At 39.1% G+C, this 144,179-nt stretch overlaps 1 protein-coding gene across 1 annotated transcript; it reads right to left on the reverse strand.

The window, feature by feature from the left end:
- Positions 1 to 15,865: 15,865 nt before the first annotated feature.
- HHIPL1 (HHIP like 1) lies at positions 15,866 to 120,308 on the reverse strand. Its single transcript, XM_053697479.1, has 9 exons — positions 119,847 to 120,308; positions 108,629 to 109,275; positions 106,923 to 107,066; positions 95,561 to 95,889; positions 82,870 to 82,996; positions 57,672 to 57,817; positions 34,977 to 35,058; positions 25,823 to 25,905; positions 15,866 to 19,153 (listed from the first exon to the last, which is right to left on the reverse strand). Exons 1-9 carry the CDS (start codon positions 120,240 to 120,242, stop codon positions 18,534 to 18,536), a joined length of 2,574 nt encoding a protein of 857 aa, XP_053553454.1. The 5' UTR covers positions 120,243 to 120,308; the 3' UTR covers positions 15,866 to 18,533.
- Between the last annotated feature and the right edge of the window lie 23,871 nt (positions 120,309 to 144,179).

Raw genomic sequence — 144,179 nt, forward strand, 5'->3', positions numbered from 1 at the left:
TTAACCCCTAAACCTAACCCTAAGTCTAACCCTAACACCCCCTAACTGAAATATAATTAACATAAATATAAATAAAAATTACAATTATTACCTAAATATTTCCTATTTAAAACTAAATATAAACTTACCTGTAAAAAAGACCTAAGCTAGCTGCATTATAACTAATAGTTACATTGTAGTTAGCTTAGGTTTTATTTTTATTTCACAGGTAAGTTTGTATTTATTTTAACTAGGTAGACTAGTTAGTAAATAGTTATTAACTATTTACTAGCAACCTAGTTAAAATAAATACAAACTTACCTGTAAAATAAAACCTAACCTGCCTTACACTAAAACCTAACATTACAATAAAATAAAATAAATTAAATTAATCAAATAGAATTATCTAAATTAAAAAAAAAAAAACGAAATTACACAAAATAAAAAACGAAATCATCAAAAATAAAAATGAATTACTCCTAATCTAATAGCCCTATCAAAATAAAAAAAGCCCCCCCCCCCCCCAAAATAAAAAACCCTAGCCTATTCTAAACTGCTAATGGCACTTAAAAGGGCCTTTTGCGGGGCATTGCCCCAAAGAAATCTGCTCTTTTACCTGTAAAAAAAAAATACAAACAACCCCCAACAGTAAAACCCACCATCCACACAACCAAACCCCCCAAAATAAAAACCTTTCTAAATAAACCTAAGCTAACCATTGCCCTGAAAAGGGCATTTGGATGGGCATTGCCCTTAAAAGATCATTTAGCTCTTTTACATTGCCCAAACCCTAAGCTAAAAATAAAACCCACCCAATAAACCCTTAAAAAAACCTAACACTAACCATCGACGATCCACTTACAGTTTTCAGAGACCAGACTTCCATCCTCATCCAGGCGGCAGAAGTCCTTATCGAAGCCGGCAGAAATATTTATCCAAGCGGGCAGAAGTATTAATATATTTATTTAGTATTAGTGATGTTGTAGGCCAGAGGTTTAGGGGTTAATAACTTTAGTATAGTGGCGGCGACATTGAGGGCGGCAGATTAGGGGTTAATAACTGTAATGAAGGTGGCGGCGATGTTAAGGGCGGCAGATTAGGAGTTAATAAGTGTATTTAGGTGGCGGCGATGTTAGGGGCAGCAGATTAGGGGTGACATGGTTTTTATGTTAGGGTGTTAGGTTTAAACATAACTTTTTCTTTCCCCATAGACATCAATGGGGCTGTGTTACAGAGCTTTTTTTTCCCCAATCGCAGGTGTTAGGCTTTTTTTTTGCCGGCCCTCCCCATTGATGTCTATGGATAAATCATGCACAAGCACATCAAAGCAGAGCTTTTATTTGGGTGAAGCATGGAGTTCAACGCCACCATATTGCCCGCGCAAGCCTGCTTTTTGCAAACCTGTAATAGCAGCGCTATAGGGGAGTGAAATAACGCCGGAAATGTTGCGGTCGTTCCCTATAGCACTCAAAACTCGTAATCTGGCTGATTGTATTTTAGGTAAAATAGTCATCTTAACCGCCGCTATACGGCCAAGCCAGGAGACCTCCCGGAAATTCCAAGAATTTAAGAGTCAGCGAATTTCTGAAGATCAGGGCCTATGTAAATGTAAATGTTTTAAAGCATCCCTTGACCATTTAAATTGATAAGTTGTTTTGTAGGAGGTCTAGCTCATGGCTAGGTATATGAATAGGGAGAGCATCAGTTTTCAGGAAATTAATTTTGTAGTAGCTAAGTTCACCAAATTGTGTGATAAGATCAAACAAGGCCGGCAGGGAGCCACTGGGGTTGGAGAGGAATAATGTTATGTCATCGGCGAACAAGGCTATCTGTAATGCTTGTGGGATACTCCTCTATCAGACCGAACTCGGACAGACTACTGGCTGAGTTTGGTCTGATAGAGGTGTATCCCACGAACATTACATTATACTTGGGCCATGGAGCCAGATGAGGTGGCGCAAGCAGTTTATCTACAGGGACAGATGTTGGGAACCCATACTACACAGATGGATAATATGGATTCCAAGCTAGAGGCTATTACCGCTCAACTCTCCTTACTAGTTACAGCGAGTAATACCCCTCCTCTTGTTGTACCGCCAGTCTCTACTCCTAGTACTACGGCTTCTTCCTCTGCTTCTGGAAGTATACCCCGGATACCATTGCCTGATAAATACAAAGGTACTATGGACTGCAGGGGTTTTCTTAACCAATGCAGGCTGCACTTCCGCAATGATCCTCACACCTTTCAGTCTCACCAGTCAAGGGTCACCTTTATCATTTCCTTACTGAAAGACAAGGCCCTTGCCTGGGTCTCTCCCCTTTTGGAACAGAACGCTCCACTCCTGCATGATGCTGATGATTTCATTTCTGCATTATCTTCTGTCTTTGGGATTTCTGGCCGTACCTCTGCTGCAGAATTTTCTCTCCTGGACCTCCGCCAGGGCAATAGATCTGAGTTTCGCACCTTGGCACTTGAAACCACTTGGGATGGCAGTGCTCTCAAGGCAGCCTTTAGGAGCGGTCTGCATGAATGCATCAAAGATGAACTCACTTATCGTGATGTTCCTTCTTCTTTGGATGACTTTATATCGCTTTGTATCAGTCTGGACTCTTGCTTCCAGGATAGACAAGCCGAAAGAGACAGAACCAGGAGGCTCCTTCCCTCCCGTCCTCCTATGCGTCCGGCTTCGGCAGTATCCTCTACCCCTTCAACAGCTCCAGTTACTCAGTGGAGGAACCCATGGATCTCTCCTCCTTCAAACCTTCATAATCTGAAAGACAGAGAAGAAGGAGATTGAGAATATGCTTTTATTGTGGGTCTAACACCCACCAACTAAAGGACTGTGACATTCGGCCGAGAAAAGCCAATGCTTAGGGAATAACACTAGGGGAACCTTTTATGCATGATCACTACTAAATCCCCTCATTCCACTCGGATTCTGGTACCTGTAACCCTTACCTTCCTTCAGAATACAGTCCACACTCAAGCCTTCATTGATTTAGGGGCAGCTGGAAACTTTCTGGATCACTGTTTTATGATCCAAGCTGGCTTGCCTTTTTGCAGAAAAGACATTGTCTCAAAATAACTACTCTGGACGGCACCCCCATTGGTTCAGGGTTGATCCATTTTGAGTCAGCACCCCTGACCCTGACTGTGGGAGTCCTTTATACCGAACAGCTGCAGTTTGAGGTAATTCATTCTCCATCAAATCCTGTTATCCTTGGTCTTCCTTGGCTTCGGGTACACAATCCACAGTTCGACTGGGATGAAGGTCAACTGGCCTCCTTGGGTACCTCTTGTTTCCACTCCTGCCTTGCTAAAGTCACTCCTCTGCCCTGCATACCCATAGCCAGTATACAGACTCCTCCAAACCTTCCTGCAGTATATACAGACTTTGCAGATGTGTTTGAGAAAAAAGCAGCCAACGTGCTGCCACCCCACCGTCCTTATGACTGCAAGAACGACCTCTTTCCCGGAGCCCCACTTCGTAAAGGGAGGACTTATTCACTTTCCAAAGCTGAAACCAAACCCATGGAGGAGTACATCCAAGAGAACCTAGCTAAAGGTTCTATTTGCCCTTCCTCCTCTCCTGCTGGGGCAGGCTTCTTTTTCGTCAGTAAGAAGGATGGTGGGCTCAGACCCTGCATCGACTACAGGGCCTTGAACGACATAACTATCAAGAATCGCTATCCCATTCCTTTAATTACCAAACTGTATGACTCACTCCAGGATGCTCGCTTCTTCACCAAACTGGATTTACGTGGGGCATACAATCTGATTAGTATCTTTCCAGGCCACAAATGGAAGACCACCTTCAACACAAGATCAGGGCATTACGAATACCTCATAATGCCTTTTGGGTTATGTAATGCTCCTGCAGTCTTCAAGGCATTTGTCAACTATGTCTTCCGTGACCTCCTCAATTGCACTGTCATCGTCTACCTTGATGACATCCTTATATTCTCTTCCACGCAGGAAGAGCATTATAAGCACAGGAGACAGGTACTTCAACTTCTCAGGGACAATTCTTTAGTAGCCAAACTAGAAAAATGTGAGTTTGACCAAGTTCAGATCCAGTTCCTTGGCTATGTCATCTCGAAAGAAGGTTTTGCCATGGATCCTGCTAAACTAACCGCAGTTTTAGAGTGGTCCCAACCTACTTCATTGAAGGAATTGCAGAGATTCTTGGGGTTCTCCAATTTTTACCGCAAGTTTATAAAGAACTTTTCCCAAACAGTCACTCCACTCACTGAACTGACAAAACGGAACAAAGACTGTAAACATTGGCCTCCTGAAGCCATAAATGCCTTCTCTTGTCTGAAAAAAGTTCTTGTTCTGCTCCTGTGCTCCGCCATCCAGATCCTGACCTACAGTCACTTTAGAGGTTGATGCATCCGAAATCGGGGCTGGAGCAGTTCTAACCCAAAGGGATCCTTTAACATCCAAGTCGCACCCTGTAGCCTTTTTCTCTAAACGTTTTACTCCTGCAGAGAGGAATTATGATGTGGGTAATCGTGAACTCTTAGCCATTAAAATGGCCTTGACGGAACGGCGTCATTGGTTGGAAGGCACCGCTAATCCCATTCAAATTCTGACTTACCTAGAGACTGCTCATCGACTCAATCCTCGACAGGCCAGGTGGGCCTTGTTCTTTCCCCGCTTTAACTTTGTGGTCTCTTATCTTCCTGGGACAAAAAACAAGAAGGTGGATGCCCTTTCCTGTCAGTTTCCTCACTCAAGTGATTCCTCTGAAGCTCCTATTGAACATATCATACCCCCTGCTGTGTGGTTGCTCAATTGAATACCACCCTTCTTCAAAGACTGCAACGTGCCCAGTCCAATAAACCTCCTGAAGCCCCCGTGGCTTACGATATCTTTTTTGTACCTCTGAACCTACGCACTCCCGTACTGTCCTGGGCTCATGACAGTAAACTCTCAAGACATCCTGTTTTGACAAGGACTTTTAAGCATCTTTCCGAACACGTATGGTGGCCTACTATGAAGGCTGATGCTCAGGATTATGTAAAAGCCTGTATAACTTGTGCTGCCAACAAAACTCCCCGATCCTTGCCTCCCAGCTTGCTCCAACCATTGTCCATTCCCAAACAACCATGGACACACATAACAATGGACTTCATTGTGGACCTCCCTCCTTCTGACCACCATACAGTTATCTGGGTTGTGGTGGATCGCTTTTCCAGACTGGCTCATTTTGTACCCCTAACAAAACTGCCTTCTGCCCAAGAATTATCGTCTCTTTTCCTTCTGCATGTGGTACGACTTCATGGCATTCCTGTGAATATTGTTTCCGACAGAGGTCCACAATTCATTTCTACCTTTTGGAAAGCCTTTTGTAAGTTGATTGGAACCACGGTTTCCTTGTCTTCTGGCTACCATCCTCAGACCAATGGTCTAACTGAAAGAGTAAACCAAGATCTTGAGGCTTATCTTAGAGCCTTTGTCAACGCTCTCCATACTAACTGGTCCGAGTTGTTACCCCTAGCGGAGCTGGCAAGAAACACTCATTGGCACTCTTCTTTTCGATGTTCTCCATTTCAAGCCGCAGCGGGGTATCAACCTCGTGTCTTCCCTCTTTTTGCTCAATTCACTGGGGTTTCTGCTGCAGACCGACACGTTACTGAACTCACCACTCACTGGCAACATATTCGCTCTCAGCTACCTTCAGCTGTCTCTAGATATAAGAAGTTTGATGATCGTCATAGAGCTTCTGTACGTGCCCTCTCAGAGGGTGAACATGTTTGGGTCTCTACTCAACACATTCGTCTACGTCAACCCTGTCACAAATTGGGGCATAGGTTTATTGGTCCTTACAAAGTCCTGAAAAGACTTTCTCCTGTTGCCTACTAAGTGGCCTTGCCAAAACTCTGCGTATACACCCAGTTTTCCATATCTCACTACTCAAGCCTTACATCAGGAACAGATATACCCAGCTCCGAGCTCCTCCTCCACTCATGGTCCGTGGTGACCCTGAATATGAGGTTGCTAAGATCCTGGACTCCAGATACAGGCGCATACAACTGGGTTCCTAGGTTCCTGCACGTGATGTGCATGCTCCATCCTTGGTCTCTTGATTCCATGCTGCTCATCCTTTGAGGCCAACTCAGGTTCCTGGAGGGAACCCTTGAGAGGGGGACTATGTCGCGCTGCGCCGCTCTAGCTGTTGCTAGGGATGCGGCGCCTGCTGTCTGCTCGTTGCCTAGGGGGAGTCGGCTCCTCTCTGCGTGTGGCGGTAACGTCATCGCCACACGTTTCCTTCTGCAGAAGCGGGTCTGGATCTCCTGTGGCGTGAATCCTGCGCCTATGTAAGTAACTTCACTCCTACCTATCACTGCCCAGGTATAGATGTTAATTACTGTTCTCCTGGGCTGTGCTTATTTGTATGCTGGACTGTTATATTGTTGCTGAACCTTGCCTTTCTGACCACTCTGCCTGTTTAACCCTTAACTGCTCGACTGTTATAATGTTGCTGAACCTTGGCTGTCCGACCACTCTGCCTGTTTAACCCTTAAACTGCTGGATTGATATACTGTTGCTGAACCTTGCTTGTCTGACCACTCTGCCTGTTTAACCCTTAACTGCTGGCTTGATTTACTGTTGCCAAACCCTGCCTGCCTGACCATCCTAGTGGTTTACCTCTGGACTGCCTTACTGTTGCCGACCACTGCCTGCCTGACCATCCTAGTGGTTTACCCCCAAACTACCTTTCTCTGGTTTCCTGTCTGTTGCCGCCTAGGACTGTCCTGTCTGTAGTAAGTGCCACTTATCTCACCTTGCAAACCTTCTCTGTTATCCTGGCGTCAAGCTGGAATGATAGGGAATATCCCAGAGCAGAGAAGGTTTGCAAGGTGAGATAAGTGGCACTTACTACAGGCAGGACAGTCCTAGGCGGCAACAGACAGGAAACCAGAGAAAGGTAGTTCAGGGGTAAACCACTAGGATGGTCAGGCAGGCAGGGATCAGCAACAGTAAGGCAATCCAGAGGTAAACCACTAGGATGGTCAGGCAGGCAGGGTTTGGCAACAGTAAATAAATCCAGCAGTTAAGGGTTAAACAGGCAGAGTGGTCAGACAAGCAAGTTTGAGCAGCAGTATATCAATCCAGCAATTTAAGAGTTAAACAGGCAGAGTGGTCAGACAGCCAAGGTTCAGCAACAATATAACAGTCCAGCAGTTAAGGGTTAAACAGGCAGAGTGGTCAGAAAGGCAAGGTTCAGCAACAATATAACAGTCCAGCATACAAATAAGCACAACCCAGGAGAACAGTAAGTAACACCTATACTTGGGCAGTGATAGGTAGAAGTGAAGTTAATTACATATGCCCAGGATTCACGCCACAGGAGATCCAGACCGGCTTCTGATGTCACCGCCGCACGCAGAGAGGAGCCGACTCCCCCCTAGGCAATGAGCAGACAGCAGGCTCCGCAACCCTAGCAACAGCTAGAGCGGCGCGGCGCGACACTATCTTGTCCTCACGAAGACTGAACTCCGTCCCACTGATACTATCTGTTGCCCTAATGGCTTGAGCTAGTGGTTCTATAGCAAGTGTGAAGATCATGGGTGATAAGGGGCAGCCCTGCCGGGTGCCATTTGTGATCTGGAACTCATCTGAGCAGAATCCCAGACCAACCACTCTAGCATGGGGTCCAGAATATAACGCTTGTATAGCTGTTATGATCTCACTTGGGAAGCCACAGTGTAAAAGTGTTTTCCATAGGTAGGCCCAGTTGACCCTGTCAAACGCTTTTTCAGCATCGAGAGACAGGGCCAACATGGGAGAGCGAAGTCCTTTCCCCCCACGAGAATATTGAACACCCAACGAGTGTTATCTGGTCCCTCTCTAGCTAACATGAATCCTACCTGATCTGAGTGTAAAACGGAAGGCAGCATAGTACAGAGTCTATTGGCCCACAGCTTAGCATAGAGTTTTACATCTGTATTGAAGAGGGATATTGGGCGATAACTTCCACATTGGGTGGGGTCCTTGTCCGGTTTTGGAATTGTCAAAATTGACACCTGCAGGAGTTCTTTGCGAAATTGGCCTTGCTTTCTAGCCTCTGAGTACATGTTAAGTAAGAGTCGGGAAATCAGGTCCCGGAAGGACTTAAAAAACAAGGGTGTGAAGCCATCAGGTCCAGGGGCCTTATTATTTTTAAGTTGTTTAATGGCTTCAAGTAGTGTATTAATAGTGAAGGGAGACATCAGTTTTTCCTGGGCATCCCTATTAAGTTTTGGCAAGTTTAGTTTTTCTAAGAACGTCCATACTGTATCAATTGAGGGACCTGAATCTGTCTCTAGGGTTCGCAAATTGTATAAGCTGGTATAATACTGGGCAAATGCCTCTCCAATGTCCTTAGGAGCCATAACTGGGGTACCATTTCTTTCAATTGTATGAATCCTAGAGGCTGCTCTAAAGCCCCTAAGTTTATGAGCCAGTATAGCAGAAGCCTTATTGCCCTGGTGATAGAGTAATTGTTTAAATCTAAGGAGCGCACTTTGTACCCTTTCAGTCTCTTTTCCCTTGATCTGATAGCGTAGGTTGTCAATTTCAGTAGACAAGACCCGAGATGGGTTATTCTTATTAAGGGTCTCTTTAGCCCTAAGCTGGGCCATAAGGAAACCTAAAGGGGCTCCGATTTGTATTTTCATGGACGCCTGCTTCTGAATGCAAACTCCTCTTATAAAGGCCTTCAGGGCAGTCCAGAGAGTTTGATCTGATATTTGAGGGCTAGTGTTTATGTGTAAATAATCAGCTAAAGAGTTACGGATAAGGGTTTTAAACCCTGGGTCCGAGCATAGATAATTTGGCAATTCCAGCGTGGGGCTGAGGCTTTCTGTATGGATGTGTCTACTGTGCAAGTGATTACGTCATGATCTGACCAGGAACATGTCTTAATTTTGGAGTCAGTTATTTTGTTTAAGGTCCAGGAGTCCGTCCATAGTCTTGAATAAGAGCTATGTGGTTTTGAAAAAAATGTGTAGTCAAGGGTGTTAGGATGTCAGGCTCTCCAGACATCAAAAAGGCTGTATTGAATAATTGTCTCTCTAAATTTGCCAGCTGTGTTAATTGACCAATATCGGATCAGAGACCATGTTAAAGTCCCCCTCCGATGATGACCGTACCTGTTTTAAGATTCTCTATCTTATTTAAGAGAGACTTCAAAAATGTAGTCTGGCCCACATTTGGAGCATAAAGATTCACTAGGGTGTATGTCTGATCATTCAATTTACATAAAATAATAATATATCTACCCTCAGGATCAGTGTAGACATATATTTGTTCATAGCTTAAATGTTTGTGTAGGAGTATGGCCCTACCTCTGGTTTTATCGGAGTAGGATGCTGATATACACTGAGTGTAGTGCGGTGACCTGAATGGTACTGTGTATGAGGATGGCCAATGGGTGCAAAAATCACTGAAGCGTGTATGGAGTGTATGTTATTACTTAGAAGACTCCTTTTCATTGGGGAGTTGAGTCCCTTGCAGTTAAGGGAGGCTAATGTGAGGGTTTCCATAGTGGTTCGCATTATATTTAACTTAACAGGAAGGGGCAAGAAAAAGGTGGAGGGATCACCACAGACACGAATCAGAACCTAAAGGGAAGGAGAAGAAAGGAATGAGGAAAAGAAAAACTAAGAGAGAGAGAAGAAAAAAAAATTATGGGGAGGGGATGGAGAAAAAGAGAAGGTAAGAGAGAAAACTAGTACCTCCCCTCACCTGAGCGCGAAGATGCAGCGGAAGACCAACAGAGAATGCCTGTCCAGCATCCCGGCCAATTCAAATCCAGTCTATTTCAGATGGTGTAGATATAAACAGGGTTAGGTAACTTATCACTATAAACAAACGTGTTACCGTAACAATAAAAAAAAATTTTTCCTTTTTCCCTTTTTAAAAAAATCTATTTTATATAGATACGTACGTTATATAAACGGTGGCAGCCCTATTCCCCGCCTATCAAGGAACTTGACCTTTAGGAACTGAACAGTCAAATTCCTCGATCTCTTCAGTAAGAGTTTTCAAGGGGGGGGGAGTAAATAGACTACTGAATGGACACTCAAATGGGGGCAGAGTTGAAACAATATATTATAATAAAGTAGCTCTCTATAAGTGTATATAATAGACCAAATCAAAATATAAAACTATCTAGCATTACATTTAGGTTATGATCCTCGGGGGAGGTTGGTTAACTTGCACTAACAGTGTGACTCTCTCAAGTCCTTTCATTGAAGTAGCGTCAGGACCCAATAGCCTTGAGAGTGCTATTGGTCGCAAGTCAACTTGGGTTAGACCTAATCTTATCTAAGTGGTGGCATATACAATGAAGGAGGGGGGACTATATGGCATAGGGAATGGTGTAGACTACAGTTATTATATCATGGTCCATATGTTAGTTCTTTAACACATATATTAACTTTTTTCCCCCCTATTTTTTATCCCTTGTTTTACCCCTTCACCTAAAACATAGTCAGATTGTTCATGTGCAACTGCAAACTTTGAAACAGTAACATCAATATAGTGAATAACCGATTAACAAAGTTTAAAATAGCCCTAACATGGTGGTGCGAAAAACATCCCAGTTAAAGGAACCTTACTCAAAATCTGAGGCTTCAATCGCACTCCAGTGTTAATATTAGGGTTTCATCTCAATCTCGAGTGATAACTAAACACCCATACATAGAGACTTTCGATGTACATCTTAGTTTATAATTAGTGCAATTTAGTTCCTATATAAACTGTCAAACACATAATAACTAGGGCACATTTCTTCATTGGTGCTAGTAGTAAGCATAAGTAGCTTCACCAAAACATGTATCATTATATGCAGTATGTGTATCCCAGGTCGCAGCCAAAATTAAGTCTATTGCTGGTACAACAAGACTGCTGTTAGTGGAGAATATTGGGTTACCCATAGTGCACACGTCAACACAACAAGATATTGAAAGTAATCTAGCACATATTTAACAGTAAATAGCAAGAGAAAAGAAAACTTTGCAAAGGATAAAACTCTGTGTTGAGCTATAGGGTCAAATCCAAGTTCCAGTTTTGGAAGGAAGGACCCAAAGATGTTAGTGTGAGACAGTCATTAGAGCAGACAGTCCACTACCTTCACGAATCTAAAGACCCTTGGGATTTACGTGGGTACATGCGTTGAGGCAGAGGTCTCCACTCTGGGGCATCTGCTTGAAGTGGTCCAGGAGGCATTGTCTTCGGATTGAGGGGAGCAGTTGGAAGAAGATCCCATGTTTTCAAGAGGTCAAATTCCGCTTCCAGGGTGTTGACAGTGTTGATCTGGCCATTCTTCTTTACTGTGACATTAGTCGGATACCCCCATCAGTAACGGATGTTATGTTGTCTGAGGTATTGCGTAAAGAGGCCGACGGATCTGCGCTTTTGCAGTGTATACTGGGAGAGATCCGGGAAGACCGTAATTGACTGGAACTTTTCGGGAAGCTGAGGCTTGTTGGCCAGTTCTCGTAAGATTCTTTCTTTATGTGTGAAAAAATGGATTTTGGCTAGGATGTCTCTAGGTTTGTCCGCTGAAACATTTCTCGGTCTGGGAACCCGGTGTATTCTGTCAATCAAAAAATGTGGGTTTTCAATATCTTTGAGGAGGATCTGGCAGAATTCTGTGACGTGGCTTTCTAGGTCTGTAGGCGATATTTCCTCCGAAACTCCCCTGAATCTCAAATTGTTGCCCCTAGATCTATCCTCTAAGTCAGATAATTTTAGCTCCAAGTCCGAAATTTGGATAGACAGATTCTGTGAATAGGAAAGTAGATTTCCTTGGTCAATAGCCAGATCTTCTTGCTTCCTCTCAAGGGTGTCAGATCTCTCCCCTATGGCCGCAATATCTCTGCGGAGTTCAGCGGAAGATTCTTTTATGGCAATAGTAAACGTGTCCTGCATTGCATTCATGCGCTGGGTAAGTGTGTCTACAATGTTAGCGACCATGTCTGTAGTTGTGGGGCTAGTTGGTTCTGGAAGAGAGGTCATTGAGTCCTAAGAATTGGCTCTTAGGGTACTGTTTTCCTCCTTATCCATTGCAGATGCTTGTGAATTTGAGGCCCTAAAATGATCCATTACTGGTTTCTTAGGTTTTGAAGTAGATTTAGTTCTCCTTTTATTGGGATTGGACATAGCAGGTGACCGTTCAGGTGGGCAGTGATTGCTCAGGTAGGTGGATTATATATGCTGCTCTAGTCTGCAGGTTGAGTGGTTTTGGAGCTAAGGACTATGAATGCCCCCCATGAGTGTCCATAGGTCGTTACATTCTATTCCAGCATTGCTGGTCTACGTAGTTTCAAACAGCCGATGGAGTTTGCACTGGTTATGCAGCTGGTATATGAAAGGAGGAGACAGCCCTGAAATACAGGCAGCAAACCTAGGGAAATAGTGGAGGAGATGCTCCTTGTAGTTATTCAGGCCCTGGATTATTGTTGGAGGGCTCTCAGAAAACCTTTAAGGAGCAAACTGTGTCTATCTTCTAGTGACTCACTATGCGATGATGTTGCGCATAAAGTGAAGGGTCTTTCTTGCAATGAGACACTGCTGAACCTCGTATTATATGAGGGATGTATTATTTGCTGTGACTTTCCAAGTCCAATGTAACTGCCTTAGTGTGGTTTTAATTAGGCAAGATATGTGTTATCTCAGCGGATGGACCCGCTCTGTGTGATGTGTGACGTACCTTTATTGCTGTGAAACACTTTACAGGCTTGTAGATGCTATCTCTGGTGTCTTGGAGTTCTCCTGACCTTTTAGTGGTGATATCAAGCCTTCTAAATAGTTTATTTGCCTATATTTTTTATTTTACCCTAGAATTGAGTCATCAGTGTTGTGTAATCGCTTCAGTTTCTATAATGGTGTTATGCACGTATCAGGTTTTATGAAAAAATATGGCGTCTTTTCCCGCCTTGTTTTCTAGGGTTGCTGTGCACTCACTGTAGCCTTGTATTTATTATTAGGTTTGAATTTGCTCTCTTTCTAGAGAGACCGTAGTCTCAGTCGCTAACCCTCATGTGTAAATGGGCTCCTCAAATGATCCACTCAGCTAGAAGTCCGGTGCAATGTTTCTCAATCAGTGCCATAGCAACTTGTCTCTGTTTGTTAATTGCTGCTCTCTAACAGCTCGAGCAGGGTTTCTGGAACCGGAGTGCTGCGGTATGCGATGGTGGTCGGTGAGCCGATTTATTACCCTCAAAATGAAGTAAAAGTCTTATGTACAGCCGACTGAGCAGAGCCCCGACCCTCCGTATCTGGTCTCAGAGGCCTCGTGAAATACGGGTTACTTTGCAAACGGTTGTTGTGCCTTTAAAGTTTCCAGTATAGACACCTCAGATGGTAGTATCAGTTACCCGGCTGATTCAGACAAAAAAATTGTGCTTTTGAGGCAAATATATTAGGTTTTAAGCAAATTGTACACCGAACTTAATCTAGACACGTCTGTCTGTAATGGCAGTTGGCTCCACCCCCCGTAGTGGCTGTATTTTAATTAGTTATCAGATGGTTACTCAACGTCGCCAAAGGTGTAATTTTAGAATATGTATCAGTGTTTCCCCACTCCATTGAATCTGGCTTGAAAAAGTGGTAAGTGGCTTGAGAATTAAGCAAATTTATATTGTCCTTTAAGAAATGCTCATAGCCTTGTATTAGTGGTGAGGGTATTGTTGTAGGGTAATTGCTTGGCTGCTTAGCTTCTCTGTCCGTTGAGACAACGAATAGATCATCCTTTTTCAAGTTGTGGGATCGAGCCTGGTTTTATAGCCCTCTGGGGCTGTAGTGATGGTCCTGTGCGATTAGAGGGTGTTTATCTATAAGAATTTGTAGATCTTGTTCTGAGGGTGCTCTTTCAACCATAGATTGCAGCATTGCCTCTATTTTAGCAAGTTGAAAATCCAAATTATCAGGAGTCGTCGGTCCACATGGTTGCAGGTAGATTCAATACTGTCAATTACTGTACGTTGTGCTGTTTGACCATTTATGCCTGTATTGGAGGGTGTTGTAGGAGCCTAAGGTAATGATGCGTATATTAAATGTGCGTTTTGGCTAGATACCCCGGAGTGCCGGGGGGGGGGGGGACGTTGCCTGTGAGATTGCCGCCGCTACATGCCTCAGTTGTCTTGTTCCGTCTCTGGGATCATGAACACAGCAATTTAGGCTCAGAGTTTGGTAGTAGATGCTGATAAATACAATACCAGTTGTAATTTTGATAGATGCTGTGGATTTATAATGATAATCGGCGGAATACTGCTATTTCTCCCAGAGTTCCAGGGAGGTTTGGGTGGGTTAGATTAGGGGTATGTGGGTGGTGGGTTGTAATGTTGGGGTGGTATTGTATGTTTTTTTTACAGGCAAAAGAGCTGTTTTCTTTGGGGCATGCCCCGCAAAAGGCCCTTTTAAGGGCTGGTAAGGTAATAGAGCTGGTAACTTTTTATTTTAGAATAGGGTAGGGCATTTTTTTATTTTGGGGGGCTTTGTTATTTTTTTAGGGGGCTTAGAGTAGGTGTAATTAGTTTAAAAATCTTGTATTCTTTTTTTATTTTTTGTAATTTAGTGTTTGTTTGTTTTTGTAATTTAGTTTAGTTGATTTAATTGTAGGTAGTTTATTTTATTAATTTATTGATAGTGTAGTGTTAGGTTTAATTGTAACTTAGGTTAGGATTTATTTTACAGGTAATTTTGTAATTATTTTAACTAGGTAGCTATTAAATAGTAAATAACTATTTAATAGCTATTGTACCTAGTTAAAGTAAATACAAAGTTGCCTGTAAAATAAATATAAATCCTAAAATAGCTACGATATAATTATTCTTTATATTGTAGCTATATTAGGGTTTATTTTAAAGGTAAGTATTTAGCTTTAAATAGGAATAATTTATTTAATAAGAGTTAATTTATTTCCTTAGATTTAAATTATATTTAACTTAGGGGGGTTTTAGGGTTAGGGTTAGACTTATCTTTAGGGGTTAATACATTTATTAGAGTAGCGGTGAGGTCCGGTCGGCAGATTAGGGGTTAATAAGTGTAGGTAAGGTAGCGGCGACGTTGGGGGGGGCAGATTAGTGGTTAATAATTATAATGTAGGTGTCGGCGACGTTGGGGGCAGCAGATTAGGGATTCATAGGGATAATGTAGGTGGCGGCGGTGTCCAGAGCGGAAGATTAGGGGTTAATAATAAAATGCAGGGGTCGGCAGATTAGGGGTTAATAAGTGTAAGGTTAGGGGTGTTTAGACTCGGGGTACATGTTAGGGTGTTAGGTGCAGACTTAGAGAGTGTTTCCCCATAGGAAACAATGGGGCTGCGTTAGGAGCTGAACGCTGCTTTTTTGCAGGTGGTAGGTTTTTTTTTCAGCTCAAACTGCCCCATTGTTTCCTATGGGGAAATCATGCACGAGCACGTTTTTGAAGCTGGCCGCGTCCATAAGCAACGCTGGTATTTAGAGTTGAAGTGGCAGTAAATTATACTCTACGCTCCCTTTTTGGAGCCTAATGCAGCCCTTCAGAGAACTCTAAATACCAGCGGTATTTAAAAGGTGCGGGGGGGGGGGGGGAAAACACGCGTAGCTAACGCACCCCTTTGGCCGCAAAACTCTAAATCTAGCCGAAAGCAAATTAGATGATAATAGTAAATTTGAAAGTTGTTTAAAATTGCATGCCCTATCTGATTAATTAAAGTTTAATTTTGATTTGACTGTCCTTTTAACGCTACAGAGCTCATCTTAGCTATTTGTTTAATCCCTTTTTTGGGGGGTTAAACACATAATTATATGCAAGTAATAAAAAAATAAAATTTTCCATTGCAATAAAGCATTGCATCATTTGAATATTAAATAAAAAATTTAAATCACACACAAATATGCCAATAACTATTGTATTATCAGATGGAACAATTTTATTTTGGTGTACAAATTGTGTTTATTAAAACCATGTGTAACTTCAGTACATGATGTAATCACACACAGAACTCTAATTTTAATTGTTAAATAGATTTTACGTTACATGTTTTTTTTCTCTCTTACTAAAAAACAATCTTTCAAAGATTAAAAAATATAATGCAACCCCAGAGCAAATACCAAGTTTTAATTCTCCATACAAAGATTAAGTGCCAGATTATAAATGGAGAGCTATTTATTGCTCCCACTTGAGCGTTAATTGTGCTAGAAGTAAGCTTTTTGCTCGTCTGGTTGCGCTCGTATTATGAGATGAAAGTAAACTGTTTTCGCTCGCACGCTAACCCAACAAACGCAAAAACACGAAGTTAGAATATCATGTGCGTGTTTATGTATTTCCCATAGAAATCAATGGAGCAAAAACAATGGGGAAAAAAAACTAATTCCGTGCTAACCCAACATGAAATATGAATATTTCATATTATAATGTTCTTCACATAGCAGAATATGTTCTATTTATTCATAAATACATATTTCTAAAGGTTTTTTTGCACAAATATATACTTATACTTGTCATGTGGTCCTTTTTGTTTGTGGAAAGAAATTTTACTACAAGCTATAGAAGCCTAAATTTAGCTGTGCGATTACAATCGCTACGCACACACGATGGCCTCATGGAAACAAGAAAAAGAAAATACGGCAGCACTCCAGGGACTCAATGAGTATAAAACTTGACTTTTATTGTTCCATCTTAAAAAAGTATACAAGCGTATAGGAGGAGGAAGATAAAATTCCAACGTTACGCTAGGAGCTCCTGACATCATATCCTCGTTCTAAACACTCCGTTTGGTGTTTCAGTCGAGAAAGAGACCGGATCCTGAGCAACGTGTGCATTGTTTTTTGGGCCTCATGAAAACAGCTTTTGCACATTCTTAGAGCTTCATGATTAAAGGGACAGTAAAGTCATAAGACACTCATGATTTAGACAGAACATACCATTTTAAACAACTTTCCAATTGAATTATATTATTTAATTTACTTCATTCTCTTGTTATCCTTTGCTGAACGATTTATTTAGGTAATCTCAGGAGCAGCAAAGAACCTAGGTTCTAGCTGCTGATTGGTGGCTGCATATATATAATGATTGTCATTGGCTCACCTATCTGTTCAGTTAGAAACCAGTAGTGCAATGCTGCTCCTTCAACAAATGATACAAAGAGAATGAAGCAAATTTAATAATAGAAGTAAACTGGAAAGTTGTTTAAAATTGTATGTTCTATCTGAATCATGAAATAAATTTATTGGGTTTTATGTCCCTTTAAGATGCAGATGCTGTTTGCGAGCTCACGCAAGTTTACAAACATTACCATGGCTTCCTAACGTCTCATCCACCTCAATGCACTTTACAAGAAAATCCTGATTGCTTACAATGGATCCCATAGTATTTCAGATTAAATTTTTTTAATTTTTTTTAAATATTTCACATTCCAATGTTCTTCACATAGGGGAAGTTTTTGTAAGTATTTGTAAATAGATATTTCTATATATATATATATATATGTAAAAATAATCATATATATATTTAATTAAGAATAAATAATAATAACTAGTATTTATATAGCGCCTTTCTCCCAGTGGGACTCAAAGTGCTTTTCCAGTGCTCGCTCTCTGAATTAACCAAATCGGCAGCTGAATAGTTGTTATTACCCAATTTAACAGTATTCATTGTATCGACCTCGGAAGGATGAAGGGCTGAGTCGGCCCTGCCGGGATTTGAACCTGTAACCTTGGATCTTTTAAACAGGTTTTTTTTGTAGCAAAGGCAATTTCCAACTGAGCTACCTCACAATATAACATACTGCAAAAATGCAAAATATTCATATTTCATGTCGGGTTTAGTGCACTTGAATAAACACAATCACGAGTTTGTGGGAAAATACGTTAATGCAGTCACAGTATTCAAAGTTCAACTTTTTACTTTCAACTTGTAATACAAAAGCATCCTGACATACGCAAAAAGCTTCCATCTAGCTAAATTAACGTGTGAGCGGAAAATTGCGCTCCACTCTTAATCTAGCCCTTAATGCTTAATGTCCCTTTTATTAGAGCACCTTTGGACCAATAAGGAATTTCTATTGGCTGTGTGTGCTTGTTTTTAATTTAACTTAAACAGTGACTAACCCATGCACTGAATAAACTAAAATAGGCAGTGGTCCACAAAGATATCAAATATTTTTCCCTTATAAAACAAATGAAGAAAATAGTTTATTAGGGTTCAGGGATTAATAGAAACAAAAAAAATGACAAAAAAAATATTACACGTTTTGTTCCAAAGGCTGCTATACATGTAACATTTATTTTACAGAAATAGCTAGTGACTATTCCATTGATATTCATCCTTACATATCTAAATCTAATTCCTCCGATCTCAGTGGCGATAAACAATGTGTGATTTAGACATTTTCATCCACTCTAGTGGTGTATTTAAAAATACATAAAAAATCATACAAATTTTTGGTTCCTCACAACGACAAATCTGATCATAATAATTCTAAACACAACCCCTTGACTGCCAGAACATCTGGCTGCATATTGCATTATAGTACATTTCATGTTCCTCTGGCAGCAAAGGGATTGATTAATTGCTATTGTTCTTTATGGCTGCATATAACACCTGCATCTTCTCTGTGAGTGCAATTGTGTTTGCCAACATCTTTGTGTTTACAGTCCAGTAGAGTCTTTTCCTTTCCCGTGCAATCCACATCATCAAGTAAAATTCGTAGGGAACTCCCTTCCCCAAACTCGGCTTGTTTGCTGGCTTTCACGACTTGCGCAAATCCCAGCTGACGACATACAACAGCCGCAGCCTTGCTGTTCCACAGGTCGTCACACACTGTACCCCATTCTCCATTGATGAATATCTCCACTCTACCTCTATCAGACAGGTTATGGCTGTTTAATAGCCGCACCGCTCCGTTCTTGACTTCAGAGGAACTTATGGTCTCTGTACCGCTAGATGCCTTATTTTTCTTTTTATGACCCCTTCTTTCACTGCTCTTTCCGCCTTTCCTTGGTGGTTTAGTTGTGGTTGGCCTAGCGGTAGTCGTTTGCCCTCTGGATGTATCTTCAGAACCCTGCAATACTTTTAAGAATTGCTCCACCCAATCAGGTGTGTGAGTAGTGGGTGGTTTTGCTGTACCCCTTGCTCTTCCTGTGGCTTTTGTAGGTCTTGGCTTGGGAGCTTTAGTCGTTTTTATTATTAACTCTGTATAGAATAAAGAAGAAATGAAAAATATTAGGTATATCAACACAATTACACTGTACAAAATATCAAATTGCTAGAATTAGCTTGTAAAAACAGATTTATAATATTTTAAAAGTGCCCTTGAAATGTTGTTAGAAGTACACATATTGAATAGATATATATGACCATCATCAGGGCATATTTTGTTATCATCTCAGGTTAGCGCAACTGAAAAAATGCGACCGGGTTTGCACATGAGCAGGGTGTTAGTTTTTCTCTCCCACTTTTCACGCTCCATTGACTTCTTAGGGGGAATATGTTAATGTGATCGCAATATCTGCATGCAAGTAAAATCTTTTTAGTTTAATCTTGTAATCTAGCCCTATTGGGAGCAGACACACCTGGGTGGAGTTGCAGTTGTTCTATGGGTGGGTGAAAGTGTTGTTACAGGTGTTTTATGAGCAGGATTAGGGCAGGGGCGGTATAGTTACAGGTGTTTTATGGGCAGGATCAGGGCAAGGGGAGGTGCAGTTACAGGTGTTTCATAATCAGGATCAGGGCAGAGGGAGATGTAGTTACAGGTGTTTTATGGGCAGGATCAGGGCAGGGGCAGTGTAGTTACAGGTGTTTTATGGGAAGGATCAGGGCAAGGGGAGGTGCAGTTACAGGTGTTTCATAAGCAGGATCAGGGCAGAGGGAGATGTAGTTACAGGTGTTTTATGGGCAGGATCAGGGCAGGGGCAGTGTAGTTACAGGTGTTTTATGGGCAGGATCAGGGCAGGGGCAGTGTAGTTACAGATGTTTTATGGGCAGGATCAGGGCAAGGGGAGGTGCAGTTACAGGTGTTTTATGGGCAGGATCAGGGCAGGGGCAGTGTAGTTACAGGTGTTTTATGGGCAGGATCAGGGCAGGGGCAGTGTAGTTACAGGTGTTTTATGGGCAGGATCAGGGCAGGGGCAGTGTAGTTACAGGTGTTTTATGGGCAGGATCAGGGCAAGGGGAGGTGCAGTTACAGGTGTTTCATAATCAGGATCAGGGCAGAGGGAGATGTAGTTACAGGTGTTTTATGGGCAGGATCAGGGCAGGGGCAGTGTAGTTACAGGTGTTTTATGGGCAGGATCAGGGCAGGGGCAGTGTAGTTACAGGTGTTTTATGGGCAGGATCAGGGCAGGGGCAGTGTAGTTACAGGTGTTTTATGGGCAGGATCAGGGCAAGGGGAGGTGCAGTTACAGGTGTTTCATAATCAGGATCAGGGCAGAGGGAGATGTAGTTACAGGTGTTTTATGGGCAGGATTAGGGCAGGGGCGGTGTAGTTACAGGTGTTTTATGGGCAGGATCAGGGCAAGGGGAGGTGCAGTTACAGGTGTTTCATAATCAGGATCAGGGCAGAGGGAGATGTAGTTACAGGTGTTTTATGGGCAGGATCAGGGCAGGGGCAGTGTAGTTACAGGTGTTTTATGGGCAGGATCAGGGCAGGGGGAGGTGTAGTTACAGGTGTTTCATGCGTGGGATCAGGGCCGGGGGCGGGGTAGCTACAGGTGTTTCATGGGCAGGATTAGGGCAGGGGACGGTGTAGTTACAGGTGTTTCAACAGCAGGATCAGGGCAGGGGGAGGTGTAGTTACAGGTGTTTCAAAGGCAGGATCAGGTAAGGGGGCAGGTTCATGGCAGGGGGAGGTGTAGTTACAGGTGTTTCATGGGCAGGATTAGGGCAAGGGGCGGTGTAGTAACAGTTGTTTCATGGGCAGGATCAGGGCAGGGGGCGGTGTAGTTACAGGTGTTTTATAGGCAGGATCAGGTCAGGGGGCAGGATAAGGTCAGGGGACTGTGTAGTTACAGATGTTTCATGGGCAGGATTAGGGCAGGGGGCGGTGTAGTAACAGGTGTTTCACAGGCAGGATTAGGGCAGGGGGCGATGTAGTTACAGGTGTTTTATAGGCAGGATCAGGTCAGGGGGCAGTGTAGTTACAGATGTTTCATGGGCAGGATCAGGGCAGTGGGAGGTGTAGTTACAGGTGTTCAGAGGGTAGAGGAAGGTGGTCCAGGGGGTGAGATTAGGCAGTTGTGGGATGTATCCTGCTTAAAAGGACAGAGGCAGGGGTAGTCATTTTTACCTTTTTACCCTCTTCCTCAGCCCAATGAGGGTGCTAAACAGAAGATTGGGGTTGATTTGCACCCCTTGCCCCCCTAGATCCACTACTGTTACTAAGCTCTGTCCTTTCACTGCTGAGCACTTCTCTTACCTAGTTCTGCATGCAAATAACCAAACATGTACACCTCAACCACTGTGCCTTACAGACATAGCTGAACCTCCAATGCCATTTAGCCTTAAATATACATATAGGATTAGCTGTGCCCATGCTTTATTGACAGAAGATTTACCTGGAATCCTGGAACAAAAAGAGCATACATCTTCCAAAATGTGTTTGGTGGTATAAATATAATTACTAGACGAGTGCATTTATCCGTTTCGTTAGCTGCCAAATGAGAAATGCGGCGGCTACTCAGGGCATTTGGCTCTTTTCAGAGCCGGATTTCTTCTTGTGAAAGTGCAACACACAGATCTTCCACATTCGGCAACTAACAAACTGCCGAATGCACAAGTCGAGCACTTACTGCTGCACTTCATCTGGGAGGGGTAAAAATACTGTGCACAATTGGATAAAATAAATAAATTGGAAAGATTTTTCAGATTGCCTGCACTTTCTGAATTCTAAAGGAACAGTAAAGTCAAAAGAAAACTTTCATAATTCAGATAGAGAACAATTTTAATCAACTTTCCAGTTTACTTCTATTATTAAATTTACTTTTTCCTCTTGGTATCTTTTGCTGAAGAGTAAGCTTAGGTAGGCTGATAGGAAGTGAGGAGCGTGTATGTGTCTTTAGCAGTCTATGGCAGCAGTGTTTGCAACAACGTATGAAGCAAAGCTATACATAGTAGCAAACACTGCTGTGACCAGCCAATACACGTGCACGCTCCTGAACTAATCCAGGATTATTCTTTAAGAAAGAAACCAAGAGAACAAAGTAAAATTGATAATAGAAGTAAATTGGAAAATTGATTAAAATTGTATGCTTTATAGTTGTGCTCATAAGTTTACATACCCTGGCAGAATTTATGATTTTTTGGCAATTTTTCAGAGAATATGAATGATAACACAAAAACTTTTCTTTCACTCATGGTTAGTGTTTGGCTGAAGTCATTTATTATCAATCAACTGTGTTTACCACTTTTAAATCATAATGACAACAGAAACTACCCAAATGACCCTTATTAAAAGTTTACATACCCTGGTGATTTTGGCCTGATAACATGCACACAAGTTGACACAGAGGGGTTTGAATGGTTATTAAAAGGTAACCATCGTCATCTGTGATCTGTTTTCTTGTAATTAGTCTGTGTGTATAAAAGGTCAATGAGTTTCTAGACTCCTGACAGAGCCTTACATCTTTCATCCAGTGCTGCACTGACGTTTCTGGATTCTGAGTCATGGGGAAAGCAAAAGAATTGTCAAAGTATCTGTGGGAAAAAGGTAGTTGAACTGTATAAAACAGGAAAGGGATATAAAAAGATATCCAAGGAATTGAGAATGCAAATCAGCAGTGTTCAAACTCTAATAAAGAAGTAGAAAATGAGGGGTTCTGTTGAAACCAAACCACGGTCAGGTAGAACAACTAAAATTTCAGCCACAACTGCCAGGAAAATTGTTCAGGATGCAAAGACAAACCCACAAATAACTTCAGGTGAAATACAGGACTCTCTGAAAACATGTGGTGTGGCTGTTTCAAGATGCGCAATAAGGAGGCACTTGAAGAAAGATGGGCTGCATGGTCGAGTCGCCAGAAGAAAGCCATTACTACGCAAATGCCACAAAGTATTGCACAAAGTATCCCACTTACAATACGCCAAACAGCACAGAGACAAGCCTCAAACCTTCTGGCACAAAGTCATTTGGAGTGATGAGACCAAAATTGAGCTTTTTTGCCACAACCATAAACGCTACATTTGGAGAGGAGTCAACAAGGCCTATGATGAAAGGTACACCATTCCTACTGTGAAACACAGAGGTGGATCGCTGATGTTTTGGGGATGTGTGAGCTACAAAGGCACAGGAAATTTGGTCATTGATGGCAAGATGAAAGTTATCAAACAGAACGCTTCATTTTCCACTTCTTGATTAGAGTTTGAACACTGTTGATTTGCATTCTCAATTCCTTGGATATCTTTTTATATCCCTTTCCTGTTTTATACAGTCCAACTACCTTTTCCCGCAGATCCTTTGACAATTCTTTTGCTTTCCCCATGACTCAGAATTCAGAAACGTCAGTGCAGCACTGGATGAAAGATGCAAGGGTCTGTCAGGAGTTCAGAAACTCATTGACCTTTTATACACACACACTAACTACAAGCAAACAGATCACAGGTGAGGATGGTTACATTTACTAGCCATTCAAACCCCTTTGTGTCAACTTGTGTGCATGTTATCAGGCCAAAATCACCAGTGTAAACTTTTGATCAGGGTCATTTGGGTAGTTTCTGTTGTCATTATGATTTAAAAAGAGTAAACACAGTTGATTGATAATAAATGGCTTCAGCCAAACACTAACCATGAGTGAAAGAAAAGTTTTTGTGTTATCGTTCATATTCTCTGAAAAATGGCCAAGAAATCATAAATTCTGCCAGGGTATGTAAACTTATGAGCACAACTGTATCTGAATCATGAAAGTTTTATTTTGACTTTACTGTTCCTTTAAAGTTTTAGAATTCCGAAAGAGCATTCAAATCCATGTAAGTTTAATTTTGAAATTACTTTCCCTTTTAAAGTCTCTTTAAATAAATACAACAACTTCAGTAAAGTGATGATTTAGCTCAGGAATGAGGAACCTTGGCCCTCCTGATGTTTCAGAACTACATTACCCATGATACTTAGGCACTTTGAAGTGCAGTTGAGTATCATGGGAAATGTAGTTCTGAAACATCTGGAGGAATCTTTGCTAATGTTCCCATATTTCTGTTAGGCAATAATATACAGGATTGTCTTTCTCTAACTTTTCTACCAGTAAACATTTGAAGCTTAAAAATTAATATTTGTAAAAAAAGATAAAAAAAGTAAAAATTCCCCTATGTTTCAGAAAGATGCAGAATATAACTTCATCAACTTGACCCCTGTGCATCAACATACCACTGAGGATAAACTGAAGCTATGGTGTGTACAGATAAATCAAACGACCCTGAGTATTTGCTGGTAGGTTCACACTGAGCCAAAATGTGATATAAAAAAATTATTATTTCCTGCGGTTGTACGGAGCATATGTACATATGTGCAGCTTTGATGAGTAAAAGCTGTAACTGAAACAATGATAGATTTTATTAGAGGCATTTTTAGTCATTTGCTTATTGTAAATATGTGTTTGTTCCAAATGTAAACGCACTAATGTGCACTACTATGTCCCATTAATGTTTCAAACTAGAGAATATGTCATCGTGAAAAACATTTTGTAAATAACAAAATCTGTTCTAAAACATAGGAAATGAATGTCACAATGAGTTTCATTTTTCAGATAGAGCATAAAATTTAATTACAAAACTTTCCAATTTATGTAAACCGTTATTACAAACATTGTAGCTATCATAAAGTCTCTAGACACGTGCACGCTCATGAGGGTATCTCAGTATGCTCTCATGGTTAGAAGCTATTTTTAAAATAGATAACCAGCAAAAATAAAAAGCTTAGACAACAGAAGGAAACTGAAAGGGACATAAAAGTAAAAATTAAGTTATGATGGAGCAGATAGTTTTAAGAAACTTTCAAATTTACTTTGATTATGCAGTACTGAGAGTTAGCTGATGATTTGTGGCTACACACATATGCCTTTTGCCATTGGCTCACCAGATGTGTTCAGCTAGCTCCCAGTAGTGTATTGCTGCTCTGGAACTGACTTTAATTATGTGTTTAACCTATTTTTAGGGGTTAAACATACAATTTTATGCTAGCAACAGTGCAATAATAAAGGCTATAACACATTAGATCACTATCTTTTAGCACTTTTATGTCCCTTTAAAGGGACACTCAAGTCAAAATAAACTTTTATGATTCAGATAGAGCGTGCAGATTTAAGACACTTTTAAATTTACTTACTGATCCTACTGAGCATATGCACAAGCTCACAGGGTATACGTATACTAGTCTGTGATTGGCTGATGTCTGTCACATGATACGGGGGGGGAATGGGAGACAAAACAAATTTGGCAGAAAAAAAAATCTACTGCTTATTTGAAATTCAGTATAAGTGCTACTGCATTGTCTTTTTATTATGCACTGTATTTAGTGGTCATTTAAAGAGAGGTTGTACTAAAATGTCTATGATGCGTATGAAAGAACAGCAAGTTTAAATATTAAAATATTTTAGTATGAAATAGTAGGTTTAGGGTTTGTGCACGACTGATACTGATGTATAAGTTCTGATTGGTTGGTAAGGACGATCCTGCTTCTCCCGTACAAAAAAAATAGAGCAGTACTGCATTGCTGCTCTGGGGTTGCAAGGGTTAAACGCATAGTTATATGTAAACAACTTTGCAATGATAAAACAGTCTAACACATTAGAGCAGTTTATTTTTTTCACCCTTTTTTGCCCCTTTAAAATTATAACTTCCATGTCCCTTTAATAAATTATAAAACATCACACTTACTCTCTTTTGGCACAAACTCGATAATGTTACTTTTCACTTTTACTGGTGCAGGATGGAAGCGACATCTGCCAGGTGGTGCCCTCCTGTGGAGACAGAGCAGATCTCTCAGATGGGTAGTGTGCAAAAATCTAAATTATGCTATTAGGAAATATATAGTCTTATGCTAAGTTCTTTAGTGTCAGTATCTTTAATATATTCCTATTGATTTATTATTTTTATGCACACTGAATCTGAGCAGCAATTGAGTGTCTGTCAAGGGAATTCAATTTAGATAAAAATAAGCTTAAATGATGGTATCTTTCTTCTAAGAAGCTTAAAAGATTATACCCCAGGAAGAGCAATAATGCTGGAGGTGTGGATATATAGACATTTCTATAGATCATCTGTGGTGGTGGTGCCCAAACCTCTTGAATAAACAAAACTAAAATCCCAATCAAATTTAAACGGAAGCTATTTCAGACTTTAGTTAACAGTGCTAGGATTTTAATTGCCAAAAACGGGAAAACCAAACGCCTAGATTACGAGTTTTTGTCGGTAATGGTGTGCGGTGCTAACGCACAGTTTTTCCTTACAGCTCACTTAAGACAACGCTGGTATTACAGGTTTTTAGAAACCCGGCGATAAAAAAGTGAGCGTAGAGCAGAATTTAGCTCCACATCTCACCTCAATACCAGCGCTGCTTACGGTAGCGGTAAGCTGGCAAAACGTGCTCGTGCACGATTTCCCCATAGGAATCAATGGGGCAGAATCGGCTGAAAAAAAAACTAACACCTGCAAAAAAGCAGCGTTCAGCTCCTAACGCAGCCCCATTGATTCCTATGGGGAAATAATTTTATGTCTACACCCTAACATGAACCCCGAGTCTAAACAGCCCTAATATTACACTTATTAGCCCATAATCTGCCGCCCCTGACATCGCCGACACCTACATTATATTATTAACCCCTAATTTGCCGCTCCGGACACCGCCGCCACCTACATTATACCTATGAACCCCTAATCTGCAGCCCCCAACATCGCCGACACCTACATTATATTTATTAACCCCTAATCTGCCGCCTCCAATGTCGCCACCAGCTAACTACACTTATTAACCCCTAATCTGCCGCCGCCACTATAATAAATATATTAACCCCTAAACCTAAGTCAAACCCTAACACCCCCTAACTTAAATATAATTTAAAATAATCTAAATAAAATTACTACAATTAATAAAATTATTCCTATTTAAAACTAAATATTTACCTATAAAAAACTAATAACTAATAGTTACATTGTAGCTATCTTAGGTTTTATTTTTATTTTACAGGCAAGTTTGTATTTATTTTAACTAGGTACAATAGTTATTAAATAGTTATTAACTATTTAATAACTACCTAGTTGAAATAAAGACAAATTTACCTGTAAAATAAAACCTAACCTAAGTTACAATTACACCTAACACTACACTATAATTAAATTAATTCCCTAAACTAACTACAATTAAATACAATTAAATACAATTATCTAAATTACGAAAAACAAACAAACACTAACTTACAGAAAATAATAAAATAATTACTAGAATTTTAAACTAATTACACCTACTCTAATCCCCCTAATAAAATAAAAAAGCCCCCCCTACCCTATACTAAATTACAAATAGCCCTTAAAAGGGCCTTTTGCGGGGCATTGCCCCAAAGTAATCAGCTCTTTTACCTGTAAAAAAAATTACAATACCCCCCCAACATTACAACCCCCCACCCACACACCCAACCCTACTCTAAAACCCACCCAATCCCCCCTTAATAAAACCTAACACTAACATCTTGAAGATCACCCTACCTTGAGACGTCTTCACCCAACCGGGCAGAAGTGGACCTCCAGACGGCCAGAAGTCTTCATCCGATCCGGGCAGAAGAGGACCTCCAGACGGGCAGAAGTCTTCATCCAGGCGGCATCTTCTATCTTCATCCATCTGGAGTGGAGCGGGTCCATCTTCAAGCCAGCCGACTTCAAGCCAGCCAGCGGAGCATCCTCTTCCAACGACATCCAACTGAAGAATAAAGGTTCCTTTAAATGACGTCATCCAAGATGGCGTCCCTTGAATTCCGATTGGCTGATAGGATTCTATCAGCCAATCGTAATTAAGGTAGGAAAAATCCTATTGGCTGATGCAATCAGCCAATAGGATTGAAGTTCAATCCTATTGGCTGATTCAATAAGCCAATAGGATTGAGCTCGCATTCTATTAGCTGTTCCAATATTTTGGGGGGCTTTTTTATTTTATTAGGGGGATTAGAGTAGGTGTAATTAGTTTAAAATTCTTGTAATTATTTTATTATTTTTTGTAATTTAGTGTTTGGGTTTTTGTACTTTATTTTATTTAATTGTAATTAGTTTAATTTAATTTAGGTAATTAATTTATTTATAGTGTAGTGTTAGGTGTAATTATAACTTAGGTTAGGGTTTATTTTACAGGTAAATTTGTACTTATTTTAGCTAGGTAGTTATTAAATAGTTAATAACTATTTAATAACTATTGTACCTAGTTAAAATAAATACAAACTTGCCTGTAAAATAAAAATAAATCCTAAAATAGCTATAATGTAATTATTAGTTATATTGTAGCTATCTAACGGCTAGATTTGGAGTTTGGCGGTAGCCGTGAAAACCAGCGTTAGAGGCTCCTAACGCTGGTTTTAGGCTACCGCCAGTATTTGGAGTCAGTCAAAAAAGTTCTAACGCTCACTTTTCAGCCGCGACTTTTCCATACCGCAGATTTTAACCCCTAATCTGCCGACCGCCACCTACGTTATCCTTATGTACCCCTAATCTGCTGCCCCTAACACCGCCGACCCCTATATTATATTTATTAACCCCTAATCTGCCCCCCACAACGTCGCCTCCACCTGCCTACACTTATTAACCCCTAATCTGCCGAGCGGACTGCACCGCTATTATAATAAAGTTATTAACCCCTAATCCGCCTCACTAACCCTATAATAAATAGTATTAACCCCTAATCTGCCCTCCCTAACATCGCCGACACCTAACTTCAATTATTAACTAATTTATATTATATTTATTAACCCCTAATCTGCCCCCCACAACGTCGCCGCCAGCTACCTACACTTATTAACCCCTAATCTGCCGTCGGCACGCTGCCGCCAGCTACATTATAGCTATGTACCCCTAATCTGCTGCCCTAACATCGCCGACCCCTATATTATATTTATTAACCCCTAACCTGCCCCCCACAAGGTCGCCGCCACCTACCTACAATAATTAACCCCTAATCTGCCGACCGCAAAGAGCCGCCACCTACATTATAGCTATGTACCCCTAATCTGCTGCCCCTAACACCGCCGACCCCTATATTATATTTATTAACCCCTAACCTGCCCTCCCTAACATCGCCGACACCTAACTTCAATTATTAACCCCTAATCTGCCGACCGAATCTCGCCGCTATTCTAATAAATGTATTAACCCCTAAAGCTAAGTCTAACCCTAACACTAACACCCCCCTAAATTAAATATAATTTAAATCTAACGAAATAAATTAACTCTTATTAAATAAATTATTCCTATTTAAAACTAAATACTTACCTGTAAAATAAACCCTAATATAGCTACAATAAAAAATAAATAAAAGTTACAATTAAACCTAACACTACACTATCAATAAATTAATTAAATACAATACCTACAATTACCTACAATTAAACCTAACACTACACTATCAATAAATTAATTAAATACAATACCTACAATTACCTACTATTAAACCTAACACTACACTATCAATAAATTAATTAAATACAATACCTACAAATAACTACAATGAAATAAACTAACTAAAGTACAAAAAATAAAAAAGAACTAAGTTACAAAAAATAAAAAAATATTTACAAACATAAGAAAAATATTACAACAATTTAAAACTAATTACACCTACTCTAAGCCCCCTAATAAAATATCAAAGCCCCCCAAAATAAAAAAATGCCCTACCCTATTCTAAATTACTAAAGTTCAAAGCTCTTTTACCTTACCAGCCCTGAACAGGGCCACTAAGCCCCTGAAGATCTTCCTACCTTGTCTTCACCATGCCAGGTATGACCGTCCGTTCCAGCTCCGATATCTTCATCTAAGCCCAAGCGGGGGCTAGACATCCATCATCCGACGGTGTAATATTTTTCTTATGTTTGTAAATATTTTTTTATTTTTTGTACTTTAGTTAGTTTATTTCATTGTATTTATTTGTAGATATTGTATTTAATTAATGTATTGATAGTGTAGTGTTAGGTTTAATTGTAGGTAATTGTAGGTATTGTATTTAATTAATTTATTGATAGTGTAGTGTTAGGTTTAATTGTAACTTAGGTTAGGATTTATTTTACAGGTAATTTTGTAATTATTTTAACTATTTTAGCTATTAAATAGTTCTTAACTATTTAATAGCTATTGTACCTGGTTAAAATAAATACAAAGTTACCTGTAAAATAAATATAAATCCTAAAATAGCTATAATATAATTATAATTTATATTGTAGCTATATTAGGATTTATTTTACAGGTAAGTATTTAGCTTTAAATAGGAATAATTTATTTAATAAGAGTTAATTTATTTCGTTAGATTTAAATTATATTTAACTTAGGGGGGTGTTAGTGTTAGGGTTAGACTTAGCTTTAGGGGTTAATCCATTTATTAGAATAGCGGCGAGATTCGGTCGGCAAATTAGGGGTTAATAATTGAAGTTAGGTGTCGGCGATGTTAGGGAGGGCAGATTAGGGGTTAATACTATTTATTATAGGGTTAGTGAGGCGGATTAGGGGTTAATAACTTTATTATAATAGCGGTGCAGTCCGCTCGGCAGATTAGGGGTTAATAAGTGTAGGCAGGTGGAGGCGATGTTGTGGGGGGCAGATTAGGGGTTAATAAATATAGGGGTCGGCGGTGTTAGGGGCAGCAGATTAGGGGTACATAGGGATAATGTAAGTAGCGGCGGTTTACGGAGCGGCAGATTAGGGGTTAAAATAATATGCAGGGGTCAGCGATAGCGGGGGCGGCAGAATAGGGGTTAATAAGTGTAAGGTTAGGGGTGTTTAGACTCGGGGTACATGTTAGGGTGTTAGGTGCAGACGTAGGAAGTGTTTCCCCATAGCAAACAATGGGGATGCGTTAGGAGCTGAACGCGGCATTTTTGCAGGTGTTAAGTTTTTTTTCAGCTCAAACAGCCCCATTTTTTTCTATGGGGGAATCGTGCACGAGCACGTTTTTGAGGCTGGCCGCGTCCGTAAGCAACTCTGGTATCGAGGGTTGAAGTTGCGTTAAATATGCTTTACGCTCCTTTTTTGGAGCCTAACGCAGCCATTCTGTGGACTCTCAATACCAGAGTTATTTTAAAGGTGCGGCCAGAAAAAAGCCAGCGTTAGCTACGCGGGTCGTTACCGACAAAACTCTAAATCTAGCCGTTAGGGTTTATTTTATAGGTAAGTATTTAGTTTTAAATAGGAATAATTTAGTTAATTGTAGTTATTTTATTTCGAATTATTTAAATTATATTTAAGTTAGGGGGGGGTTAGGTTTAGGGTTAGACTTAGATTTAGGGGTTAATACATTTAATATAGTGGTGGCGGCAGATTAGGGGTTAATTAATGTAGGTAGGTGTCGGTAATGTTAGGGACGGCAGATTAGGAGTTAATAAAATGTAACTAGTGTTTGCGAGGCGGGAGTGCGGCGGTTTAGGGGTTAATATATTTATTACAGTGGCGACGATGTCCGGTCGGCAGATTAGGGGTTAAAAATGTATTTAAGTGTTTGCGATGTGCGGGGGGGGGGGGCTTGGTTTAGGGGTTAATAGGTAGTTTATGGGTGTTAGTGTACTTTTTAGCACTTTAGTTAAGAGTTTTATGTTACGGCGTTAGCCCATAAAACTCTTAACTACTGACTTTTAAATGCGGTAGGATTCTTGACAGGAGAGGGTGTACCGCTCACTTTTTCCAAGACTCGCAATACCGGCGTTAGGAAAATCCCATTAAAAAGATAGGATACGCAATTGACCTAAGGGGATTTGCGGTATGCTCGAGTCGAGGAAAAAAAGTGAGCGGTACACCTGTACCTGCCAGACTCGTAATACCAGCGGGCGTTAAAAAGCAGCGTTGGGACCTCTCAACACTGCTTTTTAAGGCTAACGCAAGACTCGTAATCTAGCCGAAAGATATCTCAACTATCCAAATGTGGAAATACAGAATTTATAGCATTAGAATATTTTTTTCAGAAACAGGGGAATCTAGACATTTTTATTGAGATGCAAATATTATGGGAGGAATACTTGGAATCTAGTAATAACTTTGGCGTCATCAACTTTTCTAATGCTAGTGAAACGTGAGAATCTTGATGTAGAGTGTTGATATCTATATTGGATACAATTCATTTCTAATACTGGTAAAATGACGGTCCACTGAAATTTGACCGATGTTTATAATGATTGGTAATTTCATGTTTGGAACTTAATTATGTTTTGTTTTATTAAAGATTGTATAAAAATTAATCTGACAGGTTTTTTTTGTGAATTATGTATTTTATTATAACTTGTTTTGTATAACGTTCTCATATTTGTCAATAAATATTAGATTAAAAAGAAAATAAGATCCCCCATTTGCTTCCCATTGGCAAATGGAACTAGGGATCTCTTTAACTAGGAAGCAGTGGAACAATATATTCTGTCACTCACATAAATCATCCTCATCCCCCTAGACTACTTGAACTGAATCACAAAATATTGTTCCACTGGTACCCCTGAAAGGATCAAACGCATATATCCCAACGCCTCTTGTTGGAGAGGATGTGGCATGCTTGGTACCATGTTGCACATTTGGTGGCAGTATAAATTTTGGTCTCCCTTCTGGAACAGTGATAAGAATTTTTTTAAAGGGATAGTAAAGTAGAAATTAAAGTTTCAAGATTTAGATAGGATATGCAATCTTAAACAACTTTCTAATTTACTTTTCTCATCAAATTTGCATTGTTCTCTTGTTATTCTTAGTTGAAAGCTAAACCTAGGTAGGCTCATATGCTAATTTCTAAGCCCTTGAAGGCCGCCTCTAATCTGAATGCATTTGAAAGCTTTTCACAGCTAGAGGGTGTTCGTTCATGTGTGTCATATAGGTAACACTGTACTCAAGCACGTGAAGTTATTTAAGAGTCAGTACTAATTGCCTGAAATGCAAATCTGTCAAAAGATCTGAGAGAAGGAGGCAGTCAGCAGAAGCTTAGATACAAGGTAATTACAGAGGTAAAAAGTATATTTCTATAACAGTGTTGGTTATGGAAAACTGTGGAATGGTAAATAAAGGGATTATCTATCTTTTTAAACAATAACATTTTGGTGTTTACTATCCCTTTAAGGGATTACTGGGAATCACCTTTACATTAAAAGGACAGTCTACAATAGAATTGTTATTGTTTTAAAAGATAGATAATCCCTTTATTACTCATTCCCCAGTTTTGCATAACCAACACAGTTATATTAATGTACTTTTTACCTCTGTGATTACCTTGTATCTAGGAACCTTCTTCCAGCCCCCTGATCACATGACTGTGACTGTTTATTATCTATTGACTTGCATTTAGTACTGTGTTGTGCTAAATCTTAAATAACTCCCCGGCGTTAACAAAGTGTTATCTATATGGCTCACGTGTACTTTCAGTCTCTTCTTGTAAAAAGCAATTTTAAAAGCATGTGATAAGAGGCAGCCCTCAAGGGCTTAGAAATTAGCATATGAGCCTACCTATGTTTAGTTTCAACTATGAATGCCAAGAGAACAAAGCAAATTTAATGATAAAAGTAAATTGGAAAGTTGATTAAAATTACAAGTCATATCTGAATAATGAAAGTTTAATTTTGACTAGACTGTCCTTTTAACTCCAATAACTGCCCTTTTCAATTATAAACCCGGAAAACTATGTAAAATTATATGGAAACTACTACAAATAGGTCTCAATAGTGCAAGATTGCTGATCGCAAAAAAATGGAAATCCCCCCTAATTCCCACAATACAAGAATGGAGACTTAATACATCTGAGCTCCTCCCCTTAGAGGAATTCTCATATTTTAGGAACGGAAACTTAACTTTCTTCCAGGAGGTCCAGTTTTACTGGGAATCTCTCACACATACAACCCCACCACAACTATAGGACCCTACTCTCACCTCCCAGTCGGGACCTTCCTTCTTTCTTCCTTTTTCTCTTTCTCCCCACTCTTCCTTTTCTTAAATCTCTTCTAGCCTCTCCTCTCTCCTTTTTTCTGACTCCACTTCTTTTCTCGCTCACATGGTCTCTCCCATCCTTAATGACTTACTAGTATAATACATGCACTAATACTGCTGAGTATCCTGAGTTGAACTTTCAATAGTCAGATGAGGTCCTCCAGGGAGAGGGTTTTTGAAACCCAAATTGCACCTTTTTTGGTCTCCATATATTACCCAGGCCTTCTCAACATTTCATATAAAGAGACTAAATAGAAGCTACAGAAGGGACTGCACCATAGTTGTATGATGGAGAATTTACATCGCTGAGAACCCCTGACCTATCAGGTATATTTGAAACTGGATCTGTATTGCATAATATTGCCTTATAAAATAATTTTTGCAGTCTTTATGTTTTCCAATATTGTACTGTTTACAGCTTCACATTAAAGCCTTTGAAACTCAAAAAAAAAAAGAAGAAGAAAATAAGCTTAATTGTTCAAGAATGTTATTTTACTGCATAGAAAAGGCTATGGAAAGTTGGCAATATCTTGAAATTTATGGAATCTAGAGGATTTTCCCTAACAACTTGCTCAAATGTTATAACTTGGTGATATTAAAAGTACATATTCTCAATATTAAATAGTTTATCCAGTCATTTCAACAGTAAAGATCTATATTATAAGTAGGGTCCAAAAATATTAGCACTATTGTGCATTAACTTCGCTGGGGAGCAATGGCGCTTCTTTTTTTGCACTCATATTACAAGTACAAAGATATGTTTATCACTCGAGTGACTGTCTAACATCTGCATGTTGGATAGTGCTGGTTCGCTAAATCCATCGCATAACAGAATTTTAGATTTGGCAATTTGTACCGGTATAATAAAATGATTGTAAAGTTTTCTACATTGGTCACTAACCTTGAAGTGTCCACAATCTTGTATACAACACCCGTTGGTGAGGTTGCACTTGGCACCCCAGTGGACATGAAATAAAGTTCACCTGCAAAAATGTAATATCATTAATTAGGAAGTTACGATCATATGGGTTAAATACGTTTTTCCTCTCATCATAATTTCGATTTCTAGTTAACACAGCTTGTTAATTATTCAGGAAATAAAAATTGTGCCCAATTCTGTTCCAATGAGGTTCTTGCTAACCAACACCACTCAGACTTACACTGTGTGTTTTTGTAAAACATTGTTGCTAATTCAGTGCATCCAAATCTTTCTTCTCTCACTTCAAGGGCAATTTGAGATACTTTAATGCCTCATGTTTTCCTTGCATATTTGACCATAATCTCCCTGAATGCCCTACAGACTTCTCACACACTCATTGAGGCCCATTTATCAAGCTCCGACTGGAGCTTGAGGGCCCGTGTTTCTGAAGACTCGCCAGAAACGCAAGTTATGGAGCAGCGGTCTAAAGTCTGAGTGGTGTTGGTTAGACCGCTGCTCCATAACCGGTCTGCCTGCTCTGATAAGGCGGACAGAGATCGCCACAATTCAACCCGATCGGGTTGATTGACACCCCCTGCTGGCGGCCGATTGGCCGCGAGTCTGCAGGGGGCGGCGTTGCACCAGCAGCTCTTGTGCAATGCTGAATACGGACAGCGTATTGCTCTCCGCATTCAGCGATGTCTGTCGAACCTGATCCGCACTGTCGGATCAGGTCCGACAGACCTTTGATAAATAGGCCTCATTATCTTGTTCTTGTTCCTGTTTTAAATGGTCAGTAAATTCAAACTTAAACTTCCATACAATGAGTAGAAAAAAGTGTACCGCTTATGAAATTGCAGGTTTTTGAAATGTAAAGACAGAAATAACAATGCAAATGTCAGACTTTTTCCATCTGTAATATGATCTTCTAAAAAATAAAAATCCATACTTAAAAACTCAGCAAATTGTTAGGAACATTTGAAAAACAAACAAACAAACAAACAAACAAACAAAAAAACACTACAGCACCTGACTGAATAAGTCTGTACAGCATTTGATAATGAGGGCTCTAGCTGTGTTTACAGTTAAACAATCACATTCTAAATCATGCCTGTAGATAAACAGCATAGAGCTGTCATCAATGAAAGTGATTATGATTAAACCCAGATGAAGTCAGCTGTTGCTGTAGGATTTGCTTGAATGTTTGGGGCTGCATCCTATAAAGAGAGACATGGAATATCAAAAGCATTGGATGTACCATGGAGCATTGTCAAAACCATCATCAATAAGTGGAGCAAAAGTGGCACCACAGATACATTGCAAAGATCAGGACAACCCTCCAAAGTTGATGAGAGGACAATAGAGAAACTTATTAAGGAGTTTACCAAGAGGCAAAACTGTAGGAGCTACAGAATGTTCTAGCAGGTAGCGGTCACTCCTTGCATGTGACCCTCATATCTTGTATTCTGCACGTCTGGGCTATTGGGTTGGGTGGCAAAAACTTTCTTAGAAAAAGGAACAACGAAGCCATCTAAATTATGCCAAAAGATTCATTCAGTCACCCCAAACCGTGTGGGGAAAGGTGCTATGGTCTGACGAGACAAAGGTTGAACTTTTTGGCCTAAATTGTAAAAGATATGTTTGGTACAAAGCCAATAAAGCTCATAATCCAAGGAACACCCTATTGATTCTGAAGCACAGTGGTGTTAGAATTATGCTTTGGGGCTGCTTCTCTTCAGCTGGGTCAAGGGCTCATGTCAAAATAGATGGGATAATGAATAGCTCCAAATATCAATATGTTTTAGCACAAACCCTGCTGGCCTCTCTGTCAGAAACCTGAAGACGAAGTGGAATTTCACATTCCAACATGACAATGACTCAAAGCACACATCCAAGTCGACTAAGGCATGGCTTCAGAAAAGGAAAATTAAAGTCTTGTAAAGACTATAAATAAAGCCCAGACCACAATCCCATAGATACATTACAGATGGAAAAAGTCTTAAAGTGACATTATTATTATTATTATTATTTTTGTCTTTACATTTAAAAAAATTTGCAATTTCATAAGGGTGTGTAGACTTGTTATATCCACTATAATTCAGACTTATCAAATTTGCTTCATTTTCTTGGTTTCCTTTGTTGAAGACAAAACGCAGGTAGGCTCAGGCGTATGATTGCTAAAGACACTTTTTTAATTGAATGCTCTATCCTAATTATGAAAGTATTATTTTTTTACCTTTAACATTAGTGAGAACAATAAATACTATATAGTAGCAAGCCTATTAAATTTCTTTGTAATCAGGACAAAACAATAACTTTTTACATTTCCAAATTTTTGAAGAAAAATTAGAAAGAACTTGGATTCCCCCCCCCCCCCCCCGTTATGCTTTTAATATTAATATTATTTCTTTGAAACTGTCAGTTCCAGTTAAAAAATAAAGCATTCTACATTATTTCCAGCTGGGATTTTTAATTATTATTATTTTTTTTTGCTTTAGATTAAATACATTCACACACAAAAAAACTATGAACCAGGGGTATCATAATTTTTTAAATTGATTCTTTAAAAGATTTCAAGAATAATTTAACAAACATTTAATTTGTCTACAAATATGATAGTTTAAAAGTGTGATTTCAACGAATATATAGGTGATGGTAAGATGCTTTAAGCAGAAAGCAGCGTAATGTGATATATATTGGCTGCATGATTTTATTTTTAAAGTGCCTTACACAGTGAAGTTTACCTTTTCAGCGAGCTCCAATAATCTCAAAAGGGGACATCTCATCACTCGTAGGGATTGCTCCTATTTTAAAGATAATTCCACCAGGGCAGCAAGGTTCGGTGTGAAAAACCATGTCTAATCTAGTGGGGTTTAGATAATTGGCCCCTAAGAGACATTTCCCAAGGGTGATAATTTAACAGCAAGTGAAGCACTTAAAGTGAAGGTAAACTGTGGTGAATGAAAGCCCATTTTTTAAAAAATACTATTAAAAACAGGGGCACTTTTATTCATCAAAGTTAACAGAGCAGCCGTTTTGATTAAAAACCTTTTTTTCTTTTCACAGCCAGAGCAGCTGCCCCCTCCTGGAAATCCTCTCTTCACACATCAGCAATGTCTAATCCGGCTTCCTGCAATCACAGCTTTCCCCCCAGGGTAGTCATTGCCTGAGGCCATTCTGTGATTGGAGGAAGCCGGATTAGTCATTGCTGACGTGTGAAGAGAGGATTTCTAGGAGGGGGAAGCTGCTCTGGCTGTGCAAAGAAAAAAGGTAAGTTTTTAATCAAAACGGCTGCTTTGTAAACTTTGATGAATAAAAGTGCCCCTCTGCATTAACACCTCTCACCCTCTAATACTTGAGGGATAGTGGATACATGATTGCCCCTCTTTCCTTGAAATCCCAGTTTGTACTTTACTGTATATTTTTATTTTAATATTTAATTTAATAGCTTCATATTATTTATTTGTGAGCCCTATTGAAATGTAAGTGAAATATATTCGGCTAGATTATGAGTTGTGCGTTAGGCTTAAAAAGCAGCATTAAGAGGTCCTAACGCTGCTGTTTAATGCCCGCTGGTATTACGAGTCTTGAAGGTACAGGCTCACCGCTCACTTTTTTGGCCAGACTTGGAAATACCGCAAATCCACTTAAGTAAATTGCGTATCCTATTTTTTCAAAAAGTGAGCGGTAAACCCTCTCCTGTCAAGCCTGGTACCGCATTTTAAAGTCAGTAGTTAAGAGTTTTACACTACAACGCCGTAGAGTAAAACTCTTAACTAAAGTGCTAAAAAGTACACTAACACCCATAAACTACCTATTAACCCCTAAACCAAGGCCCTCCCACATCGCAAACATTTTTTACCCCTAATCTGCCGAACCGGACATCGCCGCCATTATAATAAATATATTAACCCCTAAACCGCCGCACTCCCGCCTCGCAAACATTATTTAAATATTATTAACCCCTAATCTGCCGTCCCTAACATCGCCGACACCTACCTACACTTATTAACCCCTAATATGCTGCCCCCAACGTCGCCGCCGCCACTATACTAAAGTTATTAACCGCTAAATCTAACCCTAACACCCCCTAACTTAAATATAATTAAAAGAAATCAAAATAAATATTCCTATCATTAACTAAATTATTCCTATTTAAAACTAAATACTTACCTATAAAATAAACCCCCTAAACTAGCTACAATATAACTAATAGTTACATTGTAGCTAGCTTAGGGTTTATTTTTATTTTACAGGCAAGTTTGCATTTATTTTAACTAGGTAGAATAGTTACTAAATAGTTATTAACTATTTAATAACTACCTAGCTAAAATAAATACAAAAGTACCTGTAAAATAAAACCTAACCTAAGTTACAATTACACCTAACACTACACTATAATTAAATTAATTCCCTTAATTAAATACAATTAAATACAATTAAATAAAATTAGCTAAAGTACCAACAAAAAAAAAACACTAAATTACAGAAAATAATAAACAAATTACAAGATTTTAAAATAATTACACCTCTAATCCCCCTAACAAAATAAAAAAGCCCCCAAAATAAAAAAAAGCCTTACCCTACACTAAATTACACATTGCCCCAAAGTAATCAGCTCTTTTACCTGTAAAAAAAAAAATACAATTCCCCCCAACATTAAAACCCACCACCCACACAACCAACCCTACTCTAAAACCCACCCAATTCCCCCTTAAAAAAAAACTAACACTAACCCCTTGAAGATCACCTTACCAGGAGAAGTCTTTATCCAACCGGGCCGAAGTCCTCAACGAAGCCGGGAGAAGTCTTCATCCAAGCGGGGCAAAGTGGTCCTCCAGACAGGCAGAAGTCTTCATCCAGACGGCATCTTCTATCTTCATCTATCCGGCGCGTAGCGGGTCCATCTTCAAGACATCCGACGCGGAGCATCCTCTTCATCCGACGGCTAACACTGAATGAAGGTTCCTTTAAATGACGTCATCCAAGATGGCGTCCCTTCAATTCCGATTGGCTGATAGAATTCTATTAACCAATCGGAATTAAGGTAGACAAAATCCTATTGGCTGATGCAATCAGCCAATAGGATTGAGATGGCATTCTATTGGCTGTTCCAATCAGCCAATATAATGCCAGCTCAATCCTTCATTTAAAGGAACCTTAATTCAGTGTTAGCTGTCAGATGAAGAGGATGCTCCGTGTCGGATGTCTTGAAGATGGACCGCTCCGCGCCGGATGGATAAAGATAGAAGATGAAGACTTCTGCCCGTCTGGAGGACCACTTCGCCCAGCTTGGATGAAGACTTCTCCCGGCTTCGTTGAGGACTTCGTCCCGGTTGGATGAAGACTTCTCCCGGTAAGGTGATCTTCAAGGGGTTAGTATTAGGTTTTTTAAGGGGGTATTGGGTGGGTTTTAGAGTAGGGTTGGTTGTGTGGGTGGTGGGTTTTAATGTTGGGGGAATTTTTTTTACAGGTAAAAGAGCTGATTACTTTGGGGCAATGCCCCGCAAAAGGCCATTTTAAGGGCTATTTGTAATTTAGTGTAGGGTAGGGCTTTTTTATTTTGGGGGGGCTTTTTTATTTTGTTAGGGGGATTAGATTAGGTGTAATTAGTTTTAAAATCTTGTAATTTGTTTATTATTTTCTGTAATTTAGTGTTTGTTGTTTTTGATACTTTAGCTAATTTTATTCAATTGTATTTAATTTAGGGAATTAATTTAATTATAGTGCAGTGTTAGGTGTAATTGTAACTTAGGTTAGGTTTTATTTTACAGGTAATTTTGTATTTATTTTAGCTAGGTAGTTATTAAATAGTTAATAACTATTTAATAACTATTCTACCTAGTTAAAATAAATACAAACTTGCCTGTAAAATAAAAATAAATCCTAAAATAGCTACAATGTAACTATTAGTTATATTGTAGCTAGCTTAGGGTTTATTTTATAGGTAAGTATTTAGTTTTAAATAGGAATAATATAGTTAATGATAGAAATATTTATTTTGATTTCTTTTAATTATATTTAAGTTAGGGGGTGTTAGGTTTAGGGTTAATAACTTTAATATAGTGGCGGCGACGTTGGGGGCGGCAGATTAGGGGTTAATAAATGTAGGTAGGTGGCGGCGATGTTAGGGCCGGCAGATTAGTCTTTAATAATATTTTTGTAGGTGTTAGACTTTTTTTTCAGCCGGCTCTCCCCGTTGATTTCTATGGGGAAATCGTGCACAAGCACGTTATACAAGCTCACCGCTGACTTAAGCAGCGCTGGTATTGGAGTGAGATTTGGAGCAAAATTTTGCTCAACGCTCACTTCTTGTCTTTTAACGACGAGTTTTTGAAAACTCGTAATACCAGCGCTGTAGGTAAGTGAGCGGTGAGGGAAAAATGCTCGTTAGCACCGCACAGCCTCTAACGCAAAACTCATAATCTAGCCGATTGTCTTCACATACTTAAAACTGGGAACACCTCCTAGGCCTGATGATCTATAGCTCTTCATTCTGTTGAGATTTTTTAAGCTGTCTCATCATTAATGTGAGATCTCTCAATGATATCTCGCTATGGAAGGCTCTGGTGTGAAGTAGAGACACATACAGTGCAATATAAATCTCAAAAAAGCCCTTGAATGATTTCTCTCCAGGCTGCTGAGCTTTTGAGCATCAAGCTCACTGTTTTCAAGTGACAAACTTTAGAAAATTCAAGCAGGGGCTTCATAGTAATTGCAAGATTTCTTAGAGAACCTCACAAGCCCAGAGAGCTATAGAGAATCGAACCCCATCTCACCAAGCTGTTGTCACACAAATTACATCTTTTAAATTTGAATGATTAAAAAATAGTTTAGATGTTGTAACCGATTTAAAGGGACAGTCAACACCAGAATTTTTGTTGTTTAAAAAGATAGATAATCCTTTTATTACCCATTCCTCAGTTTTTCATGACCAAAACAGATAATATACTTTTTACCTCTGTAATTACCTTGGCCTCTAGTTATTAAGGTCTGTCGGACCTGATCCAACAGTGCGGATCAGGTCCGACAGACCTCGCTGAATATGGCGAGCAATACGCTCGTCGTATTCATCATTGCACCAGCAGCTCACAAGAGCTGCTGGTGCAACGCCGCCCCCTGCAGACTCGCGGCCATTTCCGGCGATGTCTGTCCGCCTGCTCAGAGCTAGATCCGGAGCTAGATAACTAGAGGCCCTTGTATCTAAGCCTCTGCAAACTGCCCCTTTATTTCAGTTCTTTTGACAGACTTGCATTTTAGCCAATCAGTGCTTACGCCTAGGTAACTTCACATGCATGAGCTCAATGTTATCTATATGAAACACATGAACTAGCGCCCTCTAGTGGTGAAAAACTGTCAAAATGCATTCAGATTAGAGGTGGCCTTTAAGGTCTAAGAAATTAGCATATGAACCTCCTAGGTTTAGCTTTCAACTAAGAATACCAAGAGAACAAAGCAAAATTGGTGATAAAAGTAAACTGGAAAGTTGTTTAAAATTGCATGCCCTATCTGAGTCATGAAAGTTTATTTTGGACTTGACTGTCCCTTTAATTTTTGCCATTTTTTCATTGGAATCTCTTCCTATATACAACTGTGAACAACTCCTCTATGGTATTTTAAATAGACTGTGTCCATTGCATTCTATTTACATTTTGTCTCAGTACACAAAACACAACACCATCTTTTATACTCTTGCTCTATTTTTATCACCTAATACAAGATCAATACTAAAGAACTTTTCCAACAACGGATAAGTGTTCGCTCTACTGATTTCACTGATTGTTCTTAGAAACTGAGACTGACAGAGAACAAATTTAAATTTAATCACATTTTAAGCTTCTCATCGTCCAGCCAAAAGAAATGTCAACTTGACAAGATTAGCTTTAAAGTAACTGATTTTTATTTTGTATTAAAACACAATAAACACAAAACAAATGTACTATTGATTGCACACAATACAAATTAGGTCATTAAGTAAAATATAAAACTGATGCAGTATATACATTTATTTAACTACAGTATATAGAAATGTATTATTTCTAATAAACAATAACGCATTAGTAAAATGTAATTTACTTTTCTATCAGTGTTTGACAGCTGACAACCCTGTCTGTATCTCATTAGAATGGCAGATGTTAGAATTATTCCATGACTGACTGGTGCTGGTTGGACTTGGGTCCATATGTTACATTATATATTAATCTATATTTTTACATATAATATAACTGGTACAAATGCACAGGAACATACATACAAAAGCTAGATACACATATTACAAGATAGATGGCTAAAAAAAAAAGAGAAAAACACCTGGTATAGTTTATATCATAAGCTCTTTAAAGTGAAGGTAAACTTTCAAGAATGAGTGCCCGGTTTTTAAAAATACTATTAAAAACAGGGGCACTTTCATTCATGAAAGTTTACATTTCACCCGTTTTCTTAAAATATACTTACCTTTTCTTCTTGAAGCCGCTCCAGTGCTTCACCAGCCCGTCGCAAGCCTCTTCATAAGTCAGCAATGACGATTACGGCATCCTCCAATCACGGCTTCCCCCCCCCCGTGGTTGGAGGAAACTGGTTTTGTCATTGCTGGGTAAGTTAAGCAGGAAGAAGCAGGCAGGGCATTGTTTCAGAGTAGCGATCCGTCGTTTCAGAAAAAAAGGTAAGTATTTTTAAAATAGAATGAAAAGTGCCCCTGTTTTTAATCGGTTTTTTAAAAACCTGGCACTTTCACATGAAAATTGACCTTCACTTTAAAGCAGGACTTTTTCTTCTTATATCAATTTTCATTGCCAAATATCTGCTACATTTGTTTGTATCTGTATGTTCAAGTGCTATGTATTGAAATGTTTCTAAATTTCAGTCATTGTGGCACAGTAACAATATCTGAACAAGAGCACAGGTAAAATAATCAGTTGATCAGTAACCATCATTATTAAGCTACTCTCACTCAACAAATTCTAAAAATCTGACCTGTTAGTGTGTCCTGTGGAATGGAATTGAGACTGATGCACTGTGTACCTCCTTGCTCATGTACTCTGTGCATTTGTTTGCAAACATATGGCATATTTGGGTACCTGGAGCGTTGATAAGGGGCCCTCAGTGACTTGCCCTAACATTTTGTTGGCCTAGATTCAGCTAAGGTAAACATGCACTCTATCATAGAAATCAGTGTTTCTCAGTTCTACAGTTTAACATTCAAATGTTCTTCAAATACATGAAAATTTTATTTTTATTTAAATATAAATATATATATATATATATATATATATATATATATATATATATATATATATATATATATATATATATATACACACAATATCCCACAAAAGTGAGTACACCCCTTACATTTTTGTAAATATTTTATTATATCTTTTCATGTGGCAACACTGAAGAAATGACACTTTGCTACACTGTAGCAGTGTAAATTTGCTGTCACCTCAAAATAATTTAATACACAGCCATTAATGTCTAAACCGTTGGCAACAAAAGTGAGTACACCCTTAGGTGGAAATGTCCAAATTTGGCCCAATTAGCCATTTTCCCTCCCTGGGGTCCTGTGACTCGTTAGTGTTACAAGGTCTCGGGTGTGAATGGGGAGCAGGTATGTTAAATTTGGTGTTATCGCTCTCACACCCTCTCATACTGGTCACTGGAAGTTCAACATGGCACCTCATGGCAAAGAACTCTCTGAGGATTTGAAAAGAATTGTTGCTCTACATAAAGCCTATGGCCTAGGCTATAAGAAGATTGCCAAGACCCTGAAACTGAGCTGCAGCACAGTGGGCAAGACCATACAGCGGTTTCACAGGACAGGCTCCCCTCAGTACAGGCCTCAACATGGTAAACCAAAGAAGTTGAGTGCACATGCTCAGCATCATATCCAGAGGTTGTCTTTGGGAAATAGATGTATGAGTGCTGCCAGCATTGCTGCAGAGGTTGAAGGGGTGGGGGGTCAGCTTGTCAGTGCTCAGACCATACGCCGCACACTGAATCAAATTGGTCGGCATTGCTGTCGTCCCAGAAGGAAGCCTCTTCTAGGATTCTAAGATGATAAACAAGAAAGCCCGCAAACAGTTTGCTGAAGACAAGCAGACTAAGGACATGGATTACTGGAACCATGTCCTGTGGTCTAATGAGACCAAGATAAACATATATGGTTCAGATGGTGTCAAGCATGTGTGGCGGCAACCAGGTGAGTACAAAGACTAAGATGATGCACAAGAAAGCCCGCAGTTTGCTGAAGACAAGCAGACTAAGGACATGGATTACTGGAACCATGTCCTGTGGTCTAATGAGACCAAGATAAACATATATGGTTCAGATGGTGTCAAGCATGTGTGGCGGCAACCAGGTGAGTACAAAGACTAAGATGATGCACAAGAAAGCCCGCAGTTTGCTGAAGACAAGCAGACTAAGGACATGGATTACTGGAACCATGTCCTGTGGTCTAATGAGACCAAGATAAACATATATGGTTCAGATGGTGTCAAGCATGTGTGGCGGCAACCAGGTGAGTACAAAGACTAGTCTGTCTTGGCTACAGTCAAGCATGGTGGTTGGAGTGTCATGGTCTGGGCCTGCATGAGTGCTGCTGGCACTGGGGAGCTACGGTTCATTGAGGGAACCATGAATGCCAACATGTACTGTGACATACTGAAGCAGAGCATGATCCCCTCCCTTCGGAGACTGGGCAGCAGGGCAGTATTCCAACATGATAACGACCCCAAACACACCTCCAAGACGACCACTGTCTTGCTAAAGAAGCTGAGGGTAAAGGTGATGGACTGGCCAAGCATGTCTCCAGACCTAAACCCTATTGAGCATCTGTGGGGCATCCTCAAAAGGAAGGTGAGGGAGCGCAAGGTCTCTAACATCCACCAGCTCCGTGATGTCGTCATGGAGGAGTGGAAGAGGACTCCAGTGGCAACATGTGAAGCTCTGGTGAACTCCATGCCCAAGAGGGTTAAAGGGATACTAACCCCACATTGTTTCTTTCATGATTCAGATAGAGCATGCAATTTTAAGCAACTTTCTAATTTACTCCTATTATCAATTTTTCTTTGTTCTCATGTTATCTTGATTTGAAAAAGCAGTAATAAAAGGTTAGGAGCCGGCCCATTTTTTAGTTCAGCACCTTGGTAGAGCTGCTGATTGGTTTGCTACATTTAGCCACAAATCAGCAAGTGCTACCCATGTGCTGAACAAAAAATGGTCTGGCTCTAAAGCTTACAGTACTGCTTTTTCAAATCAAGATAGCATGAGAACAAAGAAAAATTGATAATAGGAGTAAATTAGAAAGGTGCTTAAAATCTCATGCTCTATCTGAATCATGAAAGAAAAAAATTGGGTTTAGTATCCCTTTAAGGCAGTGCTGGAAAATAATAGTGGCCACACAAAATATTGACACTTTGGGCCAATTTGGACATTTCCACTTAGGGATATACTCACTTTTGTTGCCAACGGTTTAGACATTAATGGCCGCGTGTTGCGTTATTTTGAGGGGACAGCAAATTTACAATGTTATACAGGCTGTACACTCACTATTTTAAATTGTAGCAAAGTGTCATTTCTTCGTTGATGTCACATGAAAAGATATAATAAAATATTTACAGAAATGTGAGGGGTGTACTCACTTTTGTGGGATACTGTGTATGTATATACACACACACACACACACACACAGTTGTATGCAAAAGTTTAGGCACCCCTGACAATTTGCATAAATAAAAAGAGAGAAGCGCTCAACCTGGGAACGAACAATGACAATTTCTCCAACATAGGTGTGTCCGGTCCACGGCGTCATCCTTACTTGTGGGATATTCTCTTCCCCAACAGGAAATGGCAAAGAGCCCAGCAAAGCTGGTCACATGATCCCTCCTAGGCTCCGCCTACCCCAGTCATTCTCTTTGCCGTTGTACAGGCAACATCTCCACGGAGATGGCTTAGAGTTTTTTAGTGTTTAACTGTAGTTTTTATTATTCAATCAAGAGTTTGTTATTTTAAAATAGTGCTGGTATGTACTATTTACTCAGAAACAGAAAAGAGATGAAGATTTCTGTTTGTATGAGGAAAATGATTTTAGCACCGTAACTAAAATCCATGGCTGTTCCACACAGGACTGTTGAGAGCAATTAACTTCAGTTGGGGGAACAGTGTGCAGTCTCTTACTGCTTGAGGTATGACACATTCTAACAAGACGATGTAATGCTGGAAGCTGTCATTTTCCCTATGGGATCCGGTAAGCCATGTTTATTAAGATAGTAAATAAGGGCTTCACAAGGGCTTATTAAGACTGTAGACTTTTTCTGGGCTAAATCGATTCATTATTAACACATATTTAGCCTTGAGGAATCATTTATTCTGGGTATTTTGATATGATTATATCGGCAGGCACTGTTTTAGACACCTTATTCTTTAGGGGCTTTCCCTAATCATAGTCAGAGCCTCATTTTCGCGCCGGTATGGCGCACTTGTTTTTGAGGACAGCATGGCATGCAGCTGCATGTGTGTGGAGCTCTGATACATAGAAAAGTCTTTCTGAAGGCATCATTTGGTATCGTATTCCCCTTTGGGCTTGGTTGGGTCTCAGCAAAGCAGATTCCAGGGACTGTAAAGGGGTTAAATATAAAAACGGCTCCGGTTCCGTTATTTTAAGGGTTAAAGCTTCCAAATTTGGTGTGCAATACTTTTAATGCTTTAAGACACTGTGGTGAAATTTTGGTGAATTTTGAACAATTCCTTCATACTTTTTCGCAATTGCAATAATAAAGTGTGTTTAGTTTAAAATTTAAAGTGACAGTAACGGTTTTATTTTAAAACGTTTTTTGTGCTTTGTTATCAAGTTTATGCCTGTTTAACATGTCTGAACTACCAGATAGATTGTGTTCTGACTGTGGGGAAACCAAGGTTCCTTCTCATTTAACTATATGTATTTTATGTCATAAAAATTTTTTAGTAAAAATGATGCCCAAGATGATTCCTCAAGTGAGGGGAGTAAGCATGGTACTGCATCATCCCCTCCTTCGTCTACACCAGTCTTGCCCATACAGGAGGCCCCTAGTACATCTAGTGCGCCAATACTCCTTACTATGCAACATTTAACGGCTGTAATGGATAATTCTATCAAAAACATTTTAGCCAATATGCCCACTTATCAGCGAAAGCGCGACTGCTCTGTTTTAGAAAATTCTGTAGAGCATGAGAACGCTGATGATATGGTTTCTGAAGGGCCCCTACACCAGTCTGAGGGGGCCAGGGAGGTTTTGTCTGAGGGAGAAATTTCAGATTCAGGAAACATTTCTCAACAAGCTGAACCTGATGTGATTACTTTTAAATTTAAGTTGGAACATCTCCGCGCTCTGCTTAAGGAGGTGTTATCCAATTTGGATGATTGTGATTATCTGGTCATTCCAGAACCACTATGTAAAATGGAAAAGTTCTTAGAGGCCCCGGGGCCCCCCGAAGCTTTTCCTATATCCAAGCGGGTGGCGTACATTGTTAGTAAAGAATGGGACAGGCCCGGTATACCTTTAGTACCTCCCCCCATATTTATAAAATTGTTTTCCTATAGTCGACCCCAGAAAGGACTGATGGCAGACAGTCCCCAAGGTCGAGGGGGCGGTTTCTACTCTACACAAGCGCGCCACTATACCCATAGAAGATAGTTGTGCTTTCCAAGATCCTATGGATAAAAAATTAGAAGGTCTGCTAAAGATGTTTGTTCAGCAAGGTTCCCTTCTACAACCAATTGCATGCATTGTCCCTGTCACTGCAGCCGCGTGTTTCTAGTTTGATGAGCTAGGAAAGGCGATTATTAGTAATTCTTCTTCTTATGAGGAGATTATGGACAGAATTCATGCTCTTAAATTGGCTAATTCTTTCACCCTAGACGCCACCTTGCAATTGGCTAGGTTAGCGGCGAAAAAATTCTGGGTTTGCTATTGTGGCGCAGAGCGCTTTGGTTAAAATCTTGGGCAGCGGATGCGTCTTCCAAGAACAAATTGCTTGACATTCCTTTCAAGGGGAAAACACTCTTTGGCCCTGACTTGAAAGAGATTATCTCTGATATCACTGGGGGCAAGGGCCACGCCCTTCCTCAGGATAGGTCTTTTCAAGACCAAAAATAAACCTAAGTTTCGTCCCTTTCGCAGAAACGGATCAGCCCCAAGGGCTACGTCCTCTAAGCAGGAAGGTAATACTTCTCAAGCCAATCCAGCCTGGAGACCTATGCAAGGCTGGAGCAAAGGAAAGCAGGCCAGGAAACCTGCCACTGCTACCAAGACAGCATGAAATGCGGGCCCCCGATCCGGGACCGGATCTGGTGGGGGGCAGACTCTCTCTCTTCGCTCAGGCTTGGGAAAGAGATGTTCTGGATCCTTGGGCGCTAGAAATAGTCTCCCAAGGTTATTCTCTGGAGTTCAAGGGGCTTCCTCCAAGGGGGAGGTTCCACAGGTCTCAGTTGTCTTCAGACCACATAAGAAGACAGGCATTCTTACATTGGGTAGAAGACCTGCTAAAAATGGGAGTGATTCATCCTGTTCCATTAGGAGAACAAGGGATGGGGTTCTACTCCAATTTGTTCATAGTTCCCAAAAAAGAGGGAACGTTCAGACCAATCTTAGATCTCAAGATCTTGAACAAGTTTCTCAAGGTTCCATCGTTCAAGGAAGGTCAATTCATGACCAAGGTGGATTTCAAGGATGCGTATCTACATATTCCTATCCACAAGGAACATCATCGGTTCCTAAGGTTTGCATTCCTGGACAAGCATTTCCAGTTCGTGGCATTTTCTTTCGGATTAGCCACTGCTCCTAGGATTTTCTCATAGGTACTAGGGTCCCTTCTGGCGGTGCTAAGACCAAGGGGCATTGCTGTAGTACCTTACTTGGACGACATTCTGATTCGAGCGTCGTCCCTTCCTCAAGTAAAGGCTCACACGGACATTGTCCTGGCCTTTCTCAGATCTCACGGATGGAAAGTGAACGTGGAAAAGAGTTCTCTATCTCCGTCAACGAGGGTTCCCTTCTTGGGAACTATAATAGACTCCTTAGAAATGAGGATTTTTCTGACAGAAGCCAGAAAAACAAAACTTCTAGACTCTTGTCGGATACTTCATTCCGTTCCTCTTCCTTCCATAGCGCAGTGCATGGAAGTGATAGGTTTGATGGTAGCGGCAATGGACATAGTTCCTTTTGTGCGCATTCATCTAAGACCATTACAACTGTTCATGCTCAGTCAGTGGAATGGGGACTATTCAGGCTTGTCTCCGAAGATACAAGTAAATCAGAGGACCAGAGACTCATTCCGTTGGTGGCTGTCCCTGGACAACCTGTCACAAGGGATGACCTTCCGCAGACCAGAGTGGGTCATTGTCACGACCGACGCCAGTCTGATGGGCTGGGGCGCGGTCTGGGGATCCCTGAAAGCTCAGGGTCTTTGGTCTCGGGTAGAATCTCTTCTACCGATAAATATTCTGGAACTGAGAGCGATATTCAATGCTCTCAAAGCTTGGCCTCAGCTAGCGAGGGCCAAGTTCATACATCAACCATCAGGGGGGAACAAGGAGTTCCCTAGCGATGGAAGAAGTGACCAAAATCATTCTATGGGCGGAGTCTCACTCCTGCCACCTGTCTGCTATCCACATCCCAGGAGTGGAAAATTGGGAAGCGGATTTTCTGAGTCGTCAGACATTGCATCCGGGGGAGTGGGAACTCCATCCGGAAATCTTTGCCCAAGTCACTCAACCGTGGGGCATTCCAGACATGGATCTGATGGCCTCTCGTCAGAACTTCAGAGTTCCTTACTACGGGTACAGATCCAGGGATCCCAAGGCGGCTCTAGTGGATGCACTAGCAGCACCTTGGACCTTCAAACTAGCTTATGTGTTCCCGCCGTTTCCTCTCATCCCCAGGCTGGTAGCCAGGATCAATCAGGAGAGGGCGTCGGTGATTTTGATAGCTCCTGCGTGGCCACGCAGGACTTGGTATGCAGATCTGGTGAATATGTCATCGGCTCCACCATGGAAGCTACCTTTGAGAGACCTTCTTGTTCTAGGTCCGTTCGACCCACTCCAGCTGACTGCTTGGAGATTGAACGCTTGATCTTATCAAAGCGAGGGTTCTCAGATTCTGTTATTAATACTCTTGTTCAGGCCTGAAAGCCTGTAACCAGAAAAATTACCACATAATTTGGTATATCTGTTGGTGTGAATCTGCAGGATTCCCTTGGGACAAGGTTAAGATTCCTAAGAGTCTATCCTTCCTTCGAGAAGGATTGGAAAAAGGATTATCTGCAAGTTCCTTGATGGGACAGATTTCTGCCTTGTCTGTGTTACTTCACAAAAAGCTGGCAGCTGTGCCAGATGTTCTAGCCTTTGTTCAGGCTCTGGTTAGAATCAAGCCTGTTTACAAAATTTTGACTCCTCCTTGGAGTCTCAACCTAGTTCTTTCAGTTCTTCAGGGGGTTCCGTTTGAACCCTTACATTCCGTTGATATTAAGTTACTATCTTGGAAAGTTTTGTTTTTGGTTGCAATTTCTTCTGCTAGAAGAGTTTCAGAATTATCTGCTCTGCAGTGTTCTTCTCCTTATCTGGTGTTCCATGCAGATAAGGTGGTTTTGCGTACTAAACCTGGTTTTCTTCCAAAAGTTGTTTCTAACAAAAACATTAACCAGGAGATAGTTGTGCCTTCTTTGTGTCCTAATCCAGTTTCAAAGAAGGAACGTTTGTTGCACAACTTGGATGTAGTTCGTGCTCTCAAATTTTACTTAGCAGCTACTAAGGATTTCAGACAAACTTTGTCTTTGTTTGTTGTTTATTCTGGTAAACGGAGAGGTCAAAAAGCAACTTCTACCTCTCTCTCCTTCTGGATTAAAAGCATTATCCGATTGGCTTATGAGACTGCCGGACGGCAGCCTCCTGAAAGAATCACAGCTCACTCCACTAGGGCTGTGGCTTCCACATGGGCCTTCAAGAACGAGGCTTCTGTTGATCAGATATGTAAGGCAGCGACTTGGTCTTCACTGCACACTTTTTCTAAATTTTACAAATTTGATACTTTTGCTTCTTCTGAGGCTATTTTTGGGAGAAAGGTTTTGCAAGCCGTGGTGCCTTCCATTTAGGTGACCTGATTTGCTCCCTCCCTTCATCCGTGTCCTAAAGCTTTGGTATTGGTTCCCACAAGTAAGGATGACGCCGTGGACCGGACACACCTATGTTGGAGAAAACAGAATTTATGTTTACCTGATAAATTACTTTCTCCAACGGTGTGTCCGGTCCACGGCCCGCCCTGGTTTTTTTAATCAGGTCTGATAATTTATTTTCTTTAACTACAGTCACCACGGTAACATATGGTTTCTCCTATGCAAATATTCCTCCTTAACGTCGGTCGAATGACTGGGGTAGGCGGAGCCTAGGAGGGATCATGTGACCAGCTTTGCTGGGCTCTTTGCCATTTCCTGTTGGGGAAGAGAATATCCCACAAGTAAGGATGACGCCGTGGACCGGACACACCGTTGGAGAAAGTAATTTATCAGGTAAACATAAATTCTGTTTTCCGTGATTTTCATTTATAAATAATTGGGTGTTTGGATCAGCAATTTCTTTTTGATCTATCAAACAACTGAAGGACACAGTAATCTTTCAGTAGTGAAATGAGGTTTATTGGATTAACAGACAATGTGCAATATGCATCAAAACGACAAAAACAATTGGTTTGGTGAGCCCCTTAAGCCTTGAACTTCATAGACAGGTGCATCCAATCATGAGAAAATGTATTTAAGGTGACCAATTGCAAGTTGTTGTTCTCTTTGACTTTCCTCTGAAGAGTGCAACATGGGGGCCTCAAAACAACTCTCAAATGACCTGAAAACAAAGATTGTTCAACATTATGGTTTAGGGGAAGGCTACAAAAAGCTATTGCAGAGATTTAAGCTGTCAGTGTCCACTGTGAGGAACATAGCGAGGAAATGGAAGACCACAGGCACAGTTCTTGTTACGGCCAGAAGTGGCAGGCCAAGTAAAATATCAGAGAGGCAAAGGCAAAGGATGGTGAGAATGGTCAAAAACAGTCCACAGACCACCTCCAAAGACCTACAACATCATCTTGCTGCAGATGGTGTCACTGTGCATCGTTCAACAATTCAGCGCACTTTGCACAAGGAGAAGCTGTATGGGAGAGTGATGCGGAAGTCGCTTGACACAAGCCACAAACAGAGTCGCTTGAGGTATGCAAACGAACATTTGGACAAGCCAGCTTCATTTTGGAAGAAGTTGCTGTGGACTGATGAAACAAAGATTGAGTTATTTGGTCATAACAAGGGGCGTTATGCATGACGGCAAAAGAACACAGCGTTCCAAGACAAACACTTGCTACCCACAGTATAATTTGGTGGATGTTCCTTCATGCTGTGGGGCTGTGTGGCCAGTGCCGGTACTGGGAATCTTGTTAAAGTTGAGGATCGCATGGATTCCACTCAATATCAGTAGATACTTGAGAATAATGTTGAGGAATCAGTTACAAAGTTGAAGTTACGCCGGAGCTGGATATTTCAACAAGATAACGACCCAAAACACTGCTCAAAATCTACTCTGGCATGTATGCAGAGGAACAAGTATAATGTTCTGGAATGGCTATCCCAGTCCACATTTCTGAATATCATTGAAAATCTGTGGGGTGAAGTGGGCTGTCCATGCTAGGCAACCATCAAACCTAACTGAACTGGAGATGTTTTGCAAGGAGGAATGGTCCAAAATACCTTCATCCAGAATCCAGACACTCATTACAGGCTATAGGAAGCGTCTAGAGGCTGTTTTTCTGCTAAAGGAGGCTCTACTAAATATTGATGTGATATTTCTGTTGGGGTGCCCAAAATTATGCACCTGTCTAATTTCGTTTTGATGCATATTGCACATTTTCTGTTAATCCAATAAACCTCATTTCACTACTGAAATATTACGGTGTCCTTCAGTTATTTGATAGATCAAAATGAAATTGCTGATCCAAACACCCAATTATTCATAAATGAAAATCATGGAAATTGTCAGGGGTGCCTAAACTTTTGCATACTAAACTCTGCTGGAGAGGTGGAATTTTGGCTTGGACAGAGAGCGGCTGCTGGGATAGTGTGGACACTCTATATGAATTCTCCTGAGGCTTTCATGCCCTCCTATGCTGTTTTTATACCTCATATGAGTTGAGCTTATTTCACGTGAGTGCACATTTGGCTTTTTGTTTTTGAATATTCGATCTGCCTTTGCATACTACACCAAAGGGGATTTTTTGCTGTGCGCCCTTCCCTCTTCTGTTCCAGATATATATATATAAAGAAAGTAAAGTCCAGCACCAATTCCTCTTATCTCTTCTGGGTGCAAGCTGCCTCTGTTTCACCTTAAACAGATATGGATAACAAATTGTAGAAATGGCTGCAGCACTCCAAATTGTATTTTAAAATTTTATTACAAGCAGTGACATACAGGCGACGTTTCAGGCCTTCGCCCTTTCTCAAGCGACTTGGCTCGAGAAAGGGCGAAGGCCCGAAACGTCACCTGTATGTCACTGCTTGTAATAAAATTTTAAAATACAATTTGGAGTGCTGCAGCCATTTCTACAATTTGTTTTATTTATATATATATATATATATATATATATATATATATATATACCTATGACTATATATATATATATATATATATATATTCCTATAGATATACATATATATATATATATATTACATTAACATTATCAGATACATATAAAAATATATAAAAATTACACTTTTTTTATGTGAAGGACATTGGAATGTAACATATGCGTAACGTGCTTTGGGTTGCGCGATTTATATCTAACACAGTGTCAGTTTAGCCCACATATTAGTGTACGCCTGTCGGTGTGTGTTTATAAACAAGATTACAATAAAGTTGCAATCACAGTGTTACAAATTAAAACGATTGTTTTCATTACCCCTGAACACTGTATATGTTTTCAGGGTAAGTATTCAAATGCAAATAGGCCAAGCAGAAACAAGAAAAAGCAGTTTCCTATCCCACTGGTATTATATGTCACTCAAATTCATTGCATTATTGATTCACATGTCACCTGCACAGGGCACAAATAAGCTCTGTACTGAATTCCTGAAAGAACACAGAAAAAATAGTACAAAGAATGAACATCACACAGAAGTCTGATTTTTTCAACTCCCCTGTGAGACGTTATCTGTGTACTAAAAGGGACATTCTACTTGAAATGTTTTATGGTTTAAAAAGACAGAGAATCCCTTTATTACCCATTCCCTAGTTTTGCATAACCAACACTGCTATATTAATACACTTTTTACCTCCACTGGAGTGAGCACAATTTTATCTATATGACACACATGAACCAGCACTGTCTGGCTGTGAAAAGCTAATAAAATGCACTGAGATAAGAGGCGGCCAGCAGGGACTTAGTAAACAGGCAGAGATTTAGAGGTTATAAAATATATTAATATTATAATGTTGATTGTGCAAAGCTGGGGAATGGGTAGTAAAGTTGTTATCTATCTTTTTAAACAATACAAAAAATCCTTTTAATAAGATGCCGTTTCTGTGTAAACCCCAATACAATAGTTACTACCCAGAATCCAAAGCACTTTTATTTAAATCGCTTATTTGGTATTCCCTGGTTTCTCAGAGTAATCTTCTTGTGAAACAATGAGGGTTGATTTTTAAAGGCTGCTACATTTTGAAGAGGCTGTTTTAACATAGAAACACAAAATGCTGGTTCCGTATCCATAAAGACCAACAGAATGGTCAATAAATACCAAATGGCGATGTCCCTTACAAACTATATTAAACATGAATAGTAACTTGGCTCCCAGGCCTCAGTATTAACCAGTACTGATTTTTAAGGTGTATTTACTGGCCAACTGACCAGGACACAAAAGCAAAACCTATACGCTGTATTCAATTGGTATATCGAATCCCTCTAGATATTATTATGAACCCGGGAATCAATTTGATTAGTCACCTCCAATTTTAAATCCTTAAAGGAACACTGTACTCAAAGCTTTTCTGTTATGCAAAGAGGAAAGCAGCAATTAAACATACTCAAATTAATTATTGTGTCTTGTTGCTCCCCTGGCAAGCTCAGCAAGTGTAAATGGGCTGTGTTTTCAATTAGCAGAAACAACTACTTCATAAACAAAAAACCTTAAAGGAGCAATTTTGTATACATTTTATATTCTGCAGTTGGTATTGAAAACACATTAAAGACATTAAGAGGAAACTTTACTGTACACTATATTATTATTATTATCGGTTATTTGTAGAGCGACAACAGATTCCTAACTATATTTTAAGGGACACTGAACCCAATTTTTTTTTTAATTTATATAGAGCAAGCAATTATCCTATTATCAATTTTTCTTCGTTCTCTTGCTTTCTTTATTTGAAAAAGAAGACATCTAAGCTAAGGAGCCAGCCAATTTGTGGTTCAGAACCATGGACAGCAGTTGTTTATTGGTGCTGTCCAATCAGCAAGGACAACCCAGGTTGTTCACCAAAAATGGGCCGGCATCTAAACTTAAATTCTTGCTTTTCAAATATAGATACCAAGAGAATAAAGAAAATTTGACAATAGGAGTAAATTAGAAAGATGCTTAAAATTGCATGCTCTATCTGAATCATGAAAGAAAAAATTTGGGTACAGTGTCCCTTTAATATACTTTTTTTTTCAAGGTTTTAAACAAATTGCATGCTGTACCCAAACCATGAAAATGTAATATTTCATCTAAACCACTGCAGATGTAAAATAAATATTTTATTAAGTATTTTAAATATATTTATGTGGCCATTGTTTCTGAGTTGGTCACAGGTGACGCATGCAAAACAAGTTTTTTTATACGATTGTACTCAAAGCTTTTCTGTTATGCTAATGGCAAAGCAGCAATCTGACATATGTAAAGTTTTCTACAACGTTATTAAAAATAATGTGAAATACAGTATATGATACTGCTGTATTCATGCAGATTGGCTGAAAATGACAACTCCCATAACTGTGTTGGTGGAGAGGGGCAAATCCCACTTATAAGTAGGCTTAATCAGAACACAAACTGCATTTTCAACAAATAAATAAATGCATACATAAAGACATACATAATAATTTAATTTAAAGGGATATAAAGTGTAAAGTGTCCTTTAAAGGGACATGAAACCCACAAATTTTCTTTCATGATTCAGACGGAGAATGCAATTTTTAAAAAGTTCCCCATTTACTTCTATTATCAAATTTGTGTCATTCTAATGGTATTCTTTGTTGAAGAGATATCAAGATAGGTAGCGTGCCCATGGCTGAAGCACTACATAACAGGAAACAGTGCTGCCATCTAGTGTTCTTGCTAATGTTTAACCTTGTTGCAAAACTGTTGCCATATTGTGCTGCAGGCATGGGCACACTCCTGAGCTTTCAACAAAGGAAACAAGAAAACAAAGAAAATTTGATAATAGAAGTAAATTGGAATGTTTTTTAAAATTGTATGAAAATCATGAAAGAAAAAAAATGTGGGTTTTATGTCTTTATATTTAATGTAGCAGAGTATTTTTATACTGTTTAAGTGCATCTTTGTCAAAACCCTTTTAGAAAACGCACTATTCCTGCAATAAACTTCAAAATAAAGAAATGCGTTGGCTCTGATTACCTGCTTCATCTTCAGCAAATGATATAATGTACTGGTAATAGTTATTAATCAATCCAGGAAACATGCACGTCTGTCCTGTTCCCATACATATTTCATTGTACATCCACTCTCCTGTTTCATAGTTCTCCTTAAGAGTCATCAAGCGCCTGTTGTATAAGAAAACATACACAGCTATAATTGGTGGTAAAGAAAAATGTCACAATGTAAATATATTTAAAGAGCCATTATAGTCAAAAAAAACAATGTATGCTAATCTGATAAATTCATTTCTTTCATGGTGGTAAGAGTCCACGCTCCATTGCTCATGGGAATTACTCTTCTCTACCACTAGGAGGAGGCAAAGATCCCCAAATCCCAGGAACTCTATAAAACCCCTCCCACCTCACCAGTACCTCAATCTAATAGCCGTGCATTAAGAAGAAGGAAAAGTAATAAGAGCAAACAAAATAGGAGCAGGGGAAAAGATGTGTGCAAAAAAAACAAATGAGAAAGAAACAGGGAGTGATCTTGTGGACTCTCACCACCATGAAAGAAATTAATTTATCAGGTACTAATAAATTATGTTTTCTTTCATACAGGTAGTGAGAGTCCATAGTCCATTACTCATGGGAACTAATACCCAAGCTGTAACATCCACGAGTGATAACATAAAAGGGAGGGTTTTAAAAAACATCTTTTTTTAACTAATTCCACAACCCCAATAGAGCCTAAAATGGCAATAAAAAGTAACCAACTGGCTAAAGTAAATCAACCTGAGACACTGTCTGAAGAACATCCTACCAAAGACTGCTCCAGAAGAAGCAAAAACATCAAAATGGTAGAAAACATATGAAAAGAAGACTGAATAGCTGCCTTACAAAATGGGTCCACTTCAAAAAAACATTCTAAAAACACAAAACGAACAACTGGTCTTATAGAAAGAGCAGAAATCCATCTAGGTCAGGAGTTTTAAACATTTTAAGCAGTGAGTCTCCCATCAGGCAAAATTTTAAAAAAGACAGCACCCCCCCCCCCCCCCCCACTATAATAGTTGTTACTTTTAAAGAAAATTTTATTATTTGTTTTTAGTTTTAATTTGGGGTATTTACATCAGATCCAGGGTTTGCGCACACCTCTCAAGAGCTGATTCTGCTCAACCCAAAGAGGACTTCACTCCAGTTTCAATTTGCACTTTGGATTGCATGTGTTGTCTTTTTCAGTAACTAGCGTTTAACACAGGAGTAACAGTCTCTGAACTATTTTGACCTCCGTGATTTTCTTCCACCTACATCCAACCCTTTTGCCTTATTCCAGCACAAAATGGCAAGTGTCATTGTCAGTTCTTAAAAATTGTTTAATGTTTTGCTAAAGTCTGTGGCTGCGTGCAGTTTCCATAGGATAGTGTAAAGTGTCACTGCACCTGTGCCTCCCCTTATATGTCCTAGCCCCCCCGCCCCCCGGTTAGGCTCACTGCACACTTTCAAAACCACTGATCTAGGTGGAGGCTGACCTGCCTCCAAAAAAACTAAATGGAACTGAAGCTTCAATCAAGAAGCTAAAGAAACAAACAAACTGAAAGTTTGTCTGAAAACCTTATAAGTCAATATAACACTACAAACCTCTAACATAATCCAAAACATGAGGAGACCACTTTAACCCCTTAATGACCGAGGACGTGCAGGGTACGTCCTCAAAAAAAAGGCAGTTAATGCCTGAGAACGTACCCTGCACGTCCTCGGTTTGGAAAGCAGCTGGAAGCGATCCTGCTCGCTTCCAGCTGCTTTCCGGTTATTGCAGTGATGCCTCGATATCGAGGCATCCTGCAATAACCATTTGTAGCCATCCGGTGCAGAGAGAGCCACTCTGTGGCCCTCTCTGCACCGGACATTAACGGCTACGTTCGTTGGTGGGTGGGAGCCGGTATGGGAGGTGGGTGGCGGCCATCGATGGCCTTTGTGATGCGGAGGGGGGCGGGATCGGGGGCGGGGACGACCGGGGGGACGCGCACGGACGCGCGCACGGGGAGGCCGGGCGGGCGCGTGCACGGGGAGGGAGCGGGTGGGAACCACTACGCTACAGAAAATGTTTATGTTAGAAGTGGGGATCAAAGGGGTTAATATGGTTTTTTTGGTGATCGGTTTGGCTGGTGGGGTATTGGACTGTGGGGGGGAAGCTACACTACAGAAACAAAAAGTAAAACATAAAAAATAAAACATTTTTATTTGCAAACTGGGTACTGGCAGACAGCTGCCAGTACCCAAGATGGCCCCAATAAGGCAGAGGGGGAGGGTTAGGGAGCTATTTTGGGGGGATCAGGGAGGTTGGGGGCTAAGGGGGGACCCTACATAGCAGCATATGTAAATATGCTTAAAAAAATTTTTTTTTTTTTTTTTTTATACCTTTTATTTTAGTACTGGCAGACTTTCTGCCAGTACTTAAGATGGCGGGGACAATTGTGGGGTGGGGGAGGGAAGAGTGCTGTTTGGGAGGGATCAGGGGGTGGGATGTGTCAGGTGGGAGTCTGATCTCTACACTAAAGCTAAAATTAACCCTGCAAGCTCCCTACAAACTACCTAATTAACCCCTTCACTGCTGGCCATAATACACATGTGATGCGCAGCAGCATTTAGCGGCCTTATAATTACCAAAAAGCAACGCCAAAGCCATATATGTCTGCTATTTATGAACAAAGGGGATCCCAGAGAAGCATTTAAAACCATTTGTGCCATAATTGCACAAGCTGTTTGTAAATAATTTTAGTGAAAAACCTAAAGTTTGAAAAAGTGAACAATTTTTTTTTATTTGATTGCTTTTGGCGGTGAAATGGTGGCATGAAATATAGCAAAATGGGCCTAGATCAATACTTGGGGTTGTCTACTACACTACACTAGAGCTAAAATTAACCCTAGAAGCTCCCTACATGCTCCCTAATTAACCCATTCACTGCTGGGCATAATACACGGTTGGTGCGCAGTGGCATTTAGCAGCCTTCTAATTACCAAAAAGCAAAGCCAAAGCCATATATGTCTGCTATTTATGAACAAAGGGGATCCCAGAGAAGCATTTACAACCATTTATTCCATAATTTCATGAGTTGTTTGTAAATAATTTCAGTGAGAAACCTAAAGTTTGTGAAAAAATTTGTGAAAAAGTAAAATAATTTTTTTATTTGATCGCATTCGGCGGTGAAATGGTGCCATGAAATATACCAAAATGGGCCTAGATCAATACTTTGGGATGTCTTCTAAAAAAAAATATATACATGTCAATGGATATTCAGAGATTCCTGAAAGATATTAGTGTCCCAATGTAACTAGCGCTAATTTTGAAAAAAAGTGGTTTGGAAATGGCAAAGTGCTACTTGTACTTATAGCCCTATAACTTGCAAAAAAAGTAAAGAACATGTAAACATTGGGTATTTCTAAACTCAGGACAAAATTTAGAAACTATTTAGCATGGGTGTTTTTTGGTGGTTGTAGATGTGTAACAGATTTTGGGGGTCAAAGTTAGAAAAAGTGTGTTTTTTTCCATTTTTTCCTCATATTTTATAATATTTTTTATAGTAAATTATAAGATATGATGAAAATAATGATATATTTTGAAAGTCCATTTAATGGCGAGAAAAACGGTATATAATATGTGTGGGTACAGTAAATGAGTAAGAGGAAAATTACAGCTAAACACAAACACCACAAAAATGTAAAAATAGCCTTGGTCCCAAACGGACAGAAAATGGAAAAGTGCTGTGGTCATTAAGGGGTTAAATATTTCCAAAGATAAAGACAGAAAGAAGGAACAACTTACATTGTCAGAAAATACAACCTTATCTGAAAGAAAAAAATAAAATGAGGAACACCAGAAAGAGAGGAAACTCTTCTAGCAGATGAAATAGCTAAAAGAAACAACATTTCCACAAAGAAGTTTAATATGCACCTGATGCATAGGCCCAAAAGAAAGTACCTGCAAAATCCTCAAGACCAAATTAAGAGACCAAGGAGGAAAAAAATAACAGGCTTAATTATAGGCCAAGCTAGAACTAAACCATCAATGCCAGGAAGATAGGCATTCGTCTTATAGAACATAACTAAAAAGAGCAAAAATCTGACCCTTAAAGAACTGGTGGATAAACACTAATGCAATCCATCCTATTACAACAAACAAAAGCTCTTCCTGCCAAATCTTGGCAAACACCCTGAAAAAAAGTCCAGAGGTGGAAATATAAGCTAGCCAGAATGACTACTGAACTACCAGAGCATCCACAAACTATTATTATTATTATTATTATCGGTTATTTGTAAAGTGCCAACAGATTTTGCAGTGCTAACACAATCAAAATATCCCTGGATGTAGCAAAGTACCTGGGAAATCAGAAGGTCAGTAAAGAAAGGCATTGACATCAACATTTCAGCACTGTTGTTCAAGTGAAGTTTTTAATTCCAAAATTAAATGTAGTATAAACCTCCTGAAAGGAACAAACAGAAGGAGCAATAATACCCATTGAAGCAAAATCATAACAGAATTGGTCAGAATGCATTACAAATTTTTTTTCCATTTATTACATAAGATTGCTGAAGGAAATACCTTAGTATATAACAATACAAACATTTTACATTAAAAGAAAAATATTTTAATGACCCAGCTTCAAAGGCAGATTTAGGGACAGAATTGTAAAGCTCCATAGCTACAGAAAAACTAATAATAAAGTTAAATGCAGAAAACGTAGTTAAATTATATTATCCCCATAAAAAGAAAAAAAGGTCACTTACCTCTTATGAAAGAAACTCTTATATATTGAGAAATCTCTAATACAAGATAAGTGCATCTTGTATCTATACCACACACTTGTAAAGCGAGGTGCGTGTCAAACTTGCATCATAAATAATAGAAAAGGGTGGCAAAAAAATATGCATACTATCATGCCAATGCACACAGACCCAAAAGCAGGTGTGTGTCAAAGTACACGCATGAAAAAACTACCAGCCGTCAAAATATGCCGGTGGAAATGCAGAAGCATCCAAAAATCTACGCGTGTGAAAAAAGTGATGTGGTTACACTTAAACATCTTAACACTTTAAAAGGGGAAATATAAAAAAACAACATATATATCTGTCCTAAGTCTATGTACATATATAGCAATATTTATAGAAATTACCTACACGGCTAATAGAGTGCCAAATAGATAAAAATATATTACTTACCCAAAGGCACTGGAGGAAACCAGTAAGAAGCCAAGACCAGTGCTGAAAACTATTAGCAGAGGAACTGGAATAGGAGTATATCAACGAACCAACAGGCAGAGACAATGGACAAGTCTATGCGACCCCCTTGGCAAGGCTGTCACTTCCAATACTGAAAATGGTTCAAAAGGAGCGCCTCTATTAGAGGCAAGGACTAGTAATCAAGTATCTAAAATTAGCTAGTACTCCTAAAAGTATCTAATAAGGGTAGAAATATGAGAACAACTAAAAAGTTAAAAACTGTGAAGGTAGGGTACTAGAAATATTAAATTAAGATATTAAAATATTTAATAACATAGATTACTGTATAAAATATTATAAGTGCATGCATGGATCCATGACTTAAAATATACAAACAAAATTATAAAAACAAAGTTATTAAAACAAGTACTAGACACAATAATAAACAATACTAAACAATGTCAATGCGATAAATGCAATAAATATATAAGCTGAGTCTTAAATATATCAACGGATCCTACAAGTACATTGGGATATGGATAAACTAGATAAGTTCTGTGATATAAGAAATTAATCAGTATAAGAAGTTCATCAAATTGGTTCAGTTCATCAAAATAGGCGATAGATCCAAAGTGCTAGTGCAAAAAGGCAAATTCCAAAGTAGGTGTACACAAGAAAATGTGTATAAAGTTAGTACAAAAAGCGGTGTATGATGAAAAATACAATGATGAAATCACTAGTTAATCCAAAAAACGACAAAAAGAAAATCCTTAATGAGATCAAAATTCTTAGTGAAAATCATTATCCAAAAACTCCTACTGTATGTCTTCAAATCCTGTGAATAAAAACAATAACAACATAGCACCGCTTTTTGTACTAACTTTATCCACATTTTTTATCACTATTCTTTCTCATGGCCTCATAGCCAATATTGATTTTTGATATTTTGCATTTTTTAACTTTGCATTTTTGATATTTCTTTTTCTTGTGTACACCTACTTTGGAATTTGCCTTTATGCACTAGCACTTTGGATCTATCACCTATTTTGATGAACTGAACCATTTTGATGAACTTCTTATACTGATTAATTTCTTATATCACAGAACTTATCTAGTTTATCCATATCCCAATGTACTTGTAGGATCCGTTGATATATTTAAGACTCAGCTTATATATTTATTGCATTTATCGCATTGACATTGTTTAGTATTGTTTATTATTGTGTCTAGTACTTGTTTTAATAACTTTGTTTTTATAACTTCGTTTGTATATTTTAAGTTATGGATCCATGCATGCACTTATAATATTTTATACAGTAATCTATGTTATTAAATATTTTAATATCTTAATTTAATATTTCTAGTACCCTACCTTCACAGTTTTTAACTTTTTAGTTGTTCTCATATTTCAACCCTTATTAGATACTTTTAGGAGTACTAGCTAATTTTAGATACTTGATTACTAGTCCTTGCCTCTAATAGAGGCGCTCCTTTTGAACCATTTTCTATATCTGCATTTCGTTGGGTGGCTAGGGACCCATCTCCCATTATGAGCCATAGGACACCTCTTTCAGCACTGTTAGATTTATTCTTCTTTTTTCACTTCCAATACTCCAGATACATCCCTCTGACAAGTAACTGTACCCTGAGGGTAAAACGAGCTTCAACTTGTTCTGAGAACCTCTCTCTCTGAAGAAGGAAATCTTCATTCTTCAACCACATGCAGTGGAGGCAAAGTAAAGACTGAGGTACTGGTGAGGTAGGAAGGGTTCAATAGAGTTCCTGGGGTTTTGGGGGATCTTTGCCTCCTCCTAGTGTTAGGGAAGAGTAATTCCCTTGAGTAATGGATCGTGGGCTCTCACCATCTGTATGAAAGAAATGACATGCTCTAATTTGTTAGACCATATAATTTTTAGACTAGCGACCCAGCACCTCTGTGTATTTTACCCACACAAAGGGGTTAGACACATACTAGACGTACTGCTCGGAACCCACAGAGCACTGCAGGCCCCAAGTGGAAACTAAGGCTGATCCAACAAGCACAAGGCCGGATTGGCTTACCAGGATACCTGAGATTTCCCGGTGGGCTGGAGTAGCTGGGGCTGGAAAACTACAACTTAAAGGGGTGATTAATGGATGTAATTGGGTTGTAGGGTGCCTTTATAACATTAATCTGGCAATTTTATTTAATACAAAGTAATATAATTTAATTCTGGGGAAGGAGTATCCCAGTAATCCCCTTTGAGAAAAATGGGGCATGTGCATTCTACCGACTCAACAGAAAATAGGGCTGGTCTTCATATTTTTCCAGGGCTACTTTTTATTCCCAATAAAAAATGAATGACTTCCCAGTCTGGCCCAGAACCAGCAGCGCTAATTGCACAACCTAGCTGAGGGGTTTAAACACATAGAGGTGCAGGGTTGTTAGTCTTAATATTACAAGCTCTAAAGAATTGTCATTTTCAACTATAATTCTCTTTAATTAATGTGATAGTTTAACTAGAAACAATTAATTGAGTATGTAGTTATTCAGACAAACAAGGAGTAGAAAAGCACTGCACAAATAATTGTATGTATAAAAGAGTATATATACAGTATATATATATATATATATATATATATATATATACATACAGTATTTATATTTATACAGTATGTTTACTTCCACTGAGTAATACCAGCAGACGCTAATGTGCCCGTTTGCACGCAATACATTTCTCGCTCCACTTGTAATCTAGAATTTCTCACTCCACTTGTAATCTAGCCCAAAATGTACTATGTTTTAACTCCATCACTACTGGGAATTTCCGAGAAAACCTTGCACAAAGTACTGGAGAATTTTTAGTATTTTTGCTACCACTCCGTTTAAAAAAAAAGAAATGTTTTCTTTTATTTACCTACGAAAACTATATACATTTTTGGTATAAAAAGTGCTTTCAGTGGATGACAATATCAACTAGTTATTTATTCACCGAATAAGCACATTATCGCAAAATAAAATAAAAACATGACAACATTAATGATCACAGAACAAGTGGGGGGAGGGGTGCGCTCAACTACAGAGCTGTGAGTGGGACTTATCTATTATGTATGACTAATATATATTTAGACTACCTAGTGTAGGAACATATAATATAGTGATAGCATACGATTGAGATATTTCTATTAATTTATATACTCTACCCGTGGTCGCTTATGATTATAAGGTGGGAGAATGTTAGATGTGAATCCTTATATAAGGTATATGTGTGTGTGCAATGATTGTTATAAATAGTGCTACAATATGTTGCAATATGTTGCAAGAAACAATGCTTGAAGTGCAATATGTGCAATAAATACAGTGAAAGTAACGATATGTGCTTCTTAATAAAACCAACAATATGTGCTTCTTAATTAAAACAAAACAAATGTACAATTGACTCATTAATCAGTTTATATAAGTAAATAAAAACAAATAATAACAAATAAAATGGTCATATCATTGCATTGGAATACAACAACTGGTTCACTGAATTGTGAAAAAATGGTGTCGGTGAAACTGATTTATCAGCATAGACAAAAGTACTGACATTGGTCAATAGACACTTAAAGACAAAATTTGTCCTTAAAAAGATACGATGATTATAGTTCAGCGTAAAATATAAAAGTTATAGGTTAAAAGTTGTGGCCACAACTATTTGTAAAAGATCCAAAAAGCTCCAAAGAGCTGTTTCCTGTTAGGATAGCTTGTGTAGCTTGTAATGTCCCGTTATTAAAAAGCAGTAATATGGAATTCTTATGGTGCTCACCCCTACCGGACTACCGATATCCCTTACCTCCTCTTGTACTAGCGTGGGTTATGGGAAGGATTGCAATTAACTCGGGATATGTCTCAGTTCGGCGTTTTGCCGTGTAGCTGTGGTAGTATGTGAGCGTCTCACCTTCAAATTGCCCGGTCAATCCTTCCTACCCCGACGTCTACGTTGAGTAGTCACGTGGTCCTCGGAGGTCCAATCGGATAGCCGGGTCGTTGGGGGGAGTGGTGCGATAGCGATTCTGTCTGTTTTGCTTGCTGGAGCCAAATTCGGTCACACTGGATTGTCAAAATCTACGCGTTTCAGCGCTGGATATGCGCCTTTATCAAGACTTCCTATTATTGTGTGAGATCTGTGGCTCTATTTCTAGTATTCTGGGCGTTAAAAAACTCCTCCCATAGTGTCATATATCAGGAGATATTATCGCTTACTTGTCTATGCCTTTATTAAACCAGTTATAATATAAAATAAAAACTAGTAATAACAATAGCACATTATTGTGCACTTAAAACAACAGTGACAATGTTATACTCGAACATTATTGGAACTATGTAATTGATGTTAATCCAAAATGTGGATAATGTCACACAAATTGGAGCATATATGAGACGTATAGGACACTTTGAAATATATGATGCATAGTTAGGCAAAATTAAAGGAATAAGAGGAATAAAACGTATGGAGTTTAAAGTTATGGGAAATGATGTTTTAAAGTTGTAAGAAAATGATTTAGGTAATGATTCTATATTCGATGAGGAAACCAAATAATTGTGAAGAGACCCAATATATTCTAATGTGTAAAGATAACAGTGATTGGGGATCTTAAATATTACGACATGGATAGATGGGGATATATCTATAATTTGATAGATTACTAAAAACAAAAATGAAATTACTAGATAATTCTTTTGGGATATGCTGGAAGATGAGTTTTTATTTTATATTTTATATAAAGGGGTTTAAATTAAGTTCTGCATTGAGACCATTAGGTGTCAATGTATTAAATTTGAATATTAGTTCTGCTTCTTTTAATAATAAAGTGTTTTCTATATCTCCTCCTCTATTGTTGAATACTTTTTTGATACCCCAATATTTGAAACCTGTTGGTTTTTTGTGATGTATTTCTGTAAAGTGTTTTGATAGTAAATGCTTACAGTTACCACGTCTAATATTTGACAGATGTTCTCTTATTCTATCATGTAGAGGTCTACTGGTTTGTCCTAAATATTGTAATTTGCATTGGCACTGTATTAGATAGATTACATTAATATCTGAGCATCTGATTGTCTCTTTTATCAGATGCTTATAATTGTTATTAGATGATGTTACTTCTTTGTCTTTTTTACCAAATTTACAAGCTTTACAGCTATTGCAAGGATAGAAACCATGAAGATTTTTCCCTAGTAAATCTTGTTGTTTTGATGTAGTATTTTTATTGAATTGGCTAGGTGCTAGTATGCTCTTTAAATTTTTAGTTTTTCTATATATTATAGTAGGGTGTTGGTCTATAATATCTGACAGAATTGGATCTTTTTTAATAATGTGCCAGTGTTTGTCTAAGATCTTCTTTATAATTTTATGGTCTTCATTGTATTCTGTTATAAATGATATTTTATTATTTGTATCTTTATTAGCATCCTTCTTCTTATATGTTAATAGTTCAGTTCTATCTTTTCTTATTGCTTGTGCTTTTGCCTCTTTGATTATATTATCTCCATATCCTTTGTCCTGAAATTTCTTTTCTAATGTGTTAGCTTGTGTGATGAAAGTTTCATTTTCTGAGCAATTTTTCTTTATTCTGTAAAATTGACCTTTAGGTATGTTATTGATCCATTTGTTAAAGTGGCAACTATCTGGATGTAAGTAACTGTTGGTATCAGTAGGTTTGAAATATGTTTCAGTAGTGATGGTATTATTATTGATCTTTATTTGGACATCTAGAAAATGTATGTGTTCTTTGCTGTATTCGTGAGTGAATTTTATTCCCCAATTGTTGGAGTTAATGTCCTCCAGGAACAGGTGCAGTAATTCGACATCACCTTTCCAAATAAAAAATATATGTCGATAAATCGCTTATAGAGCACGAGGTTTGCACCCCATGGGGAGTGTAAAATGTGTTCTTCTTCAAACCTCCCCATGAATAAATTGGCGTAGCTGGGTGCAAACCTCGTGCCCATAGCGGTGCCTTTGAGTTGTAAATAAAATGTGTTATTAAAGTTGAAGTAGTTATTTTCTAAAATGAATGTTATGCAATCTGTGATAAATTTTATTTGTGGTGTTTTCATTTCATGATCTGAGTTAAGGTAATGTTCTGATGCTGCAATGCCCAATGTGTGTCGGATATTAGTATAAAGCGAATTCACGTCGCAAGTAACCATTGTATAATCTGTTTGCCAATTTATGTTTGTTATTGTATTTAGAAAATCAGTTGTGTCCTTGAGGTATGATGGTAAACTGTGTACATATTTTTGTAAGAATGTATCTACGTATTGTGACATGTTAGAAGTTAGACTGCCTATCCCTGAAATTATGGGTCGTCCTGGCGGATGGTCTAAAGTCTTATGTATTTTTGGAAGATAGTAGAAAACAGGAGTTTTGGGGTGTGTGATAGTTAGAAATTGGTATTCTTGATTGTTTATTATTTCTGTTTGTTTGGCTTCATTCAAAATACTTGCAAACTTTTTTATTTGTTTTTGAATGGGATTAAATGGTAGTTTTTTGTAAGTGTCTGTAGGAGATACAGACACTTACAAAAAACTACCATTTAATCCCATTCAAAAACAAATAAAAAAGTTTGCAAGTATTTTGAATGAAGCCAAACAAACAGAAATAATAAACAATCAAGAATACCAATTTCTAACTATCACACACCCCAAAACTCCTGTTTTCTACTATCTTCCAAAAATACATAAGACTTTAGACCATCCGCCAGGACGACCCATAATTTCAGGGATAGGCAGTCTAACTTCTAACATGTCACAATACGTAGATACATTCTTACAAAAATATGTACACAGTTTACCATCATACCTCAAGGACACAACTGATTTTCTAAATACAATAACAAACATAAATTGGCAAACAGATTATACAATGGTTACTTGCGACGTGAATTCGCTTTATACTAATATCCGACACACATTGGGCATTGCAGCATCAGAACATTACCTTAACTCAGATCATGAAATGAAAACACCACAAATAAAATTTATCACAGATTGCATAACATTCATTTTAGAAAATAACTACTTCAACTTTAATAACACATTTTATTTACAACTCAAAGGCACCGCTATGGGCACGAGGTTTGCACCCAGCTACGCCAATTTATTCATGGGGAGGTTTGAAGAAGAACACATTTCCCCCCCCCCCATGGGGTGCAAACCTCGTGCTCTATAAGCGATTTATCGACGATATATTTTTTATTTGGAAAGGTGATGTCGAATTACTGCACCTGTTCCTGGAGGACATTAACTCCAACAATTGGGGAATAAAATTCACTCACGAATACAGCAAAGAACACATACATTTTCTAGATGTCCAAATAAAGATCAATAATAATACCATCACTACTGAAACATATTTCAAACCTACTGATACCAACAGTTACTTACATCCAGATAGTTGCCACTTTAACAAATGGATCAATAACATACCTAAAGGTCAATTTTACAGAATAAAGAAAAATTGCTCAGAAAATGAAACTTTCATCACACAAGCTAACACATTAGAAAAGAAATTTCAGGACAAAGGATATGGAGATAATATAATCAGAGGCAAAAGCACAAGCAATAAGAAAAGATAGAACTGAACTATTAACATATAAGAAGAAGGATGCTAATAAAGATACAAATAATAAAATATCATTTATAACAGAATACAATGAAGACCATAAAATTATAAAGAAGATCTTAGACAAACACTGGCACATTATTAAAAAAGATCCAATTCTGTCAGATATTATAGACCAACACCCTACTATAATATATAGAAAAACTAAAAATTTAAAGAGCATACTAGCACCTAGCCAATTCAATAAAAATACTACATCAAAACAACAAGATTTACTAGGGAAAAATCTTCATGGTTTCTATCCTTGCAATAGCTGTAAAGCTTGTAAATTTGGTAAAAAAGACAAAGAAGTAACATCATCTAATAACAATTATAAGCATCTGATAAAAGAGACAATCAGATGCTTAGATATTAATGTAATCTATCTAATACAGTGCCAATGCAAATTACAATATTTAGGACAAACCAGTAGACTTCTACATGATAGAATAAGAGAACATCTGTCAAATATTAGACGTGGTAACTGTAAGCATTTACTATCAAAACACTTTACAGAAATACATCACAAAAAACCAACAGGTTTCAAATATTGGGGTATCAAAAAAGTATTCAACAATAGAGGAGGAGATATAGAAAACACTTTATTATTAAAAGAAGCAGAACTAATATTCAAATTTAATACATTGACACCTAATGGTCTCAATGCAGAACTTAATTTAAACCCCTTTATATAAAATATAAAATAAAAACTCATCTTCCAGCATATCCCAAAAGAATTATCTAGTAATTTCATTTTTGTTTTTAGTAATCTATCAAATTATAGATATATCCCCATCTATCCATGTCGTAATATTTAAGATCCCCAATCACTGTTATCTTTACACATTAGAATATATTGGGTCTCTTCACAATTATTTGGTTTCCTCATCGAATATAGAATCATTACCTAAATCATTTTCTTACAACTTTAAAACATCATTTCCCATAACTTTAAACTCCATACGTTTTATTCCTCTTATTCCTTTAATTTTGCCTAACTATGCATCATATATTTTAAAGTGTCCTATACGTCTCATATATGCTCCAATTTGTGTGACATTATCCACATTTTGGATTAACATCAATTACATAGTTCCAATAATGTTCGAGTATAACATTGTCACTGTTGTTTTAAGTGCACAATAATGTGCTATTGTTATTACTAGTTTTTATTTTATATTATAACTGGTTTAATAAAGGCATAGACAAGTAAGCGATAATATCTCCTGATATATGACACTATGGGAGGAGTTTTTTAACGCCCAGAATACTAGAAATAGAGCCACAGATCTCACACAATAATAGGAAGTCTTGATAAAGGCGCATATCCAGCGCTGAAACGCGTAGATTTTGACAATCCAGTGTGACCGAATTTGGCTCCAGCAAGCAAAACAGACAGAATCGCTATCGCACCACTCCCCCCAACGACCCGGCTATCCGATTGGACCTCCGAGGACCACGTGACTACTCAACGTAGACGTCAGGGTAGGAAGGATTGACCGGGCAATTTGAAGGTGAGACGCTCACATACTACCACAGCTACACGGCAAAACGCCGAACTGAGACATATCCCGAGTTAATTGCAATCCTTCCCATAACCCACGCTAGTACAAGAGGAGGTAAGGGATATCGGTAGTCCGGTAGGGGTGAGCACCATAAGAATTCCATATTACTGCTTTTTAATAACGGGACATTACAAGCTACACAAGCTATCCTAACAGGAAACAGCTCTTTGGAGCTTTTTGGATCTTTTACAAATAGTTGTGGCCACAACTTTTAACCTATAACTTTTATATTTTACGTTGAACTATAATCATCGTATCTTTTTAAGGACAAATTTTGTCTTTAAGTGTCTATTGACCAATGTCAGTACTTTTGTCTATGCTGATAAATCAGTTTCACCGACACCATTTTTTCACAATTCAGTGAACCAGTTGTTGTATTCCAATGCAATGATATGACCATTTTATTTGTTATTATTTGTTTTTATTTACTTATATAAACTGATTAATAAGTCAATTGTACATTTGTTTTGTTTTAATTAAGAAGCACATATTGTTGGTTTTATTAAGAAGCACATATCGTTACTTTCACTGTATTTATTGCACATATTGCACTTCAAGCATTGTTTCTTGCAACATATTGCAACATATTGTAGCACTATTTATAACAATCATTGCACACACACATATACCTTATATAAGGATTCACATCTAACATTCTCCCACCTTATAATCATAAGCGACCACGGGTAGAGTATATAAATTAATAGAAATATCTCAATCGTATGCTATCACTATATTATATGTTCCTACACTAGGTAGTCTAAATATATATTAGTCATACATAATAGATAAGTCCCACTCACAGCTCTGTAGTTGAGCACACCCCTCCCCCCACTTGTTCTAGATTTTCACTTTCTGATACTGGGAGCATATCAGAATTAGGGGCTGCACAGTTGAGTCCTGCACATATATCACCACACATCTTAAATAGGACTAACATTAATGATCACATTCCACAAAATCCTGTAACTTTGTAACTGTAGAAAAAAATCTCAAAATTTGTTCATTGGCATCCTCTCATTCAGCTCAAACGTATATATTTTTATTATATTTGTTAATTTAAAGGTCTTTATCTGCAGTTATGTTGAAAATGATGCTATGTGGTAATGGGGTATATCTCATTTAGAATAGCAGAACTCAAAATTGACCCCCCCCCCCCAAGACTATGAGGCCAATTTATCAAAGGTCTTGCGGACCTGATCCGTCAGTGTGGATCAGGTCCGCAAGACCTCGCTGAATGCGGAGAGCAATACGCTCTCCGTATTCAGCATTGCACCAGCAGCTCACAACGCCGCCCCCTGCAGACTGGCAGGGAGGTGTCAATCAACCCGATCGTACTCGATCGGGTTGAATTGCGGCGATGTCTGTCCACCTGCTCAGAGCAGGCGGACAGGGTTATGGAGCAGCGGTCTTTAGACCGATGCTTCATAACTTCTGTTTCTGGTGAGTCTGAAGACTCGCCAAAAAAACGGCAGTTCAAGCTCCATTCGGAGTTTGATAAATGGGCCTCTATATATATTATAGACAACCATGGGGGCCGATTTATCAATGTGAGGCGGACATACGCTATAGCAGAACATGTCTGCCCCACATCGATAAATGCCGACAGCATACGCTGTCTGCATGTATCATTGCACAAGCATTCCTTGTGAAATGCTTGTGCAATTCCGCCCCCTGCACATATTTTAGGCCAATCGGCCGCTAGCAGGGGGTGTCAATCATCCCGATCATATTGGATCTGGATGATTGCTGTCCGCCGCCTCAGAGGTGGCGGACCAGTTAAGGAGCAGCGGTCTTAAGTCTGCTTCTTCTTAAAGGGACACTCAGGTTAAATTAAATTTTCATGATTCAGATACAGCATGTAATTTTAAACAACTTTCCAATTTACTTCCATTAAAAAAAATGTGCACAGTCTTTTATATTTACAATATTTGAGTCACCAGATTCTACTGAGCATGTGCAAGAATTCACAGGCTATACGTATATGCATTTGTGATTGGCTGATTGCTATCACATGGTACAAGGGGAGTGGAAATATACATAACTTTGAAATTTGTTATAAAAAAATCTACTACTCATTGAAGTTCAGACTAAGTGCTATTGCATTGTCTTGTTATCTTGCATTTGTTGATTATGCAAATCTAATGTGTTGACTGGTCCTTTAACTTATGTTTCCAGGGGCGGAAACAGCTGCATCCGCAGCTTAGTAAATCGGCCCCATGGTGTTGATCAAGGCCCATTTGTATATTTCATGCCACTATTTATCCACCAGCTACTGCAGTCATAAAACAAATGGTTGTAAATGCTCCTCTGGGATCCTATTTGTTGAGAAATAGCAGACATGCATAGATTTGCCGTTGGTTTTTGGTAATTAGGAGCCGGCTGCGCACCACACTTTGAATTTCCCGGCAGTGGAGGGGTTAATCAGTTAGCTGTTATAGGTAATATTTGCTGTAGTCTAGGGATTACCATAACACCTGATACCTCCCACCCCCTGATTCCTAACTGATACCTCCCAAACAGCTTTCTCCCCTCCTCCCCGCAATGGTCACCACCATCTTAGGTATCAAGAAACAGTCTGCCAGTATGCAGTTTAGGGCTTTCTTATATATATTTATTTATTTTTTATATACTGTAAGTAACCCTCCTCAACCTCTCACCTCCCTGATCACCCCCACACAGCTTTCTTACCACCCCCCCCCCCCCCAACCATTTTTGTAACTGGCAGCCAGCAAGTAACAACTTACTGCCTTTTTTATTTTATTTATTATACTTTTTTTCTGTAATGTAGGAAATTGTATCTCAAATCTCACAAGATCTGTGAGGTTCTGGTGAAATCCCAGCACTGTTGATGCTGACTGACTGTTCTTCAGTCTGTTTTTTTCATCAGCATGAATATGGAAATAGGAGTTGGAGCTGATGGTTACTGCTTGGTGAGTTGATTTTAATTTTAATTAAAAATTACAAAATGTTCTCACAGTTGTATCAGGATTAAAGAAGAATTTATGTTGCGTAACATATCCCTTTCATTTCTTTCTAGATACTATCCAGGTAGTCTTATAAGAGTTTGGCAAAAGGATAAGGAATATGGCAGACTTTTGGAAAAGATAATCAGTTAAAGGGGCAATAAACTGCTGGGCACAGCACCTTTACTTTGGTTATTATTTATCATGCTATTGTTTTTCCTCTTGTTCCTGCAGCTCTCTCTAAAGCTGTTCTCATATTTTAACCCTTTACGAATGCTGGTTTGTGAAAATGCATCTTCACAATGGGCGCCACCATCTTGGATTTTTAGTATTCATGCACACTATGGCCTAGATTTGGAGTTCGGCGGTAAAAGGGCTGCTAACGCTCCGCAGGCTTTTTTCTGGCCGCACCATAAATTTAACTCTGGTATCGAGAGTTTAATCAAATGCTGCGTTAGGCTCCAAAAAAGGAGCGTAGAGCATTTTTACCGCAAATGCAACTCTCGATACCAGAGTTGCTTACGGACGCGGCCGGCCTCAAAAACGTGCTCGTGCACGATTCCCCCATAGGAAACAATGGGGCTGTTTGAGCTGAAAAAAAACCTAACACCTGCAAAAAAGCAGCGTTCAGCTCCTAACGCAGCCCCATTGTTTCCTATGGGGAAACACTTCCTACGTCTGCACCTAACACTCTAACATGTACCCCGAGTCTAAACACCCCTAACCTTACACTTATTAACCCCTAATCTGCCGCCCCCGCTATCGCTGACCCCTGCATATTTTTTTAAACCCCTAATCTGCCGCTCCGTAAACCGCCGCCACCTACGTTCTCCCTATGTACCCCTAATCTGCTAACCCTAACACCGCCGACCCCTATATTATATTTATTAACCCCTAACCTGCCCCCCACAACGTCGCCGACACCTGCCTACACTTATTAACCCCTAATCTGCCGAGCGGACCTGAGCGCTACTATAATAAATGTATTAACCCCTAATCCGCCTCACTAACCCTATCATAAATAGTATTAACCCCTAATCTGCCCTCCCTAACATCGCCGACACCTAACTTCAATTATTAACCCCTAATCTGCCGACCGGAGCTCACCGCTATTCTAATAAATGTATTAACCCCTAAAGCTAAGTCTAACCCTAACACTAACACCCCCCTAAGTTAAATATAATTTAAATCTAACTAAATAAATTAACTCTTATTAAATAAATTATTCCTATTTAAAGCTAAATACTTACCTGTAAAATAAATCCTAATATAGCTACAATATAAATTATAATTATATTATAGCTATTTTAGGATTAATATTTATTTTACAGGCAACTTTGTAATTATTTTAACCAGGTACAATAGCTATTAAATAGTTAAGAACTATTTAATAGTTACCTAGTTAAAATAATAACAAATTTACCTGTAAAATAAATCCTAACCTAAGTTATAATTAAACCTAACACTACCCTATCAATAAAATAATTAAATAAACTACCTACAATTACCTACAATTAACCTAACACTACACTATCAATAAATTAATTAAACACAATTCCTACAAATAAATACAATTAAATAAACTATCTAAAGTACAAAAAATAAAAAAGAACTAAGTTACAGAAAATAAAAAAATATTTACAAACATAAGAAAAATATTACAACAATTTTAAACTAATTACACCTACTCTAAGCCCCCTAATAAAATAACAAAGCCCCCCAAAATAAAAAATTCCCTACCCTATTCTAAATTAAAAAAGTTACAAGCTCTTTTACCTTACCAGCCCTGAACAGGGCCCTTTGCGGGGCATGCCCCAAGAATTTCAGCTCTTTTGCCTGTAAAAAAAAACAGACAATACCCCCCCCCAACATTACAACCCACCACCCACATACCCCTAATCTAACCCAAACCCCCTTAAAGAAACCTAACACTAAGCCCCTGAAGATCTTCCTACCTTGTCTTCACCATACCAGGTTCACCGATCCGTCCTGGCTCCAACATCTTCATCCAACCCAAGCGGGGGTTGGCGATCCATAATCCGGTCCAGAAGAGGCTCCAAAGTCTTCCTCCTATCCGGCAAGAAGAGGACATCCGGACCGGCAAACATCTTCTCCAAGCGGCATCTTCGATCTTCTTCCATCCGGAGCGAAGCGGCAGGATCCTGAAGACATCCAGCGCGGAACATCCATCCGGACCGACGACTGAACGACGAATGACTGTTCCTTTAAGGGACGTCATCCAAGATGGCGTCCCTCGAATTCCGATTGGCTGATAGGATTCTATCAGCCAATCGGAATTAAGGTAGGAATTTTCTGATTGGCTGATGGAATCAGCCAATCAGAATCTAGTTCAATCCGATTGGCCGATCCAATCAGCCAATCAGATTGAGCTCGCATTCTATTGGCTGATCGGAACAGCCAATAGAATGCGAGCTCAATCTGATTGGCTGATTGGATCAGCCAATCGGATTGAACTTGATTCTGATTGGCTGATTCCATCAGCCAATCAGAAAATTCCTACCTTAATTCCGATTGGCTGATAGAATCCTATCAGCCAATCGGAATTCGAGGGACGCCATCTTGGATGACGTACCTTAAAGGAACAGTCATTCGTCGTTCAGTCGTCGGTCCGGATGGATGTTCCGCGCTGGATGTCTTCAGGATCCTGCCGCTTCGCTCCGGATGGAAGAAGATCGAAGATGCCGCTTGGAGAAGATGTTTGCCGGTCCGGATGTCCTCTTCTTGCCGGATAGGAGGAAGACTTTGGAGCCTCTTCTGGACCGGATTATGGATCGCCAACCCCCGCTTGGGTTGGATGAAGATGTTGGAGCCAGGACGGATCGGTGAACCTGGTATGGTGAAGACAAGGTAGGAAGATCTTCAGGGGCTTAGTGTTAGGTTTCTTTAAGGGGGTTTGGGTTAGATTAGGGGTATGTGGGTGGTGGGTTGTAATGTTGGGGGGGGTATTGTATGTTTTTTTTTACAGGCAAAAGAGCTGAAATTCTTGGGGCATGCCCCGCAAAGGGCCCTGTTCAGGGCTGGTAAGGTAAAAGAGCTTGTAACTTTTTTAATTTAGAATAGGGTAGGGAATTTTTTATTTTGGGGGGCTTTGTTATTTTATTAGGGGGCTTAGAGTAGGTGTAATTAGTTTAAAATTGTTGTAATATTTTTCTTATGTTTGTAAATATTTTTTTATTTTCTGTAACTTAGTTCTTTTTTATTTTTTGTACTTTAGCTAGTTTATTTAATTGTATTTATTTGTAGGAATTGTGTTTAATTAATTTATTGATAGTGTAGTGTTAGGTTAATTGTAGGTAGTTTATTTAATTATTTTATTGATAGGGTAGTGTTAGTTTTAATTATAACTTAGGTTAGGGTTTATTTTACAGGTAAATTTGTTATTATTTTAACTAGGTAGCTATTAAATAGTTCTTAACTATTTAATAGCTATTGTACCTGGTTAAAATAATTACAAAGTTGCCTGTAAAATAAATATTAATCCTAAAATAGCTATAATATAATTATAATTTATATTGTAGCTATATTAGGATTTATTTTACAGGTAAGTATTTAGCTTTAAATAGGAATAATTTATTTAATAAGAGTTAATTTATTTCGTTAGATTTAAATTATATTTAACTTAGGGGGGTGTTAGTGTTAGGGTTAGACTTAGCTTTAGGGGTTAATCCATTTATTAGAATAGCGGTGAGCTCCGGTCGGCAGATTAGGGGTTAATAATTGAAGTTAGGTGTCGGCGATGTTAGGGAGGGCAGATTAGGGGTTAATACTATTTATGATAGGGTTAGTGAGGCGGGTTAGGGGTTAATAACTTTATTATAGTAGCGCTCAGGTCCGCTCGGCAGATTAGGGGTTAATAAGTGTAGGCAGGTGTCGGCGACGTTGAGGGGGGCAGATTAGGGGTTAATAAATATAATATAGGGGTCGGCGATGTTAGGGGTAGCAGATTAGGGGTACATAGGGATAACGTAGGTGGCGGCGATTTGCGGTCGGAAGATTAGGGGTTAATTATTTTAAGTAGCTTGCGGCGACGTTGTGGGGGGCAAGTTAGGGGTTAAGAAATATAATATAGGGGTCGGCGGGGTTAGGGGCAGCAGATTAGGGGTACATAAGTATAACGTAGGTGGCGGTCGGCAGATTAGGGGTTAAAAATTTAAATAGAGTGGCGGCGATGTGGGGGGACCTCGGTTTAGGGGTACATAGGTAGTTTATGGGTGTTAGTGTACTTTAGGGTACAGTAGTTAAGAGCTTTATAAACCGGCGTTAGCCAGAAAGCTCTTAACTCCTGCTATTTTCAGGCGGCTGGAATTTTGTCGTTAGAGCTCTAACGCTCACTTCAGAAACGACTCTAAATACCGGCGTTAGAAAGATCCCATTGAAAAGATAGGCTACGCAAATGGCGTAGGGGGATCTGCGGTATGGAAAAGTCGCGGCTGAAAAGTGAGCGTTAGACCCTTTAATCACTGACTCCAAATACCAGCGGGCGCCCAAAACCAGCGTTAGGAGCCTCTAACGCTGGTTTTGACGGCTACCGCCGAACTCCAAATCTAGGCCTAAGAAAGAAGCAGTGCAACATTCACAGATCTGTCATATTGCTGTCTTCTTGACAAGTATTACTGTGCACTTCAGTTTAGAGTGCACAATACAGAGCAGGAGCTGTACATTTTTGCAGTGGCTGCATTTCTCTAAATGTTTTATATTTGTTATGTAGCAACAATACGGCTTCTGTAATTGGTTAAGTGGCTTTAGGGGGCCTGATATTCAAAACCTCACTGGCATGAAGAGAAATCACACAAAATCTTTGGGATTATTTTTAGACCTTGTATTGTAATGTAGAAGTCCCTGTTTCACATAAAGAACACTATGTGCTCGATTTCTCAAGCCCTTCTCCTCCCTTTGACTGCAGGGTCGCACAAGCGAACCTGCAGTCAGTATTTATCAAGCAGCAGTCATCAGACCGCTGCTTCTCTACCCTGTGCTCCACCTCTTAGGTGGAGAATGTCAATCTCCCTGGTCTTGTCCGACTGGGGAGATTGACAGCTCCTGCCCACGCGTGACTGGCTGTGTTCGGGCAGGGGGCGGGGTTGCACACGAACACAAAGGAGCGCTCATGTGCAATGTTAAATGCAGACAGCGGAAGAAGTCGGGTGGACAGGGCTAAAAATGTACGCCCCTGTCTACCGATGGATGATAAATGCTGCCCTGTATAGCAACAAACATTTCTCAAGATAAAATTTGTATTGCTAATTTTTTTTTTTAAGGACCTCACTGTACAGACGAGACTTCTTAGAATATCTCACCTGAGCAGCAAGGTTTTGAATATCAGGCCCAACGAGAACTGCAGATACAGGAGGAAAAACACTAGCATGATGAGTAGAATCCATGCTACTGTAGTTGTACCCAGCAGTTTAATGCCCTTTTAATGCAGGGGTTGACCAATCTGTTAATAATTTAGAAGCTAGTAAGAATATTTAGGAGCCAGGCAGTGATATTTGTATATAGATATATGAAGAATAACTCAAAGATTCTAGGAACCAATGGCTCCCTAGCTTCTGGGTTTGTAGAGCCCTGCTTTAATGATACCCCATAACAAATGCACAGCTCTCTTGGAATATCTGGGTTCTGGGGGGGCTCTCAGGTCATATGGGTGTATATCACAAACTTCAATCTAAGGGTCTTATATTATTAAGAGGTTACAGAAGTAAAGGTTGATTGTACAACCATATGTTTTTGTATTTTGTCGACTTAAATACAATACTGTGCTGTTGTTGCATTATATAGTAGAGTAAGTTATGTGTTTATCGTGATAAGAGTGAAGAACAATATGTAAGCATTAGCAATACATGCCATGCTATACTAGCCACTCTAACAACCAGCATGTTTTGGTTTCTGTGTTTTAACCCATTCAGTACTAGAGTGAATAATGGAATCTGTGCATTCTGCTCCGTCTGGCAGTACTAAGAGTAAAATTAGCCATCAAGAACTTTCTATTTCAGCAAAACAATGTCCTCACTTGGATAGTTGGATATTGCTTGAAATGTTTCAAGGCTGAGGCACATTGATATCTAAAATGACGAGACAATGTGCATTGTACAGATGAAAACACCAAGGTTAAGGGTAAGATCATAAGAGAGGCATAAGGCCCTTTGCTGACATAGATTTTTAGATACTTTATTAAATATTAATATTAACTTTATTAAATATTAATGTTTGGCAGTAAAATTTTCCAAGCTAAGTATAACATTTTACTTATTCACGTTTATAAATGTACCCATAATACCCTTTTTATTATTTTCTACAGTAAATCATTTTTACTGTAAGGCTTTTTAGGATTTGGATTTCTCACCCAGCGATCACACTACAATGTTAGTGCCACACCTCCCAGGAACTTCCCCAGTTCACACCCAGCTCTATATCCTTTGGCACACTTCTAAATAGAGACCACTAACCCAGTGCTGACTTCCTTCTATAGACCAATCACTGTGATAAAATTATTGGGATATCCACACCCAACACTTGGAGCTGAGCCTTCTTAAAAACCATAGTTGAAATTTTGAAGATTCACATTCACAGTGAAACAGAGTAGATTAAGGAGGCAAATGGGAATGGAGAGGAAATGAAGGTTGTGATGTACAAGGGTTAGCCCACCCTGCAATAGTCACCAGTTGTCACAGAAAGGGTTAGCAGACCCTTTCCACCTTAACCAGTTTCTAGCCAGTCCAGTCAAGCCTATGGGGTATAGGGCCAAATGGCCGCTGTTCCTCTTGTTTCCATGCAAGCCTTCATAACTTGTCCACTGCCTCTGAGGCTGCGGTCTTCAATCTGCCCGATTCTATACAATCGGGCTGATTGACACCCCCTGCTAGCGGCCAATTGGCCGTGAATCTGCAGGGGGCGGCATTGCACAAGCAGTTCTGGTGAACTGCTTGTGTAATGATAAATGCCGACAGCATATGATGTCAGCATTCAGCGATGTCTGTCGGACATGATACGCTATAGCGTATCATGTTTGACAGACATTAGTAAATCTACCCCTATGACTAGTTTAGTAGGTGAAAGAGTTAACAAACACTCTGTCATCTGTACTTGACCCAAAAAAAATGCCCAAACTCCCCTTTAATGCCACCCACACTAAACTATCTCTGCTGCAACCACCTTAAGATTATTATATGGGACATCTCAAGGAAAAACCCAGACTAAAATATTAAAAATCCCAAAACACAATACTGTTACTACTATTCTCTTCTGTATCGTGGTTCAAATATTAGACAAAGCAAAAAACTTAATAAAGGAATATTTATAATGATCAAAAAAGAGTCATAGTGCATTTATATATAATAAAAATAACAAACACAAATACACACAAAGCCAATCCGTTTTAAAATAAAAAGGAGAAAATATAACAGAACATAGTATTAGCTTAGATCTCACTTATGCTTTTGTCTCCCATGTAGAATGACAACATTATTTTGCTGATTTCACCATGTTTTGAGAGGTAAAATAGAAAATGTTTTCTTAAGGTAATTTACTTCTATTATCAAATTTGCTTCATTATCTTGTTATCTTTTGAAAGAGCAGCAATATACTAATGAGAGTAAGCGGAATAAATCTGGTGAGCCAATGAGAAGAGGCAAATATGTGCAGCCACCAATCAGTAGCTAGTTCCCAGTAGTGCATTGCTGCTTCTGAGCTTATTTAGCTATGCAAACAAATACAAGAGAACTAAACTAAACAAATTACATAACATATGTAAATTGGAAAGTTCTTTAAAATGCTCTATCTGAATCATGAGTCTTTTTATTTTGACTTTACTGTCTCTTTAAGAACGCACTATGTTAAAAACTTACCCACTCATAAAATCTCCAAATATATAGATCCCGTTCAGATTTGGATATTCACAGCCTCTGTATACATAACCTCCAGTGACTGATTTTCCTAATTTGTGCGGGTAAGCAAAAATTGGAAGAACATCATCTGTAAATAAAAGAATATTATTTTTAAAAAACTACATAAAAAAAAAGATAATGCATTACTGTAGTACAAGCATAAAAGTGAGTTGATTCAAATACAAAATTACTATGAGATCCTGATTTGGGATTAGGATTTGTTCAGCCCTAGATTAATAAATACTGCAAAGCATGCATAGGGCTCATTGTACTAAGCACATGCAAGCCTGCTTTCCGCAATGTAACAAGCAGCGATCATCAGACCACTGCTTTTTACAATCTCCGCCACACATGTTAGTTTAGGGTGATTGACAGGCCCTTCCCTTGTGCATTTGGTTGCACGAGAGAAGGGGGCACCATTACACACACACTTGCTTGTGTAATTATATATGCGGGCATTGGATGTACAGTGTCGAACAGACAGGTTCTCAAATCGGGAAGTTTGTCCGCACTGGCCTTAGTAGATAAGTGCCCACAATCTTTAAAGGGATACTAAACACAATTATATTTCTTTAATGATTCAAATAGAGCATGCAATTTTAAGCAACTTTCTCATTTACTCCTATTATCAAATTTTCTCTTGCTATCTTTAGTTATAAAGCAGGAATGTAAAGTTAAGGAGTCTGCCCATTTTTGGTTCAGAACCTGGGTTATGCTTGCTTATTGGTGGCTAAATGTAGCCACCAATAGGTAAGTGCTATCCAGGATGCTGAACCTATCATGGGCCAGCTCCTAAGCTTTACATTCCTGCTTTTAAAATAAAGATAGCAAGAGAACAAAGAAAATTTGATAATAGGAGTAAACGATAGATTGTTATCAAACTCTATTTAAGTTTAACTTTCAACAAATGATACGCATGCTAACTCACAAGCACAAAAAGATTACTTCTGGTGGTGTTAACGCTCAAGCGAAAGTGCTAAAGAGCCTGCCACTTCAAGTTGAAGTGCAAAAATGACATGTTCTTACAAATCAGAGTATGTGATATTTGCACTAGGATGTCTCTTCAGTATTTGCTACTTATCATTTCCCTACACTACTCATGTCACCTCTTCCAGCCAATCAGAGGCTGTAGAGACCTGGTACAATGCTGAACTGCTTGGATGAAGCTTCTGAGAGGTGAAATTCTTGGACCGGCGCAAGACGGACCAAAGCGAAAGCATTTGCCAATAATGTTTTCATTAATCAAGAAAGAAAGTCGGAGGTTCGAAGACGATCAGATACCGTTGTAGTTTCGACCCTAAACGATGCCGACCAACTATCTGGCGGTGTTATTCCCATGACCCGCCGAGCAGCGTCCGGGAAACCAAAGTCTTTGGGTTCCGGGGGGAGTAAGGTTGCAAAGCTGAATCTTAAAGGAATTGACGGAATGGCACCTCCAGGAGTGGAGCCTGCAGCTTAATTTGACTCAACACGGGAAACCTCACCCGGCCCGGACACGGAAAGGATTGACAGATCGATAGCTCTTTCTCGATTCTGTGGGTGGTGGTGCATGGTCGTTCTTAGTTGGTGGAGCTTTTTGTCTGGTTAATTCCGATAATGAACGAGACTCCGTGCTAACTAGTTACGCGACCCCCGGCGGTCGGCGTCCAACTACTTAGAGGGACAAGTGGCGTTCAGCCACGGGAAATCGAGCAATAACAGGTCTGTGATGCCCTTAGATGTCCGGGGCCACATGCGCACTACACTGAATGGATCAGCGTGTGTCTACCCTTCGCCGGCAGGTGTGGATAACCCGCTGAACCCCGTTCGTGATAGGGATCAGGGATTGCAATTGATTGCCAACAAGGAATTCCCAGTAAGCGTGGGTCATAAGCTTGCGTTGATTAAGTCCCTGCCACATATGAGAGGAACTGCAGGTTCAGACATGTGATGTACATGCTTGGCTGAGGAGCCAATGGGGCGAAGCTACGATCTGTGGTACGATACCGCAGCACCGCAGAGCCTCGGTTGGCCTCAGGTAGCTACCCCCCAAGGGGAGGCGGTGGGCAGAGCCGCTCGCCTCGGGACCCGTGCAGACAGAAGGGGGCCGCCTCTCTCCCAGAGCACACAGGACGTTCGCAGGGAACCCAGTGCTAAATCATTCGTAGACAACCTTATTCTGGGTCGGGGTTTCGCGTGTAACAGAGTAGCTACCTCGCTGCGATCTATTGAAAGTCATCCCTCGAGCCAAGCTTTTGTCTTCCGGATACTTCCATCCTCCGGTCGTGCGGGAGGGGGGGCGTCCCACAGCCCTACCCCCCTCCTCTCCCTCGCTCCGTCGGGGAAGGGGGGCAAGTTGCGCAGGACCAGCGGATCAGTCACGAGGCAGCCTTGGCAAATAATCAGAATAGAGCTGTGTTTTGGGGCAGGATTAGAGGCAAACACTGGATGTAAATGGTAACAGTAAAAAAATTGATTACAAAAATAATGCATGTAAGTTTTAGGTATTTGTTGTCCTGAAGAGACCAAATTTGCATGTAAAAAATATGTTTTAGAGAATATGATTGCTGAAGACAGTTCCAGGTATAAGGTGTGGCATTAGCGTGAAGCCTTCTTGTCAAAGTTATAAGAGTTCATGAGGGATGAAGTCTAAGGGGCCTATTTAACAAACCGTCAACCGGCCCCGAAGCATCTGTTTCCGCGCGAGCCTTGAGGCTCGCCAGAAACAGGAGTTAACTCATACGCCTATTGTGAGGCTGCGGTCTGCAAACCGCCCTATGGTGTACGATCAGGTTGATTGACACTCCTGCTAGCGGCTGATTCTTGAGGAGGGTCTGATATATAGACACTTGTCAATCACACCTATATGAGGTTGTTGGACATCTCATTCCAAAACCATGCACTGTATACATACAGCAGACAGTCTGGAATACAACAGTGCTGTTGCAGACTATGGATTCTGCTTAATCCCCATCCCATAATTCAGCAAACATATGTCTAGAGCACTCCTTCTTGAAAGAACTTTGCTTTATTTAATCAACATTAAAATCACATTTCAAAAGCATGTACATTAATATGGACTCCCATTTGCAGCTATAACAACTGCAACTCTTCTGGGAAGGTTTTCCACAAGATTTTGAAGAGTCTCTGAGGTCCACCATTGATGTTAGATGACAAGGTCTGGCTTGCAATCGGGGTTACAATTTATCCCAAAGGTGTCGAGTGGAGTTGAGGTCAGGGCTCTGTGCAGGCCACAAGATTTCCTCCACACCAAACTCGTTAAACCAGGTCTTCAAGGACCTTTCTTTGTGCAAAGGGGCACAGTCATGCTGGAAAAGGAGCAAATTGGCTACAATGTTTTTTTGGCATGACCCTCCACTGAAGCTAAGGGGACTAGCCAAAACCTGGAAAAACAGCCCCAAGCCATTATCCATCCTGTAGAAATCGTTCTGCTGGCATCCGCCACACTCAGATTCTTCCATCAGACTGTCAGAAAATGAAATGTGATTCATCACTCCAGAGAACACATTTCCACTGCTCCATAGTGCAGTGGTGGCATGCTTTAGATCACTCCAGCAGGTGCTTGTCATGTAGATGTGAGGCTTGTGTACAGCTGTTCGGCCATGCAAACCCATTTCATTAAGTCCCGACACGCAATTCTTGTACTTAAGTGAGTGATGCAACAGATGATTTGCCGATATTTACTCAATATGTGCTGAAACTCTCAGCAGCCCAACTCTATGAGTTTGCGTGGTCTACCACTTCATGGTGGGACTGTTGTTACAAATCTAGTAAGGTAGAAATGTCCCAAACTAAGTTGTGGCAAAGCCTATGACAGTGCCATGTTTGAAGTCACTAAGCTCTTCAGTACATATAAACACATAAATATATATATATATATATATTTACACTTTGCTGCCCATTGCCGTGCGACTTACTCCCTTCGCTGTGCTAGGTTCTCAGCCATGTCTGATGGTATGAGAATGAGGCTCCCATTGGAGCCTATGGAAGTGCCCTCTCATGAGTGCAAAGCTACCCTGCAATTGCGTGCGCTGGTATTACTGAGTGGAGCACAAATATTGTGCTCGTGTAAGCGCAATTTTCCGCTCCACTCGTAATCTGGCCCTATATGCGAGTGGTTTAAAACCTTGTTGCTTGTATAAGGCTAAGCTCTTGAGTAGGCGATAGATGACCTATTCACATAGCTATTACTGGGAGAATTTTTATATATGAGTTACCTCTATGTTATGTGTGTATATTTTAGATAACAGATGTTCATGAAGATTGTATTGTTATGTGCTTGAGTTTATGCACCTGTTAGCAATCGGTGTGGCTGAAACACCTGAACTTAACAATTAGTAAGGGTGCCCATATACCATTTAGTGTGTATGTATATTTACTTAATATGAGTGTGATGTATACACTGATTTGTTCTTAAAGGGCTATTAAACCCCAAAATTTTCCTTCACGATTCAGATAGAGAATACAATTTTAAACAACATTCCAATTTACTTCTATTATCTAATTTGCTGCAATCTTTAGATACCCTTTGTTACAGAAATAGCAATGCACATTGGTGAGCCAATCACATGAGGCATCTATGTGCAGCCACCAACCAGAAGCTACTGAGCCTATCTAGATATGCTTTTCAGGAAAGAATATCAAGAAAATAATAAAAGTAAATTAGAAAGTTGTTTAAAATGGTATTCTCTATCTGAATCATGAAAGAAAAAATTTGGGTTTAATGTCCCAGGTGTCTGCATTATGTATTTGATTGGCTTAATAGGGGGTTGCAGGATTAGCTTTACTTTTAATCTTCTCTTTGATTAATTTAATTATTTAAACTCCTTGCACCAGGATCACCACAATTAATTATACGGTGCCCTGTCCCTAGCCACTCATATCCTCACTAGCTGGTGATAGAATAAATATGTATTTATTTTTTCTCTAAACTAGGGAACCCACCTGTATAAGGAGCTACATAAAAACATTAGGTTAAATTGTAAGAGCTGTAGCTTCCAGGCCCCTGGATTTGCAGAGTTAGAGGATATGGAAAATTCCACACAGAATATACATTTACATTAGCGCTTGGCACAATACCGGTATTTTATGTCTGCAATGTGCTAGAAACCTTCCAATAAATACTCTAAGTATCTCATAAAACTACACATGGGTCCTGAACCACTAGCACAGAATCCTGAGGCAACACTGATGATTTAATAGAGCTGTAGAGTCACAAACGCTAAATATAAGGTAAAACGTTTACAGTTCTTTATGACGAAGATGGATTTCAGTTTGTAACTGGTGAAAGAAATCAATGTTACACTTGCTTTTAGATACAGCATTAAAGGGACATAAAAACCCAAATGTTTCTTTCATTATTCAGATAGAACATACAATTTTTAAACAACTTTCCAATCCTCTTCTATTATCAAATTGTCTTTGTTTTCTTGTTATCCTTTGTTGAAAAGTATGAAGGTAAGCTCAGGAGAGTGCACGTGTCTGCAGCACTATATGGCAGCAGTATTTCCTGTCATGTAATGCTCCAGACATGTGTGAACGCTACCTATGTAGATACCCCTTCAACAAATAATAAGAAAAGAACAAAGTAAATCTGATAATAGAAGTACATTGGAAACTTTTTTTTAAATTGTATTCTCTATCTGAATCATGAAAGAAACATTTTGAGTTTCATGTCCCTTTAAATGGACATGAGATCCAGAATTAAACTTCCATGATTCAAATTATTGTGTGTAATTTTAAAATCTTTCCAGTTTTACCTTTGTTATCAAATTTACTTTGTTCCCAAAGTATTTCTTGTTGAACAGCAATCGGAGGTAAGCTCAGGAGTGTGCACTTGTCCTGAGCACTATATGTATATCAAGGAAAGGAGCTAAGTTTTAACAATCTGTACAAAGAGAATGAAGTAAACTGGAGCTTTTTAAAGGGACACTAAACCCAAATTTTTTATTTCATGATTCAAATAGAGCAGGCAGCAATTTTAAGCAACTTTTTAATTTACTCCTATTATCAATTTTTCTTTGTTCTCTTGCTATCATTATTTGAAATAGAAGACATCTAAGCTAAGGAGTCAGCAATTTTTTGGTTCAGACCCTGGACAGCATTTATCCACCAATCAGCAAGGACAACCTAGGCTGTTCACCAAAAATGGGCCGGCTTCTCTTACAGGCCCATTTCGCTGCTCAACAGTGATTATAAATTACTGACGAAAATATTAGCAGACAGATTGGCACAAGTCCTTCCCCTGTTGGTCCACCCCGACCAGACAGGATTCATCACAGGACGATCCTCAGTGGTAAACCTAAGAAAGACCTTGGCAGTATCCGCCCATTACTGGTATGGCACCCACTCAGATTCAGATACTGATTTACAAGGCACTTGCCTTTTGGCGTTAGACGCCGAAAAGGCTTTTGATAGGATTGAATGGGACCATCTATGTTCCTGCTTTCTTTAATCTGATCCAAAAACTATATACAGCCCCTAAGGCCTCATTGATCATTAATGGCGGACTGTCTACACCTTTTGACTTACAAAGGGGAACCCGACAAGGATGCCCCTTGTCACCCCTCCTCTTTGACCTGGCCATAGAGCCACTGGCCTGCTACATCCGACAGCATAGCGAGGGACTAGAAATTAATGGACTTAGGCAACACTTATCACTTTATGCAGATGATCTTCTTTTGTTCATAGGCAACCCGGATGATGGTATACCCCAACTCCTTAAAATCACAGACATTTTCGGATCATTCTCCGGTTATAAAATCAACAGAGACAAATCGGAGTTAACCTGGCTGAAAAATACTAAACATAACAGATTAAATTGCGGACTGCAGATAACAGATGGCACATTCAAATATTTAGGCATACAGATTCATATTGATCCCTCTAAATTATACCCTTTAAACATAGGTAAGATGATTCCAAATATAAGGGACATGCTACAGGGATGGAGCGGACTCCCTTTGTCATTAACTGGCAGAATACATCTTTTTAAGATGATAGCTCTGCCCAAGATACTCTACCCCTTACAAATGCTCCCTTTATTGTTGACGCATAAGGACACAAAAATACTCCAGTCGACTATTGGCCACTTCATTTGGCAAGGAAAGAAACAAAGAATAAATAGATCCACTTTGGTCATGCCTTATGACAGGGGAGGGTTGCGCCTCCCAAACATTGCTTGGTATAATTGGGCGACATTGACAAAGATAGTGCTGGACTGGTTAGTTGGGAATGAAAGTAGAGACAAGCATTATGTGCCCAATACACCTTGCTTTTCTACCACATGCCAAACTTAACTCTTTACCTCTGAAAATCCAACATCACATCTTATTTAGAGACCCACTGAGGGCATGGGCCAAATTGGGAAAGTTATGGGGTATACAATTTACTACTAGCAAATTTCCCCCAATCCAGGATAATCTTTCTTTTCTGCCTGGATATACCACCGAGGTATTTCGAACATGGCAAGAAAGGGGCCTCACAAAAATCGTACAATTTTTTAACCCTCTGACCCTTGTGGTTCACCCCTTTCAAGATTTACAAAATACATATCTGCTTCCAAACACGCATAGATTTGCATACCTACAATGTAGGCATTATGTCTCACAATAAAAAGCCGATGGTCTCCTACACACGGAAAACAACAATTTAACCACACTATGCTCACTGGCTAAACAAGCTAGCAAACATATACAACCTAGTGCTCAAACATTTTGATAACCTTGCCGTTCAAAAACTAGTATTGAAATGGTCTAGATGTAGAACCATAGAGATTGATCACGAAGGGCTTTTAGGCAGTTTCACAGAAGTTAGAACTATTACGTTATCAGCAAATTTGAGAGAAACACACACCAAAATCCTCCAACAAGCATACATTACCCCGGCCCTTAGGGCCAAATGGATACCTGGAGCAAAAGACACGTACGTTAAATGCAACTATGCAAACCCGGACTGGATCCATCTGTTCTGGGATTGCCCTAAGCTAAAATGGTTTTGGAGTAAATTAACCTACTGGCTGTCTAAAGTAACTAAAACTCAGATTTCCCTCTCAGCACAACGGGTCCTGTTTTTACTTCCAGAGCACAACGTTTGCCTCCATGACACTCTCGTATCTGTGTCTATTTTGATTGCAAGACAATTGATTTTACAACACTGGGCAGATAGTTCATCCCCACCCTTTCAAAAATTATTCACTAGGTTACATACCCAGATGCTCATAGAACAAGCAGATGTTAGGGGGAATATTGAACAGAGGATAGCTAGATTCATAAAGAAATGGGCATTCTATTTATTAGACTTACCTGACATTATTAGAGAGCGTGTCCTATATCCATTTAGAGGCAGTGAATTCATCCTGAAGGAAAACCTCAGGGGAAATTGGTGTTTTTCTAACACAATCATGTGATATGTAGGTACACCCCACCATTATCCATTCCTTATATTCATTATCTCAGATCACTCTCATTATCACTCTGCGGCTGGCGGTCCAGGAGGGCTCCGGGTAAGTAAGAATGGGATGCAACAGGCTTTGTTGCGTATCCCCCTTTTTCATTTTAGTATTATTTGTTATGTTTTTTTATATTGTTGTTGTTTATTGTAATTATTTAAAGAAAAGAGGAAAAAGGGCGGAGAGAGGAGGCATGACCCTTGACTTCACTGATATCTTGATACGGGACTATTGAGTTACACTCAATACTGGACTTTCTTTATATCGCACTTTCGCCAGAGTCCTGTATTTTTCAGGATGCAATAACTTTCTCATGTATGTATTGTATTCTGAGGCTGTCATTGTTTTTTTGTGCCTATGTCTCCTGTGATATAAATAAAGTTTGAAAAGAAAAAAAAAATGGTCCGGCTTCTAAATTTACATTCTTGCTTTTCAAATAAAGATAGCAAGAAAATGAAGAAAAAATGATAATAGGAGTAAATTAGAAATTTGCTTAAAATTGCATGCTCTATCTGAATCATGAAAGATAAAATTTGGGTTCAGTGTCCCTTTAAAACTGCGAGTTCTTTCTGAACCATGACATTTTTGATGTTGTGTCCCTTTAAATGCTTTCAAAATTGATAAGAAATGAAAAGTGGACTAACATGACATCTTGCTATAGGAAGCTATTGAAAATGAACAATGTCAATGTTTTTTTGCATTATTGTTTGCATATAATTTTGGCCAAGTTCACATAGTTAATATAATAATTAGCAGGTAAAAAAAATTGATTGGCAGGTGTAAAACTGTAAAAATATTGCTTCATGAAATCTCGCCTTTGGCTTTTGTTTAACTGACAGTATACATACTTCTGCATTATGGCCTAGATTACAAGTGGAGCTATACTGATAGTTCAGGGTGGGCTTTCCATATATTGACCTTGCACTAATAGCGCACAATCTGGTATTTAAGGCAAAACATTTTAAAATCTATTACCTCTGAGCACTGGTTTTCAAACCTGCCCTCAAGCCTCCATAACAGGACAGATTCTCAGGATTATCTGGGGTGAGAACAGGTAAAATGTTTACTAATCAGCTGATTATGTCACCTTTGCTCTAGTTTAGATATCCTCAAAATCTGGCCTGTTAGGGAGGCCTGGGGACAGTTTTAAAAAACAGTACTCTATAGTGATACATTTTAATATACATGCAAACATATGCCAATGTGCAGACACATTTGATTCCTACTCATGCTCAGTTTGCATGCGCCTGTAAGGGAGAGGAATGTGCATGCGTGTGAGCTACCCATTTACTGTGGGTCACATACCAATTAAAACACCACAATAGCAGAAATATATTTTAAAATAAATATTTTTGCAGACGAGTATATTGCAAGCAGTGAGGGCTACATTACAAGTGTTGCATAATCGATAGCACAGGGTGCATTATCTTTTGTGCGATCTTGTGAAAATAACAGCGCACTAACTAGTATTACAAGTAGATGGTTAAATATTTTAACCAAAGATTCTTAATGTGGCTGAAACTTTTTTTAACGCGCCCTGTACTTTTAATAGAGCGCTATTTGCAAACTCAATGTGATCATATTACAAGCAGCGATTACAAGTGGTGTTGCACATCAACTTCATGCAGAACTCCACAATTTTCATACCATTAGCTTAACGCACCACCTGCTTAGCGCTGAAGTGATATCCAACATTAATTTTACTGAGCTCCCCTAGAAGTCTATTATGTGAGGGAATTAACACACCAGCACTATCCAACATGCAGATATTAGTGCACAACAATAACAATGACTTTGTTATTGCAATAGCAAGCAAAAATAGAGCAAAAATAGAAACGCTATTGGAGGAGCTCATGACAGGTTCATACACAATAGCACTAATATTTTTGTTCTCCACTTGTCATCTAGGCCTTATTGCGACTAGGGTACATTTCAAAGCCGGATTTATAATAAGGCAGAGTAGGCATGTGCCTACAGGTGCCCTCGATTGAGGGGCCCCTGTCTCTGCCTATAATAAATACTGGTCAGCCAGTTAACACTGCTAACTACCCACATCGCCATCTTTACACTCAGCACCAGCCGCAGTGGTAATGGGATGCTGTATAAGCCAGTGCGAGCTGGGACAGCTACTGCACAAGTGTGACTGGGGGTGGGTCTGAAGCTGTGTAGTAATATTTGGTAATAATGTGTAATAACTCTGTGATATTTCAGTACTATAGTACTATAGTAAGAGAAAAAAACAAGATACAGGTATGGTTCATATTGTTGCTTGTCAGGGCAGCTGGGTATTAAGCAGTGTGAGGGGCGGCATGCAAGCCCTATGCACAGCTGCGTAACTACATAGACTTATCTAAGCCTTTGGCTGTTCCAAGCCTTAACAATGATGGCCACCGCATATGCCCTGTGATGTTAGTTCACTGCTGGCGGCCATCTTAGTAAAGGTCACCGGCACCGCAAGGGGTGCTTCAGATTTTGGAACCTACAGGCACCAGGGCTGCATAACCCAGAATTGATGCAGCCCTCTCTGAAGCTAAGGGTTAAACGTAAATCATCAGTTAATGATAAGAGCAATTAATGCTGACAAAATATGCTACTATTTCCAGGAACATTAAAGTTCAAATTAAAATTTCATGATTTAAATAACGCACTTTTAATTAAAAAAAGAACAATAATTTTATTCCTATTATCAAATATGCTTCATTCTCTTGTAACCTTTGTAAAAAAAAGGAAAATTAGGATGGTTCATAAAAAAACAAACCCATTTTCATAATAGAAACAAGCTGTAAAAAGTTTTGTTTTTTTTAATTGCACTCTCTAAATAATGAAAGTTGAATTTGATTTTGAAACTGAGGTTAAAGGGACATTGTAGCGCAAACGCTCACTGCCATTCGCAGAAATATGGAGCTGCTTATTTTCCTTGTATTAGATTAAATAAAACACTCTTGAAAATATGTGTTGTGTCATCCTGAATAAATAGTTATGTGTTTAACCTCCACAATGTGGTTAAAAACATAGGTAAAGTCCCACTTTGGAGCTGCAGGCATTACAAGTCTCAGGGGCCGATTTATTATGTCCCAAATGCTGCTATATGCAGCTGTTTCTGCGCGAGCCTTCAGGCTCGCCGGAAATATAAGTTAAGAAGCAGCGGTCTTTAGAACGTTGCTCCTTAACTTGTCTGCCACCTCTGAGACGGCGTACAGCAATCCGCCCGATCGCATACGATCGTGTTGATTGACACCCCCTGCTAGCGGTTGATTGGCCGTGAATCTGCAGGGGGAGGCATTGCACAAGCATTTCACAAGGAATGCCTGTGCAATGATAAATGCCGACAGCCAGTCAGTAGTTCAGAAAAAAGTACTGATATATGGATAATACTTCTTTTTTTTGTACAATTAAAGATTTCATCTTTTTAGATCTCTAGACACACACAAAGGACCGAGTACTTGTTGAAAAACTCACTGCCATGTGCACAAATATAGAGATGCATATTTTCCTTGCATTAGATTAAAGAAAACACTCTTGAAAATATGTGTTGTGTCATCCTGAATAAATAGTATTTTTAACCTCCACAATGTGGTTAAATACATAGGTAAAGTCCCACTTTGGAGCCGCAGGCATTACAACTCTCAGGTGCCGATTTATTATGCCCCAAATGCTGCTACATGCAGCTGTTTCTTAGCGCGCCTTCAGGCTCCTAGGAAACATAAGTTAATAAGCAGCGGTCTTCAGTACGCTGCTCTTTAACTCGTCCGCCACCTCTGAGGCGGCGGACAGCAATGATTGACACCCCCTGCTAGCGGCTGATTGGCCGCAAATCTGCAGGGGGCAGCATTGCACAAGCATTTCACAAGGAATGCTTGTGCAATGATAAATGCCGACAGTGTATGCTGTCAGCATTTATCGATGTCTGGCGGACATGATCGCTACAGCGGATCATATCCGCCAGACACATGATAAATAGGCCCCTCAAACTGAACATAATAGGCAGGGCCAACTTCCAATTGGTTTACAGGATATTGCCTTCTTAGGACCAGCATTGCTCTACAGCATTAGAGCACTTAATTTTGTTCAAAACAATGTCCCTTTAACCTTTTTTTTTTTTTTTAGACATGTGTATATGCTACTCTTTCATATACATGAGAGAAAAGGATTGAGCGCAATGTCCCTTTAATAATTTTAAAATATAGTACATTGTGTCATTACCTAATGAGGAATTGGCACAAAGTTTCTTATCATAACAGCTGAATCCTTCTCTTGCCCTCCAGCCATAATTCTTTCCTTTCTCTACAATGTCGACCTCTTCGAATTTATTCTGTCCTACATCTCCACAGAAAAGCCGTCCTTTCCCTTCCTTTGTCTTGGGGTCTCCCCTATCAAAAGAACAGCGCCACATGTTTCTCACCCCGTATGCATAGACTTCAGGTCGCGCCGCTGGGTCATTGACGAATGGATTGTCTGGAGGGATTTTATACAGAGGGCCGTGGTCATTGTGGTTCACATTAATACGTAATACTTTCCCAAGCAATGTTGACCTGTGAATGAAAAAACTGTGGTGAGAAACAGCCTCTTGAATAAATGGGTTTCCTTTGCTCTTGGTCTAACATCTGGTACTAAGGTAATAATAAAGTAATAAAAAAAGTGCATTGCTCACATTCAGGACAAGAAAAGGCTTAAGGACAAGTTTGAAAAAATCCCTAGGAGCCAGTCATCAATCAATGTGCTGCCACTATGCAGCTCTGCTGCGCTGCTCTGTATTTGACTGTTCTCTTCAAACAGCACTTGCTTTGTGTTAAGGAAAATGTACACAGTGCAGCCAGAGCAGAGCAATGTTTGAAGAGAACAGACTGATGTGGAGCAAAGTGAAAACACTAACAGTTCCTGCGTGTGTCCTGTTTTTTCTGCAGAAATGCTGCATTTTCTGTGATTAGACTTAAGTTTAACTGGTGTGCAAACTAATGGCAACTAATGCTGTTTAAACTGTGTAAACGAATGGTAACAAGTGAATCTATCAAAGTCTATGGCGATGTTTTATGTTACCACCAGTTTTCAGAGTTTACAACAGCAATGGAAACTAGGCCAGAGAGTCCGTGGCCAATTAGTATTAGTGTTTAGTGCTTCTCCTAATCCCCCTCACACACTGGGAGCGTGATTTGTTGTTGTCATTCTTGTTTACATAGTTTTTCTATGACCAATACTTAAATGGACACTGAACCCAAATTTTGTGTTTCGTGATTCTGATAAAGCATGCAATTTTAAGCAACTTTCTAATTTACTCCTATTATCAAATTCTCTTCATTCTCTTGGTATCTTTATTTTAAAAGCAAGAATGTAAGTTTAGATGCCGGCCCATTTTTGGTGAACAACCTGGGTTGTTCTTGCTGATTGGTGGATTAATATAACCGACCAATAAAAAAGTGCTGTCTGATCCAAAAAATAGCTTAGATGCCTTCTTTTTCAAATAAAGATAGCAAGGGAATGAAGAAAAAATGATAATAGGAGTAAATCAGAAAGTTGCTTAAAATTGCATGCTCTATTTGAATCACAAAAGAAAAAAATTGTGTTCAGTGTCCCTTTAAGTACTGAAATGTCAGGACAGTTGGGGATACAACAGGCAAACTCAGCTATTTCAAATGAAATAATAAAGAAAAAGGAGTTATTTGTAAACATTCCAGCAGGTAAAACTGAATAATTGGGAACAATTTAAAGGGGAGGAAAAAAATCACAGTACACTACACTGTCCCTTTAACAGAATCCTGAACCTGAATAAATTGGGACAAGAGGTATTTTAATAAACTTACTGAAGTTGAATAGAAGATATTTAAAGAGACACTGGAATCTTGTAATTACAAGATATTTATGTTGTGTTGCTAAAGAATAACATATCAGACAAGTACATTTTTAAAACAAATTAACATCTTGTATGCTGCACTTGTTTTTCAATAGCCAAACTCCACCCACTTGCTTCATTTGGTGGAGCCAATACAAGCACGAGTTTGGAGATGACAAGGCTACCCATGGTTATCATGTTAGTAAAAAGGGGCTTGTTTTGCAGTTGTTTTCTGTAAAAGCTATATAGAGACATATATGTAGCAGGGTTAGCATTGAAAAGTCTGCTTTATATATTTCCATCTATGAGAATTATAAAATCAGCAGTTTTCAGAGCTAAAGTACATAACAGGGGGTAAAAATATATGATAGTATATTGCAAAGCTATGGTACTATGCACAATTTTAAAGTGTTTTGTATCCCTTTAAGTTGAACAGATATACATTTCTCACATCTCATGCAAATAAAATGAAAATGAATAAATCCAATTAATGTGACTGAACAAACAGAAAAAAGACAATGGGGCCGATTTATCAAGGGCCGAATGGCCCCTGATGCACCTGTTTCCGTGAGAGCCTTCATGCTTGCCGGAAACAACTGGTCGGCTGCTGAGGCTGCGGACATCAATCCGTCCAATCCTATACGATCGGGTTGATTGACACCCCCTGAGCGGCATTGCACAAGCAGTTCACCAGAACTGCTTGTGCCATGTTAAATGCCGACAGCGCATGCTGTCGGCATTCAGCAATGTCTGTCGGACATGATACTCTACAGCAAATCATGTCCACCAGACATTGGTAAATCGACCCCAAAGAATGTAGAAAAACTTGCAAAATGACAATCAGACAGGCTAATTGGAAAACAATAAAACAATATTGAAAAGGACAGCAAGAATAACCCTAAGATTTTTTTCCAATGTTGTGATCTGAAATGTCATTGGGGAAAATGCAGCGTCTGCAGAAAGAACGGGACACATGCAGGAACTGTTACTGCTTTCGCAGTCAAATACGGAGCAACGCTGCAAATCCGCAGAGCATTAATTGATGACTTTTTCAACCCCCCTCCTTTCTCAGTCTGCAAAGCTCTGACTCCTGAATGATTCTTGTGAGCAATTAACCTTATTATTACTATAATTTTACATTATGATTATGTGACGTTAGACCAAGAGCAAAGGAAACAAATTTATTCAAGAGATTTTAAAAATCTTACAACTTTTTTTTCTCTGTACCTTATTTGCAATGCAATTTTCAACTGCTGCAATATATTGTAAAAGTTTAAAGATTGCTTTATTCTGCAGTTAATCAAAACATTGCAATTGAGCTATTGCTTTAGTGTAACTGCCTGATTTAAAGTATAATCAACAAATGCAAAATAACAAGACATAGCAATAATGTTTACTTTGAATTTAAATTTGAGCAGTATCATGTGACAGCTATCAATCACAGACATATAAATGTGCACACAGAAAATGTTACTATATACTGTGAACACTTACTGTACATATGCTCAGTAGGAGCTGATGCCTTAGAATGTGGGCACAAATATTTGAATAATCAAAGTAAACTGAAAAGTTGAAAAAAGTGACACAGTCTGTCTCAATCGTGAAAGTTTTTTTCATGTCCCTTTAAATAAAGTTTTAGGTCCAGAGGGAATATGTCTAAGGATTGTAATGCAATTTTGGAATATATGGTAATAGTAAACCCTAAAAACCTCAATTTCCTAATTTATGGTACCAAAGGACAGGTATAAAGCTGATGTGATTCTACTGTTTAAAAAGGAAGCCCACCCAGGGAATTAAAGACCAGTAAGTCTGACATCCCTAATGTGAATGGTACTGAATAGTACTGGGAGGGTTCAGAAGGGATTGTATAAAAAAATTAATACAAGCAAACAAGATCATTAGTAAGTTCCCGAATGGTTTTATGAAAAATTGATCTTGCTAAATAATATAATTTGTGTCTATGAGAAAGTAACTCAGATAAAGGAAATTCAGATGATACCCTGCAATATGGGAAACTATTGTACAAAATCAGCACATGCATAAACAGCTGGCTGAAGGATAGGGAACAAAGAGTAAGAAACTCTAATGTGACTAAAGCGGTCAGTGCGATTTTTCAAAATCTTTATTAATTACCTATATGAGGGAACATAATGCCAAAATGCAAATAAGATAAACAGTTGCTCCACTCCTATATAAAAAAGATTGCAATTCCTCATCTCAGTTCAGTTGAGTCGCTGCTAAATCCCTGCTCCCACACTCAAAGCTGCAGACTGACAGCATAACTTGTCCCTTGAGTCCAGCCACTTTATATTCCATTGTTTGTCTGGTGATCTGGTTCTCTGCCTCTGTTTTTGCATCACACTGAATTGTGGGTATTGTAGTTTATGGTTGTAGCATACCTTCCAATATTTCACATATTTGTGGGACAGAGGGTTGAAGGGAACTTGTGCAAGTAGTGCTTGGTAGGTAGAGCCTCTTAAAGAGGGCCTGCCGATGTGCTGTGTGTAGGGGAGTGAGCGGTTTGTTCTGAGTTGGAACGTGTTCTAGAAGGTTTTACAAAGCAAAAAATGTAGAGGGTTCAATACTAAGCTACAATATAAGTTTATAGCCTGCGCGTTATATATATGAAGGGGTGATGCCAACTAAAACAAATATTTAGATATACTAAATAAATTACCATAGAGAGTTTTAGACACCTTTTATCTTGTTAACTGTAGCTTAATTAATTAACTTTGTATTAAAATACACTTTTTATTTATATAATTTAAAAAGAAGTGTGAGCGAAACGCTTCAGGGGCGCTACATGTGGAATATTAACTCCTATTTGTAAACTGCTTGAAGTCAGCTAAAAACCAAAAAAAAACCTATAAAATTGTATAGCGGTTTGGAAACGCATTCAGGATTAGACAGCATAACACTAATGCAGCTCCCGGATTAAAGGGATACTAAATCCATTTTTTTTTCTTTATTGATTCAGATAGAACATGCAATTTTAAGCAACTTTCTAATTTACTCCTACTATCAAGTTTTCTTCGTTCTCTTGCTATCTTTATTTAAAAAGCAGGGATTTAAAGCTCAGTAGCCAGCCCATTTTAGGTTCAGCACCCTGGATAGCACTTGTTTATTGGTGGCTACATTTAGCAAAGCAATAAGCAAGCATAACCCAGGTTTTGAGCCAAAAATGGTCCGTCTCTTAAGCATTCGATTCCTGCATTTTAAATAAATATAGCAAGAGAATGAAGAAAAATTGATAATAGGAGTAAATTAGTAAATTGCTTTAAATTCCATGCTCTATCTGAATCATTAAAAAAAATTGGGGTCTAGTGTCCCTTTAAAGGAGTTTAGTCCATAGCTCAGGTGCTTGTATTGCAACATTGTGTTTTAGAAACATTTTGTTTTAATAATTCCTAAATTTATTATAAACAATAGAGCACCAGTGATTTGGAAACAAAATCATTTGTAACTAAATAATCCATATTAGCACCACATAGATTACACTGTTAATAATAAACTGACTCAAGGTGTTTTTAATTATTGGTTTGAATGCAAGTAAACTTGTGTTTAAGAATCATGCATTGCTTTTTGGAGATTCTTTTTAAATGATATAAATAAAAGGTATATTTTAATGAATTAATTAAGCTACAGCTAACAAGATAAAAGGTGTTTAAAACTATGGTCGTTTATTTAACTTAGTATAGCTAAGTGCCCTAGAAGGTTGACAGAAAACTGGGACATTTGCCCTAGGGGAAGCTGCAGAAGGGACAGCATGTGACAGTGCTGCAAGATCTGGGACAGGGGGAGGTATATTCCAGTTTATAAAAGATGCTAACTCAGCATGTCTGCCTGCACTAAATCTTGTCACCCATCACACACTCTCACAGCTCTAATCCTTGTCCATAAATACAACCAGATGCTAAGCAAACAATTTTTATCTGCCATGCTTTTGTTCATCCTTCATAAAAATATTCAACTTAAAGGGATAGTAAACAGTAAATATGTGCAAGACCTAATGATGCATTCAAAGCAAAGATTATTCTTATATATTGAAGATATAGGTTTAAAAGTACAGGAAACCCCAAATGATTTGGATAGAACATACAATTTTAAACAACTTTCCAATTTACTTCTATTATCCAATTTGCTTAATTATCTTGTAATTTTTTGCTGAAAGAACAAAATTGCACTACTGGCAGCTAGCTGAACACATCTAGTTAGCCAATCACAAGAGACAAATGTCGGCACCAATCAGCAGCAGCTCCCACTAGTGTAGGATATGTGCGTATTATTTTTCAACAAGGGATACCAAGAAGAGAACGAAGCACATTTAAAAATAGAAGTGAATTTAAAAGTGACTTAAAATTACATGTTCTGGGAGCGGAGCGAAGAGCTGAACCGGCAGGACGCATCTTAGGGAAGCTTGTGATCCTTATATAGATTTTATGAGATTACTTAAGGTTTCTTACATGATATCTGCTAATTCCAAGCTGATTTAGCTATAAGCAATCATCGAAGAATAAGGAAAAGACTTTCCGAGTTGTTTCTTTAGCCTCTGCTGTTCAGTGAAACGACACGACTTTCTGACAGGCCGTGGGGTTTAAGCTGTCGCACTTTACACCCCCATCCCAAGTAATTGGGATATCGAGCAATTTGACTCACCAACTTCTAATAAAAAGAGATGACAACTATTGAGCATAAGTTTGCAGATGTGCTGTGTAAGACTTTGGAGGAACGTATAAACGTTGTGTGCCTATCGATAGCGCAATGCTTTGAAAACTTTTCTACCCCGCAAGGTCTTCAAGATGGCGTCAGAGAATTGATGACCCCTAGAGACTCTCTGGATCTCCCTGCACTGCCTAACGATCTCCAATGCCGCAATCCTAATATCTTTATTATGGAGCTAACCACCATGCTGGATGACTTAGAGTCACAGTTTCTAGCTAATCAGCATTCCATTCAGCACCACCGGTCCACATGACAGAAACAGCATCACCTTCCATAGAGGCACCTGAGTTGATGTTAATTATCCCTGACACTACTCGAATGCAGTAACTTACTTACAGTAAGTAGAACTAATAGGTGCTGTGTTGACAACATGTCAATATTATCCAAACCTTTTGTACTTCACACAAGCATATGCTGGCGCTACATTGTAAATAAATAACCTCAATAAATCTGATGTACTTACCGGCCAGAAGTGACAAAGGTAGCAAGACCCAAAAAAGAGCAATAAGAAAAAAAATGACATGTTCTATCTGAATCATGTACAATGGATATAAAAAGTCTACACACCCCTGTTAAAATGTCAGGTTTCTGCGATGTAAAAAAATGAGACAAAGATAAATCATTTCAGAACTTTTTCCACCTTTAATGTGACCTATAAACTGTACAACTCAATTGAAAAACAAACTGAAATCTTTTAGGTAAAGGGAAATAAAAATAAAAAAATAAAATAATATGGTTGCATAAGTGTGCACACACTTAAACTAATACTTTGTTGAAGCAACTTTTGATTTTATTACAGCACTCAGTCTTTTGGGGTATGAGTCTATCAGTTCCAGCTGAAGAAAAACAGCCCCAAAGCATGATGCTACCACCAAAATGCTTCACTGTGGGTATGGTGTTCTTTTGGTGATATGCAGTGTTGTTTTTGTGCCAAACATATCTTTTGGAATTATGGCCAAAAAGTTCAACCTTGGTTTCAACAGACCATAACACCTTATCTCACATGCTTTTGGGACACTTCAGATCTGTTTTTGCTAAATTTAGCTGGGCTTGGGTGTTTTTCTTCATAAGAAAACGCTTCCGTCTTGCCGTCTACCCCAAAGCCCAAACAAATTAAGAATATGGGAGATTGTTGTCACATGTACCACACAGCCAGTACTTGCCAGTTATTCCTGCAGCTCCTTTAATGTTGCTGTAGGCCTCTTGGTAGTCTCCCAGACAAGTTTTCTTATCGTCTTTTCATCAATTTTGGAGGGACATCCAGTTCTTGGTAATGTCACTGTTGTGCCATATATTCTCCACTTGATGATGACTGTCTTCACTGTGTTCCATGGTATATCTAATAGACATGTGCAGCTGCGAAAAATTTGGTTCGGATCGATTCTGACCGATTCGAATGTCGGTTCGGATCGATTCGAATTCGGAAGAAATCAAATGAATTCGTTTCGGATTCATTCGGATTCTTTCGGATTTGTGTGAAATTCGGTTCGGTTCGATTCGGTTCGAATCGATTCGGATTTTTCTGAATTTCGGCACTGTTAAGTGGGATGTGCTGTGTATTACACTAGTATACTGTACAATACTAGTGTAATACATGGCCATCCGAATCCATCCGAATAAATTTGAATCGATTCGGATTTATTCGGTAGATTCGGCACTGCCGCAATTCGGGAATTCGAATCGATTCGAATTCCGAATTTGGCAAAATTCGTCCGAATTTCGATTCGGACCAAACCTGAATCGCACATGTCTAATATCTAATGCCTTGGAAATTCTTTTGTACCCTTCTCCTGACTGATACCTTTTAACAATTAGATCCCTCTGATGTTTTGGAAGCTCTCTGTGGACCATGGCTTTTGCTGTAGGACGCGACTAAGAAAATGTCAGGAAACACCTACTAGAACAGCTGAATTTTATTTGGGGTTAGTCAGAGGCACTTTAAATTATGGCAGGTGTTTGATGAATCTTATTTAACATGGTTTTGAATGTGATTGCTTAATTCTGAACACAGCTACATCCCCAGTTATAAGAGGGTGTGTACACTTATGCAACCACATTATTTTAGTTTTTTTGTTTACTTTCCTCCACCTTAAAGATTTCAGTTTGTTTTTCAATTGAGTTTTGTAGTTTATAGGTCACATTAAAGGTGGAAAAAGTTCTGAAATTATTTATCTTTGTCTAATTTTTTTACATCACAGAAACCTGACATTTTAACAGGGGTTTGTAGACTTTTTATATCCACTTGTAGGTTTATTTTTTGCTTGCCTATCCCTTTAAAGGTATAGTTTCTATAAAGTAAAGAAAAACCTCCATGTTTGATTTGAACTTGCTTTCTATGTATCTCCGTCTTCTGCTGAGAACAATTACGTACAAATTTAGATCATACAATAAAAAAAGAGTTTGTGCAAACAAGGTTGTGTGGAAACTCTGTTAGACAAGCCTATGTTTCACACAGCTTTGTCAGAGTTAAATTACAGGAAAAGTGGACAAAATAAGTAATGGAAGTATATTAAAATCCTTTTACTACTGCGCCTTATCTTACTACCAAAATAGTGCACCAGCATTTGCCCTCATACATCTATTTTAACCAAATATTTGGCTCACACACCATAATACATACAGAGATTAACCTTTTTTTCTAAAGCACTGAGCAGAGATACAGCACAGTCCCACACTGTTATCTGCCAGTGTCACTATTTATAATGGCTTTAATCCTAAATACACTGCTGTATACAAAATAAAATACAAAATGGAAAGTGCTAAGTTTAAATGTAATAAAACTTAATCTGACGTATAATGTAATATAAAAATACAGCAGAACTGTCATGTCATGCAGTGCTATATTGCAGTGGGCTTGTCTCTCCTTCACATATAGAAATGCAGGGAACACCCCTTGGAGAAGTATAGCAAAATCTGCCTTTTAAGAATTTCACTAGTGATCTCACAGTGCTGTAGGATAATTTTTGATCATCTCATCTGAGCATTAGATCATCAGGTCAATAGTAACAGAGTATATTACTGTGAAAGAATACATCAAATCAGTCCAGTTAAACCTAGACATACTGTATATTCTATAATGCCTGATATTAAAAGCCTCCCAGAGTGACAGGAGTAAAATACTATTGCAACAGTGAGAGTATATTCAAGGGACACAGGAACCAAAGTTAAACTTTTATGATTTTGAAATCAATTTCCTAGTTAGCTATTGCTACAAGCCAGCAGCAGCACAAAAAAATCATTTTACTCATATATTTATCTTTATTTTTTTAAACAGGGTCAGTATTAGCCGAGAACAAAAGTGAAGCTTCTTATTGGCTGACACAGGAACAAGGACATTGCTGAATCAATACTGAATAGTGTAAATTTGAATCCTTTCCTGGCTTTCGAGTAACAGTTTTAAATATATCAAGAAATCAATTAAATTTTTTGCAGAATGCTTTAATTTATTTATTTATAGACTTATTAAAGGGAGTGCTTGTTTATCTTATTTCTGACAAATGCAAAAAAAAAAAAAAAATGTGTTAATTTTAGTATTATTCCAAAAACGAATGCACATGGTTAGATGCTAAGTTTCAAAGGAACAGAGGATACCTTAAAAAAAAGGTAACATTGATAATAGGAGTACACTGGAAAGTGAAACTGTGCACTCTCTGGGGCCTATTTATTAAAGGTCTTGCGACCTCATCCGACAGTGCGGATCAGGTCCGCAAGACCTCGTTGAATGCGCAGAGCAATACGCTCTCCGCATTTAACATTGCACCAGCAGCTCACAAGAGCTGCTGGTGCAACGCCGCCCCCTGCTGACTCACGGCCAATGGGCCGCCAGCAGGGAGCTGTCAATCAACCCGATCGTACTCGATCGGGTTGATTTCCGTCGATTCCTGTCCGCCTGCTCAGAGCAGGCGGACAGGGTTATGGAGCAGCGGTCTTTAGACCGCTGCTTCATAACTTGTGTTTCTGGCGAGTCTGAAGACTCGCCAGAAACACGGGCCCACAAGCTCCGTACGGAGCTTGATAAATGGGGCCCTATGGGATCAATTTACTAATGTGCAGGCAGACATGTCTGCCACACATCGATAAATGCCAACAGCATACGCTGTCGGCATTTATCATTGCACAAGCGTTTCTAGTGAAATGCTTGTGCAATGCCGCCCCCTGCACATTCGCGGCCAATCAGCCGCTAGCAGGGGGTGTCAGTCAACCTGATCAGATCCGATTGGGCTGATTGCTGTCCGCCGCCTCAGAGGTAGCAGATGATTTGAGGAGCAGCAGGCTTACGACCGCTGCTTCTTAACTTCCGCTTCAGGGGGACCTGAAGCGGAGTGGGTCGGAAGCTTCATAAATCCCCTATATATCTGAATCATTAAAGTTTAAAGGGACACTCAGGTTAAATTACATTTTTCATGATTCAGATACAGCATGTAATTTTAAACAACTTTCCAATTTACTTCCATTAAAAAAAATGTGTACAGTCTTTTATATTTACAATTTTTGATCACCAGATCCTACTGAGCATGTGCAAGAATTCACAGACTATACGTATATGCATTTGTGATTGGCTGATTGCTATCACATGGTACAAGGGGAGTGGAAATATACATAACTTTGAAATTTGTTATAAAAAAATCTACTACTCATTTGAAGTTCAAACTAAGTGCTTTTGCATTGTCTTGTTATCTTGCATTTGTTGATTATGCAAATCTAATTTGTTGACTGGTCCTTTAATTGTGAATTCCATATTCAGTTCTATGCTGTTGATATAAGTCTATGAGAACTGGAGCAGGTTTTTAGCAATAACTGCACTGAAATGAGACATTGAAGTGCAATACAGAACTGTAGTAAAGGTAGAAAAGTTTACAACAAACACGTGACAGGGGACACAGAGTTCACTGCAGTTTGTATAAAAGCACAGCAAGCTTTGTTACAGAAATAGGCTAAATATTTCATGCACTGCTTAGAATGTTTAAAGAAAGAATGTGCATTTTCATGCATATAAAGTAAAATAAAAGTTCTTACTTGTTTTGCGCATTACCAAATTTCCCAAATGGATCTCCAGCCATCCCCCCATCCCCAATAAATATGTAGAGATATCCATCGTCCCCAAACAGTATTTCCCCTCCATTGTGATTGGATGCCGGCTCTTCTACTTCCAGAATAATCCTAATTTGGAATAAAAACATCACCTGTGTTAGTTAATAGCAAAAATATATATTTCATTTAATTAACACAAATTCACTTTTTAAATACATTGAAGAGCTGCAATTAGATTGAAGGTCGTGTTGACATAACAACTAAAAATGACCTTGTATTAAAACATTTTTTGATTGGCTGTTAGAGAAATCACATGACACGTAGATACCCTATCACGTCCAGGTAGCAGGTTTGAAATAGATTAAGGTGGTAAGCAAAAAAACCAAACATTTTTAGGAGCCATAAAATACTTTTAAATAGGGATGTAGAAAAGTTCAAAAAGGTTTTAGAACTAAAATTTTAGGGCCCATGGCTCTTTGTATTTGTTATACAAATCTTTTATAATATTAAGTTCAGTTTTGTAAAACGTAGCATTCAAATGTATTTCCTGTACTGCTGGGCCATGGAGATATTACTCAATAATTCAACGATAACTGAAACCAACGTTTTTGATTAAGACTTTAGCAGACATTGGCAAGAAACTACTCAGACTACTACAGCACATAAACTAGCAGGAATTAGCTCTGCTCATCTGCCATATGTAAATATCAGTCCCACCCACGACCGACGGACTATACAAAAGCATTAATCTCTTGGTTACTCACATATATGTGCAAAATAGTTTTTTTTGCTCTTACCAACTGCTGATTTTTGCATGAGCTGGTAAAACATAATACAAAAGTATGTAAACTCTGTGTGTAAAACGAAAGCCGAAGTGGGATTATGTGAAGCTCTATCTGTACTATAATTGCGTTTGTAATGTCCGTCGCCGTCGGCGGTTGCGCACGCATCCTCAATGGAATGTTGGCAGCGCGAGGACAAAAGAATTCACCTGGATGCAGCTTATGCTGTATCCAGGTGAATTCCGAAAATGGCAGTGTGGTGAAAGAATCCCTTTTACCACCCTGCCATTTTCGCAATCCACCGGGATGCAGCGTAAGCTACCTGTGTATAATAAAAGGACAATGCAATAACACTTACTCTAAATGTCAAATAAGCAAACGTGTTTTCCTATTTGCCAGGCCGCTATATCATGTGACAGCCACCAGCCAATCACAGACTAGCATGTGTATGCACTGTGAACTCTTGCACATGCTCCGTAGTAACTGGTGCCTCCCAATGTGAGCATATAAAAAGACTGTGCACCATTTGATAAGTCTCTTAAAACTGCATGCTCTATATGAAACATAAAAGTTTAATTTTGAGTTTAGTGTCCCTTTTTTGGAGCTATTTCCCAGATATACAGAATTTAACAAATAAGCTAAATGTCTCATTTTATGAGTTTTCAACTTTCAGATAGACTTCATTTTAATGCCCCATGTTGAATATGAGATACGCATCTCTCTAAGATGAATTAATAACAGTTTATAAATGCCAATCTGTTGACAAGACAGGATCTAGGGTTTTTTCCAGTGTTTTGCTGTTATGCTTGGGAAGGTTTTTGCAAGGTGGCATTCTGCCTGGGTTACACATACTCTGTTAATATTTTATAGCCGCTTGGCTTACATAAGATGGTCATGTGAGCATATTACCTTTCTGAGCCGTGGTCAACAGTGTTCATGTCCTGAGAGGAAACTTTAAACTCACTAATTCTAATGATTTCATCAAATCTAATTTCCACTGAATAGTAAACATAGACTTTTCCGTTGTGTTTGAAATTTGGATGAAATACAATCCCTAGAAAACCTCTTTCGTCTCCTTCCCAGGGCGAGGTCAGCACTGCTTTTGAGATGTTGAGAAATGGTTTTTCCAGTCTGGAACGGTTAGGAAGATAGGTCCATACTAAACCCACTTGTTCTGCAACAAAGAATCTGTGTGTTCCATCATTTGCATGAACCATGGCAACAGGGTTCATAAGACCATTAGCCACCTCTTCAAGACATAGCTGCAGACAACCCTCTGGGTCAGCAGTTACCAAACCAAGATTTTTGGTAAGTTTTGAATTCACCAGCAAATGAGGGAAGCAATAGTCATTATCGTCTAGTGCCAAATAGCGACAGAATTTTGCCATGTTGCCTTCCAGAGATAATAAATGTTTATCGGATGTCATGTGTCGAAATATAGACCTGCAATTGCGCCAAACATCTACACAGTAATCCATACAAAGTCCAGCAATTGTTCTGACGGGAGTAGAAGGATCCTCAGCATCATATAAATGAGCAGCATATGGCGAACATTCCTATAGCGGGAAAACAAACAATTTTAATAAAAAATACATCATTTAAGTATTTAACTTTCAAGTATATGGATTTTGTTATTTTTTTTTTTTATTTTTTTTAAGAGCTCCCTCCTCTTTATCTATTTAGTAATGATATTCCTCTGATTTGTAATGCTACTACAACTTTTCTAAATATTGAGAATATATAACACTTTTGCTAATATTTTATATTGTATTTCTTTTGTTGATTTATAGAAAAACTTTTAATAAACACATTTAAATAATAAAATAGCAAGTTTAAGATATTGCAAAGCCCTTTCATGAAAAATGAGTACAGTCTAAAAATCTTAAAGTGATGGTAAATCCTAGCGCTTTTGAAACACTAGGATTTAGCAGTGCTATAAATAAAGGGAAGTATTAAAAAAGTCCTTTATTTGCAGCAAGTTTATGCCGAGCTGAGCACTTCCGGCCGCCAAACAGCAAAACGCTATTTACTCAATGAGGTGGCGTTTCTATCTCCTAGCCAATAGCGTGCAAGCCATCCAAAATAATGCCAAAGGGCTATTAGTTAAGAGGTAGAAACGTCACCTGATTGAAAAAATAGCGTCTTGCTATGAGCGGCTGGAGGTGCACAGCTCGGCACAAACTCGCTGCAATTAAAGGAACGTTCAGCAAGAATATTTTTATACTTCATGACTGAAAATCCCCTTTATTTATAGCGCTGTTAAATCCTAGCATTTAAAAAATACTAGGATTTACCATCACTTTAATCATTATGGCTTTGCAGTTCAAACTTCTCCCTACTAATAATAAGCTCTTCTCAACTACATAGAAGGCAATTGCCAAAATACTATCCATTTAACTTTGTAGTTTAGTATCCTAAATGCATACTTTTCTGTGTTAAATATTGAATTCTACTAACATGTCCATGTCATGATACACTCATGAGGAGTAGTTAATGCCTGGATTAGCTACCCAGAAGGGGTGGTATTGTGGTCTCAGCATTGCCAGGTTAATCTGAAATGTTCTTTCTTTGTGTAACATCTGTGTGTGTTAAGGTATGCAGTGGTCTTAAGACCCCCCTACCCCCTCCCTTTCTCTTGTACCACAGTTAAAAACAATTCAATGGTAACAGTAGTTACTGCAAGGTAGTCTCGGGAAAAAATATAACTTTTAAACTACCTAGTCATAAAGTCAAGTGCAAAATGAAATACCTAAAATAAAGTGTAACGGAGAAAATGCAGATAGACAGAGAAGCCCATTGTGACATACAGTTCATGTTAAAAAGATCACTATTTCAAACAGACTGAGTTTTCGTGATGTCCACAAAAGGGGGAAATAATGGGGCTTAACCTATTCTCTAAATCTGTGAACCATCACAATTATTATCCAAAAAGATCCAGGGCACAGTCTCACTCCGAAATGATAATTACAAGAGATCTAATTTATCAAAGATACTATCCACAACCTTCTGTGGCTCCCTGCAGGCAAATGCCTGACCTGCGGTTCACCCTCAGTTTCATCAAAGGCGTAAACAGTCTCTTCCACTTATCCGTATATATATATATATATTTTTTTTTTTTTTAACCAATCAACATCCATCATGAATGACACACCTATCAAAAGGCGTGGCTTATTAACGATTTGATAACTCATTGGATTAGGAAATTGTTAAACGTATTCCCATTATCTTTTATACAGTAACACTTTTGACATGGTAATATAAAATGATAAATCATATATATATATATATATATATATATATATACACTCTACAATATACTTTAATTATTTAATTTTGTCCCCTTTTCCTGTAATTCCATTCTGAAATTGTGAGCCTTTTAGGAAGTGCAGAACACTGTTATATTCCACACAGCCATTGGCTGCACACTCTAGTGACCTATTTATAACTGTCCCTAATTGGCCACAGCAGAGAAAGTAACCTAAGTTACAACATGGCAGCTGGCATTGTTTTATAGACACTAAGGGGCCTATCTATCATGCTCCGAATGGAGCTTGATGCCTCGTGTTTCTGGCGAGCCTGCAGGCTCGCCAGAAACAGCAGTTATGAAGCAGCGGTCACAAAGACCGCTGCTCCGTAACCCTGTCCGCCTGCTCTGAGCAAGCGGACAGACATCGCTGGAATTCAACCCGATCGAGTACGATCGGGTTGATTGACACCTCCCTGCTGGCGGCCCATTGTGAGCTGCTGGTGCAATGCTGAATACGGAGAGCGTATTGCTCTCCGTATTCAGCGAGGTCTGGCGGACCTGATCCGCACTGTCGGATCAGGTCCGCCAGACTTTGTTAAATAGAGGCCTAAATCTTTACATTTATTAACTAATGAATTCTCAGACTAATCTTTTCTTAGACTGCATCATTCTTTCTAGCATTTATTTAGTGTTTAATGTTCCTTTAATCTTGTCAAGAGAGGCTTTCCATCATTGTTTGTTACTATCTTATAATCACCATATATAAATGACCCAATTACAGTTTATTGTCAACAGTCACATTTGGTTTACATTTTATACTTGTTTCCTAAATATAAAAATGTTTAGTGAAGCCAATATTTACATGGTTAGATATGTTTTTCCTCTTCATTGTCTGAGATTCTGGAAGCAGAAAGTGGATATTTTGGCTGGATTCCTTGTTTCCTAAAGATCTTAACGAATAAATAGTGTTTAGTGCTTTCCTGTGAATAATATTAGGCTGCGTGTGAGTAGCCTAATATCATTCACAGATGTAATAAATAATAAAAAAATGTTTTAGTGAAAAACAAGAACCCATTAGGTGCTGATCACTCTGACCAGTGCAATATTACTGTTCAGTACTTTTGGGGTGTAATTTTTGTTTTTTAATTAAAATTAGACCCTTTTTGTAATTTGTAACAATTTTTAACCCTTTCTCTGGGTTTCTGATCACTGCACTTTGTTTGTGGTAAGTCTTATCAGAGGGTTCTGTCTGATCAACCTGATGTGATATTATTATTATTTTTTTTTGGGGGGGGGGGTTTTACTGTTAGTATACTTAAAAAAAAAAAAAAACTTTCAGTGCTTTTTAGAGCTGATCACAGCTTTTTATACTGTGATCCATCCTGTTTTATTTTTTGGGTGGTGTGTAGGGTTCATTTTGTTGGGTGGAAGTGGGAATTGGGGGGAGAAAGTGGGAATTGGTGTGTGAGCTGAGGGAATTAGCCTTTTTAATCATGGCATGTTACTATTCCGCAGAAGAGGCTTACGCCAGTCTCGCGCTTGATTCAGAGAGTGACACCTTCACTGTAACTGATACTGATAACTGGGGTGGAATAGATTAAGCTGATCAGTGCATACAACCATATCTGTTACACTGCAAGACCAAAGCCTGGTACAAAAAATTAGCCATATACTTAACACAGATAGAAGTCTATAATTTAAATGTGCTGTACAAGAAATCAAGCACAGGGAATCCATACACCTTCCTGGAATTTACACAGAGGGGCCTATTTATTAAAGGTCTTGCGGACCTGATCCGACAGTGCGGATCAGGTCCGCAAGACTTCGCTGAATGCGGAGAGCAATACGCTCTCCGCATTTAACATTGCACCAGCAGCTGGTGCAACACCGCCCCCTGCTGACTCACGGCCAATGGGCCGCCAGCAGGGAGCTGTCAATCAACCTGATCGTACTCAATCGGGTTGATTTCCGGCGACTCCTGTCCGCCTGCTCAGAGCAGGCGGACAGGGTTATGGAGCAGCGGTCTTTAGACCGCTGCTTCATAACTTGTGTTTCTGGCGAGTCTTCAGACTCGCCAGAAACACGGGCCCACAAGCTCCGTACGGAGCTTGATAAATGGGCCCCTAAGGCTTTTATAAGATATTTGGTTTAACCAGCCCCTTAATCCTTCCACATTTGAATCAGAGAATGTCCAGAGACTTTGCGGCAAACACTTCTCTTGTAGGATCCCCTCCACAAACTGAACCCCAGAAAAAGTATTTAACAAAAAAGGAGTTAGTAGGGACTATAGCTACAATTTCTCTTCCTGCCCATCTCTACCTGGCCTATGTATTACAGACTGTTTCAGAGTTTTCCATACAGAGTTAAATTATTGATTCAAATAATTCTGTATGTGTTCTTGTTTTATTGGTCGTTATTCTGTATTCCTGACCTTGGCATGTCCTGATTTATTTATTTATATTTATAAAATGTTTTACCAGGAAAATACATTGAGATGTCTTTCATTTTCCTGGGATAGGCCAGCAATAGATTACATATTGTACAAATAGTTACATTTTTACAAAGCTATATACAGGCACAAGGTAGGTCTTTTTATAATTTACAGTCTTTACTAGACTGATTTGTTTGTGAAGATAGAGAGATTTTTCTTTTCAAGGATCTCAGGTTGCTGGAGAATTTGGTGGTTTCCTGAAGGTTGCTCCAAAGTTGAGGAGCTCTGAATTAGAACGCAGACTGACCAGCGTCCTTGTTGTAACAGGCAATGGAGAGCAGAGTGGAAGAATAGGACCTTACGTTATCGGCGGGAGTAGGGAGCAGGGGTGAGCATACTGCTCAGGCAATGCGGGAGTTTCTCAGAAAAGTTGTTATAGACAAGGCAAGAGAGGTGAAGAGAGATTACTCTTGGTCAGCTGACTGTACCTACCTATTGGCTTGTTATACCGACTAATCTGACTTCTGAATCTCCTGACCTTGGCCTGTTCCTGTTTACGTCAAGTCCTCTAAGCCACTCTAAGGTCATGATAAAGTGGCTACACAAAACAACTCAAAATAACCCATTTATTAGAATACACTAGGCTACAAGACTGGACATACACCAACATGGGGGTAATTTTCATTCCTGGGCTGCCATACTGTCTCAAAGACGGAAATGGGCAAGTACCATATTTGGCCCTGTAACTTACAAAAACCCCACAAAAACCTATACATGTGGGGTATTGTTGTACTCGCGAGACATCGCTGAACATAAATATAGGTTCAGCAGTGAAACATATATATTGATGATGATATAAACAGTGAAATTGCAGTGTTTGTGTGAAAAAGGCAAAAAACTGACTGGCTAGAAAAAAAGACTGGATACACCCTATTTGGAATACCCTGGGTTGTCTACTGTTGCTGATGATATGCCATCATAGGGGTAATTTTCTTACCTGGGCTGCCATACTACCGCCTTAAAGGGATATTAACCTCATTTTTTTGTTTTCAGATAGAGCATACAATTTTAAACAACTTTCCAATTTACTTCCATTAGCAAATTTGCTTCATTCCCTTGGTATTCTTTGCTGAAGGAGCAGGAAGGTACTACTGGGAGCTAGCTGAACACATTGGGTAAACCAATGACAAGCGGCATATACAGTATATGCAGCCAACAATCAGCAGTTCGCTTTAGTTCCCAGTAATGCACTGCTGCTCCTGAGCCTACCTAGGGTTTTTTTCAACAAAAGATACCAAGAGTACAAAGCAAATTAGATAATATAAATAAATTAGAAAGTTGTTAAAAATTGTATGCTCTATCTGAATCATTTTTCGAGATCCATGTTCCTTTAAAGGCACCATAGGCCCAGAAAATGTATTTGTTAAATTTCCATGTATATAGGCAGGCCCCATATTTGGGCCTCTAACAACCCGAGTGGAGGGCAAATGTTTGTGCATGAGCGATATCGGGTTTTCGCTTTCATTTGCGCACAGGTTAAATTGCGCTGGTATTACAAGTTGAAAGTAAACGCGATCACTTGAGCGCAATTCAAGTAAACGGTCGTCGGGTTTGCACATCATCAGAGCTCTGGTTAACAGTTTTGTGAAACAAAAAAGTGTCACAAAACACTTAAAAAATACATTACAAAGTACACTTACACTCATAATAACACTATCTGATACAAATTATAAAATAAAATTGCACAAAAAAGTTATAAAGGCTCAAAGATATGAGGTCTCAGGAAAAAAAGGCTGCAAAGGACTTTAACATAGGGATACATACATATACATTTCTAAAGATGTACATGTATGTATAGATGAGATAGATAGATAGATAGATAGATAGATAGGGGTTAATATGTTTTTATGTATCTATATGTGTATATATGTATTTACAGACATATATACACACGTATAAACACATAAATACATATGTACACTTATATATAAGTGCATTGGAACCCTGTGCAGTTAAAGGGATACTAAACCCAATTTTTTTTCTTTAAAGGGACACTGAATCCAAATTTTTTTCTTTTGTGATTCAGATAGAGCATGCAATTTTAAGTAAGTTTTGAATTTACTCCTATTATCAAATTTTCTTCTTTCTCTTGCTATCTTTATTTGAAAAAGCAGGCATCTAATCAAAGGAGCTGGCCCATTTTCGGTTCAGCACCTGGGTTGCGCTTGCTGATTGGTGGCTAAATGAATCCAACAATCAGCAAGCGCTATCCAGGGTTCTAAACCAAAAATAGGCTGGCTCCTAAGCTCAGATTCCTGCTTTTTCCAATAAAGATAGCAAGAGAAAGAATAAAAATTGATAATAGGAGCCAATTAGAAAAAAAATGGGTTTAGTATCCCTTTAAGTAGATGAAAACATGTAAAAGCATATTTATACAATATTCAGATCTAATAAATTGTGTATGTAATGTAAATATGTCACATTCCAATGTTTTGCACATAACAGAATATGTTTTAAGTGTAAATAGATATCTATATATATATATATATATATATATATATATCTGTACCTATATATAATCATGTATATATATATATATATATATTTATAGATATATATTTCTAAAAACATGAGATATATATAGAAATATGTATTTATGAATAAATAGAACATATTATTGTATGTCAAGAACATTGGAATGTAAAATATTCATATTTTCATGTTGGGTTAGCACACATGAGAATATGTGAGAATATGTAAGAATATGTGATCGGGTTTGTGCGCGAGTTGGGTGTTTTTTCCACTTTTTTTGCTCCAGTGACTTCTATGTGGGATTAGGTTATCGCACACGAGATATTCTAACTTTGGCTTTTTGCGAGAGTGATAACTTTTTACTTTCAACTCGTAATACCAGACGCACGCAAAAACATTACTTTGAGCGCAATTAGCACTCTAGCGAAAGTGATAACTAGCGTTCCACTTGTAATCTGGCACTATATAAGCCTGACACAATTTTCTGGCAATAAAACTATGATGTGCAGTTTTCAGAGAGGTGCATTAATACATTTGGACACAGCGACAGTGCACACTGCAGAGCTATTAATTACATCAAGCGCTACATCACATTTATGTATTTTGGCAATAATAAAACTGTCCTCTTTGTAATTTTCTGGTAAGTGTTTTAGCTGTAAACAAAGATTAAAATGGTCATCAAATGAAATTACTGGCTTTTAAGCATCTCTATTAAAGAACTCTTTAATTACACAGAAATCAGTCAAAAAGCAAGAGTACATTGTGAGGTGTTTAGAAACAGCCAAATTGCAATGAATTAAAATAATTAAAATATTGCAGAAATCTGTAATTAAAAACCTTAATGGTGTTCTTGTATTAATTAATTTAAGGTGATGGATTTACTAAATTTTCTTGTCACAAATTGGTTGTTGAATATGATAATATATAAAAATAAATAAGATGTTGAATGTAATGAGATTCCATGATAGGAAACACTGTGTGCAGGTACCTTTCTAAGCCCATTAACGAGACTTACATATGACCATGGTGGCTTATTCACGTCAACAAAGTAACAAAGGGACTTTCTAGTCAAAATAAAACTTTCATGATTCAGATAGAACATGCAAATTTAAACAACTTTCCAATTTACTTTTATCATCACATTTGCTTTGTTCTCTTGGTATTCTTAGTTGAAATCTAAACCTAGGAAGGCTCACAAACATATTTATAATACATCGAAAGCCACCTCTTATCTCAGTGCATTTTGTCAATTTGGACACTGCCATTCCCCAGTTTTGCATAACCAACACAGTTATATTAATACACTTTGTACCTCTGTGATTATCTTGTATCTAAGCCTCTGCAGACTGCCCACTTATTTCAGTTCTTTTGACAGACTTGCATTTTAGCCAATCAGTGCTGACTCATAAATAACTTCACAAGAGTGAGCATAATTTTACCTATATGACACACACAAACTAGCGCTGTCTAGCTGTGAAAAACTGTCAAAATGCACTAAGACGTGGCCTTCAAGGGCTTAGAAATTGGCATATAAGCCTACTTAGGTTTAGCTTTCAACAAAGAATACCAAGAGAACAAAGCAAATGATAATAAAAGTAAATTGGAAAGTTGTTTAAAATTGCATGCCCTATCTGAATCATGAAAGTTTATTTTTGATTAGACTGTCCCTTTAATAATAATGTGTACAACATACACAGAAAAATGTAATTTTAGCTCCTTTTAATTAATATTAGCTTTTTTACTTTAATTGGCTGAGCAAGTGCCATTTGTATCTATTTGGTGATGTTGCTTCCTAACATCATTCAATATGCATATGTGTTGTTAAGTAAAAAATAATTTGTAGTTCCACATGCTGTCTGTGCCATACTCTGTGACAATGATCACTGGTACCAAGTGGGAGTGGTGGGAGGGAAGGAGGGAGGTAGATTATCCCAGCGAGGGGGAGGGAGGGAGAAGCGGGGTTCACTATACTACAAAAAAAAATATTAGAGACAGTGAGAGGAAAGGACTTGATCCTACAACTACGAAAAAGATGGGCTGGAGGGGGGAACTACAATACAGCAAAAAAAAAAAAAATCTTATCACCTCCCAAGCGCCTTTTTCTCAGAGGAAACAAACCCAGTTTGGATAACCTCTCCTCATAGCTTAAATTCTCCATTCCATTCCTCCATTCCTTATTAGTTCTCTGAACTTGTTCTAATTCTGAAATGTCTTTTTTTGGAGATTGGACCCCAGATCTTACCAGGGATTTATATAGCAACATAATTATGCTTTCCTCCCTTGCATCAATGCCTCTTTTAATACATGCAAGTATTTTATTAGCTTTAGAAGCCGCTGCCCTGCATTGTACACCCATCTTTAGCTTGTTATCTACACGTACTACACATGTCACCTGGTCAGACACAGTATAACAGGTCCCTGACATGTCACCTGGTCAGCCTCTACATGGCAGGTTTCTCACATGTCACCTGGTCAGACACAGTATGGTAGGTCCCTCGCGTGTTACCTGGTCAGTCACAGTATGGCAGGTCTCTCTCACATGTTACCTGGTAAGGCACAGTATGACAGTTCCCTGACATGTCACCTGGTCAGACACAATATAACAGGTCCCTCACATGTCACCTGGTCAGACACAGTATTGCAGGTCCCTCATGTGTCACCTGGTTAGACCCAATATGCCCAGATCTTACCTGTCACAGTATAACAGGTCCTTCACATGTCACCTTGTTAGACTCATTATGACAGGTCCCTCACAAGTCACCTGGTCAGACACAGTATGACAGGTCCCTCACATGTCATCTGATCAGATACACTATAGCAGGTCCCTCACATATCACCTTGTTAGACTCAGTATGCCCAGATCTTACCTGGCACAGTATAACAGGTCCTTCACATGTCACCTTGTTAGACTCATTATGACAGGTCCCTCACAAGTCACCTGGTCAGACACAGTATGACAGGTCCCTCACATGTCATCTGGTCAGATACACTATAGCAGGTCCCTCACATGTCACCTTGTTAGACTCAGTATGCCCAGATCTTACCTGGCACAGTATAACAGGTCCTTCACATGTCACCTTGTTAGACTCAGTATGACAGGTCCCTCACATGTCACCTGGTCAGACACAGTATGACAGGTCCCTCACAAGTCACCTGGTCAGACACAGTATTACAGGTCCCTCACATGTCACCTTGTTAGACTCAGTATGCCCAGATCTTACCTGGCACAGTATAACAGGTCCTTCACATGTCACCTTGTTAGACTCAGTATGACAGGTCCCTCACATGTCACCTGGTCAGACACAGTATGACAGGTCCCTCACAAGTCACCTGGTCAGACACAGTATGACAGGTCCCTCACATGACACCTGGTCAGACACAATATTGCAGGTCCCTCACATGTCACCTTGTTAGACTCAGTATGCCCAGATCTTACCTGGCACAGTATAACAGGTCCTTCACATGTCACCTTGTTAGACTCAGTATGACAGGTCCATCACATGTCACCTGGTCAGGCACAGTATGACAGGTCCCTCACAAGTCACCTGGTCAGACACAGTATTGCAGGTCCCTCACATGTCACCTGGTCAGACACAGTATGACAGGTCCCTCACATGTCACCTGGTCAGACACAATATTGCAGGTCCCTCACAAGTCACCTTGTTAGACTCAGTATGACAGGTCCCTCACATGTCACCTTGTTAGACTCAGTATGACAGGTCCCTCACATGTCACCTGGTCAGACACAGTATGACAGGTCCCTCACAAGTCACCTGGTCAGACACAGTATGACAGGTCCCTCACATGTCACCTGGTCAGACACAGTATGACAGGTCCCTCACATGTCACCTGGTCAGACACAATATTGCAGGTCCCTCACATGTCACCGTGTTAGACTTAGTATGCCCAGATCTTACCTGACATAGGATGTCCTGCACATATCCTGCACAAGTCTCGTAGCCTGACTGATCAAAGTGTCTCATAACCTTATAGAAGGTGTCCATGATCTCGGTGTCCCGGGCAGCGTCACAACAGCCAAAATCCTTGTACTGGACACAGAATGTGAGCTCTTGTGAGGGACGGAATGGAGGTTTGAAGTCCAAACACTGTGGATGAGACGTGACAGTGCCCAGCCAAGAGAAGAGCAATCCTGCTAGAAGCAGCGGGTGCCTGGAGCTGGGTAAAGGAGACCTCACGACCATGCCCCTGGCTGGTGCCCTGTAGCTTCCGGACCGCTGTGTACCGTGAGCGGATTCTCTGTAACTACCTGAACAAACCGCCATGTTCAAACCCTGAACGTTCTCTACCCGCATCCTATAGCTTGTGAGATGCACCCTCTGTCAGCGACCTGCAGTCATTTGCAATGTGTTTGTTATGCAATGCTGCCTGCGGCCTGCCCCTGGGCTGTGCTTAAACTTTGTCCTCATGCAGCCCAGCCCCATCACACGCATTGCCCCCGGCCCAGTTTATGTTCTGGATTGTCATCACACGAAGCCGCTGGATTTAACCCATTTTATGCCAGGGACCCTCCATCACTTATTCAGTACTGCCTCGCCCACCTAGCGCACCCCTCCCCTACTGGAACGAGCAGCTTGCAGGGTCCAGCCTCATCTATCTACACATCCTGAGCTGACAGCCTGATCCTCATAGCCCACACTCACATACCCAGCCCATGGGATTAGTCTTCTTTCTGCATTCATATTCATGCACTCTGTATTCATGTGCCAGCCCAGGCTACTCACTCACACTGCTCCAGGGCTGAGCCTTCCCTCTGCTGCTTTTGAATACACACAGTCTAAAGACTGAGCCGGCCCTTGGCACTTCCAGCCTACCATCACTCTCAAATACAGTCCTTGGGCTGAGCCTAACCTCTCCTCTGTATAGTCTCAGGACTGATCCAGCCATTGGTACTTACAGCCTAATCTTATTTATAAACACAGCCCTTGGGCTGAGCCTAACCTCTCCTCTGTATAGTCTCAGGACTGATCCAGCCATTGGTACTTACAGCCTAATCTTATTTATAAACACAGCCCTTGGGCTGAGCCTAACCTCTTCATCTGTATAGTCTCAGGACTGATCCAGCCATTGGTACTTACAGCCTAATCTTATTTATAAACACAGCCCTTGGGCTGAGCCTAACCTGTTCATCTGTATAGTCTCAGGATTTATCCAGCCATTGGTACTTACAGCCTAATCTTATTTATAAACACAGCCCTTGGGCTGAGCCTAACCTGTTCATCTGTATGTCAGTCTCAAAGTTTCAGAACTGATCCAGCCATTGGTACTTACAGCCTAATCTCATTTATAAACACAGCCCCTGGACTAAGCATTCCCTCTGTCTTTGTCTGTCATCCTCGCACACAGTCTCAGGGCTGATAAATGCAACCCTGGGCTGAGCCTTCTTTTGCCTTTGTATGCCAACCACCCACATAGTTTTAGAGATAAAGCAGCCCTTGATACTTACAGCCTAGTCTCACTAAAAAACACTGTCCCTGGACGGTACCTTCACTACGACTTTACATGCCAACATCACTAACTTCCTCAGGGCTGTGCCAACCCAATGGTACCAGCACCGCTCACAAATTCTACCCAGGCTTTAACTGAGCCATGTCTTAGCCAAGTCGTGTACTGAGCCTTTTTCTTCATATTCCACCCTCGTACACAATTTTCCTAGGCTAAATTTACTTTATCATCCTAACTCAGCCTGTTAGTCATCTGCTCACACACAAGTGTTTCTTCTACACTTCGCCTACTCTCAGCCATATTTATTTATTTTACTGATAAGCTGAACCCACCCAGTGTCCAGAGTTACGTACTAGGCTGAGCTTAGTTTCTACATTTATAGCCCAGATTTACTCACATTCACTGACACATCGCTAAACTTACCCTCCTTCCTCACTTCCTTGTCTTGCTCATGCACAATACTACTGTGTGGGCCATCACTTTACTTTCTTGGCCCAACTTTGCAAACAATGTCCTGGATTGAGCATTCCTTCAGCTCTCACTAGGAAGACTAAAACACCACAGATGAGCTGAGCATACCTTGGACATACATGGGTCAGCCTAAAAAACTCGGTCTTCTGATCCTATAATTTGCCCGGGATCAGATTGATCGCTAGGTAATGTAGGCAGCTGCCTAGGCAGGACCTATATTAAAGGAACATGAAACCCAACATTTTTAATTCATGATTAAGATAGAGCATACCGTTTCAAAACAATTTTCCAATTTACTTCTATTATCTAAATGTTCTTCATTCTCTTGGTGTCCTTTGTTGAAGAAACCTCAATGCACCAGGGTGAGTCAATAACATGAGGCATATATGTGTCTTCAAACAGTTCCAGGGTAGGTCTGATTTTCCAGTCTGGCCCTGGCCCCTTAGTGAGACAAGAAGATATATGGGGTTAAATATTGAAACCTGGTTAGTTTGAAACACTGCTCACCTTTAAAACTTTCCCAAAAGGTTTATTTGATACAATACTGATATAAGGTGGCGCAAATTAATGCCGTTTCTACTCAGTGTACCTTAAATGACTATTTGGTATATATATATATATATATATATATATATATATATATATATATATATATGTTTCAAGTGTCCTTTTTGGTAGGTGACGGGTTAATAGTTTGCTAAATATACCCTCTCTAAATTGTATATAGTGTAATAAATACAACTAGATAATAATGTCCCTGATGGTATGTATTCCAAACAACCTGAAAGGGTAAGCTCTAATATACTTCTAGTTAATTTATTTACTTCGTATGAGATATAAATGGTTACAATCAATGTGAAAATATATATATATATACACTATTTTATTTATACAATATCTATTACTAGACAATTCTTAAAAAACTAAAAAGTACTATTCAATATAATAACACCGGTGTTAGTATTACCTCTCTAAATAGGATATATAAAAAACCTACAATGCTCTACAAATCTTAAGCATGTGCCCTTAATAAAACATATGGGTAAAAACAGAAATAGACACATCAAAACAGAAACATAAAAACATAAACGGTTCTAATAACAATGTGGCTAATATTGTGTCTCTTGATTCAGGTCTCGGGAGGGTGAGAATTTTGTGTTTTATTCTGGAGGCTAGAAGAAGCCAGTGAATGGATTGGCAGAGATGTGCAGCAGATGAGGAGCAATGTGTAAGGCTGATCAGCCTGGAAGAGGCATTCATTACGGATTGTAAAGGAGATAGACGGCAGCTAGGGATACCAGAGAGGATGGAGTTGTAATAGTCAAGGCCGAAAATGATGAGAGAGTGAATTAAAACCTTAGTTGTGTCTTGTGTGAGGAAGTGGAATTTTGGAGATTTTTTTAAGGTGGAAACGGCAGGAACTGGCCAAAGACTAAATGTGAGTAGTAAAAGAAAGATCTGAATCAAGTGTGACCCAAAGACATCAGGAATGCAGAGTTGGGGTAATTATGTTATTATCAACAGTTATAGAAAGATGGGGGGTAGAAATTTTGAAAGAAGAGGGGGAATAAGGAGCTAAGTTTTGGAGAGATTTAGCTGATTTTGCGTTTTGAAGCAACAACCTAATAAAATGGGTTGAGCTTGTAGGTATATTTAGATTGCATTACTTTATCACATTGTGTACATATACCTGCTTCTTTATCTTATATCTGTCCATAAACCAATCACCAATACGTGGGGAGAACAATGGAATATTAACATTTTATTACTTTATCTCTTCTATGACCCACTGGGAGTGTAATTTCTTCTACTGGCTGTGCTAACACAGCTTGGCCTTGAGGCCAAAAACTTTCAGGATAGGTGGGGATACCACAGGCTAAATAAACTATTTCAAATGCCAATAACAGGGTAATGATTTACAATCATGACAATTTAATACACTCCAGCAGGTAAAGTGGGTCATTGGGAACAAATTAAAGGGAAGACAATTTTTGAGTAAACTTTCCCTTTCAGGTAGTGATAGGATTTTCAGGATGAAATATTAGAAAGACAGTTAGTGACATGGTTTAGCAAGGTAGGGTATAAGTCTGATGCAGAGAGGTAGATTTGGGTGTCATCAGCATACAAATTATATTGAAACCTGTGGGACTTTATTAAGGAAATTAAGGAAGATGTATAGATTGAGAAGAGAAGGGGACAGGTACCCCAACAGAAAGTGGTAAAGGGGCAGAGAATGAGCCAGAGAAGGCTTCACTAAAGGTATGGTTGTACAGGTAGGGGCCAAAGACAGAGGTGGCTCAGGGGGGTAGGAGTGGCGCAAATGTCGAAGGATTGGAGGGTTTGGAGCAAGAGAGGGTGGTCAACAGTATCTAAGGCTGCAGAGAGATCTAGAAGGATTAACAGAGAGAAGGGGCCTTTTGATTTTGCTGTAAGTAGGTCATTAGTAACCTTATTAATTGCTGGCTCTGTGGAGTGTTGGGAGGCAAAATCCAGATCGCAGTGGATCAAGTAGAGAGTTTAATGTGAGGAAGTGTTATAAATGTGTATAAATTAGACTTACCAGAAGTTTAGAGGCAAGGGGGAGTAGGGAAATAGGGTGATAGATGGGTGGGAAGGTTGGATCAAGAGATTTTTTTTTGAGGATAGGTGTGACTAGTGCATGTTTAAGGGATGAGGGAAGTTTACCAGCGCTGAGAGAGAGATTGAAAATATGTGTGAAGATTATAAGAGTAGGAGAGAGGGAAGGCAGTAGTTGTGAGGGAATGGGATCAAGGGGGCAAGTAGTGAGCAGTGTTCCCTCTAAGGCCAGTTAATTAGGTAACTGCACTCTGCTATTAGAAAACTCTGCTTTACTGCGGTCCGCACAAAAAACTGGCCCTAGTGGGAACAGTGGTAGTGAGTGAGAGGAAGATATAAGGGTAGAAAATTCCTCCTCAGTAATTGTCTATGTTTTACAAGTTGACATTTCTTTTAATTTGAACATCTGTGTGGAAACTACTGCAGTTTCTTTTTTATGTTTGACATATATATATTTAATATAATATATAATATATATTTAATATAATATAATATATAATTTTATGTGATGGATCAGAACACAATAGTCTAAGTTGGTGAAGTGAAATGAGAAAAATATATACATCAAGCTATTTTTTAGAAATAGAAAACAGAAACTTGGCATGTGCGTATGTATTCACCCCCTTTGTTATGAAGCCCATAAAAAGGTCTGGTGCAACCAATTACCTTCAGAAGTCACATAATTAGTGAAATGATGTCCACCTGTGTGCAATCTAAGTGTCACATGATCTCTCATTACATATACACACCTTTTTTGAAAGGCCCCAGAGGCTGCAACACTTAAGCAAGAGGCACCACTAACCAAACACTGCCATAAAGACCAAGGAACTCTCCAAACAATGAAGCAACAGAATAGTGATTCCAAAAACATCAATCTGGAGAAGATAAGTAAGTTAAAATGTCCATTTTATTTGCGACATACTTAAAAAGAACAAAAGGGCACAGCACAGAATCTGCAGCTGACGCGTTTCCTGCCTTTACTGCACTTCCTCAGAACTCTCCAAACAAGTAAGGGACAATGTTGTTGAGAAGTACAAGTCAGGGTTAGGTTATAAAAAAAATCCAAATCTTTGATGATCCCCAGGAGCACCATCAAATCTATCATAACCAAATGGAAAGAACATGGCACAACAGCAAACCTGCCAAGAGATGGCCGCCCACCAAAACTCACGGACCAGTCAAGGAGGGCATTAATCCGAGAGGCAGCACAGAGACCTAAGGTAACCGTGGAGGAGTTGCAGAGTTCCACAGCAGAAACTGGAGTATCTGTACATAGGACGATAATAAGCTGTATGCTCCATAGCGTTGGGCTTTATGGCAGAGTGGCCAGAAGAAAGCCATTACTTTCAGCAAAAAACAAAATGGCACGTTTTGAGTTTGCGAAAAGGCATGAGGGAGACTCCCAAAATGTATGGAGGAAGGTACTCTGGTCTGATGAGACTAAAATTGAACTTTTCGGCCATCAAAAAAAAACGCTATGTCTGGCGCAAACCCAACACATCAAATCACCCAAAGAACACCATCCCCACAGTGAAACATGGTGGTGGCAGCATCATGTTGTGTTGATGTTTTTCAGCAGCCGGGACTGGGAAACTGGTCAGAGTTGAGGGAAAGATGGATGGTGCTAAATACAGGGATATTCTTGAGCAAAACCTGTACCACTCTGTGCGTGATTTGAGGCTAGGACGGACTTTCACCTTCCAGCAGGACAATGACCCCAAAAACACTGCTAACTTAATACTTGAGTGGTTTAAGGGGAAACATATAAATGTGTTGGAATGGCCTAGTCAAAGCCCAGACCTCAATCCAATAGAAAATCTGTGGTCAGACTTAAAGATTGCTGTTCACAAGCGCAAACCATCCAACTTGAAGGAGCTGGAGCAGTTTTGCAAGGAGGAATGGGCAAAAATCCCAGTGGTAAGATGTGGCAAGCTCATAGAGACTTATCCAAAGCGACTTGGAGGTGTGATTGCCGCAAAAGGTGGCTCTACAAAGTATTGACTTTAGGGGGGTGAATAGTTATGCACATTGACTTTTTCTGTTATTTTGTCCTATTTGTTGTTTGCTTCACAATAATAAAATAAAAAAAACATCTTCAAAGTTGTGGGCATGTTCTGTACATTAAATGATACAAATCCTCAAACAATCCATATAAATTCCAGGTTGTGAGGCAACAAAACACGAAAAATGCCAAGGGGGGGTGAATACTTTTGCAAGGCATTGTATATATATATATATATATATATACATTCACTGGCCACTTTATTAGGTACACCTTGCTAGTACCGGGTTGGACCAACTTTTGCCTTCAGAACTGCCTTAATTCTTTGTGGCATAGATTCAACAAGGTGTTGGAAACATTCCTTGGAAATTTTGGTCCATATTCACATGATAGCATCACTTTAATGCTCGTGAGATACTGCTCAATCAGACCGAACTCGGCCAGTAGTCTTGTTATCCTGGCGTCAAGCCGGAATGATAGGGAAAATCCCAGAGCAGAGTAGGTTTGCAAGATGAGATAAATGGCACTCACTACAGGCAGGACAGTCCTTTGCGGCAACAGGCAGGAAACCAGAGACAAACCACTAGGGTGGTCAGGCAGGCAAGGTTTGGCAACAGAAAGGCAGTCCAGGGGTAAACCACTAGGATGGTCAGGCAGGCAGGGTTTCGGTAACAGTGAAGCAGTCCAGGGGTAAACCACTAGGATGGTCAGGCAGGCAGGGTTTGGCAACAGTGAGGTAATCCAGAGGTTAAGGGTTAAAGAGGCAGAGTGGTCAGACAAGCAAAGTTCAGCAGCAGTATCAATCCAGCAGTTAAGGGTTAAAGAGGCAGAGTGGTCAGACAAGCAAAGTTCAGCAGCAGTATCAATCCAGCAGTTAAGGGTTAAAGAGGCAGAGTGGTCAGACAAGCAGGGGTCAGCAACAAAATAACAATCAGCATACGAATCAATAACACCCAGGAGAACAGTAAGTAACACATATACTTGGGCAGGGATAGGTAGGACTGAAGTTACTTACTTAGGTGCAGGATTCGCGCCACAAGAGATCCAGACCGGCTTCTGCAGGAGGAAGCGTGTGGCGATGATGAGGAGAGAGGAGCCAACTCCCCCCAAGGCAACGAGCAGACAGCAGGCACCGCGTCCCTAGCAACAGCTGGAGCAGCGCGATAATCACGCAGTTGCTGCAGATTTGTAGGCTGCACATCCATGATGCAAATCTCCCGTTCCACCACATCCCAAAGGTGCTCTATTGGATTGAGATCTGGTGACTGTGGAAGCCATTGGAGTACAGTAAACTCATTGTCATGTTCAAGAAACCAGTTTGAGATTATTTGAGCTTTGTGACATAGTGCATTATCCTGCTGGAAGTAGCCATCAGAAGATGGGTACACTGTAGTCATAAAGGGATGGACATGGTCAGCAACAATACTCAGGTAGGTCGTGGCATTTAAACAATGCTCAATTGGTACTAAGGGGCCCAAAGTGTGCCAAGAAAATATCCCCTACAGCATTACACCACCACCACTAGACTGAACTGTTGCTACAAGACAAGATGGATCCATGCTTTCATGTTGTTTACGCCAAATTCTGACCCTACCATATGAATGTTGCAGCTGAAATTGAGACTCATCAGACCAGGCAACATTTTTCCAATCTTCTATTGTCCAAGTTTGGTGAGCCTGTGCAAATTGTAGCCTCAGTTTCCTGTTCTTAGCTAACAGGAGTGGCACCCGGTGTGGTCTTCTGCTGCTGTAGCCCATCTGCTTCAAGGTTTGATGTGTTGTGCATTCAGAGATGGTATTCTCCATACCTTGGTTGTAACGAGTGGTTATTTGAGTTACTGTTGTCTTTCTATCATCTCAGACCAGACTGCCCATTCTCCCCTGACCTCTGACATCATATATATATATATATACATATATATATATATATATATATTATATATATATATATATATATATATATATATATATATATATATATATATATATATATATATATATATATATATATATATATATTAGAATAAAGTTTGTAAATGGAAAAATTGCAAAATATATATTGGAGTGTTTTTTTCGAAAAAAAAAAAAAAATTCCTTGTATTGGGATTTTTTTAGAAGTTTTACCAGTATCTAGGCATGTGGTGCAGACCCATACAATAGAAATTACTTTTTATTTATGAGAAGACAAAGTGACATAAAATAATATCACTTTAACAAAGACTGGGATTTCAGCACTCTTTTAGTAATAAATGACGCAACACTCACATGATAAAGTATCAAACTAGTGGGTTTATTACGTGTCAGATATACCCAGTAGACTATGAACTTGACTTATAGAATATAGTAATCAACACACAAATTACAGTACAGTGAATATAAAAATTAATTCCATATCTTCTAGAATTCCTCCTAGAACATAGCAGGACCGGTCCCAATAACAACCACACCTCTGCAGAGGTGAACCTGTATAGTTAGTAAAGGATAAATATATTTAGACTTAAATAAGTCAGCAAGTCTTATTAAGTTTGGGTCAGTGAATCCAGACTTATATATATCCTTTCTAGCTAAACGTGGTATTCAGAAAAGGTTTAAACGTACAAATTAATAACGTGCATATATAATAATATTGCACTAGCATATGTCTATATATTCAATACAGCTTTTTTCCTTAAGTATAACTCAATTTGTTTAAAGCTGAAATTCCTTGCTCAAAGCTGTTGTTACTGCGAAGTAAAGTCGTGCATGCATATAGGAGCCAAGCATAGAGTTGTATCAGTAGATTAGAAAGTTCACCAAACCAGGTTGGAAAAGCTGTTGTTACTGCAGTGTAAAAGCATGCATGCAATAAAGGCCAAGCGTGGAGGTGTGTCAATATGTTAGAAAGTTCACCAAACCAGGTTGGGATATCGACACACACAGCTGGGAGGTTTAGGGCAGTCAATGAAGCAAAGAAGATTGTAGCCAAAATTTAACTTGAAAGCAAAGACAGCAAATAATGTAGCGGAAAAGGTACAGGAGGATACTTATGTTACTATACTGTACCCCTCTGTCGACTGCACCTTTTCCTGTAAGATTGACAGTCTCTTCAAGCATTCTGTGCCAAGACCTTCATATTTTCGATGGATGAGAAAATCTTTTGTTTCTTTCTCTGCTCCTTTTTACTTAAAGAGCAACTCACAGGCTTCCTTGCTTGCCGTCTTGTAACGGATAGTTTACTCAAAGCATAGAGCCTCCTTTGATCCACGGCTGGGCATTCAGCTTTCAAACTTGCCGCTTCTCGAGAACAGCTTACTCGGACGCTAGCTCGTTCAGCGTGGTAGATCACATGGGTCCGGTCAGCCAATAGCCGACGCGCGTTTCACCCCCTCGTCATAGAGAGATAGACGAAGCTTCCTCAGGGCATGTTTCACGGACTTGCAATGCATTTACTGTATACGGTAGCACAAAGTAGAACCGCCCATAGGTAAAGGTGAAAGTTTAAAAATTATATAAACATCATACACAAATTCACAAGTTAACTCGCAATTGTGTTAGTTTAAATGTTGCTAATAAAAGATGGACTTTCTTGGGACAACTTTAAGAATCACCATAATTAGAGGAAACAGAACTTATATGTATTGGACACTACAAGCCACATGCAATCCAATTATTGCAGATAGCTTGCCATATCCAATTTTTCATTCATTCCGCCTTTACCTGTGGTAGATAGGTTAAATATCCACCTGCATTCTTTCTGTAACAGGGTATTATCATTGTTACCCCCTCTTCCACTGGTAATGCCTTTGTCTATACCCATGACTCTCATACTGTCTGGAATACTGTTGTGGAAGGTTTCAAAGTGCTTAGCAACGCTACTGCTTTGAACCTTATTTTTTATGTCGTCACGATGTTCTAATATTCTTTCTTTCAGAACTCTTTTAGTTTTGCCGACATAAAAATAAGGGCAAGAACAAGACAGTAAATAAACAACACCTTCAGTATTGCAATTAAAGAAATATCTCATTTTGTAGATTTTATCTGGGCTTACTGAAAACACTTTTGTCTGATGCATGAATCTACATGCAACACACCTCTTACATGGAAAATTACCAACTATTTTTTGACTAGTTAGCCAATTCTTCTGTGGTGATACAAATTTACTTTTAACGAGCTTGTCTTTCAGATTAGGTGCCCTTCTAGCCGTCAGGCTTGGGAAATCACCTACTTCTTTTGCAACATTATCATCATTTAAGAGGATACTCCAATTTTTCTGGAGTATATTCCTGACACTCCCCCAATGACAATTGAACTTTGTTATTAGTCTTATTTTTCCATCTTTCTTTTTTTCTTTAGGAAATAAAAGTTGGTTCCTGTCTAATTTCTTAACAGACTTCCTTATATGAGAAAGTGCTCTCTTAGAGTAGCCTCTTGTTTTAAATCTTTCTTCCATCAGTGCAGCATGTTCATCATACTTCGTTAATGATGAACAGTTTCTGCGCAGACGCAAGAATTGTCCTTTGGGAATTCCCTTCTTAAGGTGGACTGGGTGATGGCTGTGAGCTTCAAGCAGACTATTTGTGGCAGTCTTTTTTCTGAAATTCTCAGTCATTAAGACGTTTTTGACCACGGTAATTTGCACATCTAGAAAAGATAACTCAGTCTTACTGAAGACAAGTGTTAGAGTGATATTTCTTTCATTTTTATTTAACAAAGACACAAATTCTTTAAGTTCATTCTCTGATCCTTCCCAAATTAAGAGGATGTCATCCACATAGCGAAGCCACATGTGGATGTGCTCATTAAATGCTTCTGTCTGAAAAACCTCCTCCATCTCCCAGGAACCTAGGTGGAGGCAAGCATAGGTGGGGGCACATGTTGCCCCCATCGCAGTTCCTCTTATTTGTTTATATACTTTGTTATCGAAAGAGAAGACATTGTTTTCAAGTACAAACTGTAAAAGTTTGACAGTAAATTTTGTATGCTCAGAGTAAGTTATCCCTCTAGTTTCTAGGAAATGCTGGGCTGCCCTAATTCCTATTGAATGGGGAATTGATGAGTAGAGACCCTCTACATCAAGGGAGACCAAGTATGCTCCATTTGGAATAGTCAAGCCATCAATCTTTCTTAGCAAATCTGCCGTATCAATTACATATGATGGCATAGTGTTAAGGAAAGGTTTGAGAAAACTATCCACGTAGTTTCCCAAATTTTCAGTTATGCTACCTATCCCAGAAATGATGGGACGGCCTGGGGGGTTTAGCATATTTTTGTGAATTTTCGGTATGCAGTAAAACACCGGCATAATTGGAAATTCCGTATATAGATATTTAAACTCTGCTAGACTAATGATGCCATCTGATTTTGCATCATTAAGTATTTTGAACAGGGCATTCTTAATGGAGGGAATAGGATTCTCTGGTAAGCGCAGATATTGGTTCTTATCCAATAGTTGTCTTTTGACTTCCAGCGTATAGCTTGTCGCGTCCCAGAGAACCACATTCCCGCCCTTATCAGCTGCCTTAATTACCACATTATCTGCATTGCTCAGTTCATTCAGAGCTCTTCTCTCTGCTTTAGTTAGATTGTCACCTATGATTCCTGTAAACGTCAATTGTTTAATGTCTTTCTCAACTTGCTTTACAAACAAGTTCACAGCTGGAACTGACGCTAATTGGGGCATATATTTTGATTTCTGTTTAAGACCTGATCTTACTATGCTTTGCGTGGTAGGGGTCGGTGCTGGGTCATTTAGAGCTTCGTTTTGGAGGTTTAGGAGATCTTCCAAATCTGCTAGTGCCAATCTGTCATCCTTATCTAGTGCCAGGTCATAAACTAAGTTCCTTCCTTTTCCTTTAAACATCTGTGATAGAACAATTCGTCTAGCAAAGGAATGAAGATCTTTAATAAACTCAAATTTGTCAAACCCATTTGTAGGGCAAAAAGAGAGGCCTCTTTTTAGAACATTCATGTGAACCTGGTTCAGTTTAAAAGATGACAGATTGATAACTTGCAGATCATTATCAGGGGATTTTAATAGCCCCTCCTGCTTCTTGGTCTCTGTGGGCGACCCCTGCGTCCTCTCTCCTGACTGTAATCCCTCACTCTGTTCGTCCTGGAAGGATACCGTCTCCCTTCGAAATTGGTACTCCCCCCTCCTGTTGTGGAAGGTTTCAAAGTGCTTAGCAACGCTACTGATTTGAACCTTATTTTTTATGTCGTCACGATGTTCTAATATTCTTTCTTTCAGAACTCTTTTAGTTTTGCCGACATAAAAATAAGGGCAAGAACAAGACAGTAAATAAACAACACCTTCAGTATTGCAATTAAAGAAATATCTCATTTTGTAGATTTTATCTGGGCTTACTGAAAACACTTTTGTCTGATGCATGAATCTACATGCAACACACCTCTTACATGGAAAATTACCAACTATTTTTTGACTAGTTAGCCAATTCTTCTGTGGTGATACAAATTTACTTTTAACGAGCTTGTCTTTCAGATTAGGTGCCCTTCTAGCCGTCAGGCTTGGGAAATCACCTACTTCTTTTGCAACATTATCATCATTTAAGAGGATACTCCAATTTTTCTGGAGTATATTCCTGACACTCCCCCAATGACAATTGAACTTTGTTATTAGTCTTATTTTTCCATCTTTCTTTTTTTCTTTAGGAAATAAAAGTTGGTTCCTGTCTAATTTCTTAACAGACTTCCTTATATGAGAAAGTGCTCTCTTAGAGTAGCCTCTTGTTTTAAATCTTTCTTCCATCAGTGCAGCATGTTCATCATACTTCGTTAATGATGAACAGTTTCTGCGCAGACGCAAGAATTGTCCTTTGGGAATTCCCTTCTTAAGGTGGACTGGGTGATGGCTGTGAGCTTCAAGCAGACTATTTGTGGCAGTCTTTTTTCTGAAATTCTCAGTCATTAAGACGTTTTTGACCACGGTAATTTGCACATCTAGAAAAGATAACTCAGTCTTACTGAAGACAAGTGTTAGAGTGATATTTCTTTCATTTTTATTTAACAAAGACACAAATTCTTTAAGTTCATTCTCTGATCCTTCCCAAATTAAGAGGATGTCATCCACATAGCGAAGCCACATGTGGATGTGCTCATTAAATGCTTCTGTCTGAAAAACCTCCTCCATCTCCCAGGAACCTAGGTGGAGGCAAGCATAGGTAGGGGCACATGTTGCCCCCATCGCAGTTCCTCTTATTTGTTTATATACTTTGTTATCGAAAGAGAAGACATTGTTTTCAAGTACAAACTGTAAAAGTTTGACAGTAAATTTTGTATGCTCAGAGTAAGTTATCCCTCTAGTTTCTAGGAAATGCTGGGCTGCCCTAATTCCTATTGAATGGGGAATTGATGAGTAGAGACCCTCTACATCAAGGGAGACCAAGTATGCTCCATTTGGAATAGTCAAGCCATCAATCTTTCTTAGCAAATCTGCCGTATCAATTACATATGATGGCATAGTGTTAAGGAAAGGTTTGAGAAAACTATCCACGTAGTTTCCCAAATTTTCAGTTATGCTACCTATCCCAGAAATGATGGGACGGCCTGGGGGGTTTAGCATATTTTTGTGAATTTTCGGTATGCAGTAAAACACCGGCATAATTGGAAATTCCGTATATAGATATTTAAACTCTGCTAGACTAATGATGCCATCTGATTTTGCATCATTAAGTATTTTGAACAGGGCATTCTTAATGGAGGGAATAGGATTCTCTGGTAAGCGCAGATATTGGTTCTTATCCAATAGTTGTCTTTTGACTTCCAGCGTATAGCTTGTCGCGTCCCAGAGAACCACATTCCCGCCCTTATCAGCTGCCTTAATTACCACATTATCTGCATTGCTCAGTTCATTCAGAGCTCTTCTCTCTGCTTTAGTTAGATTGTCACCTATGATTCCTGTAAACGTCAATTGTTTAATGTCTTTCTCAACTTGCTTTACAAACAAGTTCACAGCTGGAACTGACGCTAATTGGGGCATATATTTTGATTTCTGTTTAAGACCTGATCTTACTATGCTTTGCGTGGTAGGGGTCGGTGCTGGGTCATTTAGAGCTTCGTTTTGGAGGTTTAGGAGATCTTCCAAATCTGCTAGTGCCAATCTGTCATCCTTATCTAGTGCCAGGTCATAAACTAAGTTCCTTCCTTTTCCTTTAAACATCTGTGATAGAACAATTCGTCTAGCAAAGGAATGAAGATCTTTAATAAACTCAAATTTGTCAAACCCATTTGTAGGGCAAAAAGAGAGGCCTCTTTTTAGAACATTCATGTGAACCTGGTTCAGTTTAAAAGATGACAGATTGATAACTTGCAGATCATTATCAGGGGATTTTAATAGCCCCTCCTGCTTCTTGGTCTCCGTGGGCGACCCCTGCGTCCTCTCTCCTGACTGTAATCCCTCACTCTGTTCGTCCTGGAAGGATACCGTCTCCCTTCGAAATTGGTACTCCCCCCTCCTGTGTCTCTTCCTGCCCCCTCTCCTCCTTCCATACCAGTTTGTGTTCTTGCCTGTTCGTTTTTTGACTGACTAGGATCAATTTCAATGTCTGAGCCTTCTGTTCCTGAATCATACGCTCCTCTTATAGATTGATAACTATATACTCGCTTCTTGACATAGTCATCATTATCCCTAGCCAATTTTCTGCTTTTCCTTAGTTTGATGTCAGCTTGTAGTCTAGCTAGTTGTTCTTGAATTTCTGTATTTAGTTTTTCAAAATTCGGATTCTGCTCAAAGTTATTAACTAATTTTAATGCTTCTTCTACAGGTAGTTTCGATTTTTCAAACCTTTCCTTATTTCTTTTGATCATTTTATTCATTAGGATTAGAGAACATTCTGATAGACTTTGATTCCACTCTTCCATGAAGGTATCACCCCCCTCAACATGCTGCACTGATGGAAGAAAGATTTAAATCAAGAGGCTACTCTAAGAGAGCACTTTCTCATATAAGGAAGTCTGTTAAGAAATTAGACAGGAACCAACTTTTATTTCCTAAAGAAAAAAAGAAAGATGGAAAAATAAGACTAATAACAAAGTTCAATTGTCATTGGGGGAGTGTCAGGAATATACTCCAGAAAAATTGGAGTATCCTCTTAAATGATGATAATGTTGCAAAAGAAGTAGGTGATTTCCCAAGCCTGACGGCTAGAAGGGCACCTAATCTGAAAGACAAGCTCGTTAAAAGTAAATTTGTATCACCACAGAAGAATTGGCTAACTAGTCAAAAAATAGTTGGTAATTTTCCATGTAAGAGGTGTGTTGCATGTAGATTCATGCATCAGACAAAAGTGTTTTCAGTAAGCCCAGATAAAATCTACAAAATGAGATATTTCTTTAATTGCAATACTGAAGGTGTTGTTTATTTACTGTCTTGTTCTTGCCCTTATTTTTATGTCGGCAAAACTAAAAGAGTTCTGAAAGAAAGAATATTAGAACATCGTGACGACATAAAAAATAAGGTTCAAAGCAGTAGCGTTGCTAAGCACTTTGAAACCTTCCACAACAGGAGGGGGGAGTACCAATTTCGAAGGGAGACGGTATCCTTCCAGGACGAACAGAGTGAGGGATTACAGTCAGGAGAGAGGACGCAGGGGTCGCCCACGGAGACCAAGAAGCAGGAGGGGCTATTAAAATCCCCTGATAATGATCTGCAAGTTATCAATCTGTCATCTTTTAAACTGAACCAGGTTCACATGAATGTTCTAAAAAGAGGCCTCTCTTTTTGCCCTACAAATGGGTTTGACAAATTTGAGTTTATTAAAGATCTTCATTCCTTTGCTAGACGAATTGTTCTATCACAGATGTTTAAAGGAAAAGGAAGGAACTTAGTTTATGACCTGGCACTAGATAAGGATGACAGATTGGCACTAGCAGATTTGGAAGATCTCCTAAACCTCCAAAACGAAGCTCTAAATGACCCAGCACCGACCCCTACCACGCAAAGCATAGTAAGATCAGGTCTTAAACAGAAATCAAAATATATGCCCCAATTAGCGTCAGTTCCAGCTGTGAACTTGTTTGTAAAGCAAGTTGAGAAAGACATTAAACAATTGACGTTTACAGGAATCATAGGTGACAATCTAACTAAAGCAGAGAGAAGAGCTCTGAATGAACTGAGCAATGCAGATAATGTGGTAATTAAGGCAGCTGATAAGGGCGGGAATGTGGTTCTCTGGGACGCGACAAGCTATACGCTGGAAGTCAAAAGACAACTATTGGATAAGAACCAATATCTGCGCTTACCAGAGAATCCTATTCCCTCCATTAAGAATGCCCTGTTCAAAATACTTAATGATGCAAAATCAGATGGCATCATTAGTCTAGCAGAGTTTAAATATCTATATACGGAATTTCCAATTATGCCGGTGTTTTACTGCATACCGAAAATTCACAAAAATATGCTAAACCCCCCAGGCCGTCCCATCATTTCTGGGATAGGTAGCATAACTGAAAATTTGGGAAACTACGTGGATAGTTTTCTCAAACCTTTCCTTAACACTATGCCATCATATGTAATTGATACGGCAGATTTGCTAAGAAAGATTGATGGCTTGACTATTCCAAATGGAGCATACTTGGTCTCCCTTGATGTAGAGGGTCTCTACTCATCAATTCCCCATTCAATAGGAATTAGGGCAGCCCAGCATTTCCTAGAAACTAGAGGGATAACTTACTCTGAGCATACAAAATTTACTGTCAAACTTTTACAGTTTGTACTTGAAAACAATGTCTTCTCTTTCGATAACAAAGTATATAAACAAATAAGAGGAACTGCGATGGGGGCAACATGTGCCCCCACCTATGCTTGCCTCCACCTAGGTTCCTGGGAGATGGAGGAGGTTTTTCAGACAGAAGCATTTAATGAGCACATCCACATGTGGCTTCGCTATGTGGATGACATCTTCTTAATTTGGGAAGGATCAGAGAATGAACTTAAAGAATTTGTGTCTTTGTTAAATAAAAATGAAAGAAATATCACTCTAACACTTGTCTTCAGTAAGACTGAGTTATCTTTTCTAGATGTGCAAATTACCGTGGTCAAAAACGTCTTAATGACTGAGAATTTCAGAAAAAAGACTGCCACAAATAGTCTGCTTGAAGCTCACAGCCATCACCCAGTCCACCTTAAGAAGGGAATTCCCAAAGGACAATTCTTGCGTCTGCGCAGAAACTGTTCATCATTAACGAAGTATGATGAACATGCTGCACTGATGGAAGAAAGATTTAAAACAAGAGGCTACTCTAAGAGAGCACTTTCTCATATAAGGAAGTCTGTTAAGAAATTAGACAGGAACCAACTTTTATTTCCTAAAGAAAAAAAGAAAGATGGAAAAATAAGACTAATAACAAAGTTCAATTGTCATTGGGGGAGTGTCAGGAATATACTCCAGAAAAATTGGAGTATCCTCTTAAATGATGATAATGTTGCAAAAGAAGTAGGTGATTTCCCAAGCCTGACGGCTAGAAGGGCACCTAATCTGAAAGACAAGCTCGTTAAAAGTAAATTTGTATCACCACAGAAGAATTGGCTAACTAGTCAAAAAATAGTTGGTAATTTTCCATGTAAGAGGTGTGTTGCATGTAGATTCATGCATCAGACAAAAGTGTTTTCAGTAAGCCCAGATAAAATCTACAAAATGAGATATTTCTTTAATTGCAATACTGAAGGTGTTGTTTATTTACTGTCTTGTTCTTGCCCTTATTTTTATGTCGGCAAAACTAAAAGAGTTCTGAAAGAAAGAATATTAGAACATCGTGACGACATAAAAAATAAGGTTCAAAGCAGTAGCGTTGCTAAGCACTTTGAAACCTTCCACAACAGTATTCCAGACAGTATGAGAGTCATGGGTATAGACAAAGGCATTACCAGTGGAAGAGGGGGTAACAATAATAATACCCTGTTACAGAAAGAATGCAGGTGGATATTTAACCTATCTACCACAGGTAAAGGCGGAATGAATGAAAAATTGGATATGGCAAGCTATCTGCAATAATTGGATTGCATGTGGCTTGTAGTGTCCAATACATATAAGTTCTGTTTCCTCTAATTATGGTGATTCTTAAAGTTGTCCCAAGAAAGTCCATCTTTTATTAGCAACATTTAAACTAACACAATTGCGAGTTAACTTGTGAATTTGTGTATGATGTTTATATAATTTTTAAACTTTCACCTTTACCTATGGGCGGTTCTACTTTGTGCTACCGTATAAAGTAAATGCATTGCAAGTCCGTGAAACATGCCCTGAGGAAGCTTCGTCTATCTCTCTATGACGAGGGGGTGAAACGCGCGTCGGCTATTGGCTGACCGGACCCATGTGATCTACCACGCTGAACGAGCTAGCGTCCGAGTAAGCTGTTCTCGAGAAGCGGCAAGTTTGAAAGCTGAATGCCCAGCCGTGGATCAAAGGAGGCTCTATGCTTTGAGTAAACTATCCGTTACAAGACGGCAAGCAAGGAAGCCTGTGAGTTGCTCTTTAAGTAAAAAGGAGCAGAGAAAGAAACAAAAGATTTTCTCATCCATCGAAAATATGAAGGTCTTGGCACAGAATGCTTGAAGAGACTGTCAATCTTACAGGAAAAGGTGCAGTCGACAGAGGGGTACAGTATAGTAACATAAGTATCCTCCTGTACCTTTTCCGCTACATTATTTGCTGTCTTTGCTTTCAAGTTAAATTTTGGCTACAATCTTCTTTGCTTCATTGACTGCCCTAAACCTCCCAGCTGTGTGTGTCGATATCCCAACCTGGTTTGGTGAACTTTCTAACATATTGACACACCTCCACGCTTGGCCTTTATTGCATGCATGCTTTTACACTGCAGTAACAACAGCTTTCCCAACCTGGTTTGGTGAACTTTCTAATCTACTGATACAACTCTATGCTTGGCTCCTATATGCATGCACGACTTTACTTCGCAGTAACAACAGCTTTGAGCAAGGAATTTCAGCTTTAAACAAATTGAGTTATACTTAAGGAAAAAAGCTGTCTTTCCATCTTTAGCAGCTTCATCTCTGATACTCTTATGCTAGCTCCTATTGCAATGTGAAACATAATAGTGTTTTTTCAGTTGTGTTGTACTATATTGATCTATGTTAAACTGTTATTGAATATATAGACATATGCTAGTGCAATATTATTATATATGCACGTTATTAATTTGTACGTTTAAACCTTTTCTGAATACCACGTTTAGCTAGAAAGGATATATATAAGTCTGGATTCACTGACCCAAACTTAATAAGACTTGCTGACTTATTTAAGTCTAAATATATTTATCCTTTACTAACTATACAGGTTCACCTCTGCAGAGGTGTGGTTGTTATTGGGACCGGTCCTGCTATGTTCTAGGAGGAATTCTAGAAGATATGGAATTAATTTTTATATTCACTGTACTGTAATTTGTGTGTTGATTACTATATTCTATAAGTCAAGTTCATAGTCTACTGGGTATATCTGACACGTAATAAACCCACTAGTTTGATACTTTATCATGTGAGTGTTGCGTCATTTATTACTAAAAGAGTGCTGAAATCCCAGTCTTTGTTAAAGTGATATTATTTTATGTCACTTTGTCTTCTCATAAATAAAAAGTAATATATATATATATATATATATATTACATATTGATGACTTTAGCTTTTAGCTCCCTCTTGATTTTTATTTTATTTTTAGGCCTGATATTTGAGTCTTGCCTAAGGCCTTGCTAACTTAAGAGCCACCTCTGTCACAAAAATAGCTGGGGTTGTAAGATTTGGGGAACACAAATGATGGAGAGGTGATACAATTGAGTTCAAATGAAATTGGGGATTTGAGAGTATGGCTATTCCAAGATGCAGCTGGCACTATAGGCTTTGGGGCAATCTTTCAAGGAAAGTGGTATGCTGCTGAATGTACATATGCCTGGCACTGGGAGGGTATGACCAAAAATTTGGAGCAAACAAAGCTGGAGTTTTTTGGTCATATAATCGGTCAGCAAGATTGCCTCCTGTAGTTTGGCTTTTGTGATTGTGCTTTCCCTGGAGTATAACAATTCAAAGCTAAACATGTCCCAGATGTTGAGAAAAAGGTGGATGATGCACTGTCGTGGTTTAACTGGGAGTTGTTAGGGAGGTTTGTCCTGGAGGTTGGTCACTTCTGCTCGTCATTCCTTTGGCAGGTTGCGAGTTCAGAGTGTTGCGAGTTTCATTAAAGTACCATAATAGTCTAAAAGTGCTCTAATTCGTTAGAAGATGTAGTTTTAGAGCTATCGACCCTGCAAAGGGGTTCAACACACATTAAAGGTATCGCTTGGGACCCGCATAGCACTGTTGGTCCTGTGCAGAAACCGTCACTGATTCCAATCAGCAGCACTCGTTGCATGACTCAACATCCCCTAACGAATAAAAGCATGTCATTTTTTTTTTACTGTTATGGCCCTTTAACTTGATGAGGTATGCATTGGCCCCAGCGACTTAGGCTGCTTATGGGAAACCCACATTTTTTCTTTCATGATTTAGACAGAGCATGCATTTATATACAACTTTCCAAATTACTTCTATTATCCAATTTGCTTCATTCTCTTGATATCCTTTTGTTTAAAAGCATATCTAAATAGGCTCAGTAGCTGCTGATTGGTGGCTTCATATAGATGCCTCATGTGATTGGCTCACCCATGTGAATTACTATTTCTTCAACAAAGGATATCTGAAGACTGAAGCAAATTAAATAATGGTAGGGGCGTCTCGGGGAGATGTTAAAGGTGGTTTGATAAGAGCGCAAGTGTTGGTATAAGACAGGACAGTGTTGTTGCATGTGAAGAAGCTGAAAACTAATCAAGCTAGTGTGGGGCAATGGCTTGAGTTGGTAGGAGGAAGTGGTGTCTTTTTCAGTATGGATAGTGGCTGAATATCTGAAGGTTAGATAGAACAAGGAAGGGACCCTATTGATACATAAATGTACATCCTTTATTTAGTTTATGAAGAACTGTTCATGGTATCAGGAGGTGTAATATATAGTTTTTTTCTTTGTATAGGACACAATTAATGTTGCTACAGGGAGGCCATACAGAGGAGCCCCACTTTGTCTTGCCCATACCTCCACAAATGCTAAGAGAGGCCCTAAAAATTATATAATAAGCTTTATATTTTATATTGTTTTTATTATTTTTAATAAATTCTATAGTTAATTGTTTAACCTTCTGACTTTTTCTATTGCCATTCACTGAAGCACTACGTTACTATGGCGTTTCAAGTGGGCCAGCTGTATCACACTTCTACGAAGCTGCTAACACACTAACCTGTGTTTGTTGCGCAGTCCTCTAGCAAGCGTATTACAAGTTGAAAGAAAATGGTTTGCGCAAGTGCGGAACCCTGATGCGCTAACTTCAGGACTTTGGATATTGCAACCGTGTTAACTTCTTCTCCACATAGATATTAATGGAGTGCGCTGCTGGAAAAAAGCCTAACACTTATTGTTTGCGCACTAATCTGACAACGTATTAGAGCAAGTGCGCTCAACCCGATGTGAGTAATTCATATTTTACATTCCAAAAATCAAAACAAGTTTATCTGTGACTCCTATCTCATCCTCTAAGCATACTCAGAAGGTATACCGTGATTCTCTCACACATGGTTGTATATAGTAGCAAAGAAAAAGGGGTTGTGTTGAGTGGCCCTCTGGTGGGAGCTAGATGATGTTAATTGGCAATAATCAGATAGCAAAAAATCAGATGTATAGAAAAGAATATTTAATTCATATGAAATACGTAAAAACAAAGAAGTGTATATGACAAATAAAATAATTGTCAAATAAAATAATATGTAAAAAATGTTGTGACCACAACTATAAAACAAATTTGATCCAAGAAAATACATACACAGTACACATAAAAACGAGCTGCAGTTTAAAGTGTAATTGAACACGATTAATTAGTGAAATTATAGCATAACTCTGTGACTCAAAACTTTTAAAATTAAGAAGTGTTGAGGTCGGTATTTTCTGTCGCCTAGATTTAGAGTTCTGCGTTAGCCGTCAAAACCAGCGTTAAGGGGTCCTAACGCTGTTTTTTTCCTACCGCTGGTATTTAGAGTCTTGTAGGTAAGGGTCTAACGCTCACTTTCCAGCCACGACTTTTCCATACCGCAGATCCCCTTACGTCAATTGCGTATCCTATCTTTTCAATGGGATCTTTCTAACGCCGGTATTTAGAGTCTTGGCTGAAGTGAGCGTTAGAAATCTAACGACAAGACTCCAGCCGCAGAAAAAAGCCAGGAGTTAAGAGCTTTCTGGGCTAACATAAAGCTCTTAACTAATGTGCTCTAAAGTACACTAACACCCATAAACTACCTATGTACCCCTAAACCGAGGCCCCCCCACATCGCCACCACTCTATTAAAAATGTATAACCCCTAATCTGCCGACCGCACACCGCCGCAACCTATATTATCCCTATGTACCCCTAATCTGCTGCCCCTAACATTGCCGACCCCTACATAATATTTATTACCCGCTAATCTGCCCCCCCCCAACGTCGCCGCTACCTACCTACAATTATTAACCCCTAATCTGCCGACCGGACCTCACCACTATAATAAATGTATTAACCCCTAATCCGCCTCACTCCCGCCTCAAAAACCCTATAATAAATAGTATTAACCCCTAATCTGCCCTCCCTAACTTCAAGTATTAACCCCTAATCTGCCGACCGGATCTCGCCGCTACTCTAATAAATGTATTAACCCCTAAAGCTAAGTCTAACCCTAACACTAACACCCACCTAAGTTAAATATAATTTAAATCTAACTAAATAAAATAAATCTTATTAAATAAATTATTCCTATTTAAAGCTAAATACTTACCTGTAAAATAAACCCTAATATAGCTACAATATAAATAATAATTATATTGTAGCTGTTTTAGGGTTAATATTTATTTTACAGGCAACTTTGTATTTATCTTAACCAGGTACAATAGCTATTAAATAGTTAATAACTATTTAATAGTTACCTAGTTAAAATAATTACAAAATTACCTGTAAAATAAATCCTAACCTAAGTTACAATTAAACCTAACACTACACTATCAAAAAATTAATTAAATAAACTACCTACAATTACCTACAATTAAATCAACTAAACTAAATTACAAAAAAAAAAAACACTAAATTACAACAAAAAAACACTAAATTACAAAAAAAAAAGATTACAAGATTTTTAAACTAATTATACCTACTCTAAGCCCCCTAAAAAAATAACAAAGCCCCCCAAAATAAGAAAATGCCCTGCCCTATTCTAAAATAAAAATTTTACAGCTCTTTTACCTTACCAGCCCTTAAAAGGGCCTTTTGTGGGGCATGCCCCAAAGAAAACAGCTCTTTTGCCTGTAAAAAAACATACAATACCCACCCCAACATTACAACCCACCACCCACATACCCCTAATCTAACCCAAACCCCCCTTAAAAAACCTAACACTAAGCCCCTGAAGATCTTCCTACCTTATCTTCGCCACGCCGGATATCACCGATCCGTCCAGAAGAGGGTTTGAAGTCTTCATCCTATCCGGCAAGAAGAGGTCCAGAAGAGGGTCCGCAGTCTTCATCCTATCCAGCAAGAAGAGGGCATCCGGACCAGTAGACATCTTCATCCAGGCAGCATCTTCTATCTTCTTCCATCCGGCGCAGAGCGGGACCATCTTGAAGCAGCCGACGCGGATCCATCCTCTTCTAACGATGTCCTAAGTCTGAATGAAGGTTCCTTTAAATGACGTC

The sequence above is a fragment of the Bombina bombina genome, chromosome 1 (genome assembly GCF_027579735.1).
Source record: "Bombina bombina isolate aBomBom1 chromosome 1, aBomBom1.pri, whole genome shotgun sequence".
Lineage (NCBI taxonomy): Eukaryota > Metazoa > Chordata > Amphibia > Anura > Bombinatoridae > Bombina > Bombina bombina.

Bases quoted from the DNA above. Each gene is read 5' to 3' on its own strand.
- HHIPL1 (XM_053697479.1), bottom strand. From the start codon at position 120,242: ATGCGGGTAGAGAACGTTCAGGGTTTGAACATGGCGGTTTGTTCAGGT. The intron at 95,890-106,922 runs GTAAGAACTTTT...TTTCATTCACAG, and splicing joins TTTGGTAATGCGCAAAACAA to GTCAACATTGCTTGGGAAAG. The intron at 57,818-82,869 runs GTAAGTTTTTAA...CTTATACAACAG, and splicing joins TTTGGAGATTTTATGAGTGG to GCGCTTGATGACTCTTAAGG.